Genomic DNA, 144179 nt, shown 5'->3' on the forward strand with positions numbered 1-144179 from the left:
CGACGGGTGCTCTAAAAAAATGTCTTTATAAATGGGTGAGGATAATCTGGGACTGGTGTGTGGATATTGGACACAACTGTGCCTAGTCTCAAACATGCTCGGCGCCCCTTAATGGAAGGAAGCCTGACATAAGTAAAAATTCTATAAATAAATTCTATAGTGAAAACCTTTAAAGGAGCTATAGATATTTTGAAACAATGTAATCTGTATTTTGCAGTGGCATGACACCGAATCAAAATACACAACAATCTAATCAAAAGAGCCTGTCAAACAACTACTCTCTACTAGATAATGAAAAAAAGCAGTCCTGACATCCGCAAATGTTCTTCACATGAGAAGAAAGGAGAATTTAATCGTCCGTACAGACCGAGCAAAGAAGATGCGGTAGCAAGGCTGAATGATGCCCCATAACGGCACTTTAAAGAGAAACTTGCATCATTAATCATCCCTTTCTTCTTTCGACGCCGCGATAAGACAGACAAGTTAGTCCGTGTATGTTTGCGGGCGGACAATAAATAACATACTAGATGAGTCCCTGAAGAACCCAATAGATCTTCTTTAAAAGGGATGCTTTCTTCTGTCATCCTTCAAGCGGCTCAAATGAACCAATTATTTTTTATAAAACCATATGCCAATTACAAGAATACGTCAGTTCTTTCCACCCTGAGCTATTCACGCTAAAATAAATGAAAGTTAGAATGGCAGTAGATGCTTTAAGAAGAAGCAAAACCTTATAATGAATCAGAGTTCAGCTGGTGTTGAGAATTAACGACCATACACTCCGAACTACGGATTAAAATCCGCAGGCTCCGAAGAACAATATTAAGCCACAATCTTAAACAGAATTCATTCACATCCATTTCTTACATATTAGGTCGGTGCATACCTGGCACACACGTTCATGTGAGTCATTTTTTGTCATGGTTGCCTTGGCGACCGGTCTGCCCCGCCCCCTGGGCACCAGCTGAAGCAGTTCAACTAATTGCGTGTCTGCTATTTAAGGCTGGATTGTGGGTTTTGTGGGTGCTGGCTGATTATACGTTTTCTGTTCTGTCATGCCTTGTCCTGTTTAGTTGAGTTGGAAGAAACCTGTGTTTGCACGTTTTTGTTAAAGCCTGTTTGTTCTGTCTTGTCCCTGAGTTTTGGACAACTTTTATTTTGGTAAATAAAAGTTTTTGATCGTCACGCAATTGAGTTCTTCCTTCCTGCCTCCGTTCTGGTCTGGTCACCTCACCCCTTCCACATCGTGACATTTTTAGTTTCCAGGATTCTTATGGGTGCTTAAAATTCTAAAATTGTTGAATCTTGATGTGTTTTCAATTATTGAAAAGTGCTTGAATTTTGGGTGAAGGGCTTGTCAATGCTTGAAACTGTTGCAATGCTTTTCAACAAGTCTGCTCTGAATACAGTAACTGCTCTCTGGTGGCTTTGCTTTTCCATTGCATTTCTTCAATTGTGATTACCAGCATTAGTTTGTACGGCATTGTCCTATCAAGCGTTTTGTCTGAATGGAATGTGCAAAATGGATAAGAAATACCCCAAAATACAGATACGTCTTTTTAAAAATGGCTACTACTACATTGAAAAAAATGGATAGGCCTACATAAAATATCTCCTCATTAGCAAACTTGAGGCTGTACTGGTAGATACAAAAAATAAAAGCAATATTTTTTGACATTGCCGTTTTGACGAATGTTTTAACCCAAAGTGGCCTGCGACTCATAAAGTTTGCCCACACATTTGAAAGGGTTTTTTAAAATAGAATATTTTCAACTCACTACTGCTACATGTGGCCGTAGAGCAAGATTGCACCCTCTCCTCCACACAATCTTGATTAGTTTTAAGAAATTAATATCTGTAAAGTATTTGCAGTGCAATAGTAATATCATGAAAATAATGAATAATTAAATAAAGTCAAGACAATCTATCAGGAAGTACGGAGGATTCAAACCGAAATCTGGTATTTAATTATAACTTCTATTTTAAGTGGCAACAAGCGATCTTGTCACCTACTCAAAAAGTAAAGCATCACAATGTTGTAGTTTCTGTAGTTTACAATCTATCTGGAATTAATTTGGTCGCTTCTCTTAACATTCAATTGTGATAGTGTCGCATCCCAAGCTCCTAACCCAGTACTAGGCAGCACTAATAGCTTATTAAGTCCTACAAAATTATTTTGAAATCTCAAAAAGAGGCAAAAACATGGGCAATATGCTGAATTATATGAATTGAATGAGTCTGCTCTTTATTTTCCCCAATGGATTGCACATAATGTGATATTGACAACCATAATCCTTTATCATAAAGCATAAATTCAAGCCAACCCTGCATATAATACCAGTACTGTATTTTAAAAGTCCTCTTGAGTCAGATACAAATGAACTTTATTACTATCCATCAACTGGCACATAACGTACCTTTCGAAGTTCAAACCCATCATTTCAATTCTGGGATAAATTTAGTTGGAACAAGCTGTGACTGACTGGGCTGTCACAAAAAGCTCAGTGTCCTTTTTTTGTTTTGTTAAGTGCATTATCAAAGTGCCAACGTGTTCATGGTCATAGATTTTGCATGCCTTTTATTATTATAGTTGAGTGACTACAGCAGGACTATGTAAATATAATCTTAAAACAAACACTGAACAAATGACATGGAAATAAATGAATACATTTCCAAACATTCAAGTATATCTGTTTCTATATTCGTAGTTCTATGCCAATGACATTGCCCAGCGATCTATACAATTTGAATTGCAGAGGCAAGGAGATAGAACTTCAATAAAACTGACATGATTTTTCAACAATTTATTTTTGTGATATAGCTGCAAACAAGTATTAGAACAGCTGTGTATTATCCAGATTTCTGACCCTGAACCGAGTCCACCTGCACTCCATGTATCATCCTGAATCAGATGTACCTGTTTGATGTTGTTCTCTGGATAAAGACATCTGTCCACCCCATACAATCAGTAAGACTCTAGCTTGTAACATGGGGAAGACAAAAAAGCTGTCCAAAGACACCAGAGACTAAATTGCACACCTCCACAAGGCTGGAAAGGGAATGGAGCATTTGCCAAGCTACTTGGTGAAAAAAAGTTCACTCTTGGAGCAATCATTAGAAAATAGAAGAAGCCAAACATGACAAAGGTCAGTCTCAATGGGAGTGTAGCCCCATGCAAGATACCACCTCGTAGGGTCTCAATGATTCAGCCCGGAACTGCACGACAGAAGTTGGTCAATGACCTGAAATGACCCAAAAAGAGCTCGGACCACCGTTTACAAGGTTACTGTAGGTAATACATTGACAAGTCATGGTTTGAAATAATGCATGGCCTGTGTTAATTTTGCATATGACCATCTGGAATAAACAGGAGAGTCATGGGAAAAATATTTCTGGACAGATGAGACCAAAATACCTCAGAGTATTGAAGATGGGTTGTCGCTGGGTCTTCCAACATGACAACGACCCGAAGCACACAGCCAGGAAAACCAAAGAGTGGCCCTACAAGAAGCATATCAAGTTTCTAGTACAGTGGAACTTCGGTTCTCGACCATAATCCGTTCCAGAACCCTGTTCGAAAACCGATTTGGTCGATCACTGAAAATCGTTTTTCCCATTAAAAGTAATGTAAAATTGTTTTAATCCGTTACAACACCCTGAACGTTTACCATGAAAGTAAACATGAAGCTAACCCAGGCTAATCGTACGTTCGCTAACCCAGGCTAATTCGTACGAAAGATTACGCTAACATGAACGTGTAAAAATAAAAAAATCAGGTCGTTTCACGCGACATTTAGCACCCCGGTCTCCACAACAAGTGGTTAGCGGTTAAAGGATAAAGAAAATATTTATGAATAGGATTTCTTACTTTTGTGGTGGTCTGAAAAAGCCATGCTCTGTTCCCTCGAAAGAAGGGAAACTCGCACATCTTCTTCATTATTTGCTATTATTTCTTTCTTAAATGCAATAGTTGTACGCACTACTCTTCTTTTTTCACCTGTAGCAACTTTTGCTGCTTGCACCGACCTTCATAATTAGGGGTTAAAACACTCCGTTCACCAATATTAAAAACGAAAGCAAAAAGGAGTGCGCGCTCACGTGACAACAGTTTTTCACGAGGGGTGGGGGCAGTCTACACCCGTACGCCACTCAGCATCGCCCCTAGCATACCAGCGTTCGAACTCCGATTTTTTAAACGAAAAGCGAAGCAAGAATTTCTCGAAATTTTTGGTTGAGAACCGATTTGTTCAAACTGAGAGGCGTTCGAAAACCGAGGTTCCACTGAATAGCCCAACCAGTGTCCAGACCTGAACCCAATCGAAAATCTTTGGAGGGAGCTCAAACTCCATGTTTCTCAGCAAAAGCCCAAAAACCTGACTCATCTAGAAAATATCTTTGTGGAGGACTGGGCCAAAGATCCCTCCTGCAGTGTGTGCAAACCCTGTATAGTAGTTTTCTTCATTTGTGAAAATAATCATAAACGAGAAACTATCTGCCATTCTACCATTCCAGATATTCTACTATGATAAAATGTCTCTTATTTACAAGAAAAAAAATATTTACATTAAATAGTGCTCCAAGGGATATCATTGATTAGTGTCTGGAATCCCTCTCCTTATCCAAGAGATAGCAGTCTATTATCCCAGTATTATCCCAGTCCCCATAACAATTTCTTTGCCCAGGTGCTCCCCAAGTGCTGACAATCAGACAATTACCCAACCTCTACCTTGCGCTGCTGAATCGTTTTGATTCCTGCTCAAGACATGAACTTGCCAAGACGGCCAGCTTCCCATCCCAATACTTTCTTCTCCCGTTCCCTCCTCTTTCTAAGATCATCCACTCCAACACCTGCCACTCCAACCTTCTTCTTAAAAGTATTCCAAAGTTTATTTGACAGAATTCCTGCCACCCCAAGATCCCCTCATGACTCCCTCTTAAGTATTCCCTCTTAGTCCCAAGTCCTCCCACTCGCACCATCATCGTAAAGGTATTTCCAAGTCTCCTTTTTTAAGATGTTCATGTTTTTTTGTGTCTTGAATAAACACCTCTTAATAACATTTGATCACCTCCCCGTTTTACGTCTCCTTCATTTGGGTGTGTCTAGCATCTCTTGCCAGAGGAAAAATAATATTTCAAATTAAAGAATTTCTACTAATTCTTAAGCTTGTTTTTTTCATTTTACTATGATTTTATAATATAGTAAAATAGGTCAAATTTGCTCATTATATGTTTTTTAATATTTACAAGAAAAAATGTTGGAATAAAATACAGTACAATAAGAAAATATACTTAGAATAAAGTACAGTTTGCTTGATTGAAAAAAAAATATTTCTCATTTATTTAGAATATAGGCTTGAAAATTGACATTTGTTCATAAAAACTAAAATTATTTTCCAGTATTCATTTATTCAGGAATTTATTTGCAGTGCAACATATTGGACTTAATTTAGTTTCACCAGATATTAATAAAAAGTTTGTTCCCTCTTTGACTGTGGTTGGGACTGTTAGCATTCCCATTTTTTGTCAATAATTTCATTTACTGTCTAATTTTCTGTCCTCTATCAATAATGTTCCCCCAACTAAAATTATTAAACTAAAGAAGAAGAGGGGTACCTTTTCATATGAGCTTAATTCATTCCAGGATTGTGCTCATAGCTCAAATCGCTTGTGCAATGAGCAAACTTTCCAGATATGGCATAACTATAAAGTAAATGGTCCACTTCAATCTTCCCAAAAACATACAAGTGAAAGCTGAATAGCTATAAAACACATATTCCTGATCACTACAAACACAATCAAATAGTAATTAAGCATAAAAAACGCAGTAATATGATAAAATTGATGTTATTAAGGAAGCAAAATGTGAGTTTATTATGAGCATGGGTGGGTTGTCGTAACAAATGGGTTGCGGAGGAAGGGTCGGGGTTGCAAAGAGGGATCACAGGGATGGCATACTGTCAACTTATGAATTTACTCCATATTCTATACGTTGATTTTATCATTTCACATTGTGAAAACTGTTAAACAATTTTAAACAGGAATTTATTTTTTAAAAAAGATCCTGTCTTGCCCATTCCAGCTCTAAGGTTGATGGTCTTTGTCACTGGTAGCAGATGACAAAATTCCACATAGTATTTCATGCTTTGAGTAAATAGGTTCCGCACTGTGTTTGTAAAGTTTATTGTAACTTAAGGAGCAGTAATTAAATGGGGAGCAATTGGCTGGGGTGGACACGTATGAGACATATGAGAGACTGTTGATGATATGTACACTTTGAATTAAAGCTACTGTAACCGTGAACTAACGTATGCACAAAGCATTTTTCCGGACATGTTCTTATTGTTTTTTTTTTTGCCTGTATGAGTCTGCATGAGTAAACAAGACGAGAAGTCATGAATAGTGAGCAAACTTGAGTGGTTCCTCATGGTAGCCTCTGGGAAGGCTTGTGTTCTGGATGTCCCTTTGTGAAGCGAGCAAGATCTTTATTCCTTCCAAAAACGTCTATACTAAGAATCTTGTGTTTAGAGGTAGTTGTATAAAAAAGTACCTCTGTATTTATCATCAAAACAAAAAAATAAATAAACTGAACACCATGGTACTGTAGAATAGTGTAATCAAATTAAGGAAGTAGCAGAGTTTAGGATAGCCATTTTTTTTGTTCTTAAAAAACAAAAAAGGCCATTAGTTTACAACGGCTCATAATTTTAGAAAGGTAACAAACTACTTTCGCTGACTGTAGACTTGTTATGCTCATTATTTTTCCGAATTTCATTTGAAACAATCCTTTATCTTTTCTTATCAAACAGCAGCTAAGTGACTTTCAACTTCCAACACGATGATAAAACAGAATGTTCTCCCTCGCTGATAGAGTGAGTGATGTTACATAAAAGAAACATTCTCTCTTTTGGGCGCGAGTAAAGCAGATTGCGCTCATCCAAGCTCTTATCCAAACACAGTTAACAACAACAAGCGAGCGCTAATGAACATTACGCTTCAGCCTTGGGCGACAAAAAAGTACAACCACTCATTCATAGGCCAGGCAACAACAAAATAATTACAAGACACAAAAATGATCAAACTTTCAAGGCATCACTTGAGATTTTGTTATTTCTTAATTCAGAGAGTTGAGGACAAGTGTAGTAATGAGAAAAGAGAAAAATAATCATGATCCTGTACAGGACTGAAAACGTGAGTATTGTGAGAAACTTCCTTATTTTCTGTAATGCATTTAAAAACAAAAAGGTCATACATTCTTAATTTATTACAAATCAACTGAAAGACTAAGATTCCTAGATGGTTTTAATATTCCTGATAACGGCATACACTCAAATATTCTATCTCAAAATATTGAAATGTCATGTAAAATTACACTTGGGTATGTCTATCCATGTGCGCAGTAAGTGTAACTCATACCCACCAAGCAGCCTCTGACTTGCAAAAAATGCCATCCACCAAGACAGTACAGGTCTTGACTGATGAGGCCTCCTCCGGACTACAGAAGCGTTTTGAGCACACAGATTGGTTTGTGTTCCGCAAAGATGCTAACCTGGAGAAGTATACTTTATCTGTACTGTCCTATGATGAGTTCTCCACAGACCCTGTTCTACCAGTAAATACCATCACGGTGTTCCTGAACCAGAAACCATGGTTGAGCAGTAATGTACAGTCATTACAACACCACCATCAAATAAGAACACGGGCTGGCCTGCGGCATGGCCAGAGCTGAGCTTCAGCATGAGAACAGATTTGAGGAACATTTAAACCACAACAACCCTGGAACATGTGGAAAGGCATCAGGACCATGACAGATTACAAGACCACGCCCCAGCTTGTCAGCCACGACTCCACTCTGCCTGACACACTAAACAGCTTTTTTGCCCGCTTTGACACACCAAACGCCAGGGAAGCTCCACATCTACCTATAGGAGCAGCACCATCAATTGTGGGCATCAGGGGACATCCACCTTGATGACGACCAACACCTGCAAAGCTGCATGATCGAATCTGCGGTTCGAGACCAGTGTTTTCTGACCGGTGGCTTCAAGCAGAAAGAAAGGGGGCAATCGCATCTGAAAGATATGAGGAGGCAAGTCTATGCATTTTTTTAAAATTACAGTACAAAAAATAAATAACTTCATCCTCATATTCACATTTTCTGAGACAGCCCTGTATATAGTATCTAATACAATTCACTGAACAGAAAAGCCTAAACAATGTGCTAATGTGTGACCCAATGGCCTTATCTGGTTACCGGATAATGTGTGCGAGGGTGCTTCAAGATCAGAAAGAGCCAGAGCAAGGACAAGTTTCAGCAACCTAGCGGGTCTGTTCAAGGCTTTGATCTAATACAGGGGTTGCCAACCCGGTCCTCAAGAGCCGCATGTCCTGCATGTTTTTGGAGTTTCTTTGTTCAAATACAGGTGATCCCAATCACCTGGGTCATTATTAAGCTCCCGCACAGCTTGCAAACAATCTTAAAATTTGCATCACCTGAGAAACCTCCAAAACATGCAGGACATGCGGCTCTTGAGGACCGGGTTGGCCACCCCTATTCTAATATCTAAGACGCCTAAACTAACAACCCCCCTGTTTGAGTGAACTTAAGTGTCACCCAACTAAACTTGAGCTTTTGAAAGGTTTGTAATTCTGTAATGTGAAAATTAAGCAATTCTGAAAAAAGCTATATAAAAATTGTGATGTTAAATGAGAAATAATTTTAATACTGAATAACAATTTAATATACGTTTATTTTTTTTAAATTTACCTGATGCGAGGTGAGATGAACAAAACAACAAACTGGCATCAAATGAAATCACCTTTGCATTTGTCCAATATCAATATCTGAACTCCAACCAATGCAAATGTATTAACCTTTTTGTCTAAAAAAAATGCAGGTTATGAACAATTGTTCATCTTGGTTATGATTTACAATTTGTGAAGGTGAAAGAAAAAACAGTGTTTAATCCAGACCACAACAGGAATTGTTTCGATCTAAAAGTCTTTATATTTTTAGAGTTGTATTGCCCATCCCTACACTTGATAAACATGATTCCACAATGCGCTAAGATTGAATACACAAAACAACGTGCTTGGAGTAAACATTATGCATCAATAGTGTGGAAAAAGTAATTTCGGACTTGAATATCTGAGTAAACAACAACTCTCTTTTCCAGCCCATCTGATATACAAATTGTAGGTAATGAAGCTTGAAAAATCTATTAGCTGCCTGATACTTTGCATGCAGAAGGAAGCGGGCACTAGCAAAATTCAAGATGAATGTGTTTACACCCATTACTCCCTGCTCAACATTTTTTACTTCATTCAAACAGCTACAAGCACTCAAAACGGTTATCCAACTCCTCTGTGCCGGAGACGGAAAGCAACTTATATTGACTGGTTCAAAGCAAAGTGCACTAAATGTTTTAACGTGATCAGAGGAGGCACGGTCTGAGGAAAAAGAAGCAAGTGCTTTGCTGTCCACTGTGGAAAAAGTAGGTCACAAAATGTTGTTTAAAAGAAAGCTTATCCAACATTTCCCATCAAAAGTTGTTTCAAATTCAAATGAACTTTGCAGAAGCTTATTTTCCCAACTTTGTGATTTTAAAGATAAAGAGTAATGCCAGTGTCTGAGACTCATGACAAAAAGTTTCCGGACACCAGGGCAGACAACTCTGAAAAGTTGCCTGCCCAGCCATTAAGTTGCCCATTTTTCCCAACTTGATGATGATGATGATGATAGATTATTTAACTTGAAACACAATAAGATGACTAATCGCAAAAAAAAAAACCCTCCAGTGTTGCAAAGTATTAAGGATTGATCATCAGAATATATAACAGATCAACACTTTAAAATTAAGTTTATTATAAATGTACTTATAACACTCATTGCATGTGTATTATATCACTGTTTTCCATCTGCCATCAATATGTACCTGTATTGACTCATCTTCATTCATGCAATGTTTACGCTGCATCATCTGCTACAACCCACGTGAACTCCTTTCCAGAGTGCTTTTAATGTACGTTTACGTTTTGTAGCGTCATACATTTTATTGGCTTCTTCTGGGGCTGAGGTTTTGGCTTGATTCCTAACCACTTATCCATTTTTCTTGTGTTCTCTGTGCGTCTACTTTGGAAAATGATATGCTAATGCACGACCTTATAATGCTCTGGAAAGTCCGGAAGCACAAAGTCATTCGTTGTAGGCTTCTGACTGGCTGCCGAGTTTACAAATTGCCAAACGAACTTCCGAAATGTCCGAACCGAACAAACATTTCGAAATCGGAATAAAGCAAACGTTTGATTTAAAAAAAAAATAAAATAAAAAAAAAAACAAAAGATTTGTTTTTTATCTTGAAAAAGTTGTCGGCCACCCGTTTTGTAAGATGTACGCCCGATGTAAACGATGCACGCCACGGGCGTCTGGGCAGACGTTATTTAAAGTAAAAAGAGTAAAAAGGTAACATGGGAAAAGAGGTCACACTTTTCAATGTACAAAATAAGACAATGCAAGTTTAGATAGATCGATAGATCGATAGATCGATAGATCGATAGATCGATAGATAGATAGATAGATATTTTATTCATCCCCGCAGGGAAATTCACATTTCCAGCAGCATCCCTGAGCTGAGAAACAATACAATAATAAAGCAAAAAGAATACAATATACAAATACCCAATGTGGTGTGCAAATGCCCACTGTAGCGTGTTATATAGAATATCCAAATAGTGCTACACAGAATACAAATTGCAATAAAATTGATATGCAATGTAGGGGGTGTGGTTTAATGTGGGCTTTTACTCTGCCGGGTAGAGTTAAAGAGCCTCATGGCATGAGGAAGGGTTCCTTTATGGCTTAGAAGAAGCTAGTTTTCTGAATAAAAGATGATGACACTAACTTCCGACAAATTAGAGATTGGTTCAACTGTAGGGGCGGGCAAAAGACTTTTCTGTAAAACAGCTGTTTTTCAGGGTAGACGATTATGCCAATTTTGACCTAATAGGACATTATGTTTTGACGTAAAAGAAAATAGTACTTGGGGTAGAAAGATCCAGCTTCCCAGCAGAAGAGAACACTAGCGTTTTGCCTACTCTCCGGTCCCTCGAACACAGCATGAAGAGCTTGCAGCTGGTACAAAATGCTGCAGTGAGGCTTTTAACTAAGTCAAGAAAGTTTGATCACTGACCTACATTGGCTCCATGTTAGCTTAAGATGTAATTTTAAGGTTCTGGTGTATTATACAAAATTGTGCATGGACTTGCTCTCTCATATCTATCAGATTTATTCCCCCCCTCTGTTCCTGTCTGTCCTCTGGAAATGGTCTACTAGTGATCCCAAGAGCCAAGAAGAGATCCGCAGGTTCGAGAGCGTTCTCCATACGGGCCCCGGTGTTGTGGAATGCTCTTCTCCTTGAGATACGAGATGCAACCTCAGTGGAACTGTTCGTTTTAGTTTCATGTTGACAATATCAGTGTATTGTTTGGGAATGCTACCTGTGTATTCATTTTGTTTTTTTAAATATTTTTAATTTAATATCATACTTATTATTTAGAATATTTTGTATTGAATTGTTTGTTAATGCAACATCCATTGCAGCCTGGTCATCCTAGAAGAGGGATAACCTCGTGCAGTCTCAAGGTTTCTTCATTTTTCTCATGCTGAGGTTTTTAAATATTACGTACCCTCATGTAGATTTTTAGACCAGATGGTGTAATGATGTAATGATGTAACTCCTTGTGATTCGTGGCTATACAAATAACATGACTTGAACTTGTGTTTTCTTGTAGAAGACACAGTAAGCTTTTTATGCCGAAGACCAAACTATTTTTTTTCATATTGTATAATTATTGTCAAAGCAAGTCATGTTTATTTGTATAGCCCTTAATCAAAGAGTCTTAAAGGGTTGCACAGACCACAGATTATTGCTAACCACAGACTATTATTAAACCATCCCCAGATCTAAAACCTACATGAGGGCAAGGAAAAACTCAAAAAAAAAATGAAGAAACCTTGAGAAGGGACCACACGTAAGGTAATCCTCTTCCAGAATAATATAATTATTGTTCAGTGTAGAAGTAGAACACCCTAATTTTTCTGCAAATACGAGGCCAATTTCCGGCATAAAAGAGGACTAATATTCTCAGCATAAGAGAAGCTAGAGATCCTGCACAAGAGAATGCCAGTTTTTGTCATAGCAGAAGCGTTTCAAGCTATCTCTATGCACAGAAGACCAAGCTAGTTTTGAGTGTAAAAGCCAATTTTCTACATAGGAGATTACATTTCGGAAAAAAAAAGTTAATTTTCTGACTACAAGAGAATGATAGTTTTCTGTGCGGAAGAAGCTAGCTTTCCCAAAGAAGAAGGTATTAGTTATTATTGAGTGACACTTGTTTTAAGTTTAGAAGAAAACAATATGTAAAATGTTTCATATTAAACCCATTACACTTAGCAGGAACAGTCGTCAAACATCCACATCAACTCGGCTGGCAGACTTAAAAAAAAAAAATCAGATTAACTTTATTTCTAATTTCAGATCTTTTTATAGGTTTTCTCATTTTTGGACCGTCACATCATCAAAATGATCAAACATGATCCTCTAACTGGCTGAACGCTAGCAAAGAATTTTGTGATCCTCAGCGGTTTGTAGCTGAATGCCGTAGTGGGCATGCTGAATTATTAAGGCTCACTTCATAGAGTTTTTCTACAGAGAGGTGCAAGTATCTAAAGATTGCAGCCATTTTCTCTGCACTGCAACATAAAAGGAGACTTTTGTGCTAAACAGCTGAGCAGTCCATAACAAGCGGCAGAGATCCTCTTCTGATGGCTGCTGCCTGTCTTTGCCATGGCAACAGGCATTTGAAGGAGAATGAGAGACATGAGAGAAGCTGCCGTACCTTATTAGATGACAAGCAGAGATTTACCTGGCGCGGATATCACCACACAATAATAAGTGTCAGAAAACGGTGAACCTCCTTGGATCAAATTGCTTGGGCATAATTTTGCTGCTTTCATAAATGACAGTTTATCTTTTCCACGCAACGTGGCCTTTGAGGCCATCGCTTTCATAAAAGCTAAGATAGGTTCAACAGCGCTTCATTAAAAATGTTTATCCATCCACTCGACGCAGTCAGACTAATTTGTTTTGATTTGTAAAAGCCAACCCGGGGGAAATTGGACTTAGAATAATTCATTATGCATGTTCGACACTTGTTTTCCCTTTAAAGCGTGGTACCTCTACTCACGACGTAAGATATTTCCTCTATTTATGAAGTAGAAAATACAGCTGCTCCCAGAGTTTCCCTAACAAACGAGATATCACTTAAAATCTGCCAGGGAATCCTGTGTGCATGCATGCTCCCAGCATGCTCTTTTTGTCACTGTCACAGCACGGAGACGAGAAGGGTTTCTGGCAAGATAGCGAGAGCGGGGTGCAGCCGTTATTCAATCAGCCCAAATTAAAGTCATTTTAGCAAAATATCATGAATTCCCGGAAAGGATTCACTCCGAAAAAGTGTTGACAAGACAGGCTATCGCTATGTTGGCCTTGTGCATTTCAGACTGATTGTCAAAAGGCAGCTAAAGCAGATGTCATTGATTCAGTTTTTTTTAAATGTAAATGTAATGTGAAAACGTAAATTAATATGGTTTATTATTTCCTTTTATTATTCTTTTTTTTCCCTTCACATTATGTACCTCTCGTTTGATGTTTGTTTTGCGGTTATCTAATTTTAACATTTATTTGTTTCATGTTCTGATGCTCTCTTATGCTTTTTAAAAACATAACATACTGTACTGTTGCGAGGCTGGGAATGGATTAGCGCATTTACATACAAAATGCGTCTCTTCTTAAGTTTTCAGGTTACAAAGCTACTCCCAGAACAAATTAAATTTGTGAGTAAAGGTACCACTGTATTGTAAAATAAATTTTCCTTTTCTGTAAATTTACAATACTGTATATACTAGTTTCATCAGGGGTGTCAAATAGGGGTGGGCCATACAGGGAATTTTGGTATCAATCTGAACCAAGTAAATACATGGTAGTGCCTGGTTCGAGACCAGGTGAAAACATGTTGGCAACCAGGATGTACTTGCTGAAGACACGCCACAGAAATTGTGCACCTCCGACCCTAGTGAAGGGGATCCAACCAAACAACAAACCATCATTTCGATACCCACATTTTTTGCTTGGAAATGTCATTATTGTTGAAAGATGAGCCCTACCTTCTTAGGTTAGTTTATAATTATGATAAACACAGCACAAACATTTCTGGCACTTTTAAAGTTTCATTTTTTCTTAAAATAACTGCTGAAAGATTTAACAGTATTAAAGAATAAAACTACATATTTGTATTACAACTGTTTCAGAACAAAAGCCAAGAGAGTTAGACCAGCAATATAACAAAAATACATAAACTGTACTGTATAACAATTTCAACTAAAGAACTAAAATACTTTCTACCTTACACTATTAGGAAAATACAGTAGGTAATCCAAATAAAGTGTTAATTTTATCTCAATGGGTATGTTACCATGGTTACACGTTTTTGTTCTTGAATAGCAACATGTTTAAATTTTAAGAAATAGATTGCCATGAGGCTCTTTAACTCCACTCGGCGGAGTAAAGGCCCACATTAAACCACACCCCCTACATTGCATATTACCGTACTTTTATCGCAGTTTGTATTTTATGTAGCACTATTTAAATACTCTATACAACACGCTACAGTGGGTATTAGCACGTCACATTGGGTGTTTCTATATTGTATTCCTTTTGCTCTATTATTGTATTGTTCTCAGCGAAGGGATGCTGCTAGAAATGTGAATTTCCCTGCGTGGATGAATAAAGTATCTATCTATCCATCTATCTATCTATCTATCTATCTATCTATCTATCTATCTATCTATCTATCTATCTATCTATCTATCTATCTATCTATCTATCTATCTATCTATCTATCTATCTATCTATCTATCTATCTATCTATCTATCTATCTATCTATCAGTTGCTCCCTGCAGGGTGATTATTTTATGTTTATGTAAATTGGGGTGTTTTCTTTCTGTTCATTTTCTTTCTTTTTCACAGCTTTCTTTTTACTCCCATTTTATTTATTTTTTTTGCCTCAATTTTCTAATTTCTTCTTTCCTATTCTTTATTCCTTTTCAAAAATCTATGTTCCTTATTTTGGTATTTCTTTGAGAAAGACTGGGTAGAAATTGCTTACTCTTAGTCTCTGTTGCTTGGAGTTGTCCTTAGACTATTTTTGGTTGTATTACACAGTGCAGCAACTAGTGAACAAATATAAAACACTGTCCCCTTAAGAACAGCAAAATGTTTTTTTGTCAGTGCTGCGTTTTTGGAAAACCCCATTTGACCCAAACTCAACCGAAGCCTAGCTTCAAAGGCCCCCAACTCAATTGAGTTTGAGACCACTGCTACAAAAAGTTTCAAAATAGCCACATACTAAACAAATATGTACCCAGATATCATTGAAACATGTGCATACGAAGTGATGATCTGCATTTACTGTATATATAGCGCTTTTCAAGTCAATGACTTCCCAAAGCGCTTTACAATGTGCTCCACATTTCCCAATAGCGGCCTTGTAGCCATGTAAGGCGCTAACCTGCTTATTGGGGGTATTAGGGGTTCAGTGTCTTACCCAAGGACACTTCGACATGTAACACGGACGACACTGGGATCCCTTGATCCCAAGACGAGCGCTCTACCTCCTGAGCTACTGCCGCCGATGGTTACAGTATCTAAATTTGTAGATGATAAAGATTAATACACAGGTAATGAAGATAAATATAACACTATTTTAAAAATAGCAGACCACTTGACCACATACAACAGCGGTCGGGAACCTATGGCTCGGGAGCCATATATGGCTCTTTTGATGACGGCATCTGGCTCTCTGAAAATTTCTGAACGAAACGAATCAATCAATAATTTTACTAATAATGTTACTTTAGCAAAATAAATAATAATAATAATAAAGTCAGAAAAAAAATGTCCAAAAATAAATAAATACACACATTTTAATTTATATATATTTTCACCTGCAACTTTTCGTTCAGGCACGCAGCTAAGAGCCAATCTGTTCTCCGGTGAGCGGGAGGGTCCGCTACCCGGAAAGTCTAATTTTAATGGATAATTTACAACAATCTGCACAAGTCATTTTGAAGCAAAGAAGTAATATTTCCTCGTTTTTGGTTAGCTTTTTTATGCAGAGTGAACCCTTCTAATCAAGAAGATGACGAAAAGGAAAAAAGATGAAGATTACCGTACGTTTCAGCAGGAATGGACAGAGCAATTTGCCTTTATTGAGAGAGCAGGTTGTGCAGTGTGTCTTATATGCAATGATAACATTTCCTCGATGAAACGGTCAAATATAAAGAGACACTTCGACACACGCCATGCCACATTTTCAGCGAAATATCCAGTGGGAGACAACAGAAAGAAGGCCTGTCAAGAACTACTTTCCACAGTCCAGGCTAGTCAGCAGCAGCTCCGTGTATGGGCCAAACAAGGTGATTTTAACTCTGCTAGCTTTCCTGGTTCTTTAGCAATTGTGAGGAGCGGGAGGCCGTTTACAGATGGCGATTATGCCAAATCATTCATGCTTTATGTGGCCAACGAGCTTTTTGACGACGTTAAGGATAAAGATAAAATAATCAAACGGATAAAAGATATGCCTCTTTCAGCAAGAACTGTGCTGTGATGTCGAATCAAGTGGAGATAAAAGCAAGTGAATGACATAAATGCAGCGGAGTTTTTTTCCCTCGCTTTGGATGAATCAACAGATGTCAGTCATTTATCCCAGTTCAGTATTATTGCACGCTATGTTGACGGTGACTCGCTGCGTGAGGAAAGTCTTGCCGTTTTGCCACTAAAAGGGACAACGAGAGGAGAGGATTTATTCAAGTCTTTCATGGAGTTTGCAAATGAAAAGAATCTACCAATGGATAAACTTATTTCTGTGTGTACCGATGGTGCTCCGTGCATGGTGGGGAAAAACAGAGGATTTGTAGCGCTGCTTCGTGAGCAGGAGAACAGACCCATCCTCAGCTTCCACTGTATTCTACATCAGGAGGCACTTGCTGTATTGACCATGTTTGGATCTACGTATGCATGCGAACAGTCGTTCTCACACCTAAAACACATCAAAACCAACCTGCGATCACGTTTAAAAGATGGAAGCCTAAACGCCTGCATGAAGCTGAACCTCACCACCTATCAATCGGACTACAAAGCCATCAGCAAAACCATGCAACACCAAAAGTCGCATTACTGTAATAGTAAGTCAGAAGTACTTTTCTTATTAATAAATACCTTTGATTTGATTTTGAACAACATGTTATAACAGAGTCTTATTATAATATTTCAGTGGGTTTTACATAATTCACCCACGGAACCATTGTTTAGTTAGCGAGTTCCTAGGGGGACTCTTAATTCGGCCGGCTCGAGCCACTCTCGTGTTTGTTTTGTTATTGCCAGTTTAAATGTCATTAAAGCAGCTTTCGTTGGCACCTTTGTTTGACACTCCGCCTACAACTCCCGTCTCTGCTCGCTACATTGGTGACCCCAACATTAGTCTCGTGGAAGTTTCCGAGGCCGTGCATAATACTGAGCATACCGACATGGCATACGCACCCGTTCTCAAGCTCCCCGAGTTCTGGGAGACATCGGCGTTAACATGGTTCGCACAAGCAGAGGCTCAATTCGCCCTGCGCGGAATCACTGATGATGACTCTCGCTATTACCACGTGGTGTCTGCTCTGGGGAGCTCAACTGCAGCCAGAGCGGTGAGCTTCATCTCATCCCCTCCTGAACTGGATAAATATAAGGGACTGAAGGCATATCTCCTCAGAATCTTTGAACTGTCGCGTTCTGAGCGTACTCGACGCCTCCTTGCTATTCAGGGCTTAGGAGACAGTAAGCCATCAGATCACATGGAAATGATGTTAAACTTGCTTGGCACCGAAGAGCCAAATTTTCTTTTCACTGAACTTTTTCTGCGTCACATGCCGCCGCATGTCCAGACGGCGCTTGCGAATACAACCATTACAGATCCGCGTGCACTGGCAGAGGAAGCGGACCGGTTTTTCCTGGCCACACATAGATACACACATGAGGTGCTGGCCCCTACACGCACCTACACACCATCAAATGCGACGCCCCCAGCCAGCAAGGCACGCGCGGCCACTGACGCTCAGAATGTGTCAGGTCTGTGTTACTACCATGCACGTTTTGGGCCCAGGGCCAAGAAGTGCCGTCCCCCTTGCACCTCCAACGCGACGGGAAACCTTAAGGCCTGCACTCTGTAGCGGCCATGAGTGCAGGCGCAAGAAACCGGCTACTGTTCATCCGGGACGGCCAAAAGTTCTTGTGTGACACCGGCGCCCAGAGGAGCGTCCTCCCTGCCACTGTGGACGATGTGGGGGGAACACATGGACCTCCATTAACTTATGCCAATGACACCCCCATCCGCACATACGGGACACGGACAGTGGACGTGTGTTTTGGGGGTCAGCAGTTTACATGGGACTTTGTCACTGCAGATATTGCTTTTCCTCTTCTTGGTGCAGATTTTCTGTGTGCCAATGGATTACTCGTCGATGTGAAAAATGGCCGCCTCGTTGACGCATTGAATTTCTCTTCTCTCGCGTGTGTCCGCGACAAAGGGATTTTTGAGGGTCTGTCCAGCTCTCTCTCGGACGATGATATTTACCACCGGCTCCTCGCCGAGTTCCCCAGTCTGGCGAAGCCTACCTTCTCAGCCTCCACGACCAGACATGGGGTTGAGCACCACATTGAAACCAAGGGGGCCCTGGTTCAGACAGCCCCTGGGCCTCTCCACTACACATGGTCCCGAAACCAGGCGGTGGCTGGCGCCCATGCGGGGACTATCGCCGCCTTAACGAGACTACCACGCCTGACCGTTACCCAGTCCCGCACATTCAAGACTTCTCTGCACACCTGGCGGGCAAACTTCTCTTTTCCAAGGTGGACCTAGTGCGGGGATACCACCAACTGCCAGTGCATCCCTCAGATATACCGAAGACGGCCGTGATAACTCCATTTGGGTTGTTCGAATTTCTCAGGATGCCGTTCGGACTGAAAAATGCCGCTCAGTCCTTCCAAAGGCTGATGGATTCAGTGCTCAGGGACATGCCTTTTGTGTTCGTCTACCTGGACGACGTCCTTGTTGCCAGCTCCTCAGAAGAGGAACACTTGGAGAACCTGAGAGACCTCTTCACCAAGCTCAGTCAGCATGGCCTGATTATAAATCCCGCGAAATGTGTTTTTCGGCGTACCCTCCATCCACTTCCTTGGGCATCTCATCACCAAGGATGGGGCTTCCCCCCTACCGTCTAAGGTAGAGGCCGTCTCCACCTTTCCTCAGCCGCCAACAGCACGGGGCCTCAGGGAGTTTCTCGGCATGGTGACATTCTACCATAGGTTTATTCGCCGAGCCGCTGATGTCATGCGCCCACTCTGCGAGGCCCTCAAGGGTAGGTCACCCAATCAAGCTGTTGAATGGACCGCTGAGAGGACCAAGGCATTCGAGGACACAAAAACCGCGCTGTGCCAGGCAGCCATGCTGGCTCACCCAGCCTCCGGAGCCCCAGTCGCACTGACTACAGACGCATCAGACCTTGCAGTGGGTGCCGTGTTCGAGCACTGGGTCGACTCATGCGTGGCATGTCAACGCGCCAAAGTGCACCGTCACATCAAGGCCCCATTGGTACCATTCGCCATCCCCGAACGGAAGTTTGACCACGTTAACATTGACCTGGTGGGCCCACTGCCCCCTTCACACGGTTTCACTTACCTCCTGACGATGGTGGACAGGACGACCCGTTGGCCTGAAGCAGTTCCGCTGACTTCCACCTCAGCTGTCGATGAGACCGCGTTCATCGGCACATGGGTCGCCCGTTTTGGACCCCCTGCAGATCTCTCATCTGACAGGGGCGCACAGTTCACCTCCGAGATGTGGAACACGGTTGCCGAGAGCCTGGGAGTCAAACTTCACCGCACCACTGCCTACCACCCCCAGGCCAACGGGTTGTGCGAGCGGTTCCACCGCTCGATGAAAGCGGCCCTGCGCGCCAGCCTGACCGATGGGGACTGGGTCGATAAGCTACCCTGGGTCATGCTGGGACTGAGGACCGCTCCCAAAGAGGACCTTCAGTGCTCTTCAGCTGAGTTGGTTTACGGTCAAGTGCTGCGGGTGCCAGGTGATTTCATCCCAGACCCAACGACACCCTGGGCTGCATCCAGGGAGAAGTCCATCTTGCAGGGCACTGCGGGAGCGTTTGTGCCTATACCCACATCGCGACACGGCAGGCTAGTTTCACGGGTTCCCTCCAACTTGCGCTCGGCTGGTTTTGTTTTCATTAGCCACGATGCCCACCGCGGACCATTGCGCCCTCCTTATGATGGACCGTTTAAGGTCCTGCAGCATGGTGACAAGACCATGGTCGTGGACATTGGTGGTAGGCCAGAGACTGTCTTCGTGGACAGGGTTAAGCCTGCCCACATGGATATGTCCAAGCCATTGGAACTGGCCCAAGCCCCACGGCGCGGCCGTCCTCCTGCGGCACGATCCTCCGGCCCCGTGGGTACCCACTCTGACCCTCCGCCCCCAGCAACTGTGGGCTCTCCAACTGAGTCCACAAGCTCTCACTCCCCCGCTGTTCCAGCTCCTTGTACCCGCAGTGGCCGGGTCAGCAACCCAACCAGGCACAGAGACTTTGACTATGGGTGAATTCTGGGGGGGCTTGTGTAGTGGGTTTTACATAATTCACCCACGGAACCATTGTTTAGTTAGCGAGTTCCTAGGGGGACTCTTAATTCGGCCGGCTCGAGCCACTCTCGTGTTTGTTTTGTTATTGCAAGTTTAAATGTCATTAAAGCAGCTTTCGTTGGCACCTTTGTTTGACACTCCGCCTACAACTCCCGTCTCTGCTCGCTACAATATATATATTGTTGGTCTTCTTTGATTTAGATATGAAATTGCTGACCTGAGGGCCTCAGACAGCGGTGAACAAGCAGAGCGGGCAAGTAAACATGGACAGATATGAATAAAACCTCAGCCTGCAGACCAGTTGATTGTTATAATTATAAATAATTGTTAGTTTTTGTTATTAACTTACAATGTTGTTCAAAATAAATTCTGTCTTATTATACTATAAACTCGTTGATTTTCCTCTTCCATTTAGCTGTATTTGGTATTAAATATACATATGGCTCTCCTAGGATTAGATTTTAAAATTTGGGTTTTTTTCGGCTCTTTCAGCAAAAAAGATTCCCGACCCCTGACATACAACATAGAGATGATACCAATTCTCGCCAATTATTATGCTAGAAGTTGGCATTAAAAACGCTATTTTTATCCCTACAAAATTAAACAGGTTTTGGCAAATAAAACTATGATTTCTGGCGTACAAGTACAAGTTGTCTTCAGAAGAAGAAGCTAGCTTTGCACCTAGAAAAAAAAGTTAGAAAAACAATAATCTAGTTTTCAGTGAAGTAGAAACTGACGCACATTTAGGAAAGATGACACTCGTTTCTGACATACAAGACAATGTTTTTTTTTCTCTGCATATAAGAAGCTAGGTTTACACTGAACAGACGACGATAGTTTCAGACTAGAAGATGCTGCAAACTTGGGGCATAAACAAAAACGTTTTTTCGAGGGTATCGTAGCAAACACAACTGGAAATTTTTCGGTCCTTTGGTACTTTACCGATTCATTCACATGCAGAGCCATTCGAGTCCTGAGGTATCACTATTTTGAACACAATATGGATGCGTTGGAAAGATGTAGTAGGCTGTATGTCCAAATTTATTGTAACATCTATTTAAAAAAACTTGAAAAACATAATATAACATACCTGCACCTGTATTTGATTGCACTTTGTTTATAGGCTGCCAAAACAAAGACAATTTCGGAGCAGCTTTAAATGAATAAAAAATAGAGCAAGGAGAGTCTGACAATTTTTCCTTTCAACTCAATCTCTTTGCTCGAGTGAACGTGTCTATAAAATGCTGAGAGAAATGTAGGTTGCTAAAACACACTTAATTTGGCATGATAGATTGAGTCCATGCTTCAGTGGCTGTAATTGAATCTGTGACCTATTTCTTCTTCACAAGGAAATTGTCTCTTGGGTTAGTTTTCAGCAAACGTGTTTCAAACGGACCGATGTTGTTTCTTGATCATTTGCATTTACTTTCTGAACGGTGAGATCGAGTCATATCAGTAAGTATTGGATGCTAATACAGCTTGGCTACTAGATTGGGAACAAAGCAATGATAATCTGATTATATGATTTTTATGTGATGATTGTTTTACATGTAGGGCGGCAGTAGCTCAGGAGGTAGAGCGCTCGTCTTGGGATCAAGGGATCCCAGTTAAAATCCCGGTTTGTCCGTGTTACATGTCGAAGTGTCCTTGGGTAAGACACTGACCCCTAATACCCCCAATAAGCAGGTTAGCGTCTTACATGGCTGCAATACAAGGCCGCTATTGGGAAATGTGAAGCACATTGTAAAGCGCTTTGGGAAGTCATTGATTTGAAAAGCGCTATATAAATGCAGATCATTTCATTTCATGTTCTGACATAGATAGATAGATAGATAGATAGATAGATAGATACTTTATTCATCCCCGAAGGGAAATTCACTTTTCCAGCAGCATCCCTAAGCTGAGAACAATCGAAAATAACTGAGAACAATCGAAAAATAACACGGGAGCTGCTGGAGATTGAGGTGTCAGTAATACAACAAAAGCATTTTAATATATTTTTTATTGTGTTCATTTTCAGTGATGAACATTGCATTTTGTTACTATGCTGACAATCTCAATTTAAAACTAGTATACAAGAATTGGTCCACAGATCCCTTAATCTTCTGGCACGAATGAGGTAGCACCAAGAACTCTGGACAGCTTTTTCCACTGTTAGTGGTTTGTTGCCCTATTTGGGGTCGTGGCAAAGTTGGCACCAGTCCATTTTAATGTTGTCAGCCCAGTTCTTTATCGGTCTTCTTCTTCTCCTGCCCCTTTGGACTGTGCCCTGGAGAATAAACTTAGCCAGTCATGATGTTCTTGTAATGTGACCTTATGACCGCAGTTTTCATCTGCACACAGTTGACAACAATTATGTGGAGGGTCTAATGTGCCCTCTGATGATGTTGCACACCAATTCGTTTGTCACAAGGGCTATGCAGCTGATGCCTAGATGTTTCCTGTGGCATTTCATTTGCATGGGCTGGGCGTTCCTTTTCAGCTATGATGTGAAGGTCCATGTCTCGCAAGCGTAGAGGAAGATGGAAGTAACCTGCGCTTGCATTAATCAGAATTTTGATTTTATTGCCGTTCTTGTCCCTCCAAATGGGTTCAAGGCTGTCAAGTGCAGCTGAGGTTTTAGCTGTCTTGGCCATGATTTCTGGTTCTCAACCCTCTTCTAATACAACAGCTCCAAATTATGTTAATTTGGTTCAAGCTCTTGATGGTTGATGGTGTCGTTTGTGGTGATACCTTGGATATGGTCATTACCTTTGTTTTTTCTTTGCTGATTTTCATCCAATACTGGCTTGATGAAGAGTCCAGGCGATCGACCAGATCTTTGAGTTCCTGTTCTTCTCTTGCTAATCTCGCCATATCATTAGTAAAACGAAAGTTAGTGAGGTTGTATCCCAAAACTGAATGTACCTTCATGTTGCTCCAGAGCTTCAGACACGATACTTTCCAGGACGATGGTGAATGAAGTTAGATAGAGAACACAAGGTTCTTAACATTCAAAACACTAACAAATAACAAATATTTTAACCAATGAATAGCAGCTCAGGGTTGCCGTTTTGTTCCCCCTTTTTTTTCTCTTAAGAAGCTGTGTGCATATTCCAACACTTCGAAATTGGTTTATTTATGAAAAAGAATGACAATTAAATTCAAAGAAAATTGTGTGCAAAACAATAAATTCTTATTTCCCTCATCGTGACTAATATCTAGATGGGATTATTTAGGAAATAGCATTTTTTTTTCTTTGAGGCAAGATAACAATGGAAAGCCAAGTGAAAATTTGTTTTTGTCTATAAGTGCACTCTCCAACTATAAAGTGATATTAATACATAACTTTCGAAATTGTTGTCTAACAATGGTTAACAAACAGAACATTCTTTACTGGAAGTGACATCTTTAAATAGGAAATGTAATCGTAACTAGCCAAATCCAACAGAATTCACATAAAATCATTAATACTACTGTATGAATACCTTCAAAGAACAGATTCATTGTATTTTTTTAGGATTTGATTCAATTCAAATAATAATAAATTATTTTTTGAATGTCTCTAGGCGCTTGTTCTGCTCTGTTGCGATAGTCCCTGGCCTGGCTTTGACGTTTATTTTTTCCAACCACATTAGAGAACAGTATTACTTTAGTGGCTAGCATGACGTTTGCCTCTGTCATCCCATTAGCAGGGGTGGGCGATACTTGGCATGCTGATATCAATCCTCTCCAAGTAATTGCAGGTTGCTATTGATTGATAACAATCTGATACTTTTTGCTTGGAAATATCATTGCCATTGAATAATTGAACCCTCCCACCTTTAGTTAGTTTTTAGGGACTAAAATGTTGTACTTATCTTTAACTAACTACAATGCAAATTTTAACAGTCTAAATACATGTTTCTATTACAACTATTTAAGAAGTGTAGAGATAAACCCCCACAAAAACCCACGTCGTAACAAAAACACAATTACTTCATCACAATGTCATTAAAACAATGATAATATGAATATAAAGTCAGTAATGCAAAAAAGTGTAAATTGTCTTGTTTTGGCTCTGATGCCATTGTGACAACATATTTATAGGTTTTTGTTCAGGAACTGTAATATGTTTTTCTTGTTGGTAGCAGCTCATAGATCGCAGCAGTTACAATTTTCATGTGTTTAGATAATCTTGTCATGTTGCCACAGTAGCAGACCACATTACCACACAAATTACATCTGGCATTGTCTTTCTGTGGTTGAAAAAAATATATTCACTCGGCCCTGCCTTCCTGTTTGCATTTTAGCTGCCGGTTAGCGTGGTTGCATGGATTTAGCCCTCTGCAGCAGTAAGCCAGATAAGGAGAGGTGCTGAAGTTTGTCCGTCGGTTGCACCCTCAGGCATACACATGGACTAGGGCGCTGGGTAAGAGAGAAGGGCTGCGCTATCTACATGAAGAATCAGTGCTTTGAAGACATTGGGGGAGCTGCGAAGTATCAATAATTCATAATTTAACTACTCATGCCAGGGTCATGGAACATAACTGCAAACATTATGGACATGGCTGCTAGCCGCTTATGCTAGTGTGTTTGCAATAATGCCTATTCTCATATCAGGAGTTTGCACTATTTAAACTAAACCCTGTCTAGAAAGTAGATACATTTCCTAGTGTTTTTTATTTTGACTTTGGGTAAAACATGACGGGAAAACTGCATGGACTGCCATTAGGTCCCCCAAAATATTTTTTTAAGAAAATTGTGACAAAATCAAGATCACATTGTTTTTAATCGTGATATAATTTTGCCAGTTATCACAAACTGAAAGAGTCAGACAAGGCATCGTGACATCACTATTGTTCCAGGCTAAAGCTTATTTGCTCTTTGTCAAAGTGACTAAAGCACCTCAAACAAAGGTTATCATTGAAGCGCTTGCAGGAGGCCACAAAAAAGACCAACCACTAAAGCATGAACCCCGCTGTTTTTTGTTGAACAAGCGTAAAACACCCGTTTTAAAATAATGTTTTTATTTGTGATTGCATGCTTGGTAATAAGAGAATAGTGTATTTTTTTGCGTCTGGGGTGGTATTAGGAGGTAATTTCACACCCTCGCTGGGTGCAGGGTAAGCGCTTCAAGGTGAATGTGTGACTTTCAATGTTCTCTGATTTCTTTTTCGTAAGCTAATTATAACAAAAAATAATCAATGAGTCCAGCTGCAAATTTGCGGGTGGTTTGTATTTTAATGGACTTTTCAATGACTTTTATTATTAGAACTAGAGTGGCAATTTCTTTGAAAGGCAGTCTAAAACTGCATACGTCAAACTTCATCGTCCAAACCCAAAGCCAGCCTTACACTGAAAAACTATATTCTAAAATATAGTCTTTCTGTTAATAGCATACTTCATTTATTTCAGCTGCAACATAACCTGAATTAACATCTCAATGTTCCATAATCTACTGCATGAAATGTAGCTAGTGAAACCAAAATGGTCTCTTGAGAATACATCAAGCGCATAAAAACAATAAGCAGACTTCATTCTGTGTCTACTTAAGAAAAAACAACTGTTTATAATCATAATTCAACTATTTAATACTTTCAAAAGAAAAAAAAAACACTGATAATAAAGATCAGCCTTGACAAAAGCGTTTTCCAGATGTAAGCGATACTGTACTTTTAGGTCCAGCACTTATTTCCCATTAAATAAAATGAGCCCTAATCATCTGAACATGTTTTAGGGAAAGTTTTGCCTTCATTGCACAGCCCATGTTGAATGTGATTTATTAAAAGGTTTTTCCTCAATCCCTCTTATTTATCTAAAGTCCTCTAGACAACACTGAGGGCCTTTTAGACCACTTTGATGGTCCTTGGGCTGAGGTTTGTGTGGAAAAAAAACATTAGCCAGCGCACACCTGCTGGTTTTATATTCCTATCTATCACTACTACATTGAAGACGTCATGCTCAACCCTTATTTATTATTTTGTATCCTCACATTTTTTTAGAAATGCAGGGGCCAAAACCAAAAAACGAAATGCCAGGCCTGAAAACCGAAAAATAATAACCTTAAAAGAAAAATAATAATATTACTCATTCAGCTCTTACTTGTTTAAAAAAAATCAACTGTACAAGGATTCACTGACTGGCATATGCTGTAACTAGATTCTAATTGAAAAGTGAGAAGAGCATAAAAGAAGGTAGGAACTGTAGGGTATTCAACGTTTGGTCAGAAGTCTGTTTTGCAATTTCAGAAAATGATGTCAAAACATGTGAAGTGAATACCGTGTCCAAAGTCAATCACATAGATATGTCATCTGGCTAATACTGCTGGATATGTGAAGTTGGGAACGGAGGCTATGGCTGCATGTTCGTATCAAAGGTCGCCGTGACAACTGCACCACAGGGGGTCCAACCCCCTCCCTGGGAGACCGGAACCAAGAACTGGTAGACGTCTCACCTCGCAAGGGCAGTCTGACTTTGGCCTGCCACAAGACAGGAGGAATGTCCTAACAGTAGAAAAAGCTGGACCAAGGCCCTGGCCTGTCCTGGCCAGGTCTCAGCTCTACAGGCAGCCTGCGAGCCTTGCCAGGTCGGCAGCCAAGCTTGATCAAGCTAGCGGCCAAACCAGTGGGACAAAGCCAGCGACCTCAGAGAAGCCTCTAGCCACCAGTAGTCAAACTCTCCTTCAACATTCTGCATCCTGTGGTCCTCGTCACAACCAGCTCTCGAGCCTACCAGGATTCCTCATCGCTCTGAAGCCGAGGACATAAAGACAGGGCCTTCACCTTCATCGACGCAGAACTTCGCAGAACATCTCATTGTTGCTAGGTATTGGTATTGGTGTGACGAAAAATGGGGAACTTATTAAAATACAATAATGTAATAATCAAGGCCATGTTGTTTTCTAGCCAAATGGTGCCAGTTTAAGTTCTCAACTTCTAGTTTGGTTTTGTTTTATTTTCTTCTGAATGCTTTGTGTTCTGTTCAAGCTTCTTCAGTAGATGCTTGGTAACAGAAAAGTCCATAAATCCAAGAGTGTGTGTGCCTTCATTAAAGTACATTGAACTATCAAAACGGTAAAATGAATTCACCTAAAGTGTGTGTAGCCACCCTCCAGAATAACTAAACAAGATTTTTCATCCGTTTTCCTGACATAATGATCTAAAAATGGATGTGGTGCTCCAAAAAGGCGAGTCGAGTTTTGAAAAGAATAAACTCAGCTCTTTAATTCAATTGGTCAATAAAGTGTTTGTTAGAATCATTTATTTACCACCCATATTCGCTAAAGAACTGATGATGATAAAAATGCTACAAATAAATCACACTCTAAAATTAGCCAACATTATCCAAAAATATTTATAGTAATTCAACTCTTGTTGTACATAACTTTAGCGCCAGGTAATTAACCTCAGGGACAAACAGACTGAGACTCACACAGAGTATGTGTTTGTGAATGAAATGGCTTAATTGTAATCAATTATCTCTCAAATGTTAGCACATTATAAATATTAGCAATAATCTGGCTAGTGAAAAACAAAATCTCAAAAGCAGAGGTACACATGAACTTTCTAGAAAATGACAGCATCCTTTCATCTTCTCTAATCACAAGATTGTTCTCTTTTGGGAGCCTTAATTTGGTATATTTGTTTTTCAGGAAATGCCATCAATTCCTAGCTACAGACCGCACCTGAATAACACTTTTTTTTAGGAACAAGCCGCACGAGATTATAAAGCTACTGGCTTAAACAGCCATACAAATTAACTCATTCACATACATTTCTTACATTAGAAAAAAATCAGCAAGCAAATGCCTTACACGGAAAAGTAACATATTGCGATTAAGACACTCATTTGTGGACTGTTTTCGCTGCTGACAATCTTAATCTACTAGCGCAGCAGTCAATACTAATTCAATTGCCATTAACAGATAAGCAACACAAGAGTGCTACAAAAACATTCTCAAAATAAAACTCAATGTACTCTACTGAGTAAAATTTAGAAGTTTGTAAATCACAACAGCCTGCACACACGCTGAGCCATGCGACTGATATTTAGTTTTCTCATGCCTGAAGCACATGAAAAATTAATAGAGTTGCGAGTGTCTTAATCATGGAACAATGCGTTTCTGTGTGCCACAGGGCGTATACACAGGGCCCTAATAGGCACCGCAACTGGAGTAAGCTGCATTGTAGTGTAGTGTGGGTCTAAAATTTAAACAGATGGTATCGGCTTGTAGTCCGGAGTTAAGGGTACCATATTTTCCGCACTATAAGGCGCACCTAAAAGCCTTTATTTTTTTCAAAAGCTGACCATGCGCCTTATAATACAGTGCGCCTTATCTATGGATCAATATTAAGTCGCAAAGTCTTGCAACTAAAGCAAGCAGCCGCCGACTAGATTTTCCCCCAAAGTCGAAGTCGTCCGTGGTGTATGCTGGGATTTATATACCGGCGTTTCATTTCCTAACCAATGTGTTGATCATCATTTGAATCAGTCACTATTGGCTAAAGTTATTCGGAGGTAAAGCGGGCAGATCCTTTTTATCATTTACAGGCTCGCATAGGCTAAAGGGGCGAAACAAAGCCTGCAATTGGGCGAAAAAGATCAATGTGAATCACTCGTTGGTTGGGTTGCACTACGGCATAGAGAAAACATGTTTTAATATTCTGTATTTGTAAATATTTTACTCTCCTGGATTTACTACACTCACGGTTGTAAGAGGACCATGGTTACGTATCATTAATGAACGTGAAGGCTGCAAGAGAATTTAGGTGAGCTATGCGATTTATATTTTCCCCGTATCTTGATTTAGAACGATCTTGATGTTTCTGTCATGAGTCTATTTTTAAACTAAATTCAATTCAAAGTGTTTATTGTCATATGCACAGTAAAGAACCCCGTTTCCCTGCACAATAAAATTCTTACTTTGCTGTCCACACAGTTGCCAGCAAAAGATAAAATGGAAACTAAGAAATGTTTGTTTGGTGACATCGTACAGACACCGCATCCGCACGTGTCTATGACACGTATTTGCTTCTTTGCAAGCTTTCGGAATGTTAAGGGGGTAATAAGTTGGTCATAACCAACATGGCGGCGCATGGATACATGCTTGCGGCTCGTTGTCCAGCTAACCTTGGAAATGTCAGGAAAAAATGTTAAAACGTGATATCGTCACGTCATATTGTCAAATATAAAAAAATTGTGAATATGCTTGATGGCTGTGTTTTGCTGCTGTTGGTGTCGGTGGATTTGTTCAGACCGAGAACAATCGACTTTGGCCTGGACGGATCTATTGACACTAACAAAGATGTTATATAATGAAATTGTGAATATGTTTGATTTTCGAGAAGGTTTGTTCAAACCTCACTTTGTGTTTGCTGTTAAAAACGTAATATTGGAATATAATATTGTGAATGTGCTTAATTGCTGTTGAGATTGTCATGATTGTTTTCTGTTTTTAGTGTCAATAAATTTGTTCAAACCAAAAATCTTCTATTTATTGCCGTTCTCTTGTCTTTTTTGCTTTCACTTTTGGACACATGTGTGGCCAAAAACACTTACAGTAGGGACGAACTTATTCGGTTGGGTGGGCGTCTAAATTTCGACTTTTCGGGCACTTTTTATAACGCCTATGATATACCGAGCGAACTTCAAAGAGACCCGGCATCCTTGTGGACAGCTATTCCTCTTAATAAACGACGGCGGCGGCCCCGTAAAGAAAGGAAACAGAAGCGTGGTTGCCGTGCAGGTAGATGTGTGAAGCGTGTGAAGTCCAAGCAGCAAGATGGACGCGAGGATGGACGCGAGGATGTAACTAATTCCACCATTCATTCCTCGCCGGACAACCGACGCTTTAAACTCAGCGCTCACGAACGGCCACAACGCCGGGAGCTTTTGAAGATCTCGACAAAGACTACAAAGAGTTCAGCTAAGTCAAATGATTCAGCAAAGCTGAAATTTGGTCTGTTAAATATTAGATCGCTTGCTCCAAAAGCTTTACTTGTTGATAACATTATTCGTGATTATAAACTTAACTGTATGGGTCTTTGTGAAACGTGGTTACGCCCGGATGAGCACTTAGCGCTAAATTATGCCTCTCCCCCAGACTACGAAAGTAGTCATATAGCACGCACGCTGAAAAGGGGTGGTGGTGTTGCGCTAATCTCTGAAAAATCGCTCAAATTTAATACACGTACCTCTAATAATTACAAAACGTTTGAGGCTCTTGTGATGCGGTCCCCTCAATTGTCAATTGATGTAATAACTAACTATCGTGCACCTGGGCCATACACAACTTTCTTAGACGAATTTGCTGAACTTTTGTCTGAACTAGTAACCTATGCAGACAAAATTATAATTATGGGAGACTTTAACATTCATATGAACTCCCCACACAGTTCACTTACTATTGCGTTTAGTTCTCTAATTGATGCATTTGGTTTACTCAACTGGTTGACTTGCCAACCCATAAAAATGGGAACACGCTAGACTTGATTCTGACTCGAGGAGTTTTAACCTCAAACATTATGGTGCTACCGTGTACTACTGTTATCTCTGATCATTATTTAGTGACATTTGAGGTGCTAACTAAATGTAGAGTTAATAAAGCTGAGGGATTTAGCGGACGCAATATAAGCACTGGCACAGTTTCTGAGCTCTTTGAACTCCTTCCTGGAGCAGTTGCGTCCTTTCCTAAATACAATGGCTCGATTGACTCACTCATGAATGAGTTCAATACCACCCTGACTAGTGTGCTGGATTCAATAGCGCCCATAAAACTAAAATCACGTCCTAAAAGACGCACACCTTGGTTTACTGATGAAACTAGAACCCTTAAAAAAGAATGCAGGAAATGGGAGAGAAAATGGCGCGCTACCAAGCTTGAGGTTTTCCATCAAACCTGGTGTGACAGCTTGTTAAAGTATAAAGCGGCCCTTGCCTCTGCAAAATCGGCCTACCTTTCGAAGGTGATTGCGTCTCAAAAGAACAACCCCAAAGCCCTTTTTGACACTGTAGCATCGCTTACAAGGCAACAGCCTAACGCAGACAGTTCGACACACTCTGCTCAGGAGTTAATGGTCTTCTTCACTAAGAAGATTCAATGCATACAGGAAGAAATTGCAAAAGATATTGTTAGTACCACACGTATTAAAGGACTGAAATTTACAGATGCACGACAGGGTGGCTGCCCTGGGAAAATGGCCGGTTTTAGTGAACTGTCACTTGATGATCTCAAACAAGTGGTGAATGCGGCCAAACCGACAACTTGCCAGTTCGACCCGCTCCCAGGTTCACTTATTAAAAGTCTTTTTAGCGTCCTTGGGCCTTCAGTTCTAAATATTATAAATACATCACTCTCCTCAGGTGTAGTTCCAGCATCTTTTAACTCCGCCGTTATTAAACCCACACTGAAACGACCCAACCTTGATCCAGAAATATTAAGTAATTACAGACCTGTGTCAAACCTACCTTTCCTCTCTAAAGTACTCGAAAGAGTAGTGGCACAGCAGCTGAATGCTTTCATATCGGAGAATAACCTTTTTGAATCCATGCAATCAGGATTCAGGGCTAACCACTCTACTGAGACAGCTCTGATCAAGGTAACAAATGATCTCCTAATGTCAATGAATTCTGGCGCTTCATCACTTTTGCTGCTGCTGGATCTTAGTGCTGCTTTTGACACAGTGCGCCACAATATCCTACTAGAACGGTTGGAAAAATGGATTGGTCTCTCAGGAGCTGTCCTCTCGTGGTTCAAATCCTACCTCTCAGATAGGACGCACTGTGTTAAATATGGTGAAACGACATCTGAGCCCTTTAATGTTACCTGCGGTGTTCCGCAGGGTTCAGTGCTCGGCCCCCTACTTTTCAACATTTACATGCTTCCATTAGGTGATATTATTCGCAAGTACAATATCAGCTTCCATTGCTACGCAGACGACACTCAACTATATCTTCCGTTGGAGGAATCTTCCACACTAAACTGTGGAAATTTGGAGGCCTGTCTCACTGAGATAAAAGAGTGGATGTCACTCAATTTCTTGCGTCTTAACTCTGAAAAGACCGAAATGTTAGTCATTGGTCCTTCTAAATGCCGGGACTTATTCTCAAAAACTGCTGTGAACATTGACAAATGTCACATCACACAGAGTGACTCAGTTAAAAATTTAGGTGTCATATTTGACCCTGATCTATCCTTTGAGATGCATGTAAAGCAAATTACTAGAACTGCCTTCTTCCATCTTCGCAACATTGCTAAAATCCGTTCAATACTGTCTCAGTCTGATGCGGAAACAATAATTCATGCATTTGTTACCTCCCGTCTCGATTACTGCAATGCACTACTCTCCGGTCTCCCGAAGTCCAGAATCAAGTCTCTTCAGCTAGTACAAAATGCCGCAGCGAGGCTTTTAACCAGGACAAAAAAGTACGATCACATAACACCGATTTTGGCTAACCTGCATTGGCTCCCAGTTAGCCAAAGATGTGACTTCAAAGTTCTCTTAGTATTGTACAAAATCATACATGGACTTGCTCCCTCTTATCTTTCAGATCTGATCTGCCACTATGTCCCGGTCCGAAGCCTACGATCTGAGAGTGCTGGTCTTCTGATGATCCCGAGAGCAAAGAAGTCTTCTGCTGGTTCGAGAGCGTTCTCCATCCGGGCACCGGTGCTGTGGAATGCTCTTCCCCCTGAGATTCGATCTGCAACCTCAGTGGAAATGTTTAAATCTAAACTTAAAACTCACTTCTACTCCATTGCATACGAATAACCTACTCCTCTTGTCGGTTGAAAATAGTTTGTGTAATATAGTGTAACAATCTGTGAAGCCCTTTGAGACTCTTCGTGATTTAGGGCTATACAAATAAAAATGACTTGACTTGACTTGACTTGACTGAACTATCTGACTGTTTTCGACAAGGGTTGTTCAAACCTCACATTGTGCTTGCTGTTAAAAAAGTCATATTGAAATATAATATTGTGAATGTGCTTAATTGCTGTTGAGATTGTCATGATTGTTTTTTGTTATTAGTGTCAATAAATTAGTTCAAACCAAAAAAAATCTGACTGTTTTGTCGACGTTCCCATTGTAGTGCCTTATAATCTTTGTGGTGTATAATGATTTGACCGATAACAGATAGCGGATAATTGACAAAGAATATAGAAACCCATTGACCCAAAGTGACTAAACCACACCATCTATTTTTTTTTTTTTTTTCATTTTTTGACCTGCCTTTCACAAGATACCGGACAATCCTGTCTGCTACCTGTAGGTGAACCTCATGTAATGTAAATGAATAAAACATCCTTGACTTTTAGGTTATTAAAGAAGTATTTATGATAGTTCATGTATTTTTGCTTATTATTCAAACCAAAATTGTCATCTTTTCTTTATCACTTCAAGGCGTTAAATAATAAAACAAATGTTGTGTTAAGTTGTTGTTTTTAATGTAATCTGTATGTGGCATTCTGTCCATACTAATGCCCTATTTCTGCAACACTTGAGCACTCTGAAGCTCAATTTGCTGCCATAATTTTCTTTCTCAACCTCTTATAAATAAAACAGTCGCCCCGCTGTCCCTCTGGCTTTGCTTTGTACAGCGTGACAATCTTGGCATACAGTATAAAAACACTGCTGCTTTTTAAATGAAGAAGTAAAAAAGCAATGTGAGAATATTTAAAGCTTTTGGACGCTCACCGTATTTTGAATTTGTGCCACGTCTGCAAAAATGCCTGACAGCATGTTTGTTTATTTAAGGAAGCCAAGTGTTCCAAGAATATATTATCAACATAATGAGGTACACGGAGAGGGCAGAAAAATAAAGTTGTTTCTTGCAAATGAAATTAAACATTTCCTAAATCTTCCACAGATGAAAGATTCTGAGAGTGTAAAATACCTTTGGTATTTTTCCACATCTGAAATTGTAATTACTGAAAGGCCTGGAGACACACAAACCAACGGAATGGCGGGTTTGCTTTTACAAGTCATCATAATCTGTTTTTTTTACATTATTTCTTATTTTTTCTTATGTTGGAATTTAACTCATAAACTGATCCAACTGGATGGTTTGAGAAGAGAGGCAAAGCAAAAACAGTATGTTTGCCAATATTCAAAATTGTCAACTGAGAAAGTAGGGACGGGCATTTCGGCAAAAATAACATATATAAAGAGTTTTTTTAAATGAAATCCTGATTTTATCACTGATTAAAAAAAATGTTATAGAGACTTCAGGGTCAAAATAAAGGACTTTTTAAGGACTTTCAAAGCCAATCTTTCCATATCTCCAATACCGTTAAAAGATGAAATCTGGTATGATTGATGGTTTTTTTTTTTCAGATCCATAAACATATCAACAATTTCTGTTTGCAAACATAAAGACATATGATTTGTTTATCTTGATTAAATAGCAAATATATTTGTGTAAATATTTTTGAGACAAATCTCTCGAGATAGACGTTGGGTAAAAATAATGGTATTGTTATAATTTTCAGTTCAAGGAAGTTCTTTACATTACATATTGACACTACAAAATACTATTTTTTTATGCATGGCCCATAATATATGTTCATAGTTTATACGTTATCCTTGTACTATTACACGTTTCATATTGCCCTGTTAAGGTGTCGCATGCACCTGTCCTCTTGGGTGAGACAGATATGGGGCGATGAGCTTCAAGTAAAGTCAAGTCATGTTTATTTGTATGGCCCTTAATCACAAGGAATCTCAAAGGGATGCACAGACTACATATTATTGCAAATTACAGACTATTATTACACCATCCCCTGATCTAAAACCTACATGAGGGCAAGGAAAAACTAAAAGACCTCAACGTGAGGACAATTAAAAAAATCTTGAAGGGATTGCACATGACGTACCTCCCCTTCCAGGCTGCAATGGATGTTGCAATAACAAATAATACACAGATATTGTCAACGGGAAGTACAGGTAATTCATAAACTACAAGTGTGTTTTAGAAGTGTGTTTCAAGCCTACATTTAAACAGTTCCACTGAGGTTGTCGATTGAATCATGGGACAAACTAATGACAACCTCCGGTAATCATGAGTGATGAAGTGCAATGGACAAGCTAAGCTGCCAGAGAGTAGTTTTGGAGCTATTTTTATTTTCAAGCAAACAATTTCAAGCCTTTACAAGCACTTTACCCAAAATTTAAGCACTTTTCAATTTATAAGCAGGGTTATTAGAGTAGCGAAACAAATTAAGCAGGCGTCACTCTGGATTATGTTAACACGATAAAATAGGACATGTTCGAATGGGATGAGCGTAGTACGCTCTGGTGGAATTGACAGCATGGAAAACACAAGATTGCCTGCTAGCATTAGCAGCTAGCGCAGGGGTGGGCAACCAGGCCTTTGTGTTTGGAGTTTCTTTACACAAACACAGTTAAGTGGACAATTTGTATTACATGAGTAGGAGCATTAAAAAATATTTTTTTTAAATGCCGGAGATAAGGCCCTTGAGGGTTGCCACCACCCCTTGGCTAGCGACTGCAACCATGATGCTTAATGTAGCCTCCATGCCCACATCGCTATCAGGATTGGCTAGCATTCACAACGCTAACATTCTATTCTAGCTTCAATGCATAGTATTGTCAAAATGAACCACTTAACCTAACCTGTTTCCTCAAGGAACCTAAGAATTTAGTTGAATAGACATTATATAGTAAATATTTCAATCCTTCCATTTTGTATTGAGATTTAGATAACATATGACGATGCACTATCATTAACTACAAGGAACCACTGTTTTAATGAAAAATCTTGTCACAAGTCGATCTGGTGACCCAAAGTTGTGTTTTTTCTTTAGCAAAAGCTAAATGCTATGAATAGACAGCACTAATCGTGTAAAAGAACTCACTGCAATTGAACCACAGCAATTGAAAACATGTATTTTAATGTTGTAGCTCAGTTTCTGTTGTGTGCTGTTACTTTGTGTTACTTTCTAGTATATCCAATACAATACTATTTAATAGATATTTCACAGTAGAAAGAGTCAAACCAGGACAGTTCATTGACGATTTTAGACTAAACAAACACATATCCATGTCAAAAGTATGATTTTATAATTTTTTTCTTATGCTAACCACAGATTTAGAAAATTAAATATGTATTATTTTACCTTTACAGTTAGGACAACAGTTCCTACTTTTATTGTATTCACATGGCGTATAGCATCCAATAGCAACACATTTTTCGCATAATTATTAGAAGCATAAACACCTCAAACAACTCGTCAGTGGTGTTTTTGTGGTTTGTGGTCATCGAGATAGGAAACAAGCACTTGCACAGTTTGTTTTCGTGCGTCACACAAACCACAGCATGTTTGAAAACTGACGTTGAATTATTACAGCCTTCCTGATCACAACCACATAAAGAAGTAGTCGTACAATTGTACCTTTATAAAAGAATACCTCTACACTCGAGAGTTTTGATACACACATTTTTCTTGAACTAAAATCTTACTTTCGAAGGAAAATCCAGTTCACAAGCAGTCCAAGAGGCAACCACTAGAGGGATGCTCGACACTTCTCACCGCTCGTGACTGCTTACTGCTTAACCTCGTACAGTTTGCGGATGCAAACTTCTACAGGCAAGAAAAAAAAAAGTGTTGTAAAATGATTTTTTGTGTACGCTCATTTAAAGTAACATTAACTTTAGTGTACAGTAAGTAGTTACGAATCAACAGTCTCTTGATTCATACCTGTCAACTTTCGCCAACTGTTCTCCTTATTTATTATTGCAAACCCTCCTATTTACTCACAGCAAGACATATTCTGTAGAATAACGCACCAATTTAGGCAATCTATGATGACATTATTGTCTGCCACCAGTGACAGAGACAAGCCAGATTACAGCCGAAATTGACAAAACAAATTGGTCATTTACTTTATTTTTATTTTTTTGTATTCATTTATTTTTTTCCCCTCATAACATTTATATACAGCGTACACAATTTGAAATGATTAAGAAAACATGTGTCATAACAGATGACACAAGCACCGCTAGCAGGCATCAGTTGAATGAGCAGGTTAGTTAAAATGAATATCAAATACCATGACAGAAGAATATAACCACCACTTTTTATGATAATGATTTCTTGCTGTGCGGTTGGCTTTGGAAACCAGCAAGGTTCTAAGCCCAATTAGGCATTTTAATACAGAGGACGTCGATGGATTTTTGCTAAAAAACGCAGTGACTGGTACCACTCTAAGTATTCCAAGCTTTGCATCGAACGCTTTTTACTAGGTATGTTTCATGTATTTCCGAGCAATTTTATGTTAAGTAGGTATGAGACTCACAACATTGGTACACATTGCCTCCCTGCTTGGCGCTCGGCATTAGGGGGTGGAATTGGGGGGTTTGGTCACCAAATGACTCCCAACGCAGCAGTTGGGTCTAAAAAAGCAGCGCCCTGTTTGGCTGCGGCTGCATCGGCTCGGTGTATCGACATTTCGTTCTGTGTGCATGGTTACAAAGAATGACAATAAAAGTAAATTCTTCTTATTATTCTTCTTCTATAATTTCCAAAGTCTCACTCCCCTCAACATTAACATGCACTCGGTTTTTACTATGCTTCAGTTCTGCGCTTCTGAAAGAACAGGTGTCACGATTGTAGTATCTTTGATCTCTGCATTTATTACGGAATATTGAATGGCGTGATTTAAAAATAACAAACAAAAACATTTGCGTGAAAAGGCCCCCTGCAGGAGGATGGAAATCATCCACAACAACAAGTCATACCAAAGACATTCAATCAAGGAGTTAGCCTGTGCTGGTTGTTTGGATACCTTAACCACTAAGATGGTCGGGGCACCATTTCCTGTGGTGTGTCTTGGACAAGTACAGTCTGGTGGTACCCATCCCTTACCAGGCCAACATACGTTTCCACACAAACTACTGTGGCTAAAATAAAAATGCTAAATAATTTGAGATTTGATGGCAACCTGGCTAAAACATATTAGCATACCAGGCTAAGGTCTTACCTTCGCCATAATGAGGTGCACCCCCTGCATTAGTGAGCAACGTGTAGCAGTAGCCAACCAGCTACGAAGGACTGGCAAGCTTCCATATTTTTTAAGCTTTTAGATCAGTGCCGGTGTGTGGGGATAGTCCATTTAGATATAGTGGTACCAATTGTGTGGACTAAAGTCAGGCTGACTTGGTGATATGGTTAAATCTGTCAATATGTCAGCAGGAAGATGGTATGGGTAGGTAGCTAGCCCTGCTAAAGCTATTCTCACTTTCGCCCAAAAATGCTCTTTGTGGTTTGCCACCTCATTCAACAGTTAGGGTTAGGGTTTATTGGTTTGAATAGTAATATTGGTTTAACTAGTCATTGCCAATGGTGTTGAATAGTACCGTAGTTTTTTTTTCGTTGTTGTCTACTGTTTACTGGCGTCACCCACGGGGATTACTGCTTACTACGGTTCCATGCTGTCTGTTATGGTGTTGGCACCTTCGTCACGTGATTATGGTTTCGTGTGTGCAAAGGGTCAATAAAGCATAGATTTTGAAGTCGCATGTCGCTGGTGAATTTCATCCTTACGGTATTTCGAATATCTGCCTTGGATGGACCACACCTCTTACTACTTACTAAAATGTTCTTTCCAGGAGTTTTATTCTGACCTGTAGCTCTTGGTCTCCCCAGATTTGGTTCCTGTCACACTGGTTTCCTGATCCGTGCCAGCCCACTCTCTGCCTCACACTGCCTGCACTCAACTGTATAATACTGCTTCCGTCTCACATCTATGCAATCAGGGTCCACCCATTCAAAAACATAACACAGTCTTGTTTGCAAACTTAAACTTCTGTTCATACTAAACTACGATTTTTTGGGATTACTTATTACTTTATTTTTTTATGTTTGATTAATATTTTAACATGCTTTTAGTGATTCAGAAAATGTGTTCTATTGCTCACTTTGAAGCTTTTGGAAGCTTCAAGAACGGGCCAATTGGATATAAATCATTGCATATCGGTAAAACACACGAGCAAACAGAGCTACGAACATGATTCTGGAACAAAATAAGCTTGTATGTAGAGGTACCACTGTAACTTTATTTATATTTTCATTTTCCTTATCTCTCATCCATATTCTGAGCAGCTGATCTAGCTCAAACGGAGACATGATTAAAAATTCCAATGCTAATTTGCTGGAAGGCTCCCGAGGTGAAAAAGCTGGCAGCGCTGCTTGTGACTATTTATAAGCAAGGTTATTAGAGTAGCGAAACAAATTAAGCAGGCGTCACTCTGGATTATGTTAACACGATAAAATAGGACATGTTCGAATGGGATGAGCGTAGTACGCTCTGGTAGAATTGACAGCATGGAAAAAAAGAACAGTGGACAAGGTTCGTACATGTTTCATGGCTGAATCCAAGTACAATTTAAGGACTTTCGAAGTCAATTTTCTAATCAAATAAATTAAACTTGTGAATCCTGTTGTTTGCAAAGCCACAAATATATATATATATATATATATATATATATATATATATATATATATATATATATATATATATATATATATATATATATATATATATATATATATATATATATATATATATATGTATGTATGTATGTATGTATGTATGTATGTATGTATGTAGAATAGAATATACTTTTATTGTCATTATTTGTAACAATGCACACAGAACGAAATGTCGATACAACTGACGCGTACAGTTAAATTGTAGCGAGCCGATGCAACCGCAGCCAAACAGGACGCAGCCATTTTAAGTCATTAGGTGACCAAACCCCCCAATTCCAACCCTTAATGCTGAGCGCCAAGCAGGGAGGCAATGAGTACTAATGTTGTAAGTCTTAGGTATGACTCGGCCGAGGCTTGAACCAGCGACCTCCCAGTCTCGGAGCGGGCGCCCTACCATCAAGGCTACCTAGCTGGTATGTGATCTACATTGTGGTTTTAAATCTTTTGTGTGAATCTCTCTAGACATTTGATTTTGAGATGGTGAGTAGATTGAGAATATGTTTGTGGATCATATAAATATGTTTGTAAATATTTAAACAAATGTATCCCCATTTAGATGTGGGGTAAAATGATAATATGTAGCTTACATTTTCAGTTGCAGTCTACCACTGGGAAACACTAACTTTTTCATGGCGTTTAATAAATATCCTTAATTGATACATAATCCTTTCACTAATACACATTTTATAGTGCTGTGCTTAGGTGTTGCAAGCCCCTGTACTCTTGGAAACGACTCGTAAGGGGCAATGACACTTCATAGGACAATGCTATAAAAACTAATGGCAGCTTCCGGTATCATGAATGAAGTAATGCAATAAAAACCCCAAACCACCAGATAGGAGTATCTGCGTCATTTTAAGGCAGATTTACTTTATTCATTTTTTTCGTTTTATGTGTGGGCTTTAAAGTCGGACTGTCGATAAACATGGCAAATATTTTAGGCATTAACAAACACTTCACTCAAAATTCAAGAACTTTGAAATCACAACATTAAAATTCAGGTATTCTAAAAACCCGTACGAACCCTGAGTTGACCTATCCGTGCTATGTGGTAATCCATTATCGTGTTCAGGACATGCACCCAAAACACTGCAGAGAATTTTTAATTTGTGAGCTGAGAATACTGCTTCTTTGTTCCGTGATAATATGGCGTCAATGTCTGGTGGCTAATGTCAGCTAATGATTGTCACTGCAGCTCCACTGGCTATACTGTAATTGCATAGCGTGGTGAAGTCTTGCACACTTGCTTAAAATGCTACCAAGAAAGATTGCTTCTGTCATCCAAATCACAAATTGGGATTATTTCTATGGCGGTTCTGAATAATTTTGTCCCCCATCAATTTTAGGTCATATTACAACAGATGCTAACCATAGCATCTCATATGACAGAAAAGGGAATTTTTGGGCATGGGTTTCAACCGCAATTATCTTTTGCTTAATGGAAAATGTCAGTCTTTACATTTACAGGGTCAACTTTCGTCCACAAAATCTTCTTTCTAAGTTTCCTTTTCACGCAACTCAAAGTAGAGATTTCTTTTATGACTGATTTGATCTGAAATACATTTCATATTTTTGCATATTGTCAACTGATCCAAGGCATTATTTTGATCTGTGGAATAATGTGACAACTTACTTTCCGATATTATATCCAGTCAAAGTTATTGCAATAATAGCTACTTTTCTATTCTATTCTATTCTATTCTGAATATCCATCACAATTACTGCAAAGCTTCCTGATTGTTGAGAGAGTAAAGAAAAAACTAAATACATATTCCGAAAGCAGTTAGCAGAAGCGTAGCTTATTAGCTCTCACCCCTTTAAAAAATAAAAACAAATATGTATATACACATACATATACACATACATATACACATACATATGCATACACATACACATGTGCATGTAACTCAAAGTGCTCTCCAATCATTAATGTACAGTAAGAAACTAGAATACCCCCCTTTTTTCTCACCTGACAACCGGGAATGCCTCAACCAACCAACCAACCAACTACCTGAAAAAAAATCCAACCAACCAACTACCTAGCAAAAAATCCAACCAACCAACAAACCAACCAACCAACCAAATACCTAGCAAAAAATGCAATCAACCAACCAATCAACGAACCAAATACCTAGCAAAAAAATTAATCAACCAACCAACCAACCAAATACCTGGCAAAAAATCTAATCAACCAACCAATCAACCAAATACCTAGCAAAAAATCCAATCAACTAACCAACCAACCAACCAACCACCTAGCAAAAAATCCAATCAACCAACCAACCATCCAACCAACCATCCAACCAACCATCCAACCAACCAACCAACTACCTAGCAACAAATCCAATCAACCAACTAACCAACCCACTACCTAGCAAACAATCTAATCAACCAACCAACCAACCAACCAACCAACCAACCAACCAACCAACCAACCAACCACCTAGCAAAAAAACCAACCAACCAACCAACCAACCAACCAACCACCTAGCAAAAAAAACAACCAACCAACCAACCAACCAACCAACCAACCAACCAACCAACCAACCAACTACCTAGCAAAAAAATCCAACCAACCAACCAACCAACTACCCAGCAAAAAATCCAACCAACCAACCAACCAACTACCTAGCAAAAAATCCAATCAACCAACCAACCAACTACCTATCAAAAAATCCAATCAACCAACCGACCAACTACCTAGCCTAAGATCCAACCAACCAACCAACCAACCAACCAACCAACCAACCAACCAACCAACTACCTAACAAAAAATCCAACCAACCAACCAACAAACCAACCAACCATCCAACCAACCAACCAAATACTAGGGTTGGGTAGGGTTACTTTAACTGGATTACTTTAAATTACTTTTGAATTACTCCAGTACCAAATATGCTAATAAAAGACAAAATAAACTAAATATCAATAATATTACTAAATTTTTTGCAGGCTTGGGGAGCAACAGAATACATGGAACGGCAAAAATGATGTTGGCAAGCTGTTTGGATTTATTTTCATTTTGTTTCTGTCGCATTTTATGTTAGTTTTGCCGGAGATCAAAGCCAGGAGAGAAAGCTTACCACGTATTGTGAGTCATACTTTTATTAATATTTAGTTTATTTTGTCTTTTATTAGCATATTTGGTATTGGAGTAATCCGTAAGTAATTGAAAGTAATCCAGTTAAAGTAACCATACCCAACCCTGCCAACTACCTAGCAAAAAATCCAATCAACTAACCAACCAACCAACCAACCAACCAACCAACCAACCAACCAACCAACTACCTAGCAAAAAATCCAATCAACCAACCAACCAACCAACTACCTAGCATAAAATCCAACCAACCAACTACCTAGCATAAAATCCAACCAACCAACCAACCAACCAACCAACCAACCAACCAACCAACCAACCAACCAACCAACCAACCAACCAACCAACCAACCAACCAACCAACCAACCAACCAACCAACCAACCAACCAACTACCTAGCAAAAAATCCAATAAACCAACCAACCAACCAACTACCTAGCATAAAATCCAATCAACCAACCAACCAACTAACTACTTAGCAAAAAAATCCAATCTACCAACCAACAAACTAATTAGCCAAAAATCCAATAAACCAACCAACCGACCTGGAAACAATCCAACCAAATGACCGACCGATAGACTGACCAACCACATCTATTATTTTAACATCAACCAACGAACCATCCAGGTCCTTGGTACAAAATGAATTACATTATAAAGAAGATCCTCAGATCTATCTGAGTTTAGGCATCACATTAAGTTTTTTTCGCTTTGAACTGAATATAAACTGAATCTCAAATCAACTCCTTATAGTAGTAAATATTTCATTTGCAGCGAAAGGCACTTTTGTCAGTTTTGTTAGTTGTAGTGGAATTGGAGAAGTTCGCCAAAATTTTACTTTGGGGTGCACTTGATTGTCCGTAACCAGCAATACATTTCAATAGCATTTCACTCTGACCTTTCTAAGGCTTTATTATACACAGAAGGGCTAAAGGTACGCTCATTGGCAAAACAGCTATTTATATTTATGAGCTCCGACAATTGCTGTTTTCGTTCCTTTTTTTTTTATTCCCACCGGTGCTATTCTTATTTTTTCTCCTCCTACCCCCTTGTGCTTCTCAGTCACGCCAATCCCAACTGCATCCACATTTAATGATCTGGTGAACATGAGCAGAGACTGCTCTTAGGTTGAAGTGAATTTATCTTAGCAATGCGTCGCCTCAGGCAGATCATATTTCAAAAGCATTTTTCCATTGATTGGGTAGTTTGGCAATATGGAAGACAAATTGTGATATGATAAAAGGAATTATGTACTATGTTGTTTTCTTAATCGTATGGCATGTGTAACGTCCTGTCAAACCCCCCAAAATCAACAAAACACACTCAAGCCAAAGTATTTTTACTCAGAAATGTTGATCAGTCACAGATAATGGCAGTATTACTTTTAAAATGTGAGGTCACAAAAAGTGCATGTTTAGTTGCTTTTGTGATGTTGTGTCATTTTACCAATACATCTTTATATTTGTTTTAGTTAAAACAAATTAGCAAATACGTATTGAGAAAACTTTTTTGCCTTTTGGCACTTCAGAAAATGTAATATTTAAATATACCATATTCTTTTTAAGCTAACATCGATATTTTAGTATTAAAAAAGCCAAGGGTTTGAAGTGCAATATAATGGATAAGAATTTTGTCAAATTGGACAAAACAAAGTTAAGAAATAATATAAAATTTTAAAAAAATGCAAATGTAGAATTATTACATTGTAATTTGACAATGTACTGCAGATTTATTGTGGAAAAGGCAAGTATTTTTTCTCATTTTAACTCAAATTTTCTTTAAATGTAACATTATTCTAAATTTAAAATTCTGTTAAACAATAATACTTAGAATAAACAGAGTTGTCTGATATGGCAGAAGCAGTAAGTTTCAATGTACAGTACATTTCTGAATGATTATTAAAATACGAACATATTCAGAATGGCCCGAATTTGTATGTGCAGTGTTGCTCTTATACCAAACCTGCCGCTTTGCATTCAGCTGGAAAAAAGTTCAAATTTGGTCTCATCTGAACAGAGTTCCCCATTTTATTTTTGGCTTCCTTGTGGCTTCTTCAAAAGCCAAACCGACCTTTCAATGGTATTTTTTCAGAAAGGGCTTTCTTCTTGCCGCACTTCCATAAAGTGCAGATTTATTCAGCGTATTACTAATAGTTTTCTTATGCAGCAATTGTCCTACCTCAGCTCTTTTCATTTTAATATGCTTACTTGCACAGTACTCTGGGAGATTTGTGAATGTTGTGAAATTTTCATGCACCCCTTTCCTGCTTTAACATTTTTCACAACTTTATCCGGACCTGCCTGGTGTCTTCTTTGGTCATCATAATGCTGTCATATTGCTTTATAATGCTGTATGTTCAGAATATATACAAATTACAATATTTTTGCAACACCGTCGCAAATATAATATAAAATGCTGAAATAATTTTGTAGCACCTTACAATTAAGCCTCACATGTTGTTTATTCTTAGAAAATATTTTCTGTGTCTAGGTTTGAGTTTGAAGCCTGAAATGTGGCAATATGACAATACGTTTTTTAGGTGAGATAAAGGTATGTAGGTAAAGAACATGGTTTATTAGATGGGGAACCCTTTAACCTTAACCCATAAACCCTAACCTTTAACCCTAACAGAACCATAACAATAGACTTATCCTAATCCCTTTCCCTTGAAATTCCCAATAGCCAATCGATTATCAGGATTGGCACGTGTTCCTGCCTCACTATCAACCGATTTTGCCTTGACAATTAAATTCTTCCAACAAATAATGAAAATATTTGCATTTGGCCATACATATTGGTGACAGAGTGGACTCTGGCTTGATCACTGCTGAAAGGATTTCATTACATTAATGAGCTTTACATGCATGTGTGTGCATTGAAAATTGCTAATGAAGGCTGCACCTTCATTAGATTTGCCAATAAAATATTTGCAATAGCTCATTGGCCTTTAGTAGACATCACGAGGGGCGCTGCTGCCTCCAGTCGGTGTGTGTTACATGCAATTTACTTGGCATTTCACAGATGGTAATGCATTCACAAGTTGACATGAGGAGTCATTACAAAACCAGAAACTACAGCGCCATGGAAAAAAAAGGCTTGCACTCTTCCCAAAATGCTTTTACTGAATAATATGTCAAACCTCCAAAGTTGAGGAGCGTACAGTGAAAATGCCAGCAGGTGATTCTGACATATTGCATTTCAACGTATCGGGTTACTGGAAGTTAATGAATGCGATTCCATTCCTCATGAATATCTGCTGCTGGCCGGGGTCCAAGCTCTAGATAAGATTGGCCCACAGACAAAGCATGCCAACGGGGCAATAAACAATGGAGTTGCTTGTCAAGTGGGAAAAGGGAAGCCACTGGCTATGCAGGCTGATGTACAAAACACAGTCAAACGAGAACACCTTTTTTTTTTTCCTTTTTCTCTCAAATAATGACTATCTCGTGAGAATACATCTTCCTAAAACAATGTAGTTGGCAATTACGTGAAAAACGCACAGTGATCCTTCGCTTATTATAGTTAATGGGGACCAGAAAACCCAGCACTAAAAGGTCAAACTTACCTTGAGGTGACCTTCTTAGCGACTAAAGTACACGATCACTTTATTATAACAACTATATATATATATATATATATATATATATATATATATATATATATATATATATATATATATATATATATATATACAAATGAAAACAGTAAAAACAGAATTGCAGGTGATTGAATGGTCTTTATTGTCATTAAATAAAAGTACAAAAAGTTGGATGGATTTTCGTTTCAGTGTCAAGACCAGAACAGAAGGAGGACCCAGATGCGTAACAGTACTCACCAGTTTATTGAAATATGGAGGAAAGTCAGTGACAGTGCTCCGGGTTTTCGCTGGATGCGGGAAGCAAGCCACTCACGGGATCGTAGCGTGTTCTGAATGCGGAAGTGGACCTTCCGGAGCGGGAGATTGTAGCGTGGTTAGACGGAACAATAGGTCGTTAGCCAGGAAGAGGGATCAAACGAGGTCTGGGTCAAAAAACGGGTCGTTGGACGGGAGATCAAAACGTGGTCGGGGTCAGAAATCTGGTGGTAGCAGGAGACAAACGGGGAAATCAGGAACGGACAAGTGTGAAACAGGTGACAAAACGTGACCGGTGGGAGTCAGAGTCAAAAATGCTTGCCTTTTGAAAACAGAGGTTCGCTGACGGACTGACAACAGGCGAGTGAGAGGACTGAGCTTAAATAGGACGGGGAACCAACCTGGTAACCAGCAGCAGCTGGCGCCGAAAGAGCGGGCACATGTGAGTGTAATAAGTAATCATGACATTCAGAGTAAGAAAGCGATTTAGAAAATGGCTGTCTAGGGTATCTTTTGATTGAGCCAGGTGTCAGCAATGATTCAAATACAAACATCCTGAATATAGTGGTTTTCCATGAGTTGTAGCTGCAGGTCATCCGTTTCATGGGTAACAGATTTGGTCTTGGTGAGATACAAGCTTCATCTTAAACCAACATTCGGGAAAGAAAAAACTCAAAACCTCGGTACGAGAAAAATAGGAAACCTTGAGAAGGGGCCTCACAAGTGGTAATCCCCCTCCCAGGATGACCAGGGTGCAATAGATTTAGCTTTGGGTAAAGGTACACAAAACATGGTGAACATCGATAAAAGAAAACAAAAGGTAATATGTAAATAAGAGAAACGACGCAGCTTCCCATCTGTGCCGGCTGGTCGGTATGGGCGTTGACATGCTTTAGGTCCAGATGCTGGTCCACTGACTCATCTCAAATCATACTTCTCCCTCGTATCACTACAAGCCAGGCAGTCGGATAAAGACAAAAAAGAAAAGCATGAGGTGGGCATGAATTATAAGATATTGAATAGAATTGGGTCTTAAGTCTAGATTTAAAAACTACCACTGAGGTTGCAGATCTTATCTCCAGAGGCAGAGCATTCAACAGCACCGGGGCCTGAATGGAGAAAGCTCACGAGCCTGCAGACTTCTTCTTGGCTCTTGGACTCACAAGTAGACCGGCATTGAGTGTAAACATACTATCTGTAGAATTGCACTACTGGTTTTGGTTACTTTATTTATATCAAATATACTTACCAGAACTCCAAGGAACTTGTCACACTTTTGGAATTTCATTGACTTAATTTTGCCTTTGTACTCATCACTCCAGGTTTCGCAAGATGTCTTTCTACTAGTTATCTTTCTCCCTTTGGCTGATAATTCTGCCATGTTTCTACCCTTGAATTATTTATCCAACAATGTCCTAATCCAACACCAATAATCACAGACATGAGCCAATATACACACACACATGCAAAATAAAGCTTGATGTAAAAACTCTGCAAAATGGCCCAAAAAAATGATGGTTAATGAAACAAAACAATTTTACCGTAAGCTTAGCAGGAAATCGTATGTTGAATGAAAACTGTATTCATTTTCTAAAATGATCAAATTGAAATATTTTTGCATGAATTTGCATGAATGATAAAATATTTAAAGACGACAGGTATGTTGTGAGTTCTTTGTTGTCTCAATGTGCATTTTGGCTTGTTTTGGGATTATTTCTTCTCTGTTAAGTATCATGTGCTAATTTCAGATACGACCCTTAATTTGGTGGAATTGTATTGACTTGTATCGTTTTAATTTTTTTGTCTACTGTCACTTGATGCTGTGTTTTGGTTATTTACGAGGAACAGGTCGTAGTGAATACTATAATATTTTAAGTGTGAATTAAACACTATCGATATTGCACTTTCGCTTCATTAATTGTTGGGTTTTTTACCACAATGAACACTGTAGTTTAACATTATTCAGTGCTGGACCAACACCAGTTCGGATTGAAAAATAGTACAGTAATCTCTAGTAGTATCGCTACTTCCTGGATTTTCATCACGCTCTGTGTTGTGCCTTCTGATTGGTTAAACAGTTCCCCTGCCCCTTTTTTGCTTGTCTGCCTGCGAGTTAATGACGTCGCACACACATGTAGAACAGCTTGACGAACCTAAATTATGTATTGCCAAATCTTTTTATTTTCAAGTTTCTCTAAAAGCCATCATGTCAACTAAACACGAAAGCACCAAAAAGAGTAAGAAGCTTTCTATCGCCAAGAAAAATGGCCTTCATGACCAACTAAACTTATTCTGGAACCACGAGTAGGTCTTTTGGTATCTGTAGGACAAAACAGAACACATTCTTAACGTTTTCTGGTAAATATAAATTGATACATTATGTATTTCCTTTCTTATAAGGCTTATGTAAGACTTAGGATATTTCGCGGCTTCAAACATGTAAATATATTTCAATTTATTTATTTATTTTCATCCAATATTTTTAGAGTTACTGTCCGGAAGGTGAATGCAGTTTTCCATAACGTCCACATGATGGCGTCAGAATATCATGTAAAATTGATCTCCACGTCATCTTACCAGATATGAAATGGACAACGCAAATGTGGACATGCCTAATAATGTCCCCCGTTCAGTCAATTATTTGAATGGCCTTCAGCCATAGGCTCCTACGGTGCTTTTGGAAAATTGAAATATTTGTGTTAATTAAAATTGCAAATTGTGCACCCGTACACACAACAGCCCAGCTTTTGTTTTTGTAAATTACAACTCTAAAAACGCAGTTCAACACACAAATCTTAACTCGCTCTATTCAAACTCATCCTACTACTTCCATATTTGGGTCAACAATAGGCGTGGGCAGATCAATCCAAATATCGATATAGTCCATGCTAAGCAAGCACTGGGATCAGATCAATACTAATGTCCTGGATCAATACTTTGCTTCCCCACAAATTTCCCTTAAAGCGCTGCTTCTTAATGTAAATGGTGCAGCCCTTCTCTCTCTCACCCAGCGCTTAGCCAATCTTTTTGTTAATGGCCGAATCTGTACAGACAAGTACACTTTTGTACCTCTCCCTACCTGACGTCCTGCTGCATCCCATTTGCCAGGCAGAAGAGGAGCCAAATTTATATCCTCACCAGCTAAAAATGAGAGAAGCAAACAGGAAGTGCAGCACGGTGCAGACTTTTTTTTTCTAGTTACAGAAAAGGACAATACCAGGTGTATTTTGAGTGGCAATTTTGTGTGCTACTGTGGCAACACCCCACATTTATAAAAAAAAAACATGAAAAAAGGTCACCTTATAGAGAACAATGATCTGTAACCATAAATGTAAACATGTTACTGTTCCTGAACAAAAACCTGCACACCTGCTGTCACTATGGCAACAGGCCAGAGAGAATGTGTTTTAACCGTATTTGCATTAGTTTCATTATTTTTAAAGCATTGTGCAAATGGAATGTATTTTAGGTGTCTTGTTGACATTCTTGTACAATGTTTGTATTTATTTTACTTCTGTTTTTAGGGTTTGGTTCTCTTGACTTTTTTTCCTGAAACAGTTGTATAATACATATTGCTTTTTATTTTTAAACTGTTAAAGTTTGCAGTTTAATTTATTAATACAAAAATGAAATCTTTTTAGTGCCTAAAATCCTTATGCTGAGTAGTTCGTTATTATAAACTAACCAAAGGGGGTATGGTTCAATTATTCATTGACTATAACGTTTCCGAGCAGACCGTATCGGATCGATATTGATTGATACTACCATGTATTTACTTAAATTTGATTGATACCAAAATCCCCAGTATAGTCCACCCCTGTTCTATAGATATAAACTTGTAGAAAAGAGAGCAAACGACTCACTCAGAGTTAATCGTTGATGCTGTCTTAAATGAGCTTCTCTGGGCTACATTGAAGATGTATTTGATTAGTGGACATTACACTTTCATGGACTGTAGCAATGACGATAAAATATTGCCCAAAAGGGCCGTCTTTGCAACCTCTCTTAGGTCTTAGTTCCATAAATGATGCACATTTTTGATTATGGCAGTGATGAGGATTACATTCTTAAAAGCTTCATGTTGATCCAGCTGTCTATTTGCACTAATAATTGATTTGTGGGAGATCATGAATGCAGAGGACGACGTTCAAAATTAAAGGCGGTACAATAGTGTTGCAACGCTGCCACCCAGTGGAGGCTTGGATTAAGGTCTTTTTCACATTCTTGCTTGTGAGGGTATGAAGAATAAGTAAAACAAAATTTTGAAAAAAACATTCTAAAATAAACATTCAAAACTGCATATTTTTTTTTGAAAGTAAATATTGCATTATAAGTCCGATAAACAAATAAAATACTCGATTCAATTTGAATTCCTCCAGGGCCGGTTGAATAAATTGTATGACTAGTAAATTCTACCATCGTGTGGACATATTGAAGAATGACAACTTGGCAAGCGATACACTTATTGTTTTGAAGTTCATTCAAATGTAGTTAGTGATCAACATTAATGTATTAACCAACAGTACAAAGAGGAATGCAATCATTTAATCTACATATTGCATATATGAGCATGTTTGGCAACCGTTTTACACTTTCTTTACATTTATTTCACTAGCTTTTGTTGTCGTTTTGCTCTGTGCAGCCATTTGAGACTTTTTTGTGATGAGGGCCAAACAAATAAAGATCCATTATCTGCACCGCTTATCCTCAGTAGGGTCGCGGGGGGTGCTGGAGCCCATCCCAGCTATCTTCTGGCAGTGGGCAGGGGCCCACCTGAACTGGTTGCTAGTCGCAGGGCAGCCAGTCGCAGGGCACACGGGGACAGACAACACTCGCACATTCACACCTAGGGATAATTTGGACAGGCCAATTAACCTGACATGCATGTTTTTGGAACGTGGGAGGAAACCGGAGTGCCTGGAGGAAACCCACGCAAGCACGAGGAGAACATGTAAACAGCACACAGGAAGGCTGGTAGCTGGATTTGAACCCATGACCTCAGAACTGTGCCGCACACGCGCTAACCACTGCCCCGCCATGCTGCCCACATATAAAGATACATAACTTAAATATATTTAATCGGTGTATGCCATATCGTTTTATTTCCTCAAAAATAATTTTAATGATTCAGGTAATTTAATGCATATTTATATTTTATGATACACAATGTCACTATGACATTTAACAATTAAAATAAACGATACAAAATAGACAATAAAGGCTTGTGTCAATCAATGCATTTTGCATATACTATTTCCAATAATGCATGCATTCGTAAATTGGTTTGTTCCTTTCTTTCTTCCTTCCTTCCTTCTCTCCTTCCTTTCTTCCTTTCAGAACTGCTTATCCTCACTAGTTGAAATCTCTATTCTATTCTATTTATTTAAAATACAACATAGATTATTAAAAATATAACAAGGATTAACACATACTTTTTTAAAAACACAATGCCACTGTGGCATTTAGCATTTGAAATAAATATATTGAATAAACAAGATACACCACTCTGCCAATGACGATGAAAACTTTTTAATTATATTATATTTCTATTCATTCATTTTTTAATATTCATTCTGCAAAACGCTTACTGCCACAAGGGCCAAGTTAACCATAAGTTAATTATCTATCTATCCATCTGTCTATCCATCTGTCCATCTATCTATCTATCTATCTATCTATCTATCTATCTATCTATCTATGTATCTATCTATCTATCTATCTATCTATCTATCTATCTATCTATCTATCTATCTATCTATCTATCTATCTATCTATCTATCTATCTATCTATCTATCTATCTATCTATCTATCTATCTATCTATCTATCTATCTATCACACAGATTATAACTTAAAATATAACAGAATAAAACTGTTTTGTTTCAGTTCACAATGTCACTGTGAAATTTAGAAATTCAAAACTTAAAATACATGAAACCAACAATAGCCACTTTATTGTCAGTGACAATAAATAATTTGTATTATATTATTTCTATTAATTCATTCATTTATTCATGTATTCATTCATTCATTTTCCAAACCGCTTATCCTCAATAGGAGCGATATCTTAAAATAAATACATGTAATATACAAAATAAACAATTCACACTACTTGATCGATGACAATCATTCATTTAATCATGCGTTCATCCACTTATCAATCCATTCAGTTTCCAAACTACTTTTGTTCACAAAGGGCGATGTATATTCTATTTAAATATAACACAGATTATAACACAACTTATAACACAGATGAACATGTTTTTACTACACAATGTCACCAGTAAATTAATCAATTAAAATAAATACATAAAATAACAATAAACACTACTTAACCAATGGCAATACAGACTTTAATTATCCATCCATCCATCCATTGTCTTCCGCTTATCCGAGGTCGGGTCGCGGGGGCAGCAGCGTTAAAAGGGAAGCCCAGACGTCCCTATCCCCAGCCACTTCCTCCAGCTCATCCAACGGGACCCCGAGGCGTTCCCAAGCCAGCCGAGAGACATAGTCTCTCCAACGTGTCCTGGGCCGCCCCCGGGGCCTCCTGCCGGTGGGACATGCCCGGAACACCTCCCGAGGGAGGCGTCCAGGAGGCATCCTTATTAGATGCCCGAGCCACCTCAACTGGCTCCTCTCAACGCGGAGGAGCAGTGGCTCTACTCTGAGTCCCTCCCGGATGACTGAGCTTCTCACCCTATCTCTAAGGGAGAACCCAGCCACCCTGCGGAGGAAACTCATTTCGGCCGCTTGTATCCGGGATCGAGTTCTTTCGGTCATGACCCAAAGTTCATGACCATAGGTGAGGGTAGGAACGTAGATCGACCGGTAGATCGACAGCTTTGCCTTTCGGCTCAGCTCCCTCTTCACCACGACAGACCGGTACAGGGTCCGAATGACGGCAGACGCTGCACCGACCCGTCTGTCGATCTCCCGTTCCATCCTACCCTCACTCGTGAACAAGACCCCAAGATACTTGAACTCCTCCACTTGGGGCAAGACCTCCTCCCCGACACGGAGGGAGCATACCACCCTTTTCCGACTGAGAACCATGGCCTCGGACTTGGAGGTGCTGATCCCCATCCCGGCCGCTTCACACTCGGTTGCGAATCGCTCCAGCGAGAGCTGAAGATCACGGGCTGAGGAAGCCAACAGCACCACGTCATCTGCAAATAGCAGTGACGCAATGCTGAGGCCCCCAAACCGGACTCCATCCCCGCCAAGGCTGCGCCTAGAAATTCTGTCCATAAAAGTTATGAACAGAATCGGTGACAAAGGGCAGCCCTGGCGGAGCCCAACCCTCACCGGAAACGAATCCGACTTATTGCCGGCAATGCGGACCAGACTCTGGCACCGGGCATACAGGGACCGCACAGCCCGGATAAGACTGTGCGGTACCCCATACTCCCGAAGCACCCCCCACAGGGCCTCCCGAGGAACACGGTCGAATGCCTTCTCCAAGTCCACAAAACACATGTAGACCGGACAGGCAAACTCCCATGCACCCTCAAAGACCCTGAAGAGTGTATAGAGCTGGTCCAGTGTTCCACGGCCAGGACGAAAACCACACTGTTCCTCCTGAATCCGAGATTCGACTTCCTGGCGGACCCTCCTCTCCAGTACCCCTGAATAGACCTTACCAGGGAGGCTGAGAAGTGTGATTCCCCTGTAGTTGGAACACACTCTCCGGTCCCCCTTCTTAAAGACGGGAACCACCACCCCAGTCTGCCAGTCCAGGGGCACTGTCCCCGATGTCCACGCGATGTTGCAGAGGCGCGTCAACCATGACACGCCCACAACATCCAGAGCCTTAATGAAGTCTGGGCGGATCTCATCGACCCCCGGGGCCCTGCCACCGAGGAGTTTTTTGACAACCTCGGTGACTTCAACCCCAGTGATACGAGAGCCCAACCCAGAGTCCTCAGGCTCTGCTTCCCCAGAGGAAGACGTGCCGGTGGAATTGAGGAGGTCTTCGAAGTACTCCGCCCACCGATTCACAACGTCCCGGGTCGAGGTCAGCAGCGCCCCATCGGCACTATACACAGTGTCGATGGCACACCGCTTCCTCCCCCTAAGACGTCGGATGGTGGACCAGAATTTCCTCGAAGCCGTTCGGAAGTCGGCTTCCATGGCCTCGCCAAACTCCTCCCATGCCCGAGTTTTTGCCTCGGCAACCGCCAAAGCCGCATTCCGCTTGGCCAGCCGATACCTGCCAGCTGCTTCCAGAGTCCCACAGGCCAGGAAGGCCCGATAAGACTCCTTCTTCAGCTTGACGGCATCCCTCACCGCCGGTGACCACCAACGGGTCTGAGGGTTGCCACCGCGGCAGGCACCGACTACCTTGCGACCACAGCTCCGATCAGCCGCCTCGACAATGGAGGCGCGGAACATGGTCCACTCGGACTCAATGTCCCCCGCCTCCCTCGGGACATGGGCGAAGTTCTGCCGGAGGTGTGAATTGAAACTTCTTCTGACAGGAGATTCTGCCAGCCGTTCCCAACAGACCCTCACAACACGCTTGGGTCTGCCGGGTCGGGCCGGCATCTTCCCCCACCATCGAAGCCAACTCACCACCAGGTGGTGATCAGTTGACAGCTCCGCCCCTCTCTTCACCCGAGTGTCCAGAATATGCGGCCGCAGGTCCGACGAAACGATGACAAAGTCGATCATCGAACTACGGCCTAGGGTGTCCTGGTGCCAAGTGCACATATGGACACCCTTATGTCTGAAAATGGTGTTCATTATGGACAGACCATGACGAGCACAGAAGTCCAATAACGAAACACCACTCGGGTTCAGGTCAGGGGGGCCGTTCTTCCCAATCACGCCCCTCCAGGTCTCACTGTCATTGCCCACGTGAGCGTTGAAGTCTCCCAGCAGTACGAGGGAGTCCCCAGGGGGAGCGCTCTCAAGCACACCCTCTAAGGACCCCAAGAAGGGTGGGTACTCCGAACTGCTATTTGGTGCATAAGCACAAATAACAGTCAGGACCCGTCCCCCCACCCGAAGGCGGAGGGAGGCTACCCTCTCGTCTACCGGGGTGAACCCCAACGTACAGGCGCCGAGCCGTGGAGCAATTAATATGCCCACACCGGCTCTGCGCCTCTCACCACGGGCAACTCCAGAGTGGAAGAGAGTCCAACCCCTCTCGAGAGGACTGGTACTTTAATTATATCTTTGCCTATTATTCATTCTTTCCAGGAGCCAGGTCTATTCTTTGTTATCGTAATTAAAGTGTTGCACAGATTTTAACAAAAATGTACAAGTATTGTCAATATTTTTTTAAAACATTCAGCAATCAAAATGAATACATAAAGTAAACAATGAGCACTACTTGGTCAATGACAATTAAGACTTGTGAATTTTATTCCTTCTATTAATTAATAAATTCATTCAGTCTCTTAACTACCGTAAATTCCGGACTATAAGCCGCTACTTTTTTCCCAAACTTTCAACCCTGCGGCTTATTCAGTGATGCGGCCAATTTATGTAATTTTTCTAACAGCCGCCAGCGGCGCTCGAGTACAAAAGGTAAAATTTAGACCGGTGGGATATATGCGCCGAGGAAGACTGCAACTTCTTAGCTTGTGCACAAATTAAATTAGCGTAGATATATCCTCATCATGCAAATTGCAAAAAGAAAGGCACATGACGTAGCTTTCAAGCTAAAAGCAAACGAGCAATCCGATAAAGACGGAAACAGAGCTACTGATATGTTTTGCGAATTAAAAAAGAGGGGCGGAGCAAACGCGGGCTGATGGGAAGTGGGGTAAAGGTGAGTGAGACCTGTTGTCGTGGCGGACAATAGTGGATATATATTTTTCCCACCCTTACCTTTGGAAATATAGACTTTTTTTTCTTGGATTAGTTTCAACAGGTTCCCGGACTCTGCAGGTCTGCATCAAACGTTAAATACCGGTATCATTTTCTATTCATTTTACCGGCTGTGGTTTTTGAAATGTGTACTTTATATACAGTTACAATCGCGGGACTCAAAGCCGGGTTTGGGCTAATTTTGTGATTGTGTTACATGTTTTAAGGTGGGCGCATACGGCTTATATACAGGTGCGGCTTGTGTAAGCACAAAATCGTTTTTTCCTCTTAAAATGTGGTGGGTGCGGCTTATAATCAAGTGCGCTCTATAGTCCGGAATTTACGGTACTTATCCTCACTCGGGGATAGGTCTATTCTATTTTATTTTTAATTTGAATATAAAACAGATTATAACAGATTAGCAATAGCATTTAACGATTAAAATAAATACATTAGGTAAACAATAAACAGTATTTGGTCAATGACTTGTTCATTTTATTATTTATATTCATTTCTTGGTTCGTTTTTTATTTGATTTATATATATATATATATATATATATATATATATATATATATATATATATATATATATATATTAATTAAAACATTAGCTCGTTCACAAAAGCAAACTTTTATCTAATAATTTTGAAAAACATGGTTTTAGTGTGGAGCTTACAAAAACATGATACGTAGTATAATTTTTGACAAGACTGTGTATTCCTTTTTTATATTAAATGATGCCTATATTATTTGTATGGCTATTGTCTTCATACAGCAGAAGACAGAAAAGTCTTGCAGAAAGTCATCAACATAGGCCAGAAAATCATTGGCTGCTCTCTACCACATCTGGAGGACATTGCCAGTCCAATCTCTGAGCACTACCTTTTAAAGACTTTTTTCTTATTATTGTAACATTCTTTCTTTTTTAAACATATTTATTCTCATGTAAGTGTTTATTATGTGTAAATCCTGAAGTGCCTTGTGCTGTAAACAACGTTCATTACATTATCGATGAAAAAAAACAATTCTGATTCTAAAATGCTAGTGCAGGCGTGTCAAACTTATTTTAGCTTGGGGGCCACATGATAGGAAAAAAAAACATTCCCGGGGCCAGACTACTAGACTACAGAAGAAGAAAGAAAGGAGGGAGGAAGAAAAAGCAAGTGAGAGAAAAAGAGGGATATAAAGAGAAAAAAATAAAGAGAAAAGGGGGAAACAGAATGAAAAGAGGTAGAGGAAGATATATACAGAGCAAGTGAAAGAGAGAAATCGAGAGATAAAAACAGAAAAAGAGTGAGTGAAAATAATGATAAGAGAGTGAAAGACACATAGAAATGGAGAGAAACAGAGAAGAGGAAGACAAGGAGAAAGAGTTAGGGAAAAATAAGGGACATAGGAATGGAAAGAAACAGAAAGAGGGTGACAAAAAGAAGGAGGGAGAGAAAAATAAGAGACTCAGTAACAGAGGTGGAAACAGGAGAAAAAGAGAGAAAAAAGACAGAAACAGACAAAGAGAAGAAAGAGAAGAAAAAGATAAACAGAGAAAGCGAATAGAGTGAAAAAAGGAGAGAAACAATAAAGAGAAGGTAAAAAAATAAATGAATGCAGCTTCTGTGGCTCTGGGAGTTTCACCTAGTTTTGGCTGGTTTCAATCTGTTGACAGGCCTGATCCCGCCCACAAGCCATATGCTTGACACCCCTGTTTTACTACTTCAGGTATTAGTTGTACTTTAGGCCTCTGGAAGTGTATCTAGCTAGGTTTTGTGTCAAAGAAACTCCAAAAAATACCCACAAAACCTAAAACATCTGCTTTCGTGTAGAAGCGGTTCTTGAGCTGCATGCGCTCATACTGCTCTTTGAAAATCCATGGTGGTCCCTGGCGCTTTTTCAAAAAACCACGGCCCAACAACCTTGCCCAAGTAGAATGCCCCGCAACACCGGGCCATTATGCCTGTATACCTTGTTTTTCTCCGCTCATAAAATGACGTACTAAAAAAATAGAGCTTAAAGGAAATGTTACAAAAGTCGGGAAACATCCATCTTTTAATCTTGTCCTTACATTTTGTTGCATTACTGTACAGTAACATATATATTTAATTTAAAATTAATTTGCAGCTTACCAAAAAAATAGAGTGAACATTACTGGGTTTTTGCCAAGAGGGAAGCGGTAAACATATTCCGCCGAAAGCGCGATATTTATTGACTCGCTCGGCTACTGTTGAAATGTCGGACGTAAATGTATTTTATTTTCTTGTCCTCAGGTGAGCTGTGTGTCATATTTTTGCTTCCCGGGAAAACAAATATCATTTGTCACCGTTACGGGTGCAGGAGGCTTTCTACAGAATATAGATTGCTGTATTGTTTTTATTTAATTATATTTTTTTCACTCAATTGAGAGAAAGAAAATGGCAGTTATTTTCCAAATAAGACTTTAAATTGCACACAGTAATGTTTCCCTCGTGTTAACCTCTTTCCAGGGTTATACAAAGTTTGAATTAATACCTGTGTCCTCACAGATATTAAGTCAAATCGACATAATGTGTTATAAAAACTATTTTTGACCTGTATCAAAGATACCCAGGGGCCTACAGAATAATATTTGATAACCCTGAACTGTGAAATCAGTCTCGGAGAAGGCAGTAGTTCTAGCCAATCATATACAGAGTTGAGATCTGAGAGGAAGCTAGAGGGCCTTCAGCATCATCACCAGTTTAACAATGTGACTGGCTAGTGGCTAGGGGGCTATCGTGTTGATGTATTGCAAGAGATAGATAGATAGATAGATAGATAGATAGATAGATACTTTATTCATCCCCGTAGGGAAATTCACACTTCCAGCTGTATCCTTTTGTTGAAAAAAAAAACAATAATAAAGTTAAAGGAATATAATACAAAAATACCCATGTATTGTATTCCTTTTAGAGGTCGGGCAACTCTGAAGCAAGCAAGCTTTTGCAAGCAGGAAAAGATTTTGTTTGCCACTTTCGGCCTTAGAGGTAAGATCATAAAGCAGAGCAAAAGCACTATCTTGGTTATGATTTCTTCCAACTGGGACTTAAGTTTCAGTCTCTAGGTTCGAATCTGCCGAGCTACTGTCTTGCTATCTTTTTCAGGTTGATTATCCATCTTTCATTCTTTTTGTGTTGATGCAGTCTTGTTTAACTGGGATTTTTAAAAAAAAATAAATAAGAAAAAAAAAACAGACGCATAACGGGGCAACTGCAAAGATAGAAGTAAGCGATGCCGCCCAGCTCAGCTATAAACTTTAAAGATCCATTTTAGCTTGGCTGCCCTAAACGGCTAAGATGTCAAAGGATCCCATTTATTTAGGCTGCCCAACACGGCTATATAAGTAAAAGAACCATTCTAGCTAAGCTGTTCTTAATGGCTATGGAGGTCTGAGAGTGATACTAACTTGACATCAAAGGTCAGTTTTAGTTAGGCTGCTGAACACAGCCATAAAGGTCAAAGAACCATTTTAGCCAGACTACCCTAGATGGCTATAGATGTCAAATGTCCATTTCAGCTAGGCTGCCAATGAAGTTACATATATCAGAGATCAATTTTATTTAGGCTGCCATAGACTGCTGTAGACGCCAAAGATCTATTTTATTATAGCTAGGCTGCCTTAGGCGACTATAGATGTCAAAGATCGATTTCCGGTAGACTGCCTAGAAGGCTGTATTCATTAAGGGTACATTCTAGATAAGATACCCTGGCCAACTATAGACATCAAAGATCCTCTTTAGCAAGGCTGGCATTGACGGCTACGATGGTCAAAGATTAATTTTCACTGGGCTGCTCTAGATGGCTATAAACACCCAAGATCCATTCTAACTAATATGTCAAAGATCCAGTTTAGCTAGACGGCTTTAGATGCCAATAGACTTCGAATACATTTTTCTAGTTAGGTTGCCTTTAACTGCCCTTGATGTAAAAGATCCATTCCGGCTAGTCTGCCCTAGATGGCTATAGATATCATGGGTAGATTTTAGCTAGGCTTCCCTAGAAAGTTATTATTATTACTCTCCCTCAGCTTGTAGTCAAATTATAGATTTGGCCCTCCATCCATTCAACTTTGACACCCAGAATCTACAAATTTTAAAGTTTACATCTTGCCAAACACAGTAGCACTATAGTAAGTACTGATACTTTCAAACAGAACTGGCATCAGTATGTACTTAGAGCTACCTGTTAGTTTTCTGCACAACTTATCCTCACTTGGATCACAGTATTTTATCGTTGTAAATTTGGCTTCCATGGGAGTATATATGGTAGGGAGTATATCAGAATATTAGTAGGGAAAAACTATCCCTACCAGAATATTAGTAGGGAGAAACTATCCATTTTTGTGCTTAAAATGATGCCACCGTAACTGTACCTATGCTATTTTGTAGGTCGATATGATTGAGCCCACCGTTTGTAGGTGTTATAATGAGCATTGTTTTGCTGGCAAATGGAAGTGTCAATGATGCTTTGTGAGTATTGTAATTCATGATCTGTTTTTAAAATGTAGCGAAGTAATGCACCATGTTGTAACAGCAGTTGAGTTACATCATTTTATGAATAACTGCTTCCTTTGTAACGCATTACTCCCAACACTGGTAATAACAATATTCTTCAAAGACAAATGAATAGCTCATCGACAGTTATGTCCTAAAGATTAAACTCCGAGCTGTTAGTGCTCAAGAAGGACGAACAGTTTGTGACATAAGTAAAATGCTGCCGTGCCTTCTACATTCCACCAAATAAAACATTGATGTTCCCCACCAAAGCACTATCCTTCTTGCCGGGCTGTTTCGCAGACAATTGCACTTTTGTTTGGCAATTTGTTCACAGGCAAGATGTATGGCCGCCATCATTAATATTTAAAATCAAATTTGGAAAAAAGACATAGACGGATGCGGCGCCCCGGGGCTGTCATGGGAACATCTATGTGAAACTCTCGGGTCCAGTAACCATGCACTTTATGTCTTGTGGCTGTACTTTACAAACCACTGTTTGGTCAGAAGAAGTATTTTTTTTTTGGCTCCATCAACTATTTTGTTGAATAATTGTTTAGCATAATTTCAATTCAATATTTGTAAGACAAGTATTTCCAGATATAGATCCTTTTATAGCCGTACTGGACCATGGCAGGATGCATGCACATTGTTGACCCAAACAGCTGGATTAGGAGTACGAGTTTGAATAGAACCTGGGAAGATGTGTATGGTGAGTTGCATTTTTAGAGTCATAATTTACAAAACATGCCGAGCTGATGTGTGTACGGGTGCAAAACCCCCTGAGGACAGGTAAGGTGCCCACGGACGTGTTCCTAAAATTACTCGCCAGTACAGGGTCATTGTGATTTTCTAGTAAGAGGTTGTGTTTTTGTGGTTAACTGAGTCTATCTGATCCTATTTCCAATAATTAACCTGATAATAACATGATAAAAACATTATAAGTTGTAATATTATAAATGTATATGAAACTACGTGGCCGTTGTGCTAACTAATAACAAAAGTAGCTCTCAGCTTGAAAAACGTTGTAGACCGGCATTTTCAGAGCGGAGGCCCTGCACAGGAGCATGGGGGGAAATCAAGGTAAGAGGGGGCAAGTCATGCAAACATGTTAGTAAGAGGACATTAAAGTCACATCTTAAGTGGAATGGGGGCCAGTGCAAGTTGGCCAATACTCCGAGAGCCAAGAAGAAGTTTGCAGTCTCGAGAGCGTTCTCCACCCAGACCCCGGTGCTGTGGAGTACTCTTGACTGAGATAAGATCTGCAACCTCATTAGAAGTTTTTAAATCTAGACTTAAGACCCACTTCTATTTAAGAGCTTATGATTGAGCAAGTGTGATCATATTTTTCTTTTCTTTTCCTTTTCAGACTGCCTGGTTGGTGGTGATATGAGGGAGAAGGGAGGTTTTGAGATGAGTCGGCGGACCAGCGTCTGGACCTGAGGCATGTCAACACCTGCATCGACCAGCCGTCGTTGCAGGGAAGCTGCGTCGTTGCTGTTATGGACTTTTTGGACTATTTTACAGGCTTGATGCGTTGTTTCTGTCATGCACTTTCCGAACAGATTTCAACATGTTACACATTGTGTACTGTTACACAATGCTTTTCCACCCTGGTCATCCTGGAAGAGGGATTACCACTTGTGAGGCCCCTTCTCAAGGTTTCTTTTTTCCTCACGCTGAGGTTTTGAGTTTTTCCTTGCCCGCATGTTTGATTAAGATCAGGGGATGGAGTAATTGTAATCCTGTGCAGTCCTTTGAGACATTTTGTAATTAAGGGCTATACAAATGAATTTGACTTGACTTGACTGACTAGACTCCTGCTCCACGGATGCAATAGGACAGCTCTAAAGAGCCAGATGCAGGTTGCTGACTTCAGCTATAGACAAATCAAATATAGTGAGAACCATAAAACTTGAAAAATACATTGTAACAGCATGGCATAGCCTCCATTCTCTCTAAGGTTCTTTAGAGGGAAGAATGACTGCTATCATTGTCAATGTTTGAATTTTATTGAACTGTAACTTACGTTCTTGGCAGGGAACTTTGAAAAAGCTTCATCAGGGAGGGGGGATTTTTTAAGGGTTATTGTTCTGTCTTCTTTATTCATTATCCATTATCCGTTATCGGTCAGTTCATAATACGCTGCAAAGCCTAGGAGCCGGGACTCTTACTCTTAAAGCATTGCTGCGATCATTGCGAATGCACCGTTCCCGGAGGTACTGCAATACCGGGCCGATGCGTGGAGTATAGTTGCGTCACCCAGCTTGGCTTTTGGCTTGGCAAGCCATCTTTTGAGGGATTCAAAATCCTGTCATCAGGGAAAGCCAACCTCTGTTCCGGTTGCCCTTCATGAAGGCCTCGGTGGCCTAAAGTTACTTTTGACGCTGGTAAATAAGCACAGCGATGACAACACACAGCCCTGTGATGCAGCAAGACCTCATCGCTCCATGATGTCACACAACACGACACCATTCCTTAAGTGCAATGAAAATGCGTTTATTTGCGAGAAGATTTGGTCTGAGCAACACCCTCGTCCATTGTCATCTTCGTAGACATTTCCAGATTGTCAGAAAAACATGTCCTGGGAAAGTTATGTTGAGACACTGATGGCGGATGGCACCTGCCAAGACGCAGCCATTGTGGGCTACGGTGAGGCCAAGTACGTTTGGGCGTCGCTGAAGGGCGGCACCTTCTCTAAGATCACACCGGCTGAGATCGACGTGATGGTAGCCAAGGAACGCGATTCCTTCTTCACCCAAGGCCTGACTTTGGGCAGTAAGAAATGCTCAGTTCTCCGAGACAGCCTCAACGTAGACGGCGACTGGACCATGGACTTCCGGACCAAGACATCAGACGGGGGACCCACCTACAACATTTCCGTCGCCAGGACTGACAAAGTCTTGGTTTTGGTCATGGGGAAGGCCAGCATTCACGGAGGTGTGCTCAACAAGCAAGCTTTTATTATGGCTGACTACTTGAGAAGGTCTGGATACTAAAGTGCCCACAGAACTAATATTGCTTTCCCCGCCTTGATTCTCAATCTTTGCCTTTGATCCATAACCAAGATCTGCTTAACAGAGAACAGCAAAATGAACATGAACACAGCAAGCAAATATTTCGCCTTCCCAACATCAACTTCCTGGAGAAGGGACTGTATGTTATTTTCACGGAACCCACTATGATTTTTTTTCATAAAACTCTGTCCAGGTATCAGTATTTTATGCGGTTAAAATTTAATATCCAGAGACTTATTTCTGTTATCCTCTTAACCATTTATGTAAGGCATCTCAATTGTGAAGACATTTCTATTTGGAGTCTCTGTTCCTTTTTTATGTGTGCCCTCTTTTATATTAGATGACTTCTTTAAAATTTAACATACATTTTTAAGCCTTTTTAAAATTATATTATTTTACTAGCAAATAATCATAATTTTAAACATAACAAGCAAACTTGGCCTCAATCCAATCATCTGTCAGTCCGGCAACAAGTGCGTAGAGTGGTCGGTGCTCAGGAATGGAAGTAACTAATTTGTCCACCAGAGGGCGTATGGGACCCCACAAAAGCAGACCACACAAAAGCAGATGTTTAGCGATTTTGCTGGTATTCATATTGCTTGGTGCCTCAACACGAAACCAGCTAGAACACTTGCTAAGGCCTAAAGTACAACTGTGTTAATCCTCAGGAAAATCGGTTCAGATTCCTCAGAGCTCATAAGTCACATACAAACACACGCATACACACAAGCATACATATGGATTTTGCTCGTAGACAGCCTCAACATAGTCAGCGACTGTGTCCATGGATTTCCAGAACCAAGACGTCAGATGGGGAGCCCCGCAAACAACATTTCGGTGGCCTGGACAGACAAAGTTTAGGTTTTGGTCATTGGGAAAACCAGCGTTCACGGAAGGGTGCTCACCAAGCAAGCTGCCATTATGGCTGACTTACTTAAGAGCGTCAGAATACTGAAGTTGTCTCGGATCTAGCAGTTGTTTTCCATGCCTCATTCCTCAATTTTCGCCTTTGATCTGGAAACCATTTAACAAAGACCAGCAAAATGAAAGACCAACACTCGAACGCAGTAAGCAAATCTATCACCATCCCAACATTACGTTTTTGGAGGAAGGACAGTACATTTTCACTGGACACACTAAGATTTGCACATACAACTCTGTCTAGGTATCGTAATTAGATCGAGTTAAATTCAATGCCCGGGACTTATTTCTGTTTTTCTCTCACTCATATCTGTAATGGAACTCAATTGTGAAAACATTTTGTCGGACAATAGATACTGCTGCCACTTTCCCTTAATATGTCTGCCCTATTTTATATTTGATTATTTTGAGCAAAAACAACATTAATAATTCAATGATTTAATTTTTTTTCGAAATGTGGTCTGGGGTTGCCGGGACGATAGGAAATTGAATTTGGGCGATTTTAGTGCTTGGTGGTAAGGAACTGCTGTACCCAATTTGGTCCCCAGTGGGCGTTAGAGACGCCACAAAAGCAGACCACACAAAAAAGATGTCTGTTGTTTTTCTTGGCATTTATTAGGGGGATCCGGACTCAAAACTTAGCTATAGACACTTGCTGTAATATAAAATATAACAGTGTAAATTATCACAAAAATCAGTTCAGCTGTTTTGGAGCCTATAAGTCACACACAAAAAACACACACAAATCGGGAATTAATAATGTAGTTTGTGTTAGATGGATTATTGATTTTCTCATTTTAATATATACATTATTTGTAAAGATCAGAAAATATGAACAAAAATCAATTTTCAAACAAATGCAAATCCTGTATTCTTGAGAAGCTAATTTAGCCTTTTTATGTGTTACTTCTCACACAAAAATGTTCTCAAAACGACTTCTTGGAGAAGAGAATGTTAATTTTTACGGGACCCACTACAACTATGTCTTCGTATCATTGTTTCCTCCAGTTAAAATTTAATGGGATTTATTTCTGTTGTCCTTTCACCCTTTTCTGTAATGTAACTCAAATTGTTGGATAATAAATACTTCTGTCAACTATTTGGTGGTTCTTTTCGCTTTTGTATGTGTGCCCTCTTCTACAATAGATTACTTTTTATTTATTAAAAGGGAAATTCTATATTATTTAGTGTCTCCTAGTGGTGAAAAAAACAACAACATTGATTTGAATAACAAGCACTTTCAGACACTTACAATTTAAGTTACTGTAACTTTAAACAATTGTGACCACACAAACACTTTTATAGAGCACAGCTTTCATTTGTGCATCACTTTTATCCGTGCCTGTAGTTCGACTGTAGTTCTTGCAACTCTGCTGTTGTTGGATTGAAGCAAATGAGCAAACTGGGACGAGCTGATGCTGGCGGCGAGCGCTCTCTAGTGGTAGCTTCTGAGAATGCTCGTACCTTAGATTTTCCTTTGTATGGGGAGTAAGAATTTTGTCCCAAATAGATGTCGTATATCAAAATGGTCCTGTCAAGAGGTGCTTGTATATAGAGGTACTACTGTGGTTAAGGGATTCAACCAACCAACAAGGGGGGGCGTAGCCAAAAGTTTTACTCAAGTAAAAGTAGTATTATTTCAGAATAATATTACACAAGTAGAAGTAAAATAAGTCATCCGAATACTTAAAACTAAAAAAATTACTTGGTGAAAAATTGAGTAACTGTAGCAACGTTGTACTTATTGAATTTTTTAAAACAACCGATTAGATAATCAAATTATCAAAGTCCATAAAATCAACAATTAATACATTTATCGTGCTTAATGTACATTTAGTGCTAAATAAAATAAAAATACTATTAATCAAATTGAATTAAGGAAAACAATATTTTTATTTTATATATATATACGGCACGGTGGAGCAGTGGTTAGCGCGTGTGCGGCACAGTTCATGTCTTGGGAACCTCCTGCGTGGGTTCAAATCCAGCTCCAGACCTCCTGTGCGGAGTTTGTATGTTCTCCCCGTGCTTGCGTGGGTTTCCTCCGGGCACACCGGTTTCCTCCCACATTCCCAAAACATGCATTTCAGGTGAATTGGCCGGTCCAAATTGTCCCTAGGTGAGAATGAGCGAGCGAGTTGTCTGTCCCTGTGTGCCCTGCGATTGGCTGGCAACCAGTTCAGGGTGTCCCCTGCCCACTGCCCGATGATTGCTGGGATGGGCTCCAGCACCCCCGCGACCCTACTGAGGATAAGCGGTGTAGCTAATGAGATGAGCTATATATATACACTGTGTGTGTGTGTGTGTGTGTGTGTGTGTGTGTGTGTGTGTGTGTGTGTATGTGTGTGTGTGTGGCTAAATCTTTATGCACTGCGCATACAGCAGAGCAAAAAAGCCTTCCTTTATACGTATTTGATGTCAATTATTTTTAAAAGGGTAAGCTTGAATCAAAGACGCTGGATGGTTCTGGATAATATTAATACACTTTACTTCAAAGCAGCTTCCAGGACACCCAAGTTTGCTGTAAACCACATATCAAACAACAATAAAACAAGAATAAAACAAGCAAGTCATAAATACCAAATAAAACCAAAGTCAAATTAGAATTTTCCTCAGGTGCGATGTTGAATTCTTGAATGCAGAAATCTCCGTTTGTTTAGACAAACAAAGGAGACATTGCACAATGTAGCTGGTGTTTCGCAGCCCTTTTAAGGGGAGCCAGCTTTATATGTGAGTTAAGGGTGCTCCTCTTCTGTCTTTTCATATTGGGTATTGCTAGGAGACATTTTTGCTTTGTTTCATCGGTAAACTAGATTTCCGCCACTGAAATTTAATATGGTCACTTGTTTGATTGGTAAACGTGGTAGAGCCTGGCGGAGTTCTGTGTCAAAATAAATGCCCCTTAGCGGAGACAGACAGAGGCGTACTTACGTGGAGGGGATTAATTAAGTACCGAAGTAACGACTTCAATGTTGTCTAATGTAGCGGAGTAAAAGTACTGTTTTTTTTCTTCACAAATTTACTCAAGTAGAAGTAAAAGTATAGGGTTTCAAAAATACTCCTAGAAGTACAAAATCGCCCAAAACTTAAGTAAATGTAACTGAGTAAATGTACTCCGTTACTACCCACCTCTGCCAACTAACCAAACAACCAACTGTATATAAATAGTAAGTTTCGTGTCCCCAATGAGTAGTTAAACTCAAACATTGAGAAAAATGATAGAAAAACCTCAAGAGATTTGTGACGGACGACGGCTACCATGGAGCCTGCTTCATCACCATTGAACACAGAACGCACAGAGCGTGTTGACAAATAGTTTCTGGTCACTGGATCCCCCCGGTGGTACCACAACACTTGCAGGACTTGGAATTGCCCCAAGTGACACAAAAAGCAGTATAAAAAATATAAAAAGTACCGCTTAGAGGCTACTTTGAAAAATGAAGCTTTGTGCAGTCATTCGTTTATCTTAGCTAGCGACAACATGTGCTTTGTCTTTATCAAGGAGCTGTTTTCTAGAAGTCAACTTTTCTGAGACTTCATAAGAAAGATTTTAACGGGATTTGCCATTGAGACGGGATTCAGATTTTTTCTGTTCCCTCTATGCATTTTAATAGAATAGATTTTATTACTTTCCTATTGTTTGCTCTCCTAGAGCTCAGGAACTCAACGTGGGCGAAAATATTTTAATTCATGTTATTCATAGCCTTTCGTGTCCTGTTTTATCACCCCCAAACATGAGATATCATGTTTTCGGGGTCTGCTGCTGGGTACAAGCAGTTTGAAAAGTCGTATTAGCATATTTCATGAACAGAGTTGAATGACAATCGAATTCTTGACTGACCTCAGGTCTTAGTAGGCTCATCTTCACATGAACATGACTTAGAGCAGTGTTTTTTCAGTATTTAATTTTCAGTACTTTTTCAGCAGAGTATACACGAACCTGCGCAAATCTTTATCAGTTGCAAAAAAATAAAATAATGATTTATTTTAATTTATTGACCCTTTGGTTGTTTTTTTGTGATTTTCCTTCTTCAACTACTTGGTATACTTGAGAAAAAAATGACAGAAAAAAGACATCTTTGAAAATTAAGGGGACAAATGTAAAAGATGAGTTACATACTTCTGGTGATTGACAGATTATTTTGGTAAAATTAATTATATTTTTTGTTTAAAATAATAATTAAAAAAAATTCCGGGATGCAGCACGGCGGCGCAGTGGTTAGCGCTTGTGCGGCACAGTTCATGTCATGGGAACCTGTCGTGGGTTCAAATCCAGCTCCAGACTTCCTGTGCGGAGTTTGTATGTTCTCCCCGTGCTTGCGTGGGTTTCCTCCGGGCACTCCGGTTTCCTCCCACGTTCCAAAAACATGCATTTCAGGTGAATTGGCCGGTCCAAATTGTCCCTAGGTGTGAATGAGCGAATGCATTGTCTGTCCCTGTGTGCCCTGCGATTGGCTGGCAACCAGTTCAGGGTGTCCCCTGCCCACTGCCCGGAGATGGCTGGGATGGGCTCCAGCCCCCCCGCGACCCTAATGAGGATAAGCGGTACGGCTGATGAGATGAGATGAGAATTCCGGGACGTCGAAAAATATCCGTAGTCCAGACATTGCTGTAAGTTAGATTTTGTATTGTATGCACATTTTTCCAAGTACATGAAATTACTGTAGTGCTTAGTTCTGTCACTGTGTGACGCTGTGAGAGGTCACCCAGCATATGCCCCGAATAAGAAATCCGCTTCCTCTTCCTAGTTCGTGTGTTAACATTCCATACTGTACCTCCAGCGCGCTAAGCACGTTGACATTTTTATTGTTTAATATCTCGTGCATCCATTCAATTTGTTTGGTGTAAAGGTTAAGGAAGAGGCGAGCTGTTTCTTAAAAAATGAAAGTGGAATAAGAAGGCTTGATGCGCTTGAGAAAAAAGCTTTTTTTTCATCCACTCTCTACCACGGAGGAGGACCTCTTGAAGCCTATCTTCCAAAAATAAGTTAGAATTCACTTAATTTATCTTTATAGAGCATATCATTTTATTACATGTTTATTTTTGAGTACCAAACAATCCAGATTACTTATCCAAACTTTAAACATACAACATATAGCACTGAAGCAACTTACAAACAAATTCAACTTGCGTTCTCGTTCAAAAGTAGGGCAGCGTCTACATTACTAATATTTAGAATAATTGATGCAATGAGTTTAAAGCTAAATTATTTGACTACATTTATAACTTTTCAATGCTAAAAACATAAAAACAATCGATCCAAAATTAATTTAGAATATTACTAATATATAAACTAAATTCAATTCAAATCTTCACTAAAATTTTAAGTAATTCAAATATTGTATATATAAATGATTTCAACTCTTATTATGTATTTATTTCACTGGTAAAAAACATAAATGTGGATTTTTAAAATGAATCCAAACATTTTAGATAATATAAATTTAATCTTTCAAAAAAAATAAAATTACTACTTATATTAAAAATAATTTGAATGCTGTACTGGAAGCTAATTTATTTTTAATACATTCGTAACTTTTCAATGATGAAAACAGGAACACAGGAAATTAGCAACATTATCATCAAATTATTATTATCGTAAAATAATATTTTTTTGCACCGTACACATAATATTTACTGTTTGTATCTCAGTCAAAAGTCTTACTTCCAGGGCTCACAAAAAGTTCAATTCATGAAGCTTTCCGATTGAAAAAATTGCGACCATTAGCACTCAGGGCACACTCTTTTCATGTTTGATGCCATGGTAACGAGCGTTTATAATTCATAAATTTTGACTTGTTAGCTGCCAAAGCGCGGCTGTAATTAATCACGCTAATGATATTTCAATTGCATTCGCTGTGTGTTTTAAGTTTAACTCTCGGGCTAGATGTATAATTTTCATGTCTAAATGTGACAAGGCCATAATTATTGTCATTACATAATAATGATTTCCGTTCCACTTATTTTTTCCTAGGCTTTCTATAACCGTGCGTCATCCTTGGAAATTGTTTTTAAAAAGAAAATACAATATGGTATAGTTTAAATATACTCAATGAATTGATAATACAAACGTTCGAGCGGATGTCTTTTGGTGTTAAATTTTACTTCCCTGGACGAAAACCGGCCTTTTTATTTTAGCTTTGTAGAAAAACAAAGCTTTTTCCTTACTGTGTTATTTTATTTTTTTGTAATCTTTGAGTACTTTTCCTTAAGGCATGGCCTTATTGAGGTCGGTTCCAATTTGGAACCAAAAAAAAACACTTCTTATAGTGTAGATACATGGCTTTTTAAAATGTTAAATTTTTGAAAAATTTCTAAAGTTTGCATAGAAGTGTGGGAGCTTTTTTAACTGTTTCTGTAGCTGTGTATAAGAACCTTCTTCAACAGCACATGATTCCTTACTTGCTTCCATGGGCCAATCAGGCTGCAATCTTCATGCAGGACAATGCTCCATGTCACACAGCAAAACGGATAAAAAATTGTCCTTGAATATGAAAACAATGAATTAATGGCATGGCCTGTCCAGAGTTCTGATTTAAACCCAATAGAGAACTTCTAAACAATCCTTGGTGACAACGTTGTGGTCCAGAAAGCCACTACAACCATTGAACTGTGGAGGAGTCTGGAAAGAGGATGCACCAAAATCACACTAAGGCAGTATAAAAGATTAGTGCTATCCTGTGGCCGCAGATGTACTGAAGTCTTTCACAGCAGATCCACTTCATACTTCTTACTAATTGCTGACTGGTGTAACATTTAGAATTTTTTTTTCCATGCCAAAGTCATTGTTGTCTTCCAATTTTGATCAGTGTGTTCTCAAATATTAATCAGTACATAATCTGATAACATATTTTTGGGTGAAATGCTAGTACAATGGCATTGACTCACTACAATGTAATAGAACTGGAACATTGAAGATACAGACGCTCCCCTACTTACGATGATTCGACTTACGAAAAACGGTAGATATGGTCATTTTTCTCGGGATGTTTGTATTGCTGTAAGTTACATTTTGTATTGTGTGCACCTTTTTCCGAGTACAGGACATTACTGCAGTGCTTCTTTAGGCAGCTGCTGGCGTGTGGTGGTGCTTTGAGAGGTCACCCAGCATCCACATCAAAGAAGAAATACGCCTTCTACTTTCTAGTTCGTGTGTAAACATACTGTACTGAATCTCCAGCGTGCTAAGAACTTTGACATTTTTATTGTTTAATATATTTTGCATCCATTCAATATGGCTGGTGTAAAGTGTAGAGAGAAGGCGAGCCGTTTCTTTTGAATTGAAAGTGATACAAGAAAGCTTGATGCGGTTGAGAAAATGGTTGAATCACTTTTTTCCGGCCACTTTCTACCACGGAGGATGACTTTTTGAAGCTCATCTTCCAAAAGTAAGTTGAACTCTTTATAGATCATATTATTTTATGAAATTTGTATTTTTTGTACAAAAGAATACAGGTTATGTATACAAGCTTTAAACGTACTTATAGACACCTTAAACAAACAAAATATTGATTTGAAGAAACTTATGAACAAATTAAACTTACGAACAATCGTCCGGAATCTGACCCAATTGTAATTAGGGAGCGTTTCTAGTATTATTTCGAAATTATTAGAAATTTTACAAGTTGCTCCCTAACTTTCATTTATATGTATTTTTGTATATATGTCATGATTACCCAAGTGGAGCCACCTGGGGTAATCATGGGGTGCGCTGGAATGTGCTTCCTGATTGGTCAATGCTCCCTATTTAAACGCGTTACGCTGAGAACTCTGTGTCGGAGGATTCCTTCTGTACCCCGTAAGACTCTCCCGATTACCTGTGCCTTGTTTACCTGATTCTGTCTGCCTGCCTACCTGCTTCCGTCCGACGCTACGATCTTCTCTTCATTCCTGGTAAACTCGACCTGCTTCCGTCCCACGCTACGCCACGACGTTGCTGCTGACGTTCGACGGTCACCGTGTTTCCCGCTAACCCTTACGCTTCCACAAATAAAAGACTTGTAACGAACGCTCTGGGGTCCCCTGCTCTGTTCTGGTAATCCTCGTGACAATATATGTATGTATACACACACAGAGAGCATATACATTTCCATTATCAAACAATTTTGAAAATGTGACAACCACTAGGGGAAGCCAAAATGTAACCATTGTGATGACACACACTTGGTTTGTCCAATTAAAATCATGAATTTAAAAAAAAAGGTATATATCAGTAAAATTAATCCTTTTCACTATCAGAAAGTCACAAAATCTTTACTCTCGAGTACATTTTATGTGTAAATTTTTTTCCCAATTACTATATCCTCTCGCATAAACGTCACCATCTCTTTCACAGTTTACACAAATGTCACATATCAGGATCCTTTCTACTAATCTGTCACTTTTTCTTTGCAAACCTCTAACTTCAAAATCAAATGTTGCCGATATTATGGGGTCTTGAAGTAGATACAACCTTTTTTTAATGCATCTTATTTTTTATTTTAATTAATTTATATGTATTGAGACATGAACTGGATTTGTCAGGTTGAAATGAAGCATTCATACAATAAAGTATATATGAGTAAAGCAAACAAAAAAATCCAATCTAGAGTAACACTTAAATAAGAGTCACAAAATAGAGAAAATATTTGAATGCATGTTAAACACTATCAAAAAGTCACAGAATTGTGCTTTTCCAGTAAAACCAGGGGGCACAGCAAAACCGTTGCCAAGGCCAGGCTAGCTAGCTAAACAATACACAGTGGGCAGCCAGCGAGCGCCAACCGAGACCAAAACAGAAAAGCCCTCGGCAGCCCCAGTGCTAGCAGGGAGCTAGCCTTGCAAAATTATACCATCACATGACACACGTGGCAAAAAACACAAACCATAATCAGCTACCTTCTGACAAAAATGAGCGGTATGTAAGTGTTGTCTGTTTCAGAGCTGGCCTCATTAGTTGTGTTAATGGGATTTTCAATTTTCAAAGTGTTGTGTTCCTCTAATGATGTCACAACTCACCAGAAAACAAATCCGATGGGTCAACTTTGAGACTACATTTCTCGAGTACCCCAGCATGTAGAAAATTCTGCAACATGTTTGCGTAATTGTGGGGAGAAACGGTACTTGATTTGTACCAAAGTGGAAACAAAAATCCATTTGGTATCCCCTTTAAGAAGCTCCAAACTGCTGCAGAGCATCTTACCTCTTATCTTAATAAGTAATGAGCCTGCCAGACGCTGACAATGAAGTATTTTGAAAATACTTGTAATTTATGGCTTGGGAAGGAGAGTAGGGGCATTGATGTATGGCGCAAACAGGCACCGAAACAGGTGAAATATTAATGGAATGACCTCCCCACCACTCCTTTATTTTCTTCTTCTCCACCTGGAGTTAATCCATCTGAATTGTTTGTAGAAAACAGGAAAAAATACATTCATGTACACCAAGGCAAAAAAAAAAACAACAACAAAAAATTATCTACCTGTCATTGTTCTTATTTGTCTCTCTTTATACATTTTATTTTACCTTAGATTTGGTTACAAAATACAGGCTATGCGTGTTGCATGCCCGGCCGGTGTAGGACCCGTTGCATTCCCCCCTTCCCCCTCTCGGTCAGACTGAGTTGCCGGCTTCCCGAGCGGACTGCGCCCGCACCTAGAGAACCGTAGTTGGCCCAAATCACCTCTCTTCCACCCGAGTCTTAACAAACTAAATAGGATCTTTCACTTCCAAGAGCATGTTCTTAGACCCGGTTTGTTCGTGAATGACACTTAACTAATCCATGAAGGCCTAGGTGTTCAATGCACAGCCCACCACTGTTATTGTTATTGCTATCAACCACAGTCTAACACACTGCAACAATTATTATATAATTGACAGGGAATTTTGCTAATTGATGCATATATTTTTGTACATTTCATTTTATTTTTAACCAATTTTTATCTAAAAATAAAAATACAATACATATTTTTGATCATGTTAGGAATTATTTTTGTCATATCTATTTTTAACCTATCATGTCTTCAAGAAAATCATGAACTATAATAATAGGCTTTGTTTTTATTATACACTAATTTGAACTTGATTTGCTCTTAAAATAAGAAACAATAATACAGTATGCATTTTTTCTCAATTTATTGTTTTTTTAATGTATTGTCTCTTAAAATAAAAAAAGAAACATCTTTTAAATTGATCAATAGTTTGTCGTCTACAAAACTGTATATATAAATATAAATATAAACATATAAATAAAAAAATAAAATAAAAAATTATGGTCTTGCACACATTTGTTGTTCACATTTCTCACTGTGTTAATATGTTAACAAATTAATGGATGCATTGAATCAGCAATTCAATTTAATGTGTAATTTTATTTTTGTGTCAACAATCACATGGTTGACTACTGTGTAAATCTACCACAAGGGCGCAGCAGTGTAAAAGGAAGAAACACCTACCACTTTCATATAGAGTGAGAGAACTCTAGAAATGTCAAATATAAATTCCTCAAGTCTCTCCCTCTACTATAACTGAACCCTTCAAATTCTCTGAGAATGCTCCAATTTGCGCTGGGCAATTCTGGGAATTTTTATATCAATCCGATCCAAGTAAATACATGGTAATATCAGATGATACCAATCCGATACCAATAGTTTGCTCAGATATGTAATGATCATCAAATAACTGAACCCTTGCTCCTTAAACAAGTTCATATTTACAAATCAGATTTTTTTAGGCACTGATAATTTTCTTTTTTTATTCAATAACGCAAAATCTTTAACAGTATAAAAATAATAAATGTACGTATTTCTATGACAACTGATTCAGAACAAGAGTGTCAAAACGAAAACAAGCAGTAATTTAACCAAAAATGAAATATAACAAAGTCAACATGAAAACTATATTACTTTGTACACTACTTCGTTCTATATTTATTCTTTTCAATCATGTTGCAACAAACGTCGCATCACAAAATGCACACATCACCTGCAAAGAAAAAAAGGGATTAGCGGTTGAAGCCAAAGGGTTATGAGAAACCTCCCTAAAATACTTTATGACACTTCTTCTATCAATCTTAAAAACACATGATCACATTTTACATCCTAGTAACAATCATTTGTTAATCAGTTTAAATATGATCAAATTATTTGTTAAATGACATATACAGTATTTTATAATATCTGAAGAAGTTTTCTTTGTCATGATTACCGATGGGAATCACCTGCGCCCACTCTTTTGGCGCCAACCGCTGCGAGCTCTGATTGGCTCCCTGTCCCTACTTAAACCCAGTCCTGTCTATCTCCTGGTGTCGGTCCGTCTGCGAACCTCAGTGAACACTAGGCAAGCCTTTTTTGACCCTGACTCCGACCTGTCCCGGTTTTTGCTCCCGTCTGTTCTCGGCTTCGACTCGTTTTTGAACACCGGATTGTAGGTGAAGCCCTTTCTCTTTCTTCTGATAAAACTTGTGAGAAACACAACGCAAGTGGGTCCTGTCTCCGTTCTGGTCGTGACATTCTTTTCCCAAAAATCAAGTCAACAGCAAAAAAAATACATTAATAAATAAATAAACTAAATAAAATCCAAAGCGAGAGCACTACGGAGTAAAGAAGAAAAAATCCAGAGATAGTGTGAGAGTGCAAATTGTTCAAACAATATGATGTAATAACTATTAACAGTATAAAACCCAAAATATTTCAACAAAAGCAATTGTTTAAGATGAAAACTAAAAAAATCGAACCAAAAAGCAGCAACGTAACGAAAATACAAATACGGTACAACAATGACAACAAAACCACAAAAATACCATATTTTCCAGACTAAAAGGAGCACCCAAAACAACGCAAATTTGATTTTAAAGATTTCAAAGTGCACCTTGAAATCCAGTGCAACTTCATCGAGCCAGAAATACATTAAATACATTTGGCAACTTCTACTTACGGTGACCATTTATAAATGAATCGATTCATTTTAGTTGTGAAACCAGATTCCATACTATTTATGTTCTATAACAGTATCTGAAACTCATGACAAAAAGTTACCTTCTGCTACAAGCCAGGTGAACTTCTCTTTCCACGATGCTTTTAATGTACGTTTACGTTTTGTAGCATCATAGATTTTGTTAGCTTCTTTTCAATTTTTCTTCTGGGGCGGAGTTTTTGGCATGATTCCTAACCACTTACCCGGTTTTCTTGTGCTCTCTGTGCGCATACTTTGGAAAATGATACGCAAATGCACAACCTTAGAAGGCTCGGGAAAGTCCGGAAGCATGAAGTTATTCAATGCAGGGTTCTGATTGGCTGCCGAGCATGCAAATTGCCAAACGAACCGAAATTTCCAAACCGAACGAAGATATCTAAATCTGAAAAATATAAACGTTTGTTTGAAATAAATCTGTCGGGTTTTTTTTCCAAATTTTTTTTCTTTTTCTTGAAAAAGTTGTCGGCCACCCGGGCGGATATGTTTTGTAAGTTGTACGCCAGACGTTGTTTCAGACACTGTCTATGTCTATGATACATGTCAATTTCCAAACTTCACGCTTGACTCCAAATGTCCACTGTGAGACCAAGTCAGGTCAAGTCACGTTCCTTTGTACAGCCCTTAATCACAAAGTGTCGCAAAGGACTGCACAGGTCACAATTATACTGTCCCCTGATCTTAAACCTAGATGCGGGCAAGGAAAACCTCAAAACCTCAGCACGAGGATAATAATAACTCTTGTGAAGGGGCCTCACAAGTAGATATCCCTCTTCCAGGATGACCAGGGGTGCAATAGATTTAGCACCACTTTTCCACTTGCTTCCCACTGAAAAAAACATCACGGTTACGCAGAGCTCAGGAAACATCCAATCATAGCTCATGGCTTACTGATCCCTTAACCATCTGGAGCGTATGGACACATCATGTGGTGTGTCTCGGGCAATTACAGCCTAGTGGTGCCCATCCTTCTCCAGGCCGTTTAGGTAGGGGTTTGCTCCCCGGACTGTTGAGATTTCTCTTTTTACCAGTAGCAGGAGAAGCCTTCTGATCTGACTCAAATTCAGCATCTTCATCATCTAGTTGCTGTTCTTTTTCGGTGCACAGCTTCATTCAGAGATGAGGTGGACCTTGGCAACGACAGGCAGCGGCATTTACATGATATTTATTATACTAGATCTTAAATGACAAACAAAAAGCTATTTTATTCTGAGATTTTGAGCGTCACATTGTACAATACACATTTCATCATTTCTGGCTATCAGATCTGTGTTGAAGAAAAAACTGTGTGGAAATGATGTTAGGTCCGTTGCTTTTGTGACGTATGGAAGGCTCAAAAGCTCTTTGCCTTATTAAGGACTTTGTGTTATGAATATGTTACATTAATACATACATAAATAATTGACCTCTGTATATTGAGAATATATTTTGAAATTCTATTGAAATAGTAGCAAAGCCTGGTCGTTTCCCCTCTCTGTGTTCGGACGTTTTAAAATTGCTGCTTTGATAAAAAAAAAAAAACAACATCAATTATTTGCCTGTTTTGCAAAATCACAATGATTACGGAACTGTTCATATATAAACAATATCTGACCTAATCCCAGGACTTTAGTAGTGGAACCAATTTCATTTAAACTATTATCCCTAGGAAATATACATTTTGTCCAGTAAACTATTAAAAATCATAAGGTATGCTGAAAAGATTGTTGAGGCAAATTTACTGGGAAGCAACTTAATAAGTCAAGTGAAACTGAGGCTAATCAGTTAACTGCTAGCAGACAGTAAACCTTGGGAAGCAACCGGCGTGAGAACAAAGCTGATCCGGGTAGGCCGAACAGGGTTAGAAATCCTGAAACACTATCATTTTTACGTCCGTTACACAACCTAGGGGACCAACGGAGTGATTGGCATTATAAATTCATCTCCATTTTGAGCAATGTTTCACACTAGCTTAAAACTAAATATGAGCGATTATTGCCATTCTGAACACTTGTGCACTTGTGATTCAGCAGCTGACACTTTCCCTCTGCTAACCTAACTCAAGAAATTACTATGCTTACACGAAGAGCCTCACCATTGACATTCCATTGGTTTTCTGTATTTAGTTCGCCCTGCCGCCCTTGCTGTAATACTGACTGGCGGCAGTTGCCATGTTGTCCTTTATTATGACACAAATTCAGCACCCATCACATTTTGAAACTACTCCAATACAAATATTTTGAAAAAGTGATCCAGGGAAACACGTGGAAAGAACATGCTAAAATAGCAAGCTAGCAGCGCTTGACAAGTCACACTTAGCAGACGCGGCTAAAACAACAAGAGTGACGTCTGAAAAGCGAAAAGTTCCGTTTTGTGAGTGGCGTTAGCATCCCAAAATGCCACTCAACTCCCAGAAAGGTCAATAGTTAAAATAACTTTGGTGGAGAGGAAAAGGAAAACTTGGCGGGAGCGTAGCAAATTGCTTCCAGATTGGTGGATTTCTTTGCTAGCCAGTTATTAGCCAAATTGAGTGCAGACAACTGACAACACTTAAAGCTGAATTTTCAAACATTGTTTGAAGTGCTGCTCGGAATCGTGACCTTATTATTTGTTTCATGTGCAAAATACAGCCCCGGATGGGATTTCACTTAACATACGATTAGAAAGGATTTTTGATTGATGCGAAATTGCCCGATAACGATACTGCATGCTAAGCGCAACTGCGGCATCTTTCAAGATCTTGAATTACTTTTTCCTCTTCTTCATTTTTTTTCATGTTCTATTGTGACCCTAAAGCCAGTTTCTTTTCCCCGGGGTTGGTGCACCAAAGACCCCTCCTTTGGCCGCTACCCGGCTCTCGATGCACTCGACCCTTTTGGCCCCTCCCACTGGTGGTGAGTACATAGCAAAAGGGACCCTCGTCGTTTCATCGGGCTGTGCCAGGCCAGACCCCATGAGCGTAAGCCCAGGAACTGGGCTTTTGCCAGCGGATCGCACCTCCAGGCCTGGCTCAAGAGGGGGCCCCGGTATCCCACGTCCAGGTGACGGAAACTGTGTTCCAATTTTCTTTTTCTTCATATGTGTGCTGCGCTTTGTCTGGCAGCTTACCTAGGGCCTGTTTGTTATGGTAAATCCCACCAGGGGCTTGAAGCCCCAGACAACATAGCCGCTAGGATCATTGGGACACACAAACTCTTCAACCATGAGAAGGTAGCAGATCGTGGAGGAGATCAACTGACAGATCGGTGATCGACTGAAAGACATCATGCAGACCCTGCACTGGTTCGTTGTGGTGAGGAGGGAGTTGAGCCAAAATTCAAACCTCTTGATTCACCAGTCAATCTACATTTCTACCCTTACTTTTGGTCATGAATTCTGGGTCCTGATGAAAAGAACAAGATCCCAGACACATTTGGCCGAAATGAGTTTCCTCCGCAGGGTGGCTTGGCCCTCCCTTGGAGATATGGTGAGAAGCTCGATAATCTGGGCTGGACTCAGTGTAGAGCTGCTCGTCAGCATTTAGAGGAGTCAGTTGAGGTAGCTTGGGCATCTGATAAGGATACCTCTTGTGTGCCTCCCTCGGGAGATGTTTGGGCATGCTCCACTGGCAAGAGGCCCTGGGGGCAACCTAGGACACGCTGTAGAGACTACAACTCTAGGCTCGCCTGGGAATGCCTCAGGATCCCGTCGGATGAGCTGGATGAAGCGGCTGGGGATAGGGAGCTCTTGGCTTCCCTGCCGAAGCTACTGCCCCCAGTGACCCAATCCCGGATAGGCTGAAGAAAATGAATGGATGTATGTCATCTATTGTGACCACACTTTTCTCCTCTACACCAGATTGGGGCAATACTGGGTATTTAGGTATCGATCCGATTCAAGTAAATACAGTATTATTGTAGTATTGATCCATACTGATCCGATAACGATACTTTTTTTGCTTTGAAATGTCACTGTCATTAAAAAAAATGGGGAAATTGTTATTGAAAATCGGGAAAAATGGTTTTATTATATTTTCAAACATTTTTTTTCCTGTTAAAATTAGCTAAACTGTTTTATTCGGGATAATGTTGACATTATGAAAGAAATCCTTTACTAATTAAAACAAGGTATAATATCTGCCATACATGACAACCATTATTTTTCTCATTGTATAAAAAAGTATTTAAAGTAAAAACAAACTTTGCCCAACTTGTGCTCAGGCGTACTTCCCCTAAACCAGAGCCACCTTGAGACAACTTCTGCTGCCCTAGTGGCAAAATGTTGTATGACCTCCAGAGAGACTTAGCCTATTTTACAGCCAACCAAGAAAATGCGAGATAATGCAACAATATCATGAAATTTATGCAGTTTTAAAATGCCATAATACTTCACGCCTTTTTGAAAATTATAACTGCATTTTGGGACAAATTTGGTGGGATATTTCATGTATAATTTGTTTGAGTTGAAAGTAGAGCCAGTACTTGGTATTGCTAAGTACTTTAGAGTTGTACTATATGAGTAAAATATAATAATTAACTATTATTTAAAATATTATATGATGTTGTTTTGTTATTTTATTCATTATTTACATAGTTTTTATAACGAAAACACATATTTTACATTAAAGTCAAAGTACTGTATTTATTTGTTTTGCGCTGAACCCTTATTAATTGCTTTTTATTCATGTATGTAATCATTTATTGCTTTTGAAAGTTTGGATTGGAAAAAAAAACATTAATTATTTTTGTAAATTCAAGCAAAACAAGTTAAATGAATGTCCTTTGACAAGACTGAAAAGTCACCTCCCTTCAGGCTTCTTGACTGAATACCACGTTGCTCCTCGCTTAAAATGAAAAGCAAATATTAATATGAAGTGGTGTTAGGGGGGAATGTGAAATATGGGAAGCCCGGGAGGTGTTGCACATTCCTCGTTTAATGACACATTTATTTTCCTGTTTTTTCATGCTCATAAATGCCTCATTCAGCGTTTAAATTTATTGTAGCCTTGAGTGACTCACTTTTCGTATTGCAAAATAAAATGATTCTACTCGTTAACTAACCACTGACCAACCTTCTTTGTGAAATGTTTGGCAATTTCTATATATTTTTGTATTTTATGCACAAGTATGCTTAAGTGTAGGGCAGCACGGTGGCGCGGTGGTTAGCGCGTGTGTGGCACAGTTCTGAGGTCATGACATCGAACCTTCCTGTGTGGAGATTGCATGGTCTCCCCGTGATCGCCTTGGTTTACTCTGGGCACTCCGGTTTCCTGCCATATTCCGAAAACATGGATGTCAGGTAAATTGGCCAGTCCAAATTGTCCCCTAGGTGTGAATGAGCGTTTGTCTGTCTCTGTGTGCCCTGCGACTGGCTTGCAACCAGTTCACTGTGTCCCCTGCCCACTGCCAGAAGACAGCTGGGATGTGCTCCAGCACCCCAGCGACCCTACTGAGGTTTAGCAGTGCAGATAATGGATGGATGGAAGCTTAAGTGTTATAGTTTAACACATCTAATGCAGTTGAATATAATACAATGAATTATAATAAAAATTCGATGTTTTCTTTTTATCCGTTTATATTGTTACAAGCATACAATCTGTAGCTACCTATCTACAGTGCCTAACGAAAGTACAGGCGCACCAAGAACGTTTTGTCATATTGCCGCATTTCGGGCTTCAAACTAAAGCTAAAAAACTGAAAATATTTACTAAAAATCTCAAACATATGAGGCGCAATCGAGAAGTGGAACCAAATATTTTCAACATTTTATATCATATTAACAACAAAACTGAAAAGTAGGTGTTGCAAACATTGTCTGCAGTTTTTGTCAGCTCAGCCAACTGATTCCAGAAGTTCCCTGATGATTTCTGAATGATTCAATGTTGACCTAAATGGCTAACAATGATAGAGTGCACCTGTGTTCCAGTAAATCTAATTTTCAATGCAACTGCTCTGTGATGGGCTCAGAGGTCTGTGAAAGGAGACACTAGCATTATTAAGACCAAAAAATAAACAAGGCAGGCCCAGCATAAGATTGTGGAAATGTCCAAAGGAGAAATGGGTTTCAAGAATATTTTGCACGTTTACACATCTCTTGACCCAAACAAGGCAAAAACTAATCAGAAAAGCAACCAACAGCCCCATGATCCTATTGTATGACATTCAGGCATGCACCACTGAGGTGGGACAATCTGTGTGGGACAATTATTGGTCGTACTCTGCATAAAACTGCCCTGTATCAAGAATATGTCACACACTGCGCCATTAACATAAATGAGTATTTCCACAAATATGAACACATGTGTTAAACTTGTGGCGTTCACACACAATATCAAGTCGCATACAAATTACATTTAGTTGAAAATGTGAACAATTTAAAAAAAAAATCGGATTCCACCCAAAATTCAGAATTGAGCGCTAAGCTCTGCAAAATGAAGCAGCCTTGGATAAACATTCTGTGGACAGATGAGTAAAAAAAAAATGATCTTTTTGGAAGGTGTGCAGCTCGTCAAATCTGGGGTTAAAATGGCACAGCATTTGACAAAAAGAACATGATGCCAACAATAAAGCACGGTGGTTGCAGTGTGATGATCTGTTTTGCTGTCTCAGGACCAGGACAACTTGATGATGTTAAAAGAATAATGAATTTTGGTGTTTACCAGAATATTTTGAAAGACAACATCCGGGTATCAGTTTTTGCACTCATACGTAATCGCTCTTGAATAATCTAGCAGAACGACAATCCAAAACACACTAGCAGGTCCACCTGTGACTGGTGTCAAGACCGGTCCTAGCAGGGGACCCAAATGAGTAACGTTTCACACAATGCTTTATTAAGCAATAGGGGAAGTCAGGGCGAGAGGAAGAAGACAGCGATCTGGTGCTTGCTGGACAGGAGTAGCGGGAAGCCCTCATGAACGAAGCGTGGTCAGAGATCGGAAGCAAGTCAGGCATTCGGGACGGGAGACGGAGCGTGGGCGGAGATCGGAACAAGTTGGGCAGCCTGGACGGTAAACGGAGCGTGCTCGGAGATGAGCGGGAATCCAGGGATCGGAGATCGATACAGGAAATGGAATCAGGCAGGATATAGGTAGCCGGGACAGGAGAACGGAGCTTGGATCGGGGATCGATACAGACAATGGGATCAGGCAGAATATGGGTAGCCAGGGCAGGAGAACGGAGCTTGGTTCAGGGATCCATACAGGAAACAGGTCGGGATCAAAACGGGAGCCAGAATCAAAAGTGCTTGCCTTGTATACGCTGAGGTTCGCTGACGGACTGACAAGGAGTGAACGAGAATGATATGCTCAAATAGGAGGATGACAAATTAGGGAACGAGTGGCAGCTGAGGCTGAAATAGTGAGCCCAGGTGAGGGCAATTGACAAATCATGACAACTGGCCAAAAAATAAAAAGGAAGGTTCAGGAGTGGTCAAGTCAAAGTCCTGATTTAAATCCAATTAAGATGCTGTGGTGTGACTTTAAATTGGCAGTTTATGATTGAAAATCCTCCAGTATGGCAGATTTGGAAAAGTTTTGCAAAGAAGAGTGGGACAACATATCTCCACAGCGTTGTGAAAGACTCATTACAAAGTATTGTAAATGTTTGATTTCTATTATGGCTACCAAAGGTGGCCCAACTCTATCAGTCATTAGATCCAGGGGGCAATTACTTTTTCACATCAGGGCCAGATAAATTGTATTTTTTTGTGCCTTAAGAAATTAAACATTTCAAAACTGCACCTTAATTTCCTTCGGTTGTCTCTGTGTGCAAAAACACATAAATCAAGAAGGGGCGCAAATACTTTTTCATGACATGAAACACTTTCCAACAGGACAATGACAAAAAACATACATATACATCTATGCAATATTAAGGCCAAGCCTAAGTTCAGAGCTCACTTCTATAGAGTGTTTGTGAAAAGATCTGTACAACGCTGTGCACAAACAATCGCCATCAAATGTTAAGGAACTTGAGCTGTTTTGTAAGGAACAATGGGCAAATATTTCTGTTTCTGGAGTGCAGCAGCGATACCCAAAAAGGCTGTCTATTTATGAGCGAAATTCTCCTTGTAGAAAATGCAAAATGTGTTCATTTTGTCTGAAAATATTTATATTTTGTGAAAATAATTGGAAGCAGGTGCTCCGAGATACAAGGGGGCTCGGTGCAAAGCTGGTTAGTATCGGAGCGTCTTTTATGAGATAATGAGCGATTCCAGTCGGATGGATGGCCCTCTGCTCGCCATAGCGTACCAATTACCACACCGGGGGATGAAAGAGACTTTGTAAATATGAAATGGTTGCTGCGAGGTGACAATAATGGAGTTAAGTTAGCCCGGGTGGGGGCGATGGCCATTAAACTGAGCCGGACCATATTAACCGATCCGTCTGCGTCGACTGGCGATTGCTGATCGAAGAAAACAAATGACCGTCATCAAAAGGCGATCAAGGCTAACCAACTACAACGTCCTTGTCTTCTCTTACTTTTTATTTCTGAATTATATATTTGGGGTCTTTTTTTCCAGTGCAATTTTGTGTTCAGGTTGCCATGGTGACCGATGCTGCTTATTACCGTTGATTTACAATGGCATTTTTACAAACTGATACCTATACCCTGATGTGGATAATTACGGAGTACATTTATTTGGGTTTTGGGAAATGTAGTGCTTCTAGGAGTATTTTTAAATCCCTATACTTTTTCTTTGCTGGATTTTTCTTTTTAGTTTATCTCTATCGAAGTGGACATTCACCTATGATGAAAATGTCAAACCCCTCCATGATTTCCAAGTGGGAGAAATAACAAAATAGCAGGCTGTTTAAATATTTTTTTTCTTTACTGTATGTATATATATATATATATATATATATATATATATATATATATATATATATATGTATATATATATATATATATATATATATATATATATATATATATATATATATATATATATATATGGGATGGGCTCCAGCACCCCTGTGAACCGAGTGAGGATAAGCGCTGCAGTTGATGGACGGATGGAAGGTTGGATCCCTTAACCCCTATGGTCGTAGGGGCACCATTTCCTGTGCTGTGTCTTGGGCAAGTACAGCTTGGTGGCGCCCATCCATCTCCAGGCCAACATGTATTTCCACCTAGTCTCAGACTTGGAGACCTTTCGTCTGTTAGGCGTATGCATGTAAGCTTATATCAAACTACTAACAAAATACATGGATTTGGTTTTGTTGATGTGATTTAAGTCATCAAACACCGATTTTGTGCTGGTTCTGTCATTCAGATGTTTTTCCTGGGCTTTGGAGACGCTCCATTTATTCATAGCGGGTACAGATGGAGCTCTTGGGGGAGTGTGAAGTATTTGAATTCAATTCATCACGGTTTCTCTCCCTCAGCCGCGGACATTGAAATAGGGCTGCTTGTCCCCGTGTCAAAAACATATTGGACTTTACGTACGCACCCCGCTAATGATTCATCATAGCATGTGGACCGGGGGGCCGAGCCCTCCTCCGCACATAAATAAGCAGCTATTTGACCATCTGCTAGGATTCTTTCTGTCTCCTTGGAGACCCCCATCTGCCTTTACATTATCAATTACAGTTCAAGCATGCTGCTGCCCCTTCGCCTCGGCTCAACACTCTAAGCACCCTTGAGAGTAAACACCACAAGCACGTTTAAAACAATACAATTAACTTGTTAGTTACATAAGGTTAGCAAACTCAAACTTGCTCTAAACTCAATGTGATTATGGAGTTACACTGCATGTTCAAAATTGAATTCAGTTTAATTGTATGTGACCATTTTTTGACATCACATCACAAATGAAACCTCAACCATCCCTACTTTAAGATGTTTTTTTTTAATGCTACGATGTGGAAATAGATTCTTTTTCTGACCCTCCTTATGGCATTTCCCCCACCACCTTACTGTATTTAGTAGCCATGGTCCTTGTAGTCATGCAAAAGGAAGATGCAAACAAACAATAACCATGGTAACAAAACCATCAAGTGGTATGAAGAAGGCTTATTGTTCATTGATTTTGTGTTTGGGTGAAAAGCATTTTTGGAGGGTTAAATGTGGTTAGAATCCTCATTGACAGTGAAATTTCATGAGGTTAACTAGCACAATAATGGTGCAGTTAGTCAATTGGAAGATAATACGTACATTACAACGTTCAATTTAGATAAGTTGCGTTTGCACTTTATTTTCACTGTTGACTTGATATGGCTATATTGTGCAATAGAACATATCTTAGTTGTTTTGTTGACATTTTTATACAATATTTGTATTTTTGTGATATTTCTGATTTATTTTTGCTTTGACTCTCTTGACTGTTGCTCTGAAACTATTGTAATAAAACCATTTTTATTAATTTTCATTTATTTTTTACACTGTTAAAGGAACAATGTGCACTCCCGTCTCGATTACTGTAATGCACTATTCTCCGGTCTCCCGAAGTCCAGAATCAAGTGTCTTAAGCTGGTACAAAATGCTGCAGTGAGGCTTTTAACTAGGACAAAAAAGTCCGATCACATCACGCCGATTTCGGCTAACCTGCGTTGGCTCCCTGTTAGCCTAAGATGTGATTTTAAGGTTTTATTAGGATTATACAAAATCATACATGGACTTGCTCTCTCATATCTTTCAGATCTGATTTCCCCCTTTGTTCTGAAAGCGCCGATCTACTGGTGATCCCAAGAGCCAATAAGAGCATCCTCCATCCAGGCACCGGTGCTGTGGAATGCTCTTCCCCCTGAGATCCGATCTGCAACCTCAGTGGAAATGTTTAAATCCAAGCTTAAAACACACTTCTACTCTAAAGCATATGAATAACCTATACTTTTTGTGGGTAATATATCTGTATTATTTGTAATTGCAACATCCTTTGCCTGGTAATCCTGAAAGGGAATACCACATGTGCAGTCCCTTCTCAAGGTTTCTTCATTTTCCTCATGTTGAGGTTTTTGAGTTTTTCCTTGCCCTCATGTTGTTTCCAGATCAGGGGATGTTGTAATAATAGTCTGTGGAATAACCTGTGCAGCCCTTTGAGACTCTTAAGGGCTATACAAATAAAAATGACTTGACTTGACTTGACACTATTTGACCACCAGATATTGCTGTAAGGTGCATTGCAACAGAAAACAATTTGTGGAAGAAAAAAAAGGAAGAATACCAACTACAGAGACTCAGTTTGACCAAAATTTACCATGTTTCTGTCAAGAACCGGAACAGGATCAGGACCCAAATGTGTGACGTTACTCACTCAAGCCTTTTATTCTACGGGAAATTGGGAGTCATGCACGTTAGGCAGCAGTCTGGCGTGGAATGATAGAAAGACGGGATCAATACCCATTGCCCAAGCAGATTTCGGACGGATGGGGTTGATACCCGACAGAACGGAACAGGTAGGATTGATATCAAAACAGAATATCAAAATTAAATAGGAGAACTAGACAGGAACAAAACTGGAAACCGATATTAAACAAGACAAAAATAAACGGGAACAATACCGGACAGGAAATACCAACAGTAAACAGGACCGAGTCAAAACCCACATCTTGCGGGGCAGAGGTTTGTTGACGGACTGACGAAGGAATAGTGAGAGCACTGAGCTGAATAAGACGAAAGCCAATCTGTCAACGAGCCGCAGCTGGCCAATTGGGCGCCACGGCAACCGTGACAGTTTCTTCTATTTTAGTTTTTTAAAAATGCCCAGCCTTCTTGAGATTTTTGGGTACCTTAAGCATGAAGTAAGGCTCATGTGATGTTAAATTATTCCCCATTTTTCTCAACCTACAAGCATTCATAAAATGCACGTTTAAATAACAGTCCATGTATTTTTGCCCATGTTTTGAACCAAATCTTTTTGTTTCTTTAGCAAACATTATTTTCCACTAAGATGCGCTAAATAATACCTATTCTCCCTTCAAAGTTTCCATCAGAGTTATTTTTTTTTTTAAAAGAGGACATTTTTAGTGCCTCAAAGCTTGCTGCTGTTTTTTACGAAATTATAAGGTATCTCAAGGGAAGAAGGGTTCAATTGTTCGATGATCATTATATGTTCATGAACAAAATATCAGTATTAGAATCATACCACTCGATTCTACCCTTTATTTACTTGGATCGGAACGATACCAGAATTTCCAATATAGCCCACCTCTAATAATTAACAACACTTTTTCTTGACTGTTAACAAGTGTCACTGTCATATGTAAAAACGGTATCTCCAAGAGTTTCGTTCGTAATATGATCGACAATCAATGATTATTTAGTTAAATCCAAATATATTTATGTAGCTCTTTTCGGACAGTGCAATGCAACTCAAAGTGCTGTTCAAAAACAACAAATTCACAACAAGGTAACACGAGTACATTAAGTTCTCCCTCCTCACATATATTTATACATCATTTTTTGTTTAGGGGAAATATAGCAAACCCTCTCAGAATGATCGTAAATCAAGACGTTTAAGGCAATCAAGACGCTTGTATCTCAAGGCGAACAAGACACATTTGATTATTTTTTTCTGGGAAAGTACCTCTGACTTGTATGTGCCAACTATGTTGATGACTGTGGCTGCTTTTGGTTTTGCTTTTGCTTAAGCGTTATTCAAAGAGGAATTGTTTTCTCAATCTGTCTTTTTAAATGTGTTGTTTCATTCAAAAAAAAGTATTTGAATACTCTGGGAAAACTAACAGTGGTTTTTTTTCATCCTTAAAAATAAATAAATAAATAAATAAATAAATAACTTGTCTCGGACATAAGTACCTTTCTCGTGGCAGTGACAAACATATCACAGTACTATTAATGGTTGCATTGAGTTGTTGCATTGTGAACAAAAAAAGACAGAAACTACTTCTTTCTCATCAAAGCAAACCGTTGCGTTTGTTTTGTTTTTTTCCAGACAATAACACTCTTGTCTAAATGGGCATAATATAAATGTGGTTGCCAGCTGCCATCAAGGAGGCGGGTGTTTCCCACACTTTGCGATGCCAGGCAAAGACCCCAAGTTAGGTTGGGGGGTGGTACCACCCGTCAAAGGTGACAGGTCCATCCTCCCTGGGGGAGTCAGAAGAAATGATAAAAAAACAAAAATAATAGCTGTCTGAAAGACCCGCTCTTAATCCCAGCTTTGTTCTTCACCAGCATGAAAGAGCACTTCTGACAATTGCTGCTCTCTAGCACACAACGTTATCAATAAGCGCCACGCTTTTAACCAGCGCCTAGCGCTAGAGGAGAATATTCTGCAATTTGAGAAAAATCCATCTCCTTTTCCCTTAGGTGTGGGCACTTTCGCTTGCCTGTCCATTTCGATCTAGTAAGTGAATTTTTTTTTTTTAGTAAGTGGAGGGTAGTTCTATATATTCTATTTGATGTTTTCGATCTGGGATTTACCACTAGGGAGGGAAGACAGCCATTCCTGAAAGTAGGATTATTGGCTTGGTGTGCTGGAAGATCCTCCGGAAGCCTTGTATATAGCGCTGCCTTCTGGCTGCAGTTGAACTGCTTATGAACCCGTCAAAAGCGCACCTGTCAACATAATAATGAGACGCAGGATGCTGGACAAGGGTCCTCTTCCCACAGATACCTGGAAAAAAATCTTGTCCCATGAGAGCACCATTCTTTTTTCCTGGAAAGCTCATCCTCTAGCGTTTCGTCAGAGGAACAAACTCATGAGATCATCTAGTACAGGTTGGAGTTGGAACCCATTAGAAAGATCACATGCTACAACATGAGCTAGACTAAGTCCATCCAATTGTAAGACTGTGTGGATCCCAGAAGAATAGTATCGATCTGATCCAGGTACTTTCTTAGTATTGGAAATATCAGACTTTGGATTGATCCACAACCCCTTAATAATCATTTAAAACCTCCTTCATCGAGTTACTGTAAAGAAGCAAAAGAGCAGTGAATCTCTTCACAGAAAGTATTTTATGTTTTTTTACATACATGAAGTGTCAAACTATTCAGAGAAGGTTTTGAAAGAGCAACAAATTAATTCAAATAATTTAAAATAGATTCTCAGAAAATGTTGCTTGGTTTAAGTGTGTAATGTCCTAGTTTTAAGTTATTTTAAGTTGTTGTCAAGTAAACTGAAACTTAAAGTAAGCGATGTAATCCTAATAATAATTAAGTGCTTCAAGTGGATTCTTCTCAAATACATCATCGTCACAGACCTCGACAGCCTCCAATTTGCCGACGGGAGGAATCAGTCCACGGTGGATGCTGTCTCCATCACACTGCCAATGCCTTGACTCATCCGCAGCAGCCAAACACATATGCCAGGCTGCAATTTGTAGACCTCACCTCAGCTTTCAAAATCTCATCCCAGCCAACCTGGCGCTGGAGATACATGCAGTGGGTCTACCTGCATCATTGTGCCTCTGGGTCAGAGACTTTCTCTCCAACAGGCTTCAGGGAGTGAGAATAAGGGAAGATGACATTATCCCCGCTGGTCCTCAGTACGGGGAGGCCACAGGAGCATGTGCTCAGCCCAGTTATATTCACCTAATATATATATATATATATATATATATATATATATATATATATATATATATATATATATATATATATATATATATATATATATATATTTATTTAATTTTTTTTGCTCATTCGTTGCCTCTCTTTATTAAATGTTTTTTTTTTTTAAAATAACGTCACAGACGTAAACATGGAAATAAATTGCTTAAAATCCAATATTATAATTTAAATTAATTAATTTATAATAATACTACATTTACTATTATCTGTTGCAGTGATGTAAATTATGATCAAATGTGATATCTAATCAATTTGTAGTTTTAAACACTTATTATTGTTGTCATGTGTAAAACACAATACAATATTTATTTTATATTTACAATTTTTATTTTTGAAATGTATTTTATTTTATGGAATGTTCACATTGTAAACATCATCAATCGTTATCAAAATCAAGATACAGTTTTTTTTTTTTTTAATTCTGACGAAAGCAAACATGTTACAAAAATAGCAACTCGATTCAAGTTTGCAATATCTGATCAGATTTTGCTGCACTGCAAATTATAAGAATAAATACAGTTCCTTGCAAAAGTATTGCCCCCCCTCAAGAACTTGTTGACGTAGTGCCATTTTTCAGGCTTAAAAACTATAGATAAGAAAATAAAATCAAAATGTTTTCAAAGAATCAACAACATGCGAGACAAAATCGTAAAAATAAACTCAATTTATTAAACATTGTATAATGTGCTAACAAATACAAAATTGGAGGTAGGCGTAAAAAGAATGCCCCTCCATTGAGTTAGTACTTTGTACATCCTCCCAATCATAGGCTTTTATTTGGAACTCCATCTCCCCATCAACTCTAATGATCGTCCTACTCCTTGCTTAAGAAAGCAACCCTATAGCATGAAGCTGACTCGCCAATTTTTAAATGCAGGGATGGTGTTTTCACGGTGACGTGCAGTGATACTCAAGTCAAATGTCAAATGGAATGCTTCGATTTCTGTTTCATCTGACCAGAGTACCTTGGTCCACAGGTTATTTGTGTTTCTTTTGTGGCTTCTTGCAAATGCAAAGGGAACAATTAATCATTAGTTTCTCCGCAATGATCACAGCTTTGTCTCTGCTGGTTGAAGTTAGTAGCCTTAAATGAAGACAAATTTTCTTTGCGGAACTTGATTAGATCAAACATTGTTTCTTCCTTCAGGTTTTTGGGTTACTGCCATCCACAGCAATCCATAGCCGTTATCGGTTCCAACTTGAGAGGAAAACAAAGCGAACATTGAGATTTTTCAAGATGAAGTGCGAGGGGGGCCTAAAGTGAGGATCGTTCATGCGAATGGTCCACTCTCAATATATAAACAAAAAAGACCGTGTGTGGCCCTTGGATGTTGTTCTGTTGCCCTCACCAACCTTCCCGCAGGACAAAAAGGTCCCCTTTTAAAAAGACCCAACATCGTTGAATTGAAACCAGGTATCCTCAGGATTAATTACAACTGAATAAATAATGTGCGGCGGGCCTATTTAACAGGTTTTATTCTGGAGAGTGCAAGGGCCATTTATTACCGGGGTCAGTGTGAGAGGGCGAGATAAGCGAGTGTCGCATTGAAACAGGTGGAATTTAGAACACCAATTAAACCTCAAGACAATCAGGACATAAATCACAACTTGGCTAAAACTATTGACCAGCTCCCTAAGACCAGCTCTTTTTCTAAGAAACTAAATTATCAAAGTCAACTGAGCTCAACTCAACTTCAACTTTATTGTCAAATATGCTTTATGCACAAAATACAGAGCAAATTAAATTACTTCTTAATAAAGCACAATAATAATAACAAAAAGCAACAAGGTAAAAAAAAACATGCAGATAAATTATAAAATGATTTAAGGTTTTGAATAAAACATGTGCAGAAATAAACTGATTTGCATTGATTTTCATGCATCCATTCATTTATTTATTCATTTCACCCATTTACATTCCTTGTGAACACATGTAAACATAACCTCCATTTTAGCAGAATGTCAGAAAGAGAGTGGGACGAAGAAAACATTAAATACCCTGACATTCAAAAATCAAGCTTTACAGTTTAAAATCAACTCATAGACAACCAATAATAGTTTTGTAACTAAGACAATATTCATATTTGTGTTAGCACAGGTTACAGACCGATAATATCACATAGTAACATACATTATATACATTTCGAAATTCATTTTCTCAGGTGTTCAAATACTTATTTGCATATCCCACAAATAAATCGTTAAAAAACATGCGTTGTGATTTCTGGATTTTTCTTTTTAGTTTATCTCTCTCACAGTGGGCATGCAGCTATGATGAAAATTTCAGACCTCTACATGATTTTTAAATGGGACAAATAACAAAATAGCAGGTTGTTCAAATAGTTATTTTATTCACTGTGTATGTGTGTGTGTGTGTGTGTGCGTGTGTTAAACCAGCAGTGGTAACATAGTTAATACCAGCATGAGCAAAAAGGACAAATTGACAATTACATTACAATAATATATAATTTAAAATCAAGTACCAAGAATATTAAGGACAAAAAACTAACATGGCAAGAGAACAAACATACATTACAGAGTACACTAAGACCCTTGCATGGCATACTGTGACTGGACCAAATATTTTTAAATTTGGACAGGCATTGGGAAGGGGTAGAGCAGGGAGGGAATTGAGTGTCCTGACAGGCTGATGATACAAGTTATCCTTAAGTTTGCTGGTTTCTAAAACTCTTGCAGTGGTTAGCAAATTCTTTTTCCTGACAGCATCAGGTTGCAAAGGCTGTGCGATGGGTGGGTGGGGTATTCTGCAATATGGTGGCTTTGCAGGTGAGGGGTGGGTTGTATACGAGGGGCATAAGGGGAACACCAATGACCTTTTCCACTGCAGCTTGACAGGATGCTTTCAGTGGTGCTTCTGTTGAATAAGAGCATGATGAGGGTCAGGAAACATGTTCTCCTGAGTTTGGGGAGAAAGCACAGCGGTTGATGTTTTTTTTTGGCGAGGTATGTGGTGTTAGGGCTCCAGGCTAGGTCATCGCTGATATGCACACCCAGGAACTTTATACTGCTCACTCTCTTCATTGCAGCACCATTGATCATGAGTGAGGCATGCTTTGTGCTCACCTTCAAAGTTGACAACAATCTTCTTGGTCTTCTCCACATTCAGCTGGAGATTGTTGTCTTTACACCACTTGGCCAGCTCTCTCACTTCACTCCTGTATGTTGTCTCGTTGGCGTTGTTGATGAGATACACCATAGTTGTGCCATACGCAAACTTAATTAAGAGGTCAGACCTGGATTGTGGAGTGCAGTCGAGGACCAGCAGAGTGAAGAGGAAGGGGCCCAGCATGCAACACAAGGGGGCCTCCATATTCATTATGATGGTGTTAGAGATGTTGTTGCTGAACCAAACTGCCTGTGGTGTCCTGTGAGGGAGTCGAGGAGCCAAAAATGAAACACGTAAGAGATTAGTCTTACTTTGTTTTTGAGTCAGGTGAAGTTTGCCCTTATTACCAATGTCAGTGATTCAATTAAGCACGAGGGAAGCAAATGATCCCAATGAACTAATGATTAATCCAGCAGGTCTATTTACTAATGCACCAGAATGCATTAGAGGCATAAGTTAATGGGGACAGGACATCAATTCAAACACAAATGAACCACATTTGTATTGGATGCTTATTGACGGACGTAACAAAACGAATTACAAAAGGTAATCTGGTTACAAACCTTAGGAGACAGATGAAACATGATTCTCAACAAATCTGCCAACCGCTAGTTGAGACAAGCCGACTGGAGAAATGACGGGGCCAATAAAAACATATCGAGCGCTTTCTTGTCAAAATAAAACAACTCTTTAAGTGTCGACAGGAGAGGAAGATCTGTCAAGTGTATTTTTTTATTTCAACGTGTCCACTGGTCTGTGATGTGTTTTTTTGCGACTTACATTTTAATAGCATGTTCCTCCAGATTTGAAAAATTTGCCAAGTTTAAGTTAAACATGCGATGAAACTCAAAAAATGAACTTAAACTAAAATCAATGATGAAATATGGTTGAAAAGTAAAGAAGAAAAAAATCTGACAAAAAGGAGACAGTGTCCTTTTTGGTTTGAAATCGTATTAAAAGTAATAATAAGTATAATGATATTTAAAGAACACTTTGTTGTAATTCCATGGTTTGTCTTTCCGATGATAATGCGATCCTACCATTAAGATATGTAAATGCATACAAAGATTTTTGATACTGAATTTCTTAAATAATTATACTCTCAAGTAGCCATCAATCCTAATGACAAATACAGTAATCCCTTTATTGTATGCTGGGGTCATGTTCCAAGGAAATCCAGTGAAAGTCAAAACTCAAGTCAAACATGTATTTATTTATTAGATATCCGTAAAATCTAATATAATAGATTGTAACACATAACTATTTTATATCTACAAATACAAACACCGAACACAAAATTGTAGTTAAAATTTCTATTGGTCTTTATTGTTATTGTACAATAGTACAACACATTTTTTTTCTTCCTTTCAATGTAAGAAAGCGATGTAGCGAGCAGGCTAGGATACTCGGGTTGATTAAAACCAATGAAGTGGTTTCCACGAGTTTTAGCTTCAGGTTATCTGTTTTATGGGTAAAGGATCTGGCCTTGGTGAGACACAGGTTTGGCAGGCAGGGGTGGGAGAGTTTTTATGAAGCCTAGCCACAGAATGACTTCGGGGACCGCTATTGCTTTTTCTCCCAATGCTGACTCGGACTTTACCCTAACCCAATAACAATCCTTTGAGCGCCTGCTGGTGATCACCATTTCTTTCCACTCTTTTGACATTCCTCGGAATCTGATTTAACTAATGAATTTCGCTGCTCTTGAAACACTATCCTAAACGAGCACACACATCTGTGAAAATATATATTGCTACTTACTTTTTTTTAAACATTTTTGTTGCTGCTAAATGTTAGAGCACGGTGAAAATATATAGTTTGTGTCCTATTTGGGGATTTATTTGCTGCTAAATGTTATTGCACTTCTTTTCATTGCACTTTTGTTGCGATGCACTATTCTTTTTCATTCACAAACATTGCATACATAACATTTGCTATGGCCGGACTCTAAGCACAATGTTGTAAACATTTTTTTTTACCTTGCAGTGCCATGTCTTATCTCTGTCAAGAACTGGACCCGGATCAGGACCCAAACGCGTGACGTTCTCACACAGGCCTTTTATTTTATGGGAAATGGAGAGTCTTGCACGTTAAGCAGTGGTCTGGCGTGGAAACACAGGAAGCCAGAGACAGATGAGATCGATTCCAATTGCCCGAGTTGATATCGGACGGATGGGGTCGATACCGGACTGGACGGGACAGACAGGATAGATAATGAATCGGGATATCGAAAATAAACAGGACAAACTAGACGGGAATGAAAACTGGAGAAAATAATAAACAGGACAGAAATAGACGGAAACAAAGCTAAAAACCGAAATTAAACAGGACAAAATAAACGGGAACAATACCGGACAGGAAATACCAACAGGAACAAGACCGAGTCGAAACCCACGTCTTGCGGGGCAGAAGTTTGTTGACGGACTGACAAACGAAGAATGAGAACACTGAACTTAAATAGAAGGAAATCCAATACGTCAACGAGCCGCAGCTGGCGCCACACGCGCGGGCCAATTGGGCGCCATGGCAACCATGACAATCTCGTTGCATACAATGTTTACATCAGTGTTATCAATGACAATAAAACAATTCAATTTGATTTAAAATATGAATACTCTTTTAGAAACAATTGAGGGCACGATTGAGATAAGAGACCAAAAAAATGAGAGGCAATGATTTGTATAATATGAATTTCCTAAACTTTTATCCATATAAGGGGGCAGCTTATTTTTCTGCCTATTTGGGCAGAACAATTGTACCTTGCTCAGGTAATAACTGATAATGGTTTAGGGTTAGGGTTAGGTTATGTGTTATCGGAATTTGGTCAAATTACGTTTATAAGCTCTGAGTGACCACATTCTATTTATTTGCTCACGCTTCGAAGATGGATGATGTCAACGGGAAGATTTTAAACCAGGACTGATCAAGTAGACTTTATTGGTTGGCACGTTCAGGGATACATTCTCATGCCTTTACGTTGCCATCTTCAGAGTTGAATCCATTAGAACGATGTATGCATGACTCGTGTTGGAAATGCGCACAACCGCCTCGGCGACTTGTTATGAATATGTTTAGGCCTGAACCAGTGCAAATGTTTTTTGAAGTGATTCATTTTGCGCGTGAGATGTCCATTTTTGAAAGCTTGGAGAAACAGGAAAACCTTTCTGGCCGTTTTGAAGTTCTGGGATGTGCCTTGAATAAATTGGAGTCTCCTTCCAGACTGAGAGACATGACCAGGAATTCCAATCTTAACGGTTTTATGATGCGAATGGTATGGACTGTATTAATTTCAAGAAGGCTGCTCCTTGTGGGGACATCTGACAAAATAAGCTGCTTTAAAAGAGATACACATGATTTGGCTTGTGTTGTATTATTCATTTTGGCTCAGTCTTTCGCAGTAGTGGTTGAGATTTTTATTGATCCTCCTAACTATTTGAAGTTATGTATTATAACAAAGTGTACCTATTTAAATTTGAGCATTTATAGCAGCAGGTTCTATAATCACTTAACCTCCAGGGTTGTCGGGGTAACACTTCTGTGGGTGTGTCTTGGGTAAGTACAGCCTTTCAGTGCCCAATCCGATCCAGGCCAATTTTCTTGGGGGGGCTATGAGTTTGCGCCACCACATGAAACATATAGTACTGTTTTTTTATGGTTACCAATAGCAAGAGACGCCTCCTGATTTGACTCAGATGCAGCACCTTCATCCTCTAGTCACCGTTGTTGTAAAACATCATCCCGCTCATCCGAGAGGAGCATGGTCTTAGCATTTAAAAGGTATGTAAATCCCAAAAAGATCCATACGTGACAGGAAAGCTTAGGCGTGTCTGCGACAGAGACCTCCTTTTTGAGTTTGCAGACAATCTGAATCAATGTGTACTTTAGGGTACCATTTACAGGGGACATTGTGAAGACTGATATAAGATTAGGGGTTAGGTACACCTTTTGTACACAAATTAATCTGTAAATAATTTCAGTGAAGCACTTGTTAGGTTATGGGGGTTACTTGACTCGAGAAGGTTGCGAAAAAAAAAATCCATTGTTTGGTGTATACAGTATATTGTTTTTGTTATTATTAATCAAACAGACATAAATTACCTGCAAGGTGTCCTGCTAGAAGTTCATAGACTCTGGCCTCCTTTCATTGGTGGATAGAGGATAGCAGAAGGTTTATCGGCCCATATCCTAAAATATAGTTACCATTATTATAACATTGACCTGAAAATTATTCTGTGGTTTGCTTACCTGCAAGCTAATCACCACATGTTTTTTTAAAATTGTTTTTTTAAAATTGTTTCCCGATTGATTATACAGTTTTTAGAAATATACTGTTAATAATTTGTAGTTAATCAGTTAGTAACCCTGCAAAAAACAACCTGAAAAAAATTGTATTTAATTTAAAGTTCACTTTTTTTAAATTCAAAATATATCAAGTTGTTTATCTTGTGTAAGTATATTTTTTTCAAAAGAAACAGCATCTCTAACCCTGCTCATTCGATGGATTTGTCAGGAACCAGAACAAGCACTCGGATCCAATAGCGTCAGTTTTATAGTTTATTTGGACAAGGGTCGGTGGAGCAGGCTTGGGACGTCGGCTCTTGGTGGCAGAAAGTCTCTTTGGACGAAATGGCAGCTCCGTGGTGAAACGCGTGACGAGCAACGTAGCAGGTAAGTCGGTGGCCGGGGCGGGAGAGTCGATCGTAAAACTTGTAACAGAAAAGGGTCAGGCAACGAGAAGCAGGCTTGGAATAGACAAAGGGATCGTGGGTACCTTGAATGTTGGAGGCTCACTCATGGAAATGAGGAGTACACTCGAACGTCCATCTCTGGACGCTGACAGCTTTAGTAGAAAGCTTCCACCAATCAGGAAGCGCAATCCAGCACGCCAGCTGATTACCTCAGGTGGCTCCAGTTAGGTAATCACGACAGAACCCCCCCCCCCCCTCAAGGGACAGCTCCAGAAGTCCCCCAGGGAAAAAATTAATCCAAAACACGTCACATGGAAACACAGGTAATCCAAGGGAACAAAAAGTCATAGGTCAGTCACGAATAATCCCCCAAAACCCAAAATACGTCACCGACAATCCAAAATAGAGGGTCCAGTGGTCTTCCGACGAACCCCAGAAAGTCCCTCAGAATTCTTCTGAATGGACAGACACCCCGTCGTCCGCATCTGAAGGGGCGGTAGCGGGTGGGTCCGCAGGCGGAGGAGTAGCAGCGCCGGACCCACGAGGACGACCACGGCGCGGCGCTGGTTGGTCTGGATGTAGTCGATGGAACTCCGCCACAAGAGACCGGTCCAGGATCTGCCTGCTGGGAACCCATGATCTCTCCTCCGGACCATATCCCTCCCAGTCGACCAAGTACTGGAAGCCCCGACCCCTGCGTCGGGAGCGGAGCAGGCGGCGCACTGTATAGATAGGCTCCCCGTCCAAGGAGCGTGGAGCCGGCGGAGGAGGTGGAATGGGTGCCAACGGGCTCTGGCTGACGGGCTTGATCCGGGAGACATGAAACGTGGGGTGCACTCTCATAGATCTTGGTAGACGGAGACGGACTGCTGAGGAGTTGATAATTCTTACAATAGGAAACGGGCCAAGATACCGAGGAGCCAGTTTCCTCGACTCAACCCTCAGTGGAAGATCAGCGGATGCAAGCCACACCTTCTGGCCCACCTGGTAATTCGGAGCAGGACTCCTCCGTCGATTAGCCCCGACTGAATGAGCCTTGCCTGCCCGAAGGAGTGTGGCCCGAGCACGAGCCCAGGTTCGCCGACAGCGGCGTGCGATCACCGTAGCTGACGGGCAGTTAACTTCCTCTTCTTGACTAGGGAACATAGGAGGTTGGTAGCCATATACGCACTGGAAAGGGGACATTCCCGTGGAGGAGCTAACCAAAGAATTGTGAGCATGCTCCACCCATGCCAATTGCCGAGCCCAAGACAACGGTTCACTAGAGACCATACAGCGAAGTGCCGTTTCCAGATCTTGGTTCACTCGCTCAGACTGACCGTTGGATTGAGGGTGGAACCCCGATGAGAGGCTGACTGAGGCACCCAACAGACGACAGAACTCCTTCCAAAACGCGGACGAGAATTGGGGACCCCGGTCAGAAACAATGTCCAGAGGGATGCCATGGAGGCGGAACACGTGTTGCTGGACTATCAACGCAGTTTCCTTGGCGGAGGGGAGCTTCGGTAGTGCCACGAAATGGACCATCTTACTGAACCAGTCCACGATAGTAAGTACGGTCGTCATCCCCTCAGATACTGGCAACCCCGTCACAAAGTCCAAGGCGATGTGGGACCATGGCCGGCGGGGAACCGGTAGTGGATGTAACAGACCGGCCGGACGTTGGTGGGATGCTTTGTTCTGGGCGCACACTTGACAGGCGGAGACATATTCCCGAACGTCCTTGGCCATGGAAGGCCACCAGAAGCGTCGGGACAAGAAACTGTGGGTCCGAGCCGACCCCGGATGGCAAGAAAAGTGAGAATTGTGCCCCCATTGGAGGACCTCGGACCGTAAGGGTTCGGGGACGAATAGTCGACCCTCGGGACAGGAGCTGGGACCCGCCTGATCGGGTAATGCCTCTCTGACTCGGGACTCGATATCCCAGGAAACCGCCGCCACCATACGGGAAGCCGGAAGGACCGTCGCGGGACCCTGAGGTATCTCATTGGAATTCTGGAATTGCCGGGAGAGCGCGTCGGGCTTCACATTACGAGATCCGGGTCTGTAGGACAGAGTAAAGTTAAAGCGGGTGAAAAACAGGGCCCAACGTGACTGGCGAGGGTTGAGCCGCTTGGCCGATCTAATATATTCTAAATTCTTGTGGTCAGTCCAAACTATGAACGGCACCGTTACCCCCTCCAACCAATGCCGCCCTTCTTCCAGGGCTAGCTTGACGGCCAACAACTCACGATCCCCCACGTCGTAGTTGCGTTCGGCCGGGGACAACCGTCGGGAAAAGAAGGCGCACGGGTGCATCTTCTGGTCCTTGTCAGACCGCTGCTCCTGTTTTGCCGGTTCTGATTTTGACTCGCCTGTTTTGCCGGTTCTGATTTTGACTCGCTTGTTTTTGCCGCTTCTGATTCTGACTCTCCCCTGTTTGCCGGTTCTGATTCTGACTTGCCTGTTTTTGCCGGTTCCGATTCTCACTTGCCTGTTTTTGCCGTTTCTGATTTTGTCTCTCGCCTGTTTGCCAGTTCTGATTTGGTCTGTCCTCCGTGTTTGCCGGTTCTGATTTGGTCTGTCCTCCGTGTTTGCCGGTTCTGATTTGGTCTGTCCTCCGTGTTTGCCGGTTCTGATTCGGTCTGTCCTCCGTGTTTGCCGGTTCTGATTCGGTCTGTCCTCCGTGTTTGCCGGTTCTGATTCGGTCTGTCCTCCGTGTTTGCCGGTTCTGATTCGGTCTGTCCTCTGTGTTTCCCGGTTCTGATTCGGTCTGTCTTCTGTGTTTGCCGGTTCTGATTCGGTCTGTCCTCTGTGTTTGCCGGTTCTGATTCCGTCTGTCCTTTGTGTTTGCCGGTCCTGATTCCGTCTGTCCTCTGTGTTTGCCGGTCCTGATTCCGTCTGTCCTCTGTGTTTGCTGGTCCTGATTCCGTCTGTCCTCTGTGTTTGCCGGTCCTGATTCCGTCTGTCCTCTGTGTTTGCCGGTCCTGATTCCGTCTGTCCTCTGTGTTTGCCGGTCCTGATTCCGTCTGTCCTCTGTGTTTGCCGGTCCTGATTCCGTCTGTCCTCTGTGTTTGCCGGTCCTGATTCCGTCTGTCCTCTGTGTTTGCCGGTCCTGATTCCGTCTGTCCTCTGTGTTTGCCGGTCCTGATTCGGTCTGTCCTCTGTGTTTGCCGGTTCTGATTCGGTCTGTCCTCTGTGTTTGCCGGTTCTGATTCCGTCTGTCCTCTGTGTTTGCCGGTCCTGATTCCGTCTGTCCTCTGTGTTTGCCGGTCCTGATTCCGTCTGTCCTCTGTGTTTGCCGGTCCTGATTCCGTCTGTCCTCTGTGTTTGCCGGTCCTGATTCCGTCTGTCCTCTGTGTTTGCCGGTCCTGATTCCGTCTGTCCTCTGTGTTTGCCGGTCCTGATTCCGTCTGTCCTCTGTGTTTGCCGGTCCTGATTCCGTCTGTCCTCTGTGTTTGCCGGTCCTGATTCCGTCTGTCCTCTGTGTTTGCCGGTCCTGATTCCGTCTGTCCTCTGTGTTTGCCGGTCCTGATTCCGTCTGTCCTCTGTGTTTGCCGGTCCTGATTCCGTCTGTCCTCTGTGTTTGCCGGTTCTGATTCCGTCTGTCCTCTGTGTTCGCCGGTCCTGATTCCGTCTGTCCTCGTGTTCGCCGGTCCTGATTCCGTCTGTCCTCGTGTTCGCCGGTCCTGATTCCGTCTGTCCTCGTGCTCGCCGGTCCAGTTTGCCTGCCGGACCCCCCCAACCCTGCCGAGCGTCGAACCATTCCGGGGCGTGAGGTAGTATTTTTATTTTATTTTTTTTTCCTTTTTTGGGGACCTCAGGAGCTGTTCCTTAAAGGGGGGGCTCTGTCACGGTCGCCGTGGCGACCAGTCTGCCGCGCCCCCGAACTCAAGCTGTAGCAGATCAGCTGATTGCTGGTCTGCTACTTAAGGCTGGGTTGTGGGTTTGGCGGGCGCTGGCTCATTACACATTCCCAGGTCTGTTATGCCTTGTCCTGTTTTAGTTTTAAAACATTTTCCGTCTGTTATGCCCTGTCCTGTTGAGTTCGTGCCGGAGGAACTCTGTATTGTTCTGTTTTGTCCCCGAGTATTGGGCGACTTTTATTTTGTTAAATAAAACTTATGGATCGTCACGCAATTGAGTTCTCCCTTCCTGCCTCCTGCCTCCGTTCCGGTCCGGTCGCCCCTTCCATTCCACCACGCCTCGTGACAGCCCCCTTCCACTCCACCTCGTGACAGGATTCCTAATGGACAATTGTAAGAATATCTATATATTTTACAAGTGAACAGATAATCGATTATATGTTAATTATTACCAATTTTATTGTTTTTACTTTTAAATATTTTACCACCTCATTTGAGAAACAAGAAAAAATCTCAAATAAAAAAAGCCCAAAAAATAAGCTACATTTTTCACGAATGGGATCCACTGCCAAATGTAAAAAATTCCCCCTCTCGCTGAATGCTCGGCTCATTCCAAGGATATTTTTTTCATATTAGGATATGTTATCTTGTTTATTAAGACAAAAAAAAACATCCTCAAAATAAACAAAGTTGTGGTTGGGTAGATTGTTTGGCTCATTTGAAAAAAATATTTTCTGTCACGGTTGCCCATTGCCCCCAATTGACCCTGTTCGTTTTGCGCCAGCTGCGGCTCGTTGACTGATTGGCTTCCCTCCTATTTAAGCTCAGTGCTTTCACTCCCCCTTTGTCAGTCCGTCAACGAACCTCTGCACCCACAAGACGTGTGTTTGGACTCTGTCTGGTATCCTGCTTGTGTATCCTGTCCGCTATCGATCCCAGCTATCTCGTCCTGTTTGATATCTGACTCCAGTCTCCAGTGTCTGGTATCGATCCCGTCTGCCCACCCCCTTTCTGATACCTTGCTACAATCTCCAGTATCGGGTATCATCCCTGTCTATCTCGTCCATTTGTTATCAAACTCCAGTCTCCAGTGACTGGTATTGATTCCGTCTGTCTCGTCCTGTCTGATATCTGTCTCCAGTCTCCTGTATCTGATATAAATCCTGTCTGTCCCTTTCTGCTTGGTATCGACCCCATCTGTCCGGTATCTGCTCATGCAACTGGTATCAATCTCGTTGGCCTCTGGCTTCCTGTTGTTCCACGCCAGACTTTTGCCTTACTTCTTCCGCCCAGCAATCGCCGAATCACTGGCATCTGTGTTAACGTGCATGACTGCCCCATTCCCGTAAAATAAAGCCCGTGTGAGAAATGTCACGCATCTGGGTTCTCCTCCCGTTCTGCTTCTGACATTTTCTACCAAGATTAAAAATAAAAATCTTAAAATAAGCAGAATCATCAATTAAATAAATTAATTGAAATATCTTAAAACTTTAAAATGAATATAAGAAAAAGCATAATTGCTGCCATTAGTATACATTTTAGTTCTCACACTTTAATTCATTCCATTTTGCAGTGTACTTTAGTATTTTTTCAGCAAATACTTTTGGGAGAATATTTGGATGACAATGCTTTAGTTCCACCTAACTGTGTGTTTTGAGTCAGCTACCCATATTTGGTAATCACCAAACACAGTATTTATTACATCGGCTCACAGTTGTTTTCACCTGTTTCTGTAGAAGTCAAGACACAACTATGGAAAGTTCATAAAAAAACAAGTGGTTATAGATGTTCTTTATCCTCATACAGAAAGGACAGGTATAAAAATAGTCCACAAAACAACAGAATATTCGATAAAGTAACACAGTTCAAATCCAAGTGTTTGCCAAATAGCTTAATGATAATCAGATATACAGTACATACAAATGTATGCCATACACATGCAATTATGTAAGACGGTTGGTTGGTTGGATATCTTAACCAGTAGTGTCGTATAGGCACCATTCTTTATGGTGTGTCTTCGGCAAGTACAGCCTGGTGGGCCCATAACTCTCCAGGTCAACGTATGATTCCATCCAGTCTCTAACCTGGGACCTTTTGCGTGTTAGGGAAATTTGCTAACCACTGCAAGTTTTTTTTTAAATAAAAATGGTCTTGAAGTACCCTGTGCCAGACCAAAGTGCTACTACAAGTCCTTTGCTAGATCTAGAGTTCATGATGGCAAAACAAAATCTCAACTCAGGTCGCCCTCTGCTGGATCAAAGTGTTACTACGAGTATGTCTTTTTATCACGAGGATATTCAATGCACTTTTAGTTGCATAGAATTAACGTGCTGAATATTGCATAAATTGTGCGAAACAACGAATCAAAGGTGAAATCCATTTCCAACGGTTTTAATAATAATCAATGTTATCGATTTGTTTAGCAGTCCTAATGGACATTTACTATTTTCGGGTTTTAATTCATTTGGTATGTACAATATAAGAAATTAGAATTTCCAACATGTTATTTGAAACCAGACACAAAGATTCCGGCCGGTCGAAAACCCACAAGCGTCTTTGAAGCAAGTTATTCTCCGGCGCATCTGATCGATCGGCTCCCCGCTGTGATTCCTCCGCTTTGGGGCAATTTCATTTTCCGCCGCCTCAGAGAAGTTATCTAAATGGATTGCACAATCAAGCGCTGTGCCCCGTAACCATACGGCAAATAATTATTCTGTGTTCCCGATGTTTGACAGGAAAAATTAGTAACAATCACCAAGAGAGCAGGTGTTTTTCTTTTTCCTCCCCCGCCTCTCCCGCTTTCTTCCCCCTAATGCCTGCAGCGTTAACAGTGGTGCGCAAGACTCGTATTGATTTTAAAACCATTTGACAAAGAATAAATAAGACTGGTGAGGAGGGAGGCCTTCGCCATGAGCTTTTTGATCAATCAACATGTCGCAGCTGGAACTAAATTCAATTCTTATTTATCAAAACCCTCTCCCTCACGCTCCTTTAGAATGCTACACGACGGCGCTCTGTAGAGACTCTTTACGGTCCTTTGAGCCACGGGCATCACTGTCCCGGCCATGGATTTCTTGACAGGAATACTTTGTTGTGAAATCCTTATCACGTGCATTAGAATTGCATGAGGGCGGGCATTCACACAGATGGGAGATAAATGAGGGCCAGTTCCCGGCGATGGACGGGCCCCACGGGGCGATTTGGGATAGCTAGTTTGCTATTCCATGACGATACTTAGACCCTATGCACTCATGTGACCTAACCATATGACGATACCATGACGAGCGGCAGTATACTGCAGTAAACATGGTTGAAGATAAAATGGAGATAGCATTCGCAGTGTCTGAAACTCATGACAAAAAGTTACCGGACACCAGGGCAGACAAAAGTTGCTTGCCCCATTTTTCACAACTTAAAACATAATAAGACGACTCATCGCAAAAAAAAAAACATTGTTGCAAAGTATTAAGGATCGGTAATCAGAATATATAACAGAACAACACTTTAAAATTAAGCTTATTATAAATCTACTAACATTCATTGCATATATATGACATCGCTGTTTTACATCTGCCATCACTATGTACCTGTATTTACTCATCTTCACTCATGCAATGTTTACCTTGCATCATCTGCAACAAGCCAGATGACCTCCTCTTTCCATGATGCTTTTAGTGTACGTTTACGTTTTGTAGCGTCATACATTTTGTTAGCTTATTTTGAATATTTCTACTGGGGCTGAGGTTTTAGCTTGATTCCTAACCACTTGTCCATTTTTTTTTGTGTTCTCTGTGCGTCTACTTTGGAAAATGATATGCAAATGCACGACCTTATAAGTTATAAGTAATTAGTTATAAGTTATAACGCTCGGGAATGTCTGGAAGCACAAAGTTATTCGATGCAGGCTTCTGATTGGCTGCCAAGTGTCCAAATGTCAAATGAAATTCCGAAATTTCCAAACCGAACGAAGATTTCGAAATCGGAATAAAGCAAACGTTTGATTAGAGAAAAATGTTTTTTTTGTTTGTCGGCCACAAACAAGTGTAAGTTGTATGCCCGACGTAAAAGATGCCCACCCCGGGCGTCTTGGCAGACATTATTTGAGACACTGGCATTAGCATGGCTAGCTACAGACCTATACAGTCTTCCTCCTGAGATATTCACAGTTCTAACCAAATTGTCCAGTCTGCCTGACCTCAGTCCACAAGATTCATTCTACTATTTTGTAAATGGAGTGTCCCCATACACCGGCGCTAATCTGAAAGTTTATGAAAGGGTGGATGCGTACCAGTTCTTATCGGTGATGTGCCGAAAAAAATGTACTGGGATGAAATGTCCTCCTTCGTGCAAACGTTACTAAAATGACTTTGACTTACAATTTTGGGGAATGTAATACAACATTACCATGTACAGAAATCGCCTTCTAGCATGTTAAAAACATTCAATTTGGCAAAATCATGATTTATCTTTGTAACGTTTGTAATTTGACAGTTAATTTTGTCATAATAAGCTTTATGGTAGAGCACATAACGGTTTTCAATACATGAGATATTGGAACGATTATTGTTTTGAATCACTAGTTGATTGCAATAAAAGCAGCTTGTAAACATAGTAAGAAATTGCAATGGTAGAACACTAATGCGGGATAGTTAGCACTAGCTAACATATTGGTGGCTATATTGAGTGTCTTTGACGTGACTCATGCCTACTTAACAGAACATTTCCCGGAAATACATCAAAAGGGTCTTGTAAAAAATGCTCGCTGCAAATCCTGGAAGGAAAGGTACATTTATATAATTTTTCCTCGAAAAAAAAAAGAAAATAAATGAAGATAAAGTCTGTGAGAGAAAAAATGTGTTGTTTTAAGACGTCGGCCTGGTCGAAGTCAGGAAATTACAAATATGTTTGCATTTTGTCGTTGAGTAGGGGTGGACGATACTGGAAAAGTTTAGTATCGATAGATAGATAGATAGATACTTTATTCATCCCCGAAGGGAAATTCAAAAAGTATTGATCCAATCCGACTAAATACGCAATAGTATCGCTCAATACCGATTCCATACTGATACTTATTACTTGGAAATGTCATCATTGATTAATTTAAACTTCCCCTTGAGTTAGTTTATATTAAAGACAAACACAGAACAAAGATTTTGTGCACTAAAAATATATATTAAGGTATATTTTTCAACAAAATAAATACACTGCACATTTTGACACCATAAAAAGCAAATACAGTCATTTCTAGTGCAACTGTTTCAGGAAAATAGCCCAGAGAGTCAACCATAAAGAGTATCAATGTAACAAAAATGCAAATACTGTGCAATAATGTCAACAAGACAACTCAAATCAACTTTACGTTACACAGTCTTTACAGAAAAAAAAAAAAACAGGAATGGCCAATTGTCTCTTGTTGGATTTCATAGGTTTTTGTTTAGGAACAGTCCCATGTTTAATTTTTTGGTTGAAGCTTATTTCCTTCTCCAGAGTAAACTGTTTTAATATGTTTATTCAAATGTCTGGTGTTGCCACGGTAGCATATTCTCTTATCACACAAGTTACACTAGTCAATGTGTTTTTCTGTAGTAGAAAACCAGTCCACACCATGCTACGCTTCCTGTTTTAGCTTCTGTTAGGGGATGACTGCAGAGATTTGGCCCTATTTTAGGTCTTGCAGGTAGGATGCTGCAGCAGGCCAGGTTAGAAAATATGCTAAAGGTGTGCCTGTCATTCACGTCTCGGTCATTAACTCAAGGAGTTGCTGAGTGCACTAGGTCAAGTAGAGGAGAGCTGGATTTAAACTCGTAACCTTGAAATTTCATCCAACGCTCATCCACCGTGCCAGAATGTAATTGAATAGTTCATAAATAACAAAAGGTTACTACTTCTATGGTTTTGTCTATCACAGAACCCTCCGTGTACGCAAATCCCGTGAACAACTAAACTTCACTGTACAGTAACCGGGATGTGCTACGTGTCCATTATTGGCCATTTTGTAAGAAAATCATTACACCTCATGCTTGTGCTGTAATTACATCTCACATTTACACAAAGGAAAATGGCGTGCAGTCAAAGATGCTAGCTTAATTAAAGTGTAGGTTGAACACGCGTCGTATTCACACCCGCTGTGTATTCACAACCCCCCCGGATAAAAGGCGCTCCCTATAATTTATGACGGTGTCAGCATATGTTCCGAGATCAGCGGTCATGATCCAAGGCAGTCATTTCATGACAATACAGCGTGATAATCAAACAAGACCCCGCATCGCTTTGCTTCAAAACACACCTGATTGGGAAATCCATTTTCAATCATCATGTCAAATAAAAACCCTTTCTTGACTCGTTTTGTCGGAATACAACGGAGGTCATGATTTCGGGGCAGGAAAATCACGCCCACTCATCCACCTCTTGCTCCAACAGCGACCCTGATGATTGCTTCTTTAGCATACACATGCTTTTGTACAGTTCCAAAACATGTTATCATGTTGGCATTGCAATGGACTGAAAGATTGACACAAACTAATGTGGACTTGAGGACACATTTAACTCGGCTCAATAAGGTCTTTAATGGGTAAACATTAAGCTTAATTTCCAATCAAACACAAATCAGTCCTTTGTGTGGTTACGACAAAGCCTCTGATTGTAATTGCTAGTTATTACTTTAGATTCTTGAAGTTTATTCTAGCCTTTTAGAAATATAACAATGGTCTAAGGCTAAAAAAAGGTTTTTCGAGACCTTGTTGACTTTTGAATGTAATTCACATAAAATTGATTATCAGTACAGACGCTCCCCTACTTATGACCATTCGACTTACGAAAAACGGTAGATACGATCATTTTTTCGGGATGTCGAAAAATATCCGGACTTTGCTATAAATTAGATTTTGTACTGTGTGTACCTTTTTCCGAGTACAGGACATTACTGTAGTGCTTCTTTCCTCCGCCACCAGCGTGTGGTGGTGCTCTGAAAGGTCCCTCAGCATCCACCTGGAAGAAAAAAATACTATATTCTATACTGTATACACTATGTCTACACTATCTCCAACGCACTAAGAACTTTGACATTTTTATCATTTAATATCTCGTGCATCCATTCAGTATGGGTGGTATAAAGTGTAAAGAAGAGGCGAGCTGCTTCTTTTAAAACTGAGGTGGTATAAGAAAGCTTGATGCTGTTGAGAAAATGGAGGGAGAAGGAGGACCTCTTGAAGCGCATCTTCCAAAAGTAAGTTAAACTCAACTTTATTCATCTTTATAGAACATACTAATTTATGAAATGTTTATGTTTTAGTACAAAACAATAAAGGTTATTCATAGAAGCTTGAAACATTCTTATACAAACCTTATACATACAAACTATAGCACTAAATAAACTTACAAACAAATTCAACTTATGAACGATCGTCCGCAACCTATCTCTTTCTAAGTAGAGCAGAGTCTGTACTCTGAATAAGATCATTTCCACTCAGTCACAACAATGTTTACCTAGCAAATGTATACTGCTCATATGATGTTATTGACAACTTTGGCTTCTTATCTGGTCTTCCATTTTATATTTTTTTATCTTTAGATAAATACATAAAAACATTGTTTATAATGGGGTTGCATTCCAATTCCAGTTAGAATTTTACACAATTAACCCTTGAGAGCTATATTTACATTTTGTCTTTTTGATGGTTCTGATGAGTTATTGAAGAAAAAATGTTGACAGAACATTTTGAGTAGTTGGAAGTAGTGATGGGCAAAACGAAGTGCGGCTTCAAGCAAAGCTTGTGTCGAGTAAGTGTGGCCGTGACAAGTAAAGCACCCCTCGAAGCGCGTGACATAGCGTCACGTGACTGATCAAATGAAGCCTCGTCTCATTGTTTCATGAGCAGAGGTAAGAAGTAACGAGTTAAATTTACTCCGTTACATTTATTTGAGTACATTTTTGGACATGTTGTACTTGTAGGAGTATTTTAAAAACACTATACGTTTTACTTTCACTCGAGTAGATGTGTGAAGAAGAAACTGTACTCTTACTCCGCTACATTAGGCAATGTTGAACTCATTACTTCGTAACTTAAATCCCCTCAGTGTAAGTACACTATACGTCTTCAGTGGCGGACTGTGCATGAATTATGTGTCGTTCGCTTTCATTAACATATTTTGCGTTTTTCACAGATTCTCGTTTTTCTTATATGAGTTGCGTGAAGTTGAAATGAAAGTGCTTGGTACAAGTCAAAGTTTGAATAAGTGTCACAACCCAGCGAGATCTTGTGGTAAAGAGAAAAAATGCATTCTGCTAAAATGTATTTACTATCGTTACATTATCGTGCATATCGTTACATTATTATTGGTAATATTCTGAAAAAGGGGATATTTTTTCTTTTTACCTCAGCTTTTTCCTTCTTTTTTAAGCTTTTTTTTTCCACACAGTTCATGTCAAGTCAAGTCAAGTCATGTTTATTTGTATAGCCCTTAATCACAAGGAGTCTCAACGGGCTGCACAGACCACAGATTATTGCGAACTACAGTCTATTATTACACCATCCCCTGATCTAAAACCTACTTGAGGGCAAGGAAAAACTCAAAAACCTCAACATGAGGTAATCCCACTTCCAGGATGACCAAGTCAAGTCAAGTCAAGTCACATTTATTTATATAGCCCTTAATCACAAAAATATCTCAAATGACTGCACAGGATTACAATTACACAATTGCACAATTACCAGATCTTAAACCAGCATACGGGCAAGGGACATCTCAAAAACCTCAGTGTGAGGAAAAAAGAGAAACCTTGAGAAAGGACCTCACATGTGGTAACCCCCCTTCCAGGATTGACCAGGGTGAATCACAATTAGCATTACTGTACACAGAATAGTAAACATTAGGTAAGATGTTGAAATTGCATGACAGCAACGACGCCCCAGCCTGTAAACTAGTCCAGAAAGTCTATGACGGCCACGACGCAGCTTTCCATCTCTGACCAGGCTGCAATTGGCTGGCTTGTGGTTCTGCCTGCAGAGCCAGTTAAAAAAGAAGTACTGAGGCTCTAAATGTGCTACTTGTGCTTAATTTATTTCTTTGATCTATGCTATATTTTATTGTTTATTAAAGTACATGTCCAAACAAAATCTAACCCAACAAAGTCCAAACCAGAAAGCAAGACCGAAAGTGAAAATGCTATGGCTCCATGTCCCGGCTGTAGGGAGGGCCCTGGCCGATTCGGTTACCTGCAATCAACACAGAAGAGTCCCTGATAGCTTCCACTCCCGGGTGCAGCAAGGACCTTCAGCCCTTACGTTAGAGCAGCCTCGGTAATTTTATTTTATTTTTTACTTTGGGCCCGTCTTGTATCCTATGTTACAGTCTGGCTCACCTTCGTCCACCACAGGGTGCCTAATTGGTGTAATTGGGACAAGTGTGTCCAATCACACCACACCTAAGCCTAATTAGTCTCACCATTCATAAGGACATTTCAGATAGCAACAAATGTCATATGTCCACCTTTGTTTTACACCTTCACCTTGTTCCAGTCCATCCTGCTTTCTGACAGTTTTATTGTTGTTTTTGACTGTTACTTTGTTGATGCTTTTGTTATTTAATGTCATCTCTTTTTGAGAATCTTGCAATTCTTCCTATTTACTGTGTTTTTCTTGTCAACTGCAAAATCACAACAATATATCTTTGAAAATTCCTTAATATAGATGTTTGTATTTCTTAAATGGTGTTGTCCACTTCAAAACTAAGTTTGCAAACAGTATTAGTCACACGACCAACAAATAAAGGAAAAACAATGAATGGAGAGTTACTCTTGGTCATTTGACGAATTTGAGATGATTTGGCAATTAACACTACGTGAATCGTGTTTTTCACAGCGTATATTTGGATTTAATCAATCTTGAGTGACCCATTCCTCAAATAAAGGGACCTCTTTCAAAGGGAGTGGGAGGGATATGATTATTAAGAAATAAATATGCAATGAATGAAGTGATCAATGCCATTAAGATGTCTCGTTCTTTTCACGGTTCCATGCCCCACCCCTGTCACAGCATTTGCATGGAGCTGACGCTGTGTCATTGTCAAATAAGAGCATTTATAATGCGGCGGAGCGCCGAGTTTCACAAATTTTCTGCCGTGCATTAGCGGGGGGAAGTGTCATTTCAATTTTTCAGAGACGAGCTAAGGCGGATGTGTAAAAACAAGAGAAAACACTTAAGTATGACATCATTTGAGTCAGGGAATCACCTTTCCTATTTTGTACTAGCTTTGCTTTACTTCTAACCTTTCAGGAAACGTTCCATTAGGAAGACAGATGATCTGAGGAAAACAAAAAGGAAATGTTTAAAAACAACATTAAGTCTTTGGTCTTTTCCCATTTGATGCGCGATTAGGTTAGCCACCACTAATGCTAATTTTAGCCTACCCCGATGAAATATCTTTGATAGTTGCACTATTGTATAAATTAGGCAGTCAATACTAACCCATTATTAATATTGCTGTGGTATTAAAACAAAAGTACATGATACACAACTACAATATGACAAATAACATGCTAACTCAAGCCTACCATGGTAGTGTGCTTTGGTTCTTGTTTCAAATACTGTAAAACTGTTCAGGTATTCTTGTACCTGAGGCAGAAGTATTATAGTAAGTCATATCTTAAGCCAGGCAGGACCCAAAATGTCAAACCCTCGCTATAACACTGTTCTCTACTTCACAGAAATGCATTGTGGAATGTGTACAGTCTCCCAGCTTATTCTTTTTCAATGTTACAGTAGTTGTTTGTAAAAAAGAAGAAAAAAAATGTTTAAGGTACTTGTATGTGTTAAATAAACGTTTGAGCATGTAAAATGTGTTTTTCTTTGGTTACAGTGTATAATAGAGCATTTAATTGTATAATGATTGTAAACAAAACAAATGTTTTGTACTGATGGGTTAATTTTTAAATCTAAACCCACAATAAGCAAAGGATCACAGTATTAGGTTTGGGTTGGTTCTATGCTTCTCACTTGCAGGTTATTTTTTTGTTTTTTGTTTATAGAAATTTGGACACATTTTGTAATATGCTCTTTGAAAGAAGGATGGTCTTTTACTGGCGCATTTGTCTATTACTTTGATGAGCAATAGTCCATAAACATCATCATGTCGCTTTGTTAGACCATGAATTTCTGTGATTGACATGAAATTGTTGCTGTAATTCAAAATAAGAGCAGAAACAATTAAGTAAATGCCAACAAGTAGATTGCATTTCCGACTTTTTAAACTTAAAACATACAAAACTGACAACCTATGTACCTTTTTCCTCTTCAGAAGGGTTTCCAATATACAAATACATTCTTTTATCGAAGCAAAATCTCCAGCCGTCTTTTGATATCAAGTTATCTTGCTTACTTATACTAAACTGGAAGAGTACACAAAATGAAAGTTTTTACGGAAAAACAAAAGTAGCCTACAATTTTGTTTTTGTTTTGGGCTGGGGTTTGCAAATGAAGTCATTTGGTCGTTTTGGACCATCTTGGTCTTTAATACTGGCAGGTTGTATTGTTTGGGCCTAACGCTACTCATAATCCACTGTGGGCTACACATGGCTGGTAGAAGCACAACACAATGCAGAGCCGTGAAGTTGAGAAGCCGTGTAAAGTGAACTGCTTATAGCAAGGGATAACTGTAGATTGGGGGTGTCAAACTCATTTTAACTTGGGGGGGTCACACGATAGAACATACAATCTCTCGGGGGCTGGGCTAGTAGATTGGAGATAAAGAAAAAGAGAGAGTAACGAATAAGAGAACGAGAGGGAGAAAAAGAGAGAGGGTGTGACAAAGAAAGAGAAAGTCAGAGAGAATGTGAGAAACAAATGAGATAAAAAGAGAAATAGTGAGAGAAGGGGAAAGAAAGCGAGAGAAAAAAAGAAATCCAAAGACAAATAGAAAGAGAGAAAGAGAAAAGGAGAGAAAAGGACAGGATAGAATGAGAGAAAAGGGAATATGAGATAAGGGCAAAGGGAGTGAGAGAGAGAGAAAAGGAAAAAAAGGAAGGGAGAGCAAAATAAGGTAAAAAGACACGCAAGAGAGAAAGAGACAAAGAAGAACAAATACAAGAGAGAGAGAGAGAGAGAGAGAGAGAGAGAGAGAGAGAGAGAGAGAGAGAGAGAGAGAGAGAGAGAGAGAGAGAGAGAGAGAGAGAGAGAGAGAGAGAGAGAGACATACAAAAGACAAAAAAAGAGAAATAATGAGAGAGGGAGAAAGACACATAAAGAAATCCAAAGAGAAATAGAAAAAGTGAATGAGAGAAGGAGGGAAAATGGAAAGATATAAAGAGAGAAAAGAGAGGAGGGCAGAGAAGGAGAGAGAGAGACAGAGAGAGAGGCAGAGAGAGAGAGAGAGAGAGAGACAGAGAGATAGATATACAAGTACTTTGGCAACATCAAGTAGGCATATTTCAACCTGTAGCTCGTTTTTCTCTTGCCCTTCCCTCAGCATTGTCTCACGGGCCGGATTCAATCCCTTAGTGGGCCTGATCCGGCCCGCAGGTAGCCTGTTTGACACCCCTGCCTTAGATGATTAAGAGAAAAATGGCTTGGCTTATGGCCCGCAATCCGTAGTTTGCCCACTCCTTCCATAGAAGGTCATTGATATTTTTCTTCAAATATCTTTAAAAATGTATACATGGTTAACGTCCCAACACTCACAATGTCGGCACATGCTTTCTAAATTTGTGCGGTTTATCCCCGTCCGATAAACAATCTCCCGGGCCTCATATCAAGCCACGTCCTCAACTTCAATTTCAATAAACTCACAAAAATTTGAACGCAGTCATGCCACTCCATTCAAGTGTCTTGTAAAAGGCTCTCAAAGGTCCGTGTGTTTTTATAAACTCCAGTTCAGCCACTTATCGAGCCTAAGGGCCCGTGTCTTTGTTTTTGAATGGATGACGAAGAAATAAACATCATAAAACAAGATGTCAGACTGTCAGCATCAGAGGCCCCGGCAGGCGCCCGCAAAGCTCCACTATTTACAGTTGTTTCTAATAGCTTTGAAGCTAATGAGCTTTCTTAATACGATACAGGCCATGTTGGCGAGCAGCAATTTGATTTATTTTTTTCCTTTTGGTTGGTCTCAGTGGCTCAGTAGGTTGCTCTTGGGGATGCTGTTAGGATTAATTCAGTCTGATCGGAAAAAGATAACCTTTGTTATGTGTAAGGTTTTGCTTCACGTTCCATATATTTAGGTTTGGTAAGAATTTTTCTTTATTTGAAACTGTTGCCAAATTCACCACTATAGGGCGCTAGCGTTCACCATAGAGTTCAGTTAGATTAGTCTCATCTGAAGGAAAAATTCACTCCATTATTTGGTAAACATTTATATAGCGCTTTTCAAGTCAACGGAGACTTCCCAAAGCACTTTAAAATGTGTTTCACACTTACCCATCCACACACACACTCACACACCAATAGCAGCCGTGCAGCCATGCAAGGCATCAACCTGCTTATTGGGGGCATTAGGGATTCAGTGTCTTGCCCAAGGACACTTCGACATATAACACGGAGGAGCCGGGAATCGAACCTGCGAGCTCTTGATCCCAAGATGAGCAATCTCCCTCCTGAGCCAGTGCCGCCCTATTTATCTTCGAATTTTTTGTTAAAATTCATAAATTCAGATTAGAATTATTACTCCGAAAGAAATGTGTACAAAACAAAGCACAAACTAGTTATTCCACCACACACACTAGGATTTATTTAAACATGACATTAAAAAAAAAAAACAAGAAAAAAAACATTGCAAACAGACAAATTCAGGACATCCTAAAGTCAACTGCTATCATGCGTAGAAAAAAATACACAAGTGTCAATGGAGTGTGTCTGGAATGTGAAAGGGGAGAAGGAAATTTGCCAACAGAGGATGATTTTTAGTGGGGGTACTCACGTGAAATAGTATTACTTAGAAGGAATGGGATTCTCTATTTGACAATGACTTTGTTGTCTGCTACCATTGACCGAGATGATCCAGATTGTTTCCTGAACACAAATTGTTATAAATAGAACACGATCTTTCTTCTAAACTGTATTATAAATCCTGATTTGTGTGTTTGAGTGGCTTTGTGTGATTGTATGTGACTTGTAGGCCCCGAAACGGCAGAGCCGACTTTTTGAGAACATTTACACAGTTGCACCTTTAGCTTCTGTGTGTGTCTTTTGTTAGGTTTTGTCTCACTGTACCCTCAATAAATACCGACGAAATAGATACATATCTGTCTGGTGGCCGAGTTGGGTACTGCAATTCCCAACCACCGACCTTTCCAAGCAGCCTAACGCAATCTTCTATTGGCTGGGTAATTTTACTTATTTGAAATGCTCGAAAAACGGGGAAAACATTGACAGGTTTGTTATTTGAAGCAAAATGTTTAAGTCTTTTGAGGCAAACCGCAAGACTAGATCAAAAAGATATTCTTTGTTCAATTAGAGCAGTTGATTATTCATCTGGAGGCCATCGATTAAACCAGGGGGGTGTTGCTTTGTCAGCTGCCTCATTATTCCTCTCGGAAACAGCGAAGTACTCCGTCAAGATGCTCTGCGATGAGTCGATGATGCGCACCTCTTAGCGATCTGGCATTTTCATCCATCAAACACATTTTGGATCTCTCAATCTGTTCGCCGTTCCATCACAACCGCGCCACTGTAACATGTGGCCGGGGAGTTTCCCATTAATGAAAGAATAACATATTGCGGCCATACAAATGGGCCCAGGGAGAAGTGAGAGCACTTCAGAAAACGCTCAGATAATTAGACTGTCCGGCAGCAGATTGATGGATGCTCTATAATTACCTTTGTGTTATTATTTCAGGGCCAGACAAAAAAAATGGAGTGGAAGTACTTCACCTTCATTAATCTCATTAATGTGTGGGATTAATATCATTTTATCAGACATTCCAGAGCTGCTGGTGGTGTGCCGGGATGGAGTCATGATTCAGGGCTGTCAGCAGCGAGTGCATTGGGAATGAATGCAACAAATATGCATGTACACAGCATCAATAGTTTACTTTCTCTACATTTAAAGTCAGGGTAGGGTGCAGCCTGTCTGTGACTAATTTTGTTGGGTTTCTTGAAAGCGGGCTGGGTTGTTTCAGGTGTTTGTAATCATTTGAAAGTATACCATTTTGTATATTAACTATGTGTTAAAAATGGCCAACTGAGTTTAAAGAGCCCTTATTTTTTTGCTTTCCACCGCGCCTATCAGTGGTACAGTAGTGTGACATTATGCCCGTCACCACAGTTAGTTTACCATGAAAATGGTGAAAGTAAGAAAAGGCCTGTTTCACATTAAGTCCAAAGGCCAACCCAGCCTCCCAAAAATATTTAAAAAACAATATCATGATGACATTAGCCAAAGGATGGCATTAGCAAGTAGGAAAGTTCCAAATTCTGTACAGCACCTCCAAACAGGCTAAGTTTGAAGGGTAGAGTTCAAAGACTTGGCTTTCAGCATACATTATTGAGGGCCATACATTGATTTTGGGGCTTAATTAAAAATATTGTAAATTGTTTTTATTTTAAACGGGCATTGTGTATTATTCAACACCTCTTAATGGTGGAAAACATCATTCATCTCATCTCATCTCATTAGCCGTACCGCTTATCCTCATTAGGGTCGCGGGGAGGCTGGAGCCCATCCCAGCCATCTCCAGGCAGTGGGCAGGGGACACCCTGAACTGGTTGCCAGCCAATCGCAGGGCACACAGGGACAGACAACTCATTCGCTCATTCACACCTATGGACAATTTGGACCGGCCAATTCACCTGAAATGCATGTTTTTGGAACGTGGGAGGAAACCGGAGTGCCCGGAGGAAACCCACGCAAGCACGGGGAGAACATACAAACTCCGCACAGAAAGTCTGGAGCTGGATTTGAACCCACGACAGGTTCCCATGACATGAACTGTGCCGCACAAGCGCTAACCACTGCGCCGCCGTGCTGCCCACATCATTCATTAAAAACATTATTTTAATAAGTTAAAAAACGTGTATTTTTTCAAATACTCTTATGTTTACAATTCAGACCCCAGCTCGGTAGCCTAGATGGTAGGGCGCCCGCTCTGAGACTGGGAGGTCGCTAGTTCAAGCCTCGACCGAGTCATACCTAAGACTTACAACATTGGTATTCATTGCCTCCCTGCTTGGTGCTCAGCATTAAGGGTTGGAATTGAGGGGTTTGGTCACCTAATGACTAAAATGGCTGCGCCCTGTTTGGCTGCGGCTGCTTTGGCTCCCTACAGTTTAACTGTAGGGGTCAGGTGTATAGACATTTCGTTCTGTGTGCATTGTTACAAAGAATGACAATAAAAGTAAATTTTAATCTTCTAATCTAATTCTAATGTAGAGAAAATGACATTTTTTTACATAAACTACAGTAAGACTTATCTAGCGGGAGCTGAACTAATTACCTGCCATTGTGCTGCTACGGGTACCCACAAAAGCCAAAAAACATGTGAGAGGCTGTTTGGTCACTTTCAGTCTTTGTATTTTGTATTCATCTTTGTGCTATGTAGTACTATGGCAGTTTCACTCCACAATACAGTGACATCAAGTTGTCAAAGTGTCACACAGTGTCTCTTTATGGAATGAGTTCAATGAGATGGGAAATCAAAGATAATAGATTGCAAGTAAAGTAAACTAAAATAAAAAATGGGTTGAAAATTAATAAAATAATAAAACAATGATTCACCCTTACATTTTGAATAATTAATGTCAGTAAAATATAAATCAGACTCAATAAAAGGCCTGCACCACAGTATGTAAAATCATAACATTTAAATATAATAAATAATAATACATAATAATATAATTGCCAAACTACCTCCAGTCCTAAGTTAATTCATAAAAAAACCTAGACAATTTTAGGAAGGAGTGGAGAGGTGTTGTGAAAGGATAGTGGGATTGTGGACGCGTTCTAAAGGATGGGCTGGGCACCCGTATGATGCGGCAGGGGTAAACCAGTGAAAGATGTCGGGCCCTGCTGTTGAACAGAAGAGTGTTGTGTCACCCTTACCCGAGTGACCCGGCCGTTTTCTTGTGTCCCGTTTCATCTGGAGGGAGGAAAGCATGACCAACTTAGGTGTCGAGGTGCTTAACTTGTTTGGTTGTTTGGGCATTTGGATTGGCCATGGTCCAAAAAAATTCGTGTGTGTTTTTTTTTTTTTTTAAATTTTATTTTTTCTTGTTTTTGTATGTTTGTCTTCCTGTCGGTCAAGCCTCTTGAGGAATATGACAAGGTAGATGGATGGATAGATAGAGCTTTAGGTTTTCTGCTTCCCCCTTAAGAAGGCATCAGGACCACCTGAAAAATTAGAGGGCCACACACGACCCCTAAACAAGATCTATTCTGGCAACTCCTTGTCCCTTGTCATCTCAATAAGATTGTTATTTTAAAGTCTGTTTTATGGGTGGGTGGACCACCTTTAGTCTGGAAGTCATTATATCAAGGGGGAGGGGTGTCACGGGATAACCTACATGTAAACTCAAAGTCACTTCACTTCAAATTGGGTGTAAAGCTCCCATTTCCTCCCCAAGCTGAACCACCTGCGAGACAACAACGATATAATGCACTTCTCATACCCCGCCACTGTTCAACAACAGCGACACAAAGGCTGATTGTGAAGGAAGCGGACAGTCTATTGCTAAGGGAAACAGTTTGTAAATTGTTTCATTGTTCGCCGTTGTTAAATAAATTATCCACACATTATCCAAAATTTCATGAAATAAATGATACAGTCTTCAGAAACTTGATATACGTGCTCATAATACACACAGGATTAACAGGAAGGGTCAGAATCAAATGTTTCTCTTCCACCCTGACACTGAGCACCGGTTTCCCAAAGGATGTGTGTTGAGCCCACTACTGTTCACCCTGTATACCTTGGACTGTTCACCAACCCACCCCACAAACGTGATCGTAAAGTTCACCGACGAAACTACCTTCGACTCTGATAGGGATGAGACGACATACTCGCTACAAAATCTGAGGAAGACATATTTGACTTCAAGAGGACAAGCACAAACTCAGGCCCGCTCATAATAAATGGAGATTGTGTGGAGAGGGTCTATTCCTTCAACTTCTGGGCGTGCAACTCTCTGACGACCTCTCCTGGTCTGCCAACACCAGAGGTGGGTAGTAACGAGGTAGATTTACTGTTATATTTACTTGAGTAAGTTTTGGGAATTTTTGTACTTCTATGAGTATATTGAAATACTTATACTTTTACTTTTTCTTGAGTACATTTGTAAAAAAAAAAAAAACGGCACCTTTACTCTCCTGAATTAGGCAACATTGAAGTTGTTTCTTCGTTACTTAATAAATCCCCTCCACGTAAGTATGCCTCTGTCTGTCTCCGCTAAGGCACATTTATTTTTAAGCAGAACTCCGCCAGGCTCTACCACGTTCAACCAATCAAACGTAGCAGCCTCATCACGTGACCATATTCAATTTTTTTTGCCTGTTTACTTTTTATTCATCAGGATTTTGCCCTTTTAGCTGTACTTTGCAACACTTTCACTTTCTTTAGGTATTTTGAAGAAAAACGTATCCAAAGTGATTTTTCTCTGCCTCCTCTTCAGAACGTTACAGACATGTGTAAGGCAAGTGTCATTAAAAAAAGAACTGTAGCACAACCAATGAGCGGTCTGGAGTGGTCTTAAGTGGTAGCCTCTGTGAATGGGAATTTTTGTCATATATGGAGCAAGATTTTTTTATCCAGATAAATTCTCGTGTTTAGAGGAGCTCTAGTATAGAAGTATGGCTATGTTTTGTCTAGAACACAGGCCCAGAATATTGTGTGAATGCTCTTCCCCCTGAGATCCGATCTGCAACCTCAGTGGAAATGTTTAAATCTAAGCTTAAAACACACTTCTACTCTATAGCATATGAATAACCTATACTTTTTTGTGGACAATATGTCTGTATTATTTGTGATTGCAACATCTTTTGCTGTCTGGTAATCCTGAAAGGGGGATGCACCATGTGTGGTCCCTTCTTAAGGTTTCTTCATGTTGAGGTTTTTGAGTTTTTCCTTGCCCTCATGTTGGTTCCAGATCAGGGGATGGTGTAATAATAGTCTGAAAAAATAGTCTGTGTAATAACCTGTGAAGCTTCTTACAAATTAAGGTCCTCAAAAGAAGCTTTTATTTCTTCATCTAAATACTCTGAATCACATAATTGAACACGCAGAAGGGACACAGTTTATTTACGCCTACAAAACCGATGTAAAAAAGCCATGATGATTGCTCAAACATTGAGCTTTCGCTTGAAACATAACTAATTCTTCTGACGAGTTGCAACCTTTTATGCTAGTTTAAGTTATACCAACATGAAATAATTCCACGTCCTCCCTTTCGACTGAATTAGGCGCGGGGGTACATCTGAAAGCTGGAAATCATCACCCCCTTCCATCAGCCATCGATCGGGCAAACAGGAAATCCATAGTGGCTGATTTGTGAAGCATTACATTTTGACAGCAGAGCTCATAATGTTCATATTTAACAGCTTTACAGTGAGCCCAGTGAGGACACGCTAAAGAGTAAGGGATGGGGGTGTTAGCGTGTTAAGACCCCAAGTGTTTACAGGCAGGCTGTTAGAGAAGCAAGAACTGGTGCTGGTGGGGTTGGAAATCATTAAAATAATCAATGAAAGTCTATCTGCAAGATTGCCCGCACGTGCAAAAAGACAATGAGAGGAAAGGCACAGTGGGGGATGTGTTATTATCATATTTACAAGTTGTCTTTGGATTCATTGAAGCGTGGCGTGAACATTGCAGCCCCGACAGTATCATGGCTCAGCTTCGTTCCTCATATGTATTCAACAAATTAGCACGCATCCTGGTAGGTGGTAGAAACTAAAAACTTTTTGGGTTGTATATTTTCTGCATGTTAAAAACTGGTGTGCAGTAATCCCTCGCTGTATCGCAGTTTACTTATCGCAGTTTGGCTATGTTGGTGATTTTCATCTGTATTCTGATTGGCTAGTCACCCACCAATTTTTCTGCTTGTGTCTGCCTGCGCTTCAATGACTTTGCAGTAGGACTTGTACACAAACATAAGCATGACGAACCTAAATTACATATGCGCAAAACCTTTTCAACTTATCTCCCCTCTTAGATACGATCTGAAACCTCAGTGAAACCTCAGGCTTAAAACACACTTCTATTCTTGAGTCTAGCTTATGAAAGACCTAGATTTCATGTTGACAATATATGTGTATTGTTTGTTATTGCAACATCTGTTGAAGCCCGGTCATCCCGGAAGGGGGATTACCTCTTGTGCGGTCCCTTCTCAAGGTTTCTTTATTTTCCTTATGTTGAGGTTTTTGAGTTTTTCCTTGCCCTCATGTAGGTTTTAGATCAGGGGCTAGATTAATACTAGCCCGTAGTCTGCAATAGTCTGGGGTCTGTGCAGCACTTTGAGACTTCTTGTGATCAAGGGCTATACACATAAACATGACTTGACTTGACTTTAGGTTTTGCTAAAATCCATGTTAACAAAGGGCTCCGGACAGACAAAAGCAGCACGAAGCAAAAGATGATGCTTTGCATTGCCTAACAAGTTGGAACTCACTCTGGAGCTCCATGTGGGTCTTAGGCACTCCCTAGTGGCTCCCTGGCGATAAAGGAAAATACATATGGTTTCTGTAAAAGGGCAAACATGATACATTCATAACATTTTAAGATAAATATGTATAGACTTTTTTGTAAATGAAATGGTTTATGGTGTGCATTTATATAGCGCTTTTCAAGTCAATGAAGACCTCCCAAAGCGCTTTACAATGTGCTTCACACTTACCCATTCATACACCAATAGCGGCCATGCAGCAAAGCAAGGCGCTGACCTGCTTAGTAGGGGCATTAGGGATTCAGTGTCTTGCCCAAGGACACTTCAACATATGACACGGAGGAGCCGGGGATCGAACTTGCGATCTCTTTATCCCAAGACAAGCACTCTACCTCCTGAGCTGACTCCGGACATGTTTGTTTTCGGGCCAATAGATTTTGGGTTGTCCAACTGAAAAGTAAAAGCAATCCTGGGCCATCGTGACACGAAATGTAATGATAATATTTGTTTTTTTCTTAAAAAATGAACATCGACATTAACACGACAAAGTATCATGTAGAGTGGATCATGTCCTTAATACAGTTGGGTAATATTGCGGCAAGATCATTTTTAAAATTATAATATGACTGTACAGAATATACATGTAAAACAACAACAAAAATCTGGATGTAGGACAGTACTATAATTTGTCAAACAAATACTTGCGCCTGTGAATTTGGTTTGTTCTTTGGTTGCAATGTATAAAAGAGCATCTAAAACTATACATAACTTTTTGTAATTTTTTCATATTTCTTGTGTTTGATTGATTGTTCTTTTGTCTTGTTTCCATTACTTTCATATCATCATTTTTTTCTCTTCTTTCATTATCCATATTGTTTTTTCTCTTTTTTCAGTATCTTTCCTTTTCATTTTTTCTCTTTTTACTTAGTTTTTCTTAGTTTTTATTTTTTTAGTTTTTACCCTGAAAAAAAAAAGGCACTAAAGCTGTGCAAAAAAATGAGATTATAACCTGCAGTCTGGTCACTTTGAGTCTCCGTAGTTTGTAATCGTTTTTGTTTTGTTTTGGAACTCTCGTTTTTCATTGCACTATATAATACAGCGACATCTAGTGGTCAAATACCACAGTGTCCCTTTTAGTAGTCTTCTGAACAAACATTTCCTGACTGATTGGATTTGTGTATGAAGGTTTCTACTTCATGCATTGCTTATCGCCCTTTTTGGAACACAACCTCCACAAAAAAACGAGGGGTTACTGTATTTTTTTGCAGGCCTTGTTAAGTTTGATAGATATTTCGAGGAAGGTTCTTTAAATGACTAAAATCGTTTTTCATGGCAGATGATGGATGATTTTTATTATTTTTATGAATTAAAAATAATTATCATAATGGTAAATTATTCTCATATAAAACAATTGTAATGATCAGGGTCTTTGTTAGAAAATAAAATACAAATATATTTTTATGAACGCAACAATTTCTAAAAATATCAGGGGGATAAATAACATTATATTGTTAAAAATAACAATATTTTCCCATTTAGAAATGTAATTGCATTTTTATTAAAACTTACCTTTCACAATTTCTCTTTGTTTATTTTTCCGTTTTGATTAAATATTCCGCTCTATTCCATTCCAAGCATTTCCGAGCAAAGCAATTAACGGGTGAATGCACTTTTAACCCAAACATTTGACCTGGCTATATTTTGAAGTACTTAGATATAATCTTTTCACAATCCAGAAATAGTTTGAATAAGAGCTCCTGTTCACTGCAAAGTCCAATTGGGGGCATGATGCTTTTTTAATTTATTTATTTATTTCTTTTTTTGGGCTTCTAACTCCATAATAACTACAACCTTGTTCTGTCTCCTTTTGGTCAACCAGAGGTCACCTAAATCCACACACACCCTGCTGTATGTATTCATTACAAAATAATAATAATACGTTTTGGGACGAACATTCTTTCGTCCGTAAAAATTTACCCAAGTGAGGACATTTATGAAGTGAGATATCGATGCACAATATTTTATGACATTCCAACAAACATGTGCAGGTCAGTGCTGTTCACTATTTGCTTGGTTTGGTTTGAGGGATTTTGTGTATTTTCTTGAGTATTCTTTTCGTCATTTCAAAAATAAACAATATGAATTTGAATAATAAGCAAAATACATTAACTATCATATAAACATGCATTTGTTTTTTTTTAAATACCTATGGTCAAGAAATTTGTATTCATTTTATTTACCTAGAGGAAACTGACATGATTGTCATCTTGCTACTATGGGTACCGAAAGACAGAAAAACATTTTGCTTGGGTGCTGGAAAGTCGGACAAGGCTGGGCAAGTAAAATGAGAAGCAAAATTGTTCATTTTGTTGACTTTGAGTCTCTGTGGTTTGTATTTTTTATTTTTTTGTAGCACTTGTTTTTGATGGCACTACACAACACAGCGACAATTATTGGTTGAATATTACAGTGTACCTGTGGCAGGAGGTGTATTTTACACCTAGGCCTTCAGCTCCAGTCTGAATTAGTGATGTGTTGTTTATGAACAAATTGGCTCTGAGCTGGCCTTTTGAAGTAAAATTTCCTATTTCATTTGTGGGGAGAAGAGGTTACATGGGCCAACCTCAACCCCGCCTCGCGCACGGCTTTCCGAGTCTGCTCAGGGAACCGGCAACACGAACAGAACAAGTGGGGTGGTGAGGGTGGCACGAAGGGCCCAGTGCCACAACACACTTAGAACCTGACATTTATGTTACACAAGACTGTATAAACTGGGACAAGTAAGAACAATAACAGGTGGATGATAAAAAAGACAAAAAGTTGGCAATAGAGACGCTCCTCCTGACCCCAACTTAATGATTGAAATTGAAGGCCGGACCCAGCTAAATTACTAAATTTTGTGCAGGCTTGGAATACATGGAACGGCAAAAATGATGGTGGCAAGCTGTTTGGATTTATTTTCATTTTGTTTGTGTCGCATTTAATGTTAGTTTTGCCGGAGATCAAAGAGATTAAAGCCAGGAGAGAAAGCTTACCACGTGTTGTGAGTCATCATTTTATTCATAATTAGTTTCTTTTGTCTTTTATTATACATATATATATATATATATATATATATATATATATATATATATATATATATATATATATATATATATATATATATATATATATATATATATATATATGTATGTATATATATATATATATATATATATATATATATATATATATATCAAACAAATTATTAACATTTGGTTGTTTAGATTTTCCCTGTTTGAATTGTTTTAATTCAAAATAATTTCTAATCCGTCATGTTTTGTCCTCAATAAGATGTGTGATTTCCTTCAACTTAGGAATCAGTCAGATAATGGATGGATATTTATTCAGTGTTTTATTCCTTATTTACTTTTTGGGTTATCTTTTTGGGAATCACTGAAGTTTCACATTAATTTGGGAATATTATTAATACAATTATTATGTAATGTATTACTGTGCTGAGCGTCTGGAGATGCAGAGTGAGGCTAGCGATTCTCTTGCCTCATGGCAGAGGACGGTTGTGAGACCAAGAGTTCTGATTAGGCAAACACCTCAGCCCCTAACTATAGAACCAGTATTAGCAAGTTAATAGCAATTCAAGGCCATCCGTTAATTTTCTTTCACGTTGCATGGAGTTTTTTTTTTTTTCATAATGGAGGATTACCTATCGATTTGATTCATTTATTCACAGAGAGCAGCACATTGACTTAATTTATAAATTAAGGTAAGATAATTTTTAAAAATCTATGCTACAGTTTATAAATTGCCTTCTTCCTCTGCTAAACAAAGGATGAAAACGATGTAAGTTAATTTTTTTAGTAAATCTGAATGTGCCTCATCTACATGAACTGGTATTATGCATGAAAAGATTGCTCTGCAGTATAAATCACATGAACCTATGAAAAAGTGTGATTTACGATGTAATCTGAAACATCTCATCTCATCTCATTAGCTGCACCGCTTATCCTCAGTAGGGTCGCGGGGGTGCTGGAGCCCATTCCAGCCATCTGCGGGCAGTGGGCAGGGGACACCCTGAAGTGGTTGCCAGCCAATCGCAGGGCACATGGGGACAGACAACTCACTCGCTCAGTCACACCTAGGGACAATTTAAACCGGCCAATCCACCTGAAATGTATGTCTTTGGAATGTGGGAGGAAACCGGAGTGCCCGGAGGAAACCCACGCAAGCACAGGGAGAACATACAAACTCCGCACAATAAGGCCGCTAGCTGGATTTGAACCCACGCAGGAGGTTCCCACGAGCTCAGAACTGTGCTGCACACGCGCTAACCACTGCGCTGCCGTGCTGACCAATCTGAAACATACGATACTTAAAAACAGCAGGACCACATTTTAACCTTACACCAGTTATTCTTATCAGTAACAAGCGATTACAACAGAACCTCTATGACTGAGATAATAACAAATATGGCTTTTTCTACCTGATATATCTCCCCAGCTTCCCTTTGAGCTGTGTTGAGTGGCATCCTAATCAAAAATCAATGCACCCGCTTGAGTGGGGCCATGAAGCTTCCGCCGAGGGGTTATGTAATCTGATGATATCAATCATAACGCCGTTGCAAGCAATCCGCCCGACTTCCACCGCAAAAGGGTCACCGAGTGAGTGGCGAGAGGGGAGGCCTCCATCAATTACCACCTATTATGGGGGTGGGCTCACTGTCATAGTTGTGTCGACCGCAGCTCTATAAATAATATTAACGGCAGAGGGTTCATCAATCAATATGAGCCGAGTTGTATTGCTGCAGCCTAAATGGCGGCTTCCACTGCTCGCCAGCCCGGATCGATGATTCTGGCTCCTGTGGGCCGAGGCGAGGAAATCAGGTTGCATTCGAGCCTGGCGGCCTTCGATATGCTTTACACACTTTTTTTGAACTAATTATTTCATCCAGTTGCACAGAAAATCATCGAGCAATTTTAAGGTGCCAACTCAAAAGGTGGCGCTCAAACCGTTTACTGAAAAAAAATGTTATATAGTCTTCACTTATACATATGCTGGCACATATTTGCGAGACACAATGAATAGATGTTGAAATTGGATCACAATGCTTTTAATAATTGGTTTAAATCAATTCTATCGATTCATTGCTGCAGCCCTACTTTTGAACAATTAGAGAATGTTGGGAATGTATAACAATTACCCTCTTAAAAACAGAAAAATATGCAGTGTTTCACCCGTACAATGTTAGGAAATTAACGAGTGAAGAAAGGATTGACTAAATAACACCAACTCACACTTTATCCTTTAAAGGTACAGTGTGTACTATTTAGCACCTCCTAGTGGTAAAAAATATATATATTTAAAAGAAAACTGTAGATTTAAATTTTAAGCAGAAATATATAAATTATCATGTAACTGTTCATTTTTTCTAAATACAGAACACAAGGTGGCATAAAACGGGGGATTTGACCAAACTCCAACAAAGGGCTTTAATTCAATAAAAACAAATGACTTCAACTAATGATAAGGAAGAGTGGAATCGGCACTGCTAAGGAGGGAAACTTTGCAGGTGAGACTTGGGAGGGAAACTTGAGGTAGCAAGAATCTTGAAAAGGAGATTTAAGAATATAGTTAAGAAGATGGTTGCTGTAGCAGATCTTGGACAAGGAGTGAACTGAAGAAGAAAGTCTTGGGAGGAGAAACTTGTCGTCTTGGCAAATAAATCAAAACAATTCAGCAATTTAAAGTAGGAGCCCGTGGTATTTATAATAGAGGTTCGTTAATCGTCTAATTGGGAGTACCTGGGCAGAGGAATTGTGAGGAGGGGACTGAAAAATGGGGTCATGCTGATATCTCTTGGAGAAGACGAGGGACTGCGGGCCCTCAACCATGACATGCTCGTGCATTGAGTAATTTGCATTTATTTAGAACAAGATGAGGAGCTTCTACAGGGAGCTGACATACAGTTGTATGCAAAAGTTTGGGCACCCCTGATCATTTTCAAGATTTTCCTTTATAAATCATTGGTTGTTCGGATCAGCAATTTCAGTTAAATTTATCAAATCGATATCACTATGTTTGTCTGCTGAGAAGTGTAATGAAGTTCATAGGAGTGACAGAAAGTTTGCAATAATTGCTTGAACAAAAGTAGGCAGGTGCATACATTTGGGCACCGCAACAAAAAAATTCCATCAATATTTGGTAGATCCTCCTTTTGCATAAAAATAGCCTCTAAACGCTTCCTATAGCTTCCAATGTGGGTTCGGATTCTGGTTGAAGCTATTTTTGACCATTTTTCTTTACAAAACATCTCCACTTAACTCAGGTTTGATGGTTTCCGAGCATGGACACCCCACTTTAAATCACACCACAGATTTTGAATAATATTCTGGTCTGGGGACATAGATGGCCATTCCAGAACATTGTACTTGTTCCTCTGCATGAATGCCTCAGTAGAATTTGAGCAGTGTTTTGGGTCGTTGTCTTGTTGAAGTATCCAGCCCGGCGCAACTTCAGCTTTGGCACTAATTCTCGAATATTGTTCACAAGAATCTGATGTTACTGACTGGAATCCATGCGACCTTCATCTTTAACAAGATTGCCAGTACCTGCACTGGCCACACAGCCTCACAGCATGATGGAACCACCACCAAATTTCACTGTGGGTAGCAAGTGTTTGTCTTGGAATGCTGTGTTCTTCTTCCGCCATGCATACTGACCCTTGTCATGTCCAAATGAGTCAATTTTAGTTTCATCAGTCCACAGCACCTCATTCCAAAATGAAGCTGGCTTGTCCAAATGTGCTTCAGCATACCTCAAGCGACTCTTTTTGTGGCATGTGCGCAGAAAAGCTTCTACCGCATTACTCTACCATAAAGCATCTCCTTGTGCAAAGTGCGCTGAATAGTTGAACAATGCGGAGTGACACCATCTGCAGCAAGATCATGTTGTTGGTCTTTGGAGCTGGTCTGAGGGTTGAGTTTGACTGTTCTCACCATCCTTCGCCTCTGCTTATCTGAGATTTTTCTTGGCCACCCACTCCGGGCCGTAACTACTACTATGCCTGTGGGATTCCATTTCCTCACAAGGTTCCTCACTTTGGAAACTGACAGCTGAAATCTCTGAGCTAGCTTTTTGTATCCTTCCCCTAAACCATGATGTTGTACAATCTTTGTTTTCAGGTCATTTTACAGTTGTTCTGAGGCTCCCATGTTGCCAGTCTTCAGAGAAGATGCAAAGAGGAGAACGTTTTGCAATTGGCCCCCTTAAATACCCTTTCTCATGTTTGGCTTCACCTGTGTATGTAGGTCAAGGGTCAAAGAGCTTACCAAACAAATTTTGTGTTCCAATAATTAGTGCTAAAGTTATTCAAATAAATCAAACAACAAGGGTGCCCAAATGTATACGCCTACTTTTGTTAAAGTAATTATTGCAGACTTTCTGTCTTTGTAGTTTTTCTCATCTCATCTCATTAGCTGCACCGCTTATCCTCAGTAGGGTCGCGGGGGTGCTGGAGCCCATCCCAGCAATCATCGGGCAGTGGGCAGCGGACACCCTGAACTGGTTGCCAGCCAATCGCAGGGCACACAGGGACAGACAACTCGCTCGCTCATTCACAACTAGGGACAATTTGGACCGGCCAATCCACCTGAAATGCATGTCTTTGGAATGTGGGAGGAAACCGGAGTGCCCGGAAGAAACCCACGCAAGCACAAGGAGAACATACAAACTCCGCACAGTAAGTCCGGTAGCTGGATTTGAACCCACACAGGAGGTTCCCAAGACCTTAGAACTGTGCCGCACACGCGCTAACCACTGCGCCGCCGTGCTGCCCCTTTGAAGTTTGTATTTTTAGCAATTTTTTTTTTTTTTTTGCTTCACAACACAATATAGCAACATCCGTTGGTCAAATATTACACACTGTCGCTTTAACACTATAACATCTCACCTGACTTTAGGATCCATGCACCTTAACCTCGTGACTCATTTTTGCAATGCGATGCTTTCACAAACAGGAAGTGTCTATGAACGAATGCACCCACTTAATTCTAACATCCTTTTGCCAAGAACGAACGCACCATGCATGCCAACCAATGGAAACTGAGATTTGCTACAACGGCATAAGGAAAGACTGCACAATGGCCCTATCTGTTCAATGCAATTAGCATTCCGAATGCTGAGAAAGACAAATTTGTCGTGCTGGGGCTCGTGGAGCTAAGATCTCTCCGTCCTCGTTTCCAGCTGCAGCGGCAATGTCGCAAACGAGTCATTCATCCGGGTAGCACAGTCTTTTAGAGCCTAGCAACCGCTCAAAGGCTAAATGGTTCAGGTGACCTTTGACTCCTGCTCTGATGCTTAGCACAACATGTCACTATGAGATATGAAAACACTCCCAGGTGTGGATGTGTGCTTCACGTGTCACTGGGCATTTATCAGACAGGATAACAATCTGAAGCGAGTAAATCAGAAAAAGAAAAAAAGACTCTAAGTCTAACAGCACATATAAATTATATAATATGCAGTGTTTTAAATTCTTGGGTAGATTTTGACATAGAATATCTCTGAAATTGTTGAGGATATTAAACCACATCTGGTAAATTCAGTAAGCTTGTAATCTTAATTTTTACATGGTATGTTCGAAGATTTTCAATGTGAGCACCATTAGTCACACGACATACATTAGGTTGAGAGTCAAGTTCTTGCGAAAACCGGTCCAAGCATTGCATTGTCAGTGGTTGCAGCAGCTACTGCTATCCATGCCTTCAGCTCATCCATGCTACTAACTGGAACCTCAGGGTTAGACAGTTTCTGAACACAACACCACTAGGGAGATGGATCGGACGGTCCGGAAATAATTGACTTTAGACTACTCTACTATTTAATATTTATACGGTTGTAGTAGACACTCAAAATAAAGAAAGAGTAGACATTAATGCATTTCAAACTTGCAAGGAGAGAAGGAGAGCATAAAAAGCACCCTCACGATTCCAAATTCCAAATCAGTTTATTCTGAACACCTTCCCCGGAGCCCTTATTATATGATCTTTTAGTTACAAAAGAAGATCCGCAGAAAATAGCGTAGGAATAAAAGAAGAGCAACATTATTGGCCAATGGGACAATGATGCAAACAGTGCATACTCATCAAAATAATGAACAACAGTGAGGTATACTAGTCAAAGTCACAAACTGACATCCTATGACATCCCCTTTGAATGTATCCAATATTCAAAACAGAATACAATTATTTCTTTTTGACTGGGGTAAATGAAATGCGACGACAAAAAAGTGCAACATGTCTCAGGTTTTTTGGTTTTCAAAGGCGAAAAAAAACAAGGTACACAATCCTGTGAATCGTCTTCGATGAATCTACTTCGCTCCGCCGTTTGTGTTTCCCTTTTGACAGATAAGCATCTCTCAGCTGGCCTCCACCATAACAAGAACTCAGATGATCAAGTAATATGATTAAACTGAAAATCCCACTGATTCTCATCAGCTCAAATCAAAATATGCTTGTGGAGTAAATGAGCTAAAATGGAAAGCATGATTTATTTCTCTGGGCTGGAATGTCTGCTTATGTTCCAATCAGGCTTGCCCGACCGCGGTTCAGACTTCAAGTGCTGACCCTGAGCTGACCTAAAGACTACAAAGCGTCCAGGCAGACAATTAGCTGTGTGGTACTAGCAATTTGTCGGAAAAGGACAGAGGGGTTATTGACATTTGGGCAGCTCTGAAGGCCTCCAACTAACCCGGAGTTCACGGATCTTCCGCAGCCTTCTAAATATTTTCATGTGGTGGCTTACGAACCTACTTTTTCACCAGAGGACATTTTGTTGTCTCATTTGCAAAACTTTCTTCTTTTCAGACCAACTTTTTGTGATTATATGGCATTGTGGCCCTTGATTTTTTAAAATGTGTGCATTAAAAAAAACAAGGTGTAGGTTCTGATAGAATATTGGATTGGTCTGCTTGGAGTGGTAGGTGGTCGGAATTTACAGTACCCACTTTGGCCGCCAGAGGGCATTAGAAAACCCCTAATAGCAGACCACACAAGAACAGATGTCTATTGATTTTGTTGGTATATTTTGGGGGTGCCTTCACACAAAAAAACTAGCATAAGCCACTAGTGGTGGCTTGAAGTAAAGTTGTAAAAATTTTCACGAAAAATCGGTTCAGCCGTTTTGAAGAGTATAAATAACACACACGCACACAGACAAATCAAGATTTATAAAGTACCGTATTTTCCGCACTATAAGGCGCACATAAAATCTTATTTTTTTTAAAAAAGCTGTCTATGCGCCTTATAATCCGGTGCGCCTTATATATGGATCAATATTGAATTACAAGGTCTCGCATCTAAGAGAAGCAGCCACCGACTCCATTTTCCGCGTAGAAAAAGAAGTGCGCTGTGCATACTGGGAAATATTAAACAACGATTCTCTTTTATTTGTGCGTTTGTATAAAGACCCTGAAATGGTTCCTATTAAGAGACACGCTTACAACGCAGAGTTTAAACTCAAGGCGATCAGTCACGCAGTAGAACACGGAAATAGAGCAGCAGCGAGAGAGTTCAACATTAATGAATCGATGGCCAAGTAAGGAAGACTAAACAAAGTTTCTGTGGCAATAAAGCGAGATGGCCACAGTTAGAGGACACACTTGAACAGTGGGTTGTTGAATAAAGAGCAGCAAGTAGAAGTGTCAGTACAATAGCTATTCGAATGAAAGCAACAGCGCTGGCACGGGAACTTAACATTAAATAATTCAAAGGTGGTCCTACTTGGTGTGTGTTTACGTTTTTACATTTTACAGTTATTGCTTTATTGTTATTGTTTTGCACTTGTTGTTTTTGCACATTACGAGTGTCACTATATTGCGATTGCATTAATTTACCATAACAGTATCAGACTTTTTTTGCGTGTTGACTAAATGGAGGAAAAGTAAAATGTTATGCCTTGCTGTTGTTCAAAGATGTTAAAGATGTGTCACAAAAATGCTTTACCTCAGAGAAAATCATAAAACAGCTGTTTATTCATTTTGGGAGTGAATGAAGATTGGTGAAAGCTTGTTTGTTATCTATTAATAAAGTTTGACTGACCTATCTGACTGTTTTGTTGACATTCCCTTTAGCGCGGCACCATCTAATGGTTGCATAACGTAACTACATCCTCTGCTGTAGCCAAGTCAAGTTAAGTCACATTTATTTATATAGCCCTTAATCACAAAAATGTCTCGAAGGACTGCACAGGATTACAATTGAAAAATTGCACAATTACCTGATCTTAAACCAGCATGCACTTATAGCGCCTTATAATGGGGTGCGCCTTATGTATGGAAAACGTTTTAAAATATCTCATTCATTGAAGGTGCGCCTTATAACACGGTGCACCTTATAGTGCGGAAAATACGGTAGTTTAGATAGTTGTTTCATTATTGCCCATGGATAGACAAATCATACCAAATACATAAGCAAATGAAGCTTGTTGTATAGGGGTGGCTGAACGTTTTGAGTCATGGGCTGCGTTGGTAAGAAAAATATTTGTTGGTGGTATTATTTTTGTCATATGTATGTTCTCGGCAACCGTGACATTTTTTTCCAGCCCATTTAGAGTCAATGAGCAGACATATTTGTTTGTAACATGCTCAAATTTCTTATATATCTCTTTATAATATATATACATTTGAGTGCTAGGGCGACTTGGACTTTACGCCCTACCTTGTCCATAAATCGACTGCATTATTGTACAAGAAGCATGGTTTAAAACTTGGGAAATATTTAACAGTTTATACTCCGGATTTTACAGTAAATAACAAATCAAATCAATAAAAAGAGGTACACTATAGTATCAGGCAGAACAATTCTTGTATACCTGGTTAACTAAACTTAAACGTGACTTTTAGCCCAATTGCAAATCCATAAAATCTCACTACCGGAAGTTTTTGAGGAAGGCCCACTCCTTTGATGATGTTGCAGCAGGATAACATTCACTGGGTGTCTGAGTTCCTTCAAGCTAAGATGTCTGAGACAACATTTCTTCATGTAAGCATAGAAAATGGTATTACTGTTTTATTGTTGTTTTGTAGGGGGAGACCTTTACTCCGGATTAGTGTTCAAGTTGACCTGATTTATTTGTGTGTAAGTGTATCTGCTTTTAAACACTATACACAAATGTCACCTATCCTAATGTGCAACATTTTAATTGGCACCAGAAGTGGCGGGACACTTTTAGATTCAGTGGTTGGATTATTTTCCAAAAACTATTTTAAATTTAAAAAAAATGATTCTGGTCCCCATTAACCGTGAAAACCGAAGGGCCCTGTAATTAAAAACATGTGTTCTTGTAATATGAAAGTATTTTTGATGGTTTTGTTTTTGTACTTTTACTTGCTTTTAAATCATTACAAAATTGACACCTACGGAGCAAAAACATTACATTTTTACATTACTGACATTGGTTGAGAAGATTATTATTTTTGTGGCGTGCCTGCTAACATTGTGTAATGACCACTTGCTTTTAGCGCCGCCAGTTCATTGACCTCCATCGCAGTCCTTTCATAGCATAACAAGCAATTGACTCACGGCCGCAATATCGCAATTTAATTCTCTTTCTTACCGCCATTGATTTTCTTCCCTTCTATGAACAGCTCCCACTTGCACATTAATATTGCAGCACAATTAGTTTGCACATTACTAAATTACCGGCAGATTAAAAGTGGAACAGCACAGTTCATAACCTGCCCCGCATAACTGCCAGAGAGGAAATTAATATGGATCCGAGTTGGTCCTCCGAGACGAGCGCGGTAAAACAATCCATAAGGAGGAAGTCCTCTGTGCAGGCACGGAGGGAGTTTCCTGTCAGCAACGAGGCTGCCGGAGCAATTAATGTTGCCTTTAATTAGATTTGCATACGAACGTCGATAAGAGGCGTGGAGGGTACGCCATTTCGGTGGGCTGGCCTGCTTTATGTTTGTATGCCAAGCTGGGGTCCCAAATCTTTTGATGACTGAATTCAATGAAGCGTGTTAGGTATGAATACATTTGACTTAAAAATAAATTTAAAAAAACAAAATTAAAAAAAAAAAAAAACATTTGCTCACAAATGACAGCACACTTACGATTTGCTTAAGGTTATGTAAGGTAAGGTAATCGGTTGATACTTGTTCTGTGATCTTGGAATTACAACTGTTCCGATATTTGTTTGTTGATTATATAGTTCGGTGGCCCCTTTACATCCGAGATTAATTTGATCTTGGATTGGGTCCGTATCGAGAATCGCTCGTGTCCTAAATACATGTTCCCCATTAGAAATCATTTAAAACTATTTATTCCATACCAGACCTCCTAAAATCATCTAAGGTTACGGTAAATAGCTGTAATTACATTGTACTTATGAGTAAAAACACATTCAAATAGAAAATAAACACACAAAAAAGTAAAGTAAATCAATAACATAACGAACAAAATTGTGAAGTTAAAGGTACAGTGTGTTATATTTGTCTCTGCATGCATTGTTGTGCAACCACAAAACAAGTGCTAAGTGCACAAGGAAGAATACAAACAACGGATCCTCAAAATGGCCAAAACTTAACATTGTCTTCTCTCCCCTTTTTACCTGGCCAGGACATTTCGAGTATCATAAATAACATCTCAAGAGAAAGAGAAATAATCAAATGAATAAAATATCCATGTATCTATCTACCCTGGTCATATCCCTCAAGAGGGGTGACTGACAGCAAGACAAACATGCACAAAAACAAAGAAAAAAAAAAGTAAAAAGTAGCATAAAACACAAAAAAGTTGACCATGGCCAACCAAATTGCCGAAACACCCAATTAAGTTAAGCACCTCGGCACCCTAGTTGGTCATGCTTTCGTCCCTCCAGATAAAACGGGACACGAGAAAGCGGCCATGTCACCGGGTCAGGCTGACACGACACACTCTTCTGTTCAAAAGCAGGGCGTGACAGATTTCACTGGTTTACCCCTGCCGCATCATACAGGTGCCCTGCCCATCCTTAGAACGCGTCCAAACATCCCACTATCCATTCACAACACCTCTCCACTCATTCCTATCACCAACAAGAGCTCTAGCTTCCACTATATTTAAACCTCTTTCATGCAGTGCACTCTTAACACCATTCATCCCCGTCAATCGCGGCCTTTTTCTTGGTCTCCTTCCATTTACTTCTGCTCTGTAGATCCCCTTCAACATTCGCTCCTCATGCATCCTTTCCATGTGGCCAAACCAACCGAGTTCTCTCTTATCCACACGCTTGCTCAGTTCCACTACTACTCCAGTCCTGTCTCTCACAATTTCATTTCTCAATATATCCAATCTTGTCACTCCAGACATACTCCTCAACCACTTAATATCAAAAACATTTAATTTCCTTCTCAAATCTGTGTTCAGGCTCCAAGTCTCTGCAGCATACAACAGAGTCAGCCCAATCACACTCAGCATAATCATGTTAAGCATAGCACGTCCATTTAATGTTAGCCTTTATGCTTTGACATCTCACTCTCATTTTCGATTGTTTTTTTTTACTTTTTTTAAATTTCACCCATTCCTTTTTTTTTTTTTTAATTTTAGGAGAAAAGCCAAAAGTCAATTATGATCCGATGAAACCAGTCTAGCTGGTAAATCAGTCAGTGTTTTCTATTTTGACATTGAGGACCTTAAGCTTTTCGTTGGACCTGTTTTAGTCGGCTTTCAGCTTGCTCAAGGCATTTTCAAGCGTAGTGGTCTGTTTGGCGAGGCTCTTGGCAAAAAGTGGCATCATGACGTTGGGGTAGAACATCAGTCAGATTTCTGAGCAGTTGTTCAGGCATTTACCTCAGCCGTAGCCCCAGACTTTACATAAAACACCATCACAAATTCATTCCGATGAGATAAAAGCGTAACAGGCACACACCCTCCGCGTCTTCAACATGAAGTAGTGTTAAACACAATTGTTTCAATTTTTTTTCCAGTAATCTTGATATACGTACCCTATGGACAGGACTTGTATTACTTTCAGCTCTCCTAGTAGAATACATCTTGTCAGTTCCACTGAAAGCCCAATTAAGAAATTCAATTTTCGCAGAAGTGTCATTTCGTTAAAGTGGTGAGATGTCAGGTAAACTTTGGAAAAACTGCACCAAGCCACCTGAATTGTTTTAGGTATTCATGTATTTTTCGTAATACAGTGTTTATAACCTAATTTTTGATGCATGAACAATGGAAATAAAAAAAAAATACACACCAAGGTAATAAAATAAAATAAAATAACCAGAACGGCTGTGCAAACCACGGCATTTCCCTTTAAGGCAAGCTCATTGGCACATGAGAATGAAAAACCCAAAAAGTAAAACTTGAGTCCAAACTTGCTCCAGTGCGTGATTAAAAGGTCTTTCTGCTGATTCAGCAAAACTAAACATGCCAAATCAACTTTTTTTTTTTTTGCAGTTTTCACATGTGCCTGTAAAGATCATTTTTATACTCAATGTCGTTTTAGTCTGAAAGAGTGCAATGTCTTTCTAGAAAAAACATGTAGAGTAGGCAAAACCAAACATACTGAGTGAACTTATTGGACATTTTTTTTCACATCTGGAGTAACCACTTGACTGCCTGTGGTAATTTCTGAACTATTTTCCCCTTTTTCTGGGTAAACAGAGACACAAACTGTCATGATTACCCAAGTGGAGCCACCTGGGGTAATCATCTGGCGCGCTGGAATGCGCTTCCTGATTGGTTCATGTTCCCTTTTTAAGCATGCTACGCAGAGACCTCTTCGTCGGAGGATTACTTTTTACCCCGTTTGACTCGCCTGATTTTCCTGTGTCTTTTTGACTTGTTTACCTGATTCTGCCTGCCTCCGATCCGACCTGCTTCCGTTCCACGCTACGATCTTCTCTCCAGTCCCGGTAAACTCGACCTGCTTCCGTCCCACGCTACGATTGGCTACGTGTCCCGAAGTTGTCTTCACGGCGTTGCTGCTGACGTTCGACGGTCATCGCGTCTCCCGCTAACCCTGTACGCTTCCCCAAATAAAAGACTTGTAACGAACGCTCTGGGGTCTCCTGCTCTGTTCTGGTCCTCCCTGACAGAATCCTCAGACCAGAATGGACCCCGCGTTCGTACATATGCCCCCTGACGACTATGAAAGCCAGAACCAGCAGCCCAATTCCCCTTTAGAATGTGCAGTTCGGCAAGTCATTTCCGACGTGGCGAAATTGGCTAAGGCACCTTCGGCCTTGTGACTGAGCAATGACTCCCATGCCTGCCTGTTCGACTCTCCGCGGCCTGCCTGTTCGACTCCGACTCCGCGGCCTGCCAGTCCGACTTCGACTCCGCTGCCTGCCACTCCAACTCCGCGGCCTGCCATTCCGACTCCGACTCCGCGGCCTGCCAGTCCGACTCCGCGGCCTGCCAGTCCGACTCCGCGGCCTGCCAGTCCGACTCCGACTCCGCGGCCTGCCATTTCGACGCCGACTCTCCGGTCTGCCACTCCTACTCTGCTGCCTGCCAGTCCTGATTCAGACTCTCCTGATTCTCCTGTCCTGTTTGCCGGTTCTGAGTCGACTCTCCTGTCTTGCCGGTTCTGATTCTGCCTGTCCTGTTTTGCCGGTTCTGAGTCGACTCTCCTGTTTTTGCCGGTTCTGATTCTGCCTGTCCTGTCCTGTCCTGTCCTGAGTTGACTCTCCTGATATACCTGTGTTTCCCTGTGACGTGTCTTGGGTTTATTTATTCTCCTGGGGGACTTCTGGAGCCGTCCCTTGAGGGGGGGGTTCTGTCATGATTACCCAAGTGGAGCCACCTGGGGTAATCATCTGGTGCGCTGGAATGCGCTTCCTGATTGGTTTATGTTCCCTTTTTAAGCATGCTATGCAGAGACCTCTTCGTCGGAGGATTACTTTTTACCCCGTTTGACTCGCCTGATTTTCCTGTGTCTTTTTGACTTGTTTACCTGATTCTGCCTGCCTCCGATCCGACCTGCTTCCGTTCCACGCTACGATCTTCTCTCCAGTCCCGGTAAACTCGACCTGCTTCCGTCCCACGCTACGATTGGCTACGTGTCCCGAAGTTGTCTTCACGCCGTTGCTGCTGACGTTCGACGGTCATCGCGTCTCCCGCTAACCCTGTACGCTTCCCCAAATAAAAGACTTGTAACGAACGCTCTGGGGTCTCCTGCTCTGTTCTGGTCCTCCCTGACACAAACAACTAAAGAGATATAGGCTCTTAGATCCCAAACAAAATTATTATAACCACCCTTGCTTTCCAAGTGGGAGATAAACTGAAACATTGCAACATCATTTACATAACCAAGTAAGTAGGTAAATAGATTAAATATATAAATACCCTTTTAAATGAATTAGTTGTAATTAGCAAGATTTGTAGCATCTTTTGGAACTTTAAGCACTCAACCGAATCACCAGAATCCACAGATCAGACCTTTTGATGTGCACATCGATCCAATGTACTGAGTGGCCATTTCCCCAGAAACAAACAAATATAATTGGCTCAGAGTTCCGATGGCTCTCTTCCTCTCTTCGAACGACTGGCTGATTCTTTGTGGCGATATCAATCAATTTGCACTTGTCGACACTATATGGGTGCCTTTCATGCTGACTGGTCATTTGAGAACAGCTAAAGGGGTAAAAACTCAATAGAGCTTTATCAGTCTAACTCATCGGTCTTCATCAATACTTAACTCCTAATTAGGAGTTTTTAGAGTGTGATGCAAAGAATCAGTATGAGTACATAACAAGGAGAAAGTTCTATGTTTCTTCAACCCTTGACTGTTGATAGTAAACATTTATTGTATGATCAGATGTGACATACAAGACCAGTTCCTCGACTGCCCTTGTTGTAATGCAGTATACTTGTATACAATGACTATCAACTTTTCTTGATGTCATAGTGCTGCTTTGGCAGAGGTGGGTTGTAACAGATTATGGGACACATGTCGTTTTTCTGTTACCAAGTACTATTTTTACTTCTACTTGAGTAAGATTACTCTGAAGTAACAGTACTTCTATCTACCTACCTACCTACTTACCTACCTACCTACCTAGGTCATATCCCTCAATAGGGGTGACCAACAGCAAGACAAACACATACAATAACAAAGGAAATAAAAAAGGGAAAAAATAGCAAAAAACACACAAACATTTTTGGACCATGGCCAACCCAAATGCCCAAACACCCAAACAAGTTTGGCACCTCGGCACCTAAGTTGGTCATGATTTCGTCCCTCCAGATGAAATGGGACACAAGAAAGTGGCCATGTCACTTGGGTCAGGGTGACACAACACACTTTTCTGCTCAACAGCAGGGCCTGACAGCTTTCACTGGTTTACCCCTGCCGCATCATACTGCGTGCCCATCCCTTAGAACGCGTCCAAACATCCCACTATCCTTTTACAACACCTCTCCACTCATTCCTATCACCAACAAAAGCACTAGCTTCCTCTATGTTTAGATCTTTTTCCTGCATTGCACTCATAACACCATCCATCCAAGTCAATCGCGGCCTTTAACTTGAGTAAAGGTTTTGGCTACTCTACCCACCCCTGTCCTTTGGCGTGACATTGAAGCCAATAGTGCGAGTTTGGTTCTCTTTGTGTCCCTAGATTGACAAAATAAAAACTGCTTATTTGACCGTGTCTAAGAAATGAACGAACTTGATGAATGAGCCACGATCATGACTTTGTAGATGGCAGTGGAGAGTAAGACACTTTAAAATTCCGGATAGCATCTTTACAATAAAATGAGTGAACTTAAAATAATCATGTAATTTCCTCTTTTAAAATGATATTTTGCATGTTTACTTGATATGGATTTGGCATACCATTACATATGTCTTGTAATTATCATAATAGATCTCCTTCAGATTATCTTATTGCAACCATAAATTGAAAAAAAATCTACAAACCCATATAAAGGGGGTTACATTTTGTTGTCTTTTAAAGTGATATTTTGCATGTTTACTTGATATGGATTTGGCATACCATTACATATGTCTTGTAATTATCATAATAGATCTCCTTCAGATTATCTTATTGCAACCATAAATTGAAAAAAAATCTACAAACCCATATAAAGGGGGTTACATTTTGTTGTCTTTTTTTAATCCGTAGCAAATATATATGTTGTTTAACACCTCTGTCTGATGGAAAGACTTGACTCCTCGGGCGTTTTTTGCATAAACAGTTGAAATATGTTTAAAAGTCTCGTGAACATGTGCTCGTAAAGAAGGTGTTTTCTCACCCGAGTTTTTCACTTCCTCCCAAAGTGTTACATGTTGCAGGCGCCGATTCTGCAGGGATGCTTAGATTTTCAAGCCATATTCACTGCTCTCGTTATCTACAAACTTCACGTGGAATCCTAGAAATTATCTCCAACACGCCGGGTCAGGATTTTGACTTCAGCTCCACAGCGTATGTCTTCTCAAACGTCATTGCTTCCTGGAAATACTTTTATAATGCCGCTTTTTTTTTCTATAACTTGGTTTTTCTCTCCCTTTTACACCAAAGCTTTTCTTTTTTGGAGTATTTTTTTTCACAAGCAATCGTTACTGTTGTTGCAGGTTACTCATTAGGAGACTTTACAGGCGAATGCAATACAACAGCAAAAAAATGGAATTCTCTTTGATGGTGGCATTTTGCGAGACGTGTGTTATTGCTTTTTTTTTTGGATGAGGAGTTAATCTTTCAGGCAGCACGGCGGCGCAGTGGTTGGCGCATGTGCGGCACAGTTCAGAGGTCATGAGATCAAACCTTCCTGTGTGGTGTTTGCATGTTCTCCCCGTGCTTGCGTGGGTTTCCTCCGGGGACTCCGGTTTCCTCCCACATTACAAAAACATGCATGTCAGGTTAATTGGCCGGCCCAAAATTGTACCTAGGTGTGAATGAATGAGTGACTTGACTGTCTCTATGTGCCCTGCGACTGGCTGGCAACTCGTTCAAGGTGTCCCTTGCCCACAGCCTGAAGACAGCTGGGATGGGCTCCAGCCCCCCGGCGACTCTA

At 40.0% G+C, this 144179-nt stretch overlaps 1 long non-coding RNA gene and 1 pseudogene across 1 annotated transcript; one reads left to right on the forward strand and one right to left on the reverse strand.

The window, feature by feature from the left end:
* Positions 1–22925: 22925 nt before the first annotated feature.
* Positions 22926–63726, reverse strand: LOC148367109 (uncharacterized). Its single transcript, XR_015850271.1, has 3 exons — positions 63585–63726; positions 23564–23660; positions 22926–23081 (listed from the first exon to the last, which is right to left on the reverse strand). It is a non-coding gene; the product is annotated as an uncharacterized LOC148367109 (long non-coding RNA).
* Positions 63727–64030: 304 nt separating this feature from the next.
* LOC148367110 (profilin-2 pseudogene) lies at positions 64031–66592 on the forward strand (annotated as a pseudogene).
* Positions 66593–144179: the final 77587 nt, after the last annotated feature.

The sequence above is a fragment of the Urocampus carinirostris genome, chromosome 4, assembly GCF_059441175.1.
Source record: "Urocampus carinirostris isolate Australia breed hairy pipefish chromosome 4, RoL_Ucar_1.0, whole genome shotgun sequence".
In the NCBI taxonomy this organism is placed as follows: domain Eukaryota; kingdom Metazoa; phylum Chordata; class Actinopteri; order Syngnathiformes; family Syngnathidae; genus Urocampus; species Urocampus carinirostris.